The sequence below is a fragment of the Crotalus tigris genome, unplaced genomic scaffold (genome assembly GCF_016545835.1).
Source record: "Crotalus tigris isolate CLP2741 ecotype Arizona unplaced genomic scaffold, ASM1654583v1 scf7180000017568.12009008, whole genome shotgun sequence".
Taxonomy (NCBI): Eukaryota; Metazoa; Chordata; class Lepidosauria; order Squamata; family Viperidae; genus Crotalus; species Crotalus tigris.
Genome location: NW_024096478.1, coordinates 2078253 through 2222431, shown reverse-complemented (window position 1 = coordinate 2222431; position 144179 = coordinate 2078253).

Sequence of the window (144179 nt, the reverse complement as noted above, 5' to 3'; positions counted from 1 at the left end):
ATGAACAACCTGGCCTCCTGTTCTTTGGAAGGACAGATACTGAAGCTGAAGTTCAAATACTTTGGTTACTGAATGAGACAAGACGGACTCATTGGAAAAAAAACTGACGTTGGGAAAGATTGAAGTCAAAAAGAGAAGTGCAGAGATTGAGATAGTTAGATAGTGTCATTGATGGGGATTTGGGGAAACTCTGGGAGACAGTGGAGGACAGGGGGGCCTGGAATGCTATCTCCATGGGATTGGAAAGAAGTGGATATACTTAGCAACTGAATAACCACAACACGATTCCCCACAGCAATATTGGTGATGGTGATATTATTAATTATCTTTTCCTATTAACTGAATTGTTCGATGGCACACATATACATTCCACCATATGTCATTATCCAAACCATTTACCATTTCTTTTATTTCTAGAGGATATTAACTATGATCTACCCAATTTATTCTTTTCATAGAGAGAAACCAATTAGAGATAATTAGAACAAGTTATTCAAGTGATCAAGTTTCACCAAATGGAAAAAAAAATGTCTTCAGCTGCTGCAAATGTATTACAAGTTGAGAGTTAATATCCTGAATAAGTTAAAGGAAATGAGAATATCACTGAAAACATTAAGCAGTGTTTATTGGAACTGAAAGCTTTTTTTTTCAAGTGGTAGAATAATGCTAAATTATATCATATACTATTGACTGGCAGATACATTCACTGAACTTTTTTACAACAATGTAATATAATTCTTTGGTATATAGACTTGAACATTCATTTTTAAGTTCCTGATTTTTCACATTATTTAAAATTAGAATTTATGCATGGAAATTGAACTATCAAAATGCTGAAAATACATTGAGGGAATATATTTTGAAATGTAGCAATAAACTATTATAGGGTGTGCTTTTCATAAAGAAAACACTTTAACCTGTCACACATTCTAAATGTATCAGCAGTTGTATTGTCTAATTGTGTAGAGAATGTTTCAAAACGTTTTATGGCCTTTTGAATTGGTCCCATAATTTTAACGTTGTTTTTACTTATTTTAATTTTGTATGTACATTTATTTTTAATTTTTAATTTATTTTCAGATTTCATGTTGTTAGACATATGGAGCATATTTTTAAAGAGAAGGGTAGAGAGCAAATCTAAAACATCTATGAAAAAAATAACCTTTTTTTAAAAAAAAAAAAAACCTGAGTCCCTTTGAGACAGATAATTATCTTGGAATAGAAGCACTGGCATATAACAATGAACAAAGCTGCACTGTTTGTGTGTCATCATTTGAACTAATACAAAAATGACACACTTTTTATGATAGTTCTGAGGGATAATAAAATATTGGCCATAGAAAGATTCCTTCATTCCCACATACTGGTTTAAATAGCTATGTCCCCATTTCTTCCAATTTTAATGCAAATTATTCCCTTTTAAGAGTACTACAAGAAGTTAGTCTTCCATATCTAACTAAATATCTATTTATTCATTAAAGGTTTTTTTTTTTTAGTTTTGGCTATAAAAATTGCAGGCATGGGAGATCTGATTTGGACAGAGCTCCATGCTGGCAATTTGGGGGGAAAATGAACATATTACACATTTAAGAGCAAAATGTGGCAAATAAAATCATGCAAGAATACAAGCTTAACCATGCTGGGTCAGGTCAAGGTTAATCTTGTATGTAGTTTCTAACAGTGTCCAACTGATGACGATGGGGTTCTCAAAAACAAGAGTCAGAGACATACCACCCAAACTGAAGATGGTTATGTGAAGGCAATCCAGAGGAAACTCTGGATGTTTAAAACTTCTTGCTTTTGGTACAGGTAGTTCTCAACTTATGACCACAACTGAGCCCAAAATTTATGTTGCTAAGTGAAATGTGTGTTAAGTGAGTTTTGCCCCCTTTTATGACTTTTCTTAGCATAGTTGTTAAGTGAGTGATTGCAGTTGTTAAGTTAGTAATGGGGTTGTTAAATGAATTTGATTGTCTAAATTCACTTTCCTTGTCAGAAGGTGATCACATGATCCCGAGACACTGCAATTGTCATAAAAATGAGTCGCTTGCCAAATGTCTGAATTTTGATGATGTGACTATGGGGATGCTGCAATGGTCATAAGGGTGAAAAACAGCCAGAAGTCACTTTTTCAGTGCCCTTGTAAATTTGAACTGTCACTACATGAACTGTTGTAAACCGAGGTCTATCTAGACTTGACCTCCTTGAATTTACCCCTTCACCCTTTAAAACTGTATGATTAGTGGCCATCACATCTTGAGATAATGAATCCACAGGTTAATTATGCTGTTTGTCAAGATGTGAGTTTTTTTTTTTTTTGGTTTATTCTAAATCTTCCGTAAATGTATGTTTTAGTAATTGATGATTTCTATCTCAAAGACAAAGGCTATTTCCCTTTCTCCTGGTAGAATATTGTGGATAACAAGGGCTGTATAAATCAAATTAATCTCAAAGTCTTGGTCTGTACAACAGCTAGTCTATTTCACAATCATTTTGAAACTGATACATGTGCAGAGAACTTCAACAATTTTTCTTAATCAGCTAGGAAAGCTTTACTCTTAAAAATAGATACCAGTTTAATCTGCTCATTATAAAGATTATAAACCTTTCTTACCTCAATTGTTAAGTGAATCACTGCAGAGTAACATGGTTGTTAAGTGAATCTGGCTTCCCCATTGATTTTGCTTGTCAGAAGTTTGCAAAAGGGGATCACATGATCTTGGGACACAGCAACCATCATACATATGAACCAGTTGTCAAGTGTCTGAATTTTGATCATGTGACCACGGGGATGCTGCAATGGCCATAAGTGTGAAAAATGGTCATAAGACACTTCAGTGCTCTTGTAACTTTGATTTTTATTTTATTTTCAAAAGCTTTTATGTGAATTGTATTAGCTGTGTTTTTCCTTTTCAATAGTCTTTTTAATCTACGATGTACACCAGATTAGCGAATTAATAAAAATGAACTGCTGTTGCTTAAAACTTCTTGACCAATATTCCAGGGTGCTACCTCTAATGTAAGCTTCTTCCAAGGTTTCAGTGTTACTCACATTAATGATGCACATAATCAAGTATCAGTGCAGTTAATTTTTCTGCTAAGATTTACTTTCACACAAGTTCATTATCTTTCTGTATATCAAAGCGATAGAAACATTTCCACAAAACTGCTCCCAGCGATTTCTTTTAGCTTTTGTAACTGTATTTTTAATAGCAGCTTTGCGACATTTAAATTCCAGGAAAGGATCACCTGTCAGTGTTCACTTAAGGCTTCTAAATGTAGTACTGCATACTCAAATCATGTCAGTATATTCAGGAATCCACCATGGAACCAAAGTTAATTTTTCATTAAAGGCTTGATACAGATACACCCGATTAGCTACATTAATTATATCATGCGCCAAATATTTCAAAAGTTCCTGTGGGTCAGCCAGTTCATTATAAAGACAAACAGAACCTTCATATTTTTGTCTAAAGAGGCATGTGTTGACCTTATTGAAGTTTGAACAGAGGACTTGTGCCCTGTTTCTCCAGTAGATGCTATGCCTTCATAAAACTTCTAAATAACAATAATATAGCCAGAAAGAATTCCTAAGTCTAAAGAAGACTATTGAAACATGGATGAATCAACACTCTCATTAAAGTAAACCAAATCTAACTCTTCATTACGTTTTTCCAATAATTTCCTATACCTAGCTAGCAGCAGTTTACTCCCAAGCAAAGTGGCACACAGCATGATAATTCAAACTTGCTCTTATATATAACATGTAACATTAACCCATTTACAAAAGGCTGGGATTTGGACTTCCGGTGGATCAAGCAGCGACGATGGCGGCTTTTTACAAAGCTGCCCGTTCCCGGATCGTGTAAAAGCCGGTGGGACTTTGACAATCAGCTGTCCCGCGGCTTGAATCTCTTCCCTGGGAGAAAGGGAAGAGAAGAGCTGCTCAAGTAGAGGTAAGAGCTCCCCTAGATCCCTATAATTTTGGGGATCGGAGGGTAGAGCTCCCTCGGAGCCTGAGTCAACTCCGCGCTCCAGGACATCTTTCTCCCGAAGTCTGGGATGAAGCAAGATGCTGCTCCCACATCTGCTTTTTTCAGTTGCTTGTGAGTACTTAAACGCAGACGGAGCAGACCAGGAGAAAGTGGATTTAAGATTGATTGTGACTTTAACTCCTGCAAGTATCTTCTCCTCTTTTTATTGTTTACTTTCCCTTTTGAAGAAAGGGAAAGTGAAAGGCAAAATGGCGACTGTCTTTCTTGTTTGATTTTGCAACAAAGTTAAAAGCTGGATATAGTTTATGTTTTAAATATAGAGGTAAGAATCTTGCTCTTTTTTTTTCTTTTCCTTTTTTTCTATTATTATTTAAGCTGTAAAAATGAATGTTCTACCAAAGTTTCTTTTCTTGTTTCAGATGATACCTATTTTAAAAAAAGATGTAAATTTGGAGGAATGGCAGAGGGGTATCAACAAATTTATTTGGGCTGGAAAAAAACCAAGGGTTAAGTTTAAGATTTTGCAGAATGCCCGAGAAAGAGGAGGACTTAAGGCACCTAATTTCAAGTTATATTATGATGCAGCTGCCTTAACTTGGGCAAGTGATTGGCTCAATTTAACAAACAAGGATATTCTTTCTCTTGAAGGGTGGGATTTAATGTACGGTTGGCATGCATATTTAATTTTTAATAAGAAAGTGGATCGGACTTTCAAATCACACATTTTGAGGAATGCCTTACTTCGAGTTTGGAAAAAGTATTATCATAGGTTAAATTATAAAATACCTATCTGGGGGATTCCCAGACATGCAACTGAGGGAATTTCTAAGGGGATGAATTTTGATAAAATTTCGTATAAAGAATTATTAATTTGGTCAGGTTTGGACTGGCATTTAAAATCCCTAGATATATTAAGGTAAGAAAATATTCTACAGTCATGGTTTCAATATTTACAAATAGTGGACAGGTGGACTGTAGATAAGAAAGAGGGAATAACATTAGAAGATGAAAATTTGGTTATTCAGATTAAAGATCAGAATCAGGCCCATATAAAAAGAATTTATAATGCTTTAATAGAATTAGACTCGGAAACAGAATTGGTCAAAGACTGTATGATTAAATGGGCTCAGAATATCCAGGAACCGATCCCATTGGACTTATGGGAGATAATTTGGATCAGAAACGTTAAATTTACACAAGCTCAAAATTTGAGGGAAAATTTTTATAAAATGTTTTATAGATGGCATTTAGATCCTAAAAAATTATCTTGTATGTATTCTAATTTACAACCCAAATGTTGGAGATGTGGTAATATGGATGCAACATATTTTCACATTTGGTGGAATTGTAAAAAGGTAAAGGCTTTTTGGATTATGATTTGGTGGAATATTCAAAAGATTTTTAGGAGGAAGATAAAGTTTACTCCTCAATTATTTTTATTGGGTATTTTTGTGGACTTAAATGACAAAGAAACTATTTTAATGTTGAATTTATTAACTGCAGCAAGGTTACTAGTGGGCTTATGCTGGAAGAAAGATTCGTTTCCTACTTTAGAAGAATGGATATTTAAAGTTTCTAGTTTTGCAGAAATGGCAAAAATTTCTGCTTATTTGAAGGATCATACACAAGAAAGATATATTATTGTATGGAGAAGATGGATAGATTATATTCAGAAAAAGTATGGACTACAAAGTTTCATTTATTTTATGAGTAAATTTTTTAGTAAATGTTGTAGAGATTTGCTTATGATGTAATTTAGGAGTTAAAGGTTAAGTATGATATATATATATTTTTCTCTTTCTTTTTTCTTTTGTTCTTTTTATTGTTAACTTTGTTATTAATAACCCTGTACTCTGCTCTGGGAAGTGAGGGGGGGAGGGTTGAGGGTGGGTGGGTGAGTGAGTGGGTGGGTAAGGATAATATAGATATGGTAGTTTATGGGAGAGGTGCTGCTTGGGCATTTCCCCTATGCTGCGTCAATGTGTCTTAGAGGGATGAGAGAGGAGGAAGGTGTAGGGAGGAAGTAGGATGGTAAGAGGAGAAGGGGAGGGGAGAGAGTAGGAGGGGAGGAGAGAAAGAGGAGGGAAGTAGGGAAAGTTTAGAGAGGGTGGACGCAGCCTGGGGGGAATGGGCAGGCGGTACCAATGGTCATGAATTTATTTCATTTTGTAAATTGTATTTTGTATTTTGTATGATGAATAAATGGAAAATAAAAACTTTTTTAAAAAAACAACAACAAAAGGCTGGGATTTGGATTGTAATACTACCTTGCCTCTTCTAAGGGTTTTCTGCTATCTGCTACTCTGTTTTATACCTATTAAGTGCCATCCGCCAATCACCAGAGATTAATTGGCTGGAAACTGCTCAAATGTAAAGATATAAACATACAAGATATACATTTCTTACAGCTAAGGAAGTTTCTTTGGCACAGAAAACTTGTACATCTGTTGATAATAAACAACACTAGTTTGATTGGAAAGGAACAAAAATCATTGGGCATGCCAACACACGCCACACATCTGAATTTATGGAAGCCTGGTATTCCACCAAAGGAGCAATTAACAAGCACATTGATCGAGATCCAGCATATGAATATGTAAGAAACCAGACCATTTGAACTACCAATCAACAAGTGAACCAATCAGCTGATCATAATTTAAATATAGCTCCAAACGAACAACCAATCACACAACTGACTGACCACACTGTCACACAAGACATTTACAACCTAAGGAGAATAGGACAAGAAAATCCTGCTGATGATGTTATCTAGACTGGTAACGAAACGTTCAGAAACTAAATTGAAACAAGTTTGGAGAGCAAACCACTTGCCAAAATCTAAAATTCGAGCTACAAGTATTTTCTATTATTTCAACTTGTACATTTTTCAGTTCTTTGCTTAGAGTGTTTTTTTTTAATTATTATTTTTGGATGAATTCAATATATTTTCTCTGGAAGTTTCTTTTTTAATAGTAGCTTTATTAAAAATTACAGTAAAAAAAGAAAAAAATAGAAAGTGCAGAAAATAAAAAAGAGAAGAAAGGAAAAAAATAAGAATGTAGTAAAGAAAAAGACAAGAAATATATAAAGAAGTGACTTCCCCCTTCATCACAAGTATAAACCATTTATTAATTTATCACCATCTCTTAAAATATAAAACAACCTCTTCCCATATTCCATCTCTTATCTATAAACAAATCCTTAAAAGCTTATTATTTCAGCTGATGGAAGAGCAGGCTGCTGAGAAAATTGCAGGCACCCATGTTGCCTTTCACCCCTCCTATCTGAGCTTTGTCCCAGCATCAACGTGGCAGAATTGCTTATAGAAGCTTTCACTTTGAAACCGCTGGGGGTAGGAGATGTGTGTTTTGGAAATTTAGCAGTTGCAACAGCCAAATAAAAGAAGGGATTTTCTTTGCAGAGAATGAAGGGTCTAAGGTAAAAAGAAGAGACACAAAAAAAGCCAAGCCAAGCTTGGTGTTTGGAAAATGTCAGTGCTGTACTCACTGCCCATCAACAAATAGCAACTGAATAATATCAGAAATAGAGAAAGAGGATTTAAAAACAGACCAAGGTCTATAAGAGTTAAAACACTCTTGTATACTAGTATTGCTATTAGTATAGTAGCAATAGTATAATCTATAGTAGAACTATAATGTAGCATAGATGTACAAGTGATAATATAGAATATAGTAGAATATAATACAGAGAACATGGTATATTATAAATGAGGATAAGAAATAGACTTAAAAAGGACTTGCACATATGTGTTTGTATGTTTCACTTTTGTATTTTTCAAAACATCTCAACCTTTACAGAGAGATATAAAAGTCCAATTTTCTAAAGTCCCGTGCTTTTCTATTTTAACCTTTATCAATTAAACCAATGTTATATTCCTTCCTTTTACTCTTAACAATCTTAATCTTTAGCACATTGAAATAATGTCCTAAAACTTTGTTTTTTATCCCTTCTTTACATTCTTCAAAGCTTTAACAAATGTCTTTTGTAACTCTAATATAGGAACTTTATCCAGGTTACTTTTGGTTTGTATATTCTTTTTAATTATTCAGATAATGGGAAGGGGTTTGTATGTCCGGTGTAGCTTTTTTTTCAAATTATTTTTGTAGTCTGTCATTTTTAAATCCACTTTCAGATCAATCTCAATTTCATCAGGTAAAATGTATTCCTTTTTCATAATATCTTTCAAACACAATCTATAGAAATGAACACTCTTAAAATTAACATATGAGTCCACTGGACAAAAATATCCTTCAATATGTTAAAATATTTTGCTTCACTCTGTTTAGTAAGTCAAATTTCAGTGTTCTCCTTTAATTGTAATCTTTAGTTTCTTTACTTTCCTCTAATGGCCAATTTTTTAATGTTTTATCTTACTTTGTCTTTTTTTTAAAGAATTCAGAACTAAAGGCTTTTCTTTAATCTTCCACATTTTCAAATTTATCTGGATCTTTTGTCCATTTGTAATTTTCTAAAATCAAAGTTTTAATCATTTTTTTTTGCTTTTTACTCCAAGAAAATATTTTTAAACTTGTATTTTAATTTTTTTTGTAATGATTGGAGGAAGCTCACCTGGTGCTGTAAAACTTGTTGATCCAAAAGTTCCTAATACCTGAATAGCAGTTAACAAGCAATTTTAGAAAGTGATTAGAGAAGAAAGTTTGTGAATCTAGTGGCCTTTCAAAGACACTGATCACAGTCTGAGCAAAATGGTTACTTCCTTGACTTGTCTAAATCTGTCTCCTCATAAGAAGCAGCTATCTGGAGAGTGATCCCCAACCTTTCTGGCTTCGCGGTCTGGCAGGGGGGAGCATGGTTCCGTATGAGCTGTGGGCATGTGTGTGCATGCAGCTCCATTTGCACAAACGGCATGAACATGTGCCTGCCCCTCACACAAATGTAGCCTCACATGAGCACGAGCACCTGCTGCTCATGCAAGTGGGACTGCCCATGCGCACATATGCTCGCCCACCATTCATGTGCCCCAGTTTTGGCCCAGGAGTTGGGGACCCCTGATCTGGAGCACTTGTGGGCAATCTCAAGTCCTCTCCTTGCCTGGAAAGGAATTATTGAACAGCTGGTCTATTTTCCAGCTCTTTTTTCTGTTGTCATCATTGGATTAGCTTTTGCAAAGCTGTCTTCAGTCTACCATTTCTTGCAAGAAAGTTTCTGAATATTTTCATTATTACCTGTAGATATGTGCCAGACAAATGCACTAAAACACCTGAGCTGAGTGACAGATCATAATATTAGATTTTGCTCCAGACATTCTGCCTTTATTTGGGGCAAGGATGTTCCCCCAGAACCATCACAGCCACATTGTATTGTAGCAGACCTTTTTCTCAGGAAAGAAGTGTGCTACCTTTCAACTCTGTTCTATCTCTGCATTGCACACCCACAACAAACAGGGCAAAGAATGAATATATAGGCTAGCTGATGCTTGTCTTTCAGGTTTCACATGCATAAGAAGACCTCTGTACCCTTTTTCTGCTTGAAATGAAATCCAGTGTAAAATAGAACTTGTGAGATGGGGCTGGTTGCAAATCTTATTCATGAATTCCATATCAGAAAGAAAGAACTTTGTGATGAAATACTTTCTGTGCCATGGCTGTATTTTATTTTGATCCTACATATTATATTGTTGATCTTGATTTTCCCAAAGGTCAGTTTGGAGGTATGGGGAGTCAGCCTTTTGGTTTGAGTGATTTAAGGAACCTCATGTGAGCTGAAATGAGTTCAAGACTGTTACAACTTTTATGTATTACTCATTGACACATCAGTCTTCAAGGCTCAGGGGAATTCTGATTGAAGGCAGTGGGAATCTTATGAGGAATTTATGCCAAGACTAAGTAGGATGAAGTCTGCATTTACTAACAGAAGAAAATTCAGAAGAAAATTTCTAGTCCAAAGGAAAACTAACTTATGCTAACTTGGTGCCAGAAATTGGAGCTAAATCACCATTCTTTTGTTTCAGCTATAAAAACTTATCTGGCTGATTCTGCTAGGTACTACTAGGTCTAATTAAGTGTGACTATCAAATTCATGCATAGTTTCACCCCCCCTGAATAGTCTTTCCACTCAGGCTCCATAACTGATTTTTTAAATATTTCTTCTTACATTGATCATTTCTTTTCTTTTTTAAAAGTTCCTCCTGTGTCCACTTACTGTACATTGGAATCACATATCACACTAAGATGTGATTTATTTTCATCATAGTTTTGTAGGAAATCAGCACCCCACCCTAGAGAATGAAATATTTGGGGGGATATTAAAATGGCAGAATATTATATTTCCCCAAAAGAATAATGGAGGGGAAAATTTTTTTTAAAGGCTTTTCTGCCCAAGTCTCCCCCAGGCAGAAACTGAGCAGGCCAGTTCTGTAGAAATACAGATCTGATAATTCTATTCAGAAAGACTGGGCCACCTATTCATAAGCAAAATGCATTCAGTCCCAGCCCCAGAGAAGGTTTGAGTTGATGGGATTAGAAAAACAAAGACCCCCAAAGACAGAATATGACCTTTAGGACATAATAAGATTAACCCACCACCATTAGAATTCCAAAAGCTCAGGTCAAAGTATATGACACAGGAACAGGAATAACCCCAAACAGGAACAACTCCAAATACAAAACCCTCAAAAGATATAAAAACCCACCCACTCCCAGCTCCATTTTGTCAACCACCCCAGAAACATGCTGTGTCATTGAAGTTTCTGGCAACTCAATAAACAGAACCTTCTTCCCTAAACAGCATCCATTTGGACTGGACCCTGATGAAGATTTTTCCTTCAAAAAAGCCAACACAGTGCTAGGCTGCATTAATAGAGGGGTGGAATCAAGATCACATGAAGTGTTAATACCACTTTACAGTGCTTGGTAAGGCCACACTTGGAATACTGCATCCAGTTTTGGTCATCACAATGTAAAAAAGATGTTGGGACTCTAGAAAGAGTACAGAGAAGAGCAACAAAGATGATTAGGGGACTGGAGGCTAAAACATACAAGAAATGGTTGCTGGAATTGGGTATGTCTAGTTTAATGAAGAGAAGGACGAGGGGGGACATGATAGCAGTGTTCCAATATCTCAGGAGTTGCCACAAAGAAGAAGGAGTCAAGCTATTTTCCAAAGCACCTGAAGGCAGGACAAGAAGCAATGGATGGAAACTAACCAAAGAGAGAAGCAATCTAGAACTAAGGAGAAACTTCCTGACAGTTAGAACAATTAATCAGTGGGATAACCTGCCTCCAGAAGCTGTGAATGCTCCAACACTGGAAGTCTTTAAGAAGAGATTTGACAGCCATTTTCTGAAATGGTATAAGGTTTCCTGCCTGGGCAGAGGGTTAGACTAGATGACCTCCAAGGTCTCTTCCAACTCTATTATTATTATTATTGTTGTTGTTGTTGTTTCTTAAACAAGCTATTCTGGCTTGGTTCAGAAAACTATGCCAAGCAACAGTTTATAAATCACAACAGGTGGAGTTGTACCTTACAGTAAAGTCAAACCAAGAACTCTGGCAGAAGCAGCTGCTGAGAAGATGGTCCTAACTTCTTTTTCCTGCTTCTTAAGAGGATTCTCTCTGGAATGGTTATTAGAGATAAGGCTTAGGAACACAATCTTCTTCTCAAGAATCATTCTTCTCATCCTGTGATAAGCTCAATAGTTTCACATACTATTCATTTGTGGCCAAATAATGATGTTCAACAGATGTGCAACCATACATTAATTTCATAGGGTAATATGTCACAAGAATATCTCTATGCAACTTCTCTGGTTCTTACCAAAAATAAAATAAAATAAATAAAAGGGACAGCAATAGAAAATAAGAAACTGCACTAAAATTTAAAATATAATATAGAAATGAATCCAAAATGTTATTTGGGAAGGACTATAGATAAAGGGCATATCTTTATATGGTTTATAGATAAAGGGCATATCTTTATATAATTTGTTGCAGTGAAGGTTCAGATGGAAACACTGTTCTATTTGGTCTGCTTCTCAGGGCAAATAAACCATTTGTGTTCAAAGATAACCACAGAGTGAGGTCTGAGACACATAAATCTACAAATATTAAACCCTAATTTAAACACCCAGAAAGCCACAATAGTGGGTGGATGAGAAGGAAACCCACACTCAAACCAGAGACAAATAGTAACGCAAACAAGAATTGGGGAGCAAGGAATCAGAAACAACAAACTGGGATTTGAATAAGGTCCTAACTGCAAAGCCAAAGAGCCTATTCTGCTTTCTTTCAATACTTTGAAATGAGTGCTGAAGAACTCTGATATGTTTCTCCATTATCCCTCCCCAAACATTTCAGTGATGGACCCCAAATTCTAGGGAAAGAGATATTTAGTAGATATACTTATCAATCACAGAATGATTTTGCTGCTGTTCTCTCTTGGGCGTAAAAGCTTATGTAATTAATCCATTAGCAGGGGAGGGGAGGGAATGTTAAAAACTCAACCTGCTCATACACTTAAGTGTGTGGGCTTTCTATCCTGTTTACCTTGGACTTTCCAATAAAGGCCCAGCTTGCTTCTGAGAGAGAAATTCCTCTAGAAAACCCCAGTATAATATTTGGTTGTCATTCCAAGTAGATGTACAGTCCTACTACACAGATTACTATAAGGATGTCTGAAAAACACCTTTTGGGTAGACTATCCTTATTCATGAGTGGGTAAATTGTGATCATCGTATATCCAATCATCAAGTATTCCTCAAAGCTTACTGATAATATGACAATTATAACCAGAATTATTTGCCAGATGGGCATGAGTATCTTTATGAACTCTGAATTTTGGTGCATCTCTGAGTGTCACTTCCTTCCTTTTCTTTGTGATAAAAGATTAATATCCTACTGGCTTTCCTTAGATGTAACACTAAGCCATCATGTGGAATGTTTGATTTTGGCCTAGTGTGATGTACCAATTATGCATTGAACACATAGTGGATCAGAAAAAGAATGGTCAATTTTTTTCTGGCTTACCATTATATATAAAAGGTGTCTTTGAACACTGAAAAATATTTTACAACAGGACTAGAATGGAGATCAATAGGCCCTGCCAAACAGCTGTCAAGACAAGAACATTCAATATTTAAGTGATATCAAATAATTCAGGCAAGTACAGACCTTTAGATGCACTGAATTAATTAAAATTGCTGGCAGAGAATTGACATTAACAAAGATATGCATGGTTCCTGTGCCGTAGACATCCCTCTGTCTATGCATGAATTTCTATGCTTGAAGCCTATAATTCTACACATGGTATGAAACACTATGTTATACTGTATATTAAGGGTGAGCATTTGATCTAGTCCCACTCATTTATTTATTTATTTATTTTATTTATGAGACTTATATACCGCTTTAAGTGCAAGCACTCTCTAAGCAGTGTACACCAGTAAGCAATGTATACATATATTTACATTGCCCCCAACAATCTGGGTCCTCATTTTACCTACCCTGGAAGGATGGAAGGCTGAGTCAACCTTGAGCTGGTGAGATTTGAACCGCTGACCTGCTGAACACAGTCAGCTAAAGTGGCCTGCAGTACTGCACTCTAACTGCTGCGCCACCTCGGCTCATGACTTCAAGTGAGATAATTTGGAATTCTGTTTTTGCCTGGCTTTATTCCAATAAAGCTTGGCTTTATTCTAAAACACCTCTTCCACCAGAGAAAAACAGAATTCCAAATGATCTCACTGTTTCTGGAGATCTTTGGAAAGATTTGTGACCACATGACACTCGCCAATGCAATCTCTTTAGTCACCTTTGTGACACTTCTAGTGAAAAGGAAGGTGATCTGAGATCAGTGACTATAGTCTATCTCACCAAGTTAAAACAATTCTTTGATTTAGGACAGCATTGGTGAACTCAATCACGAATGTTTGAGAGAGGGAAAGGTAGAGGTAGAGAAAAATTCTTTGTTATTCAATCCTGTGGCTCTACATCTTGCCGCCACTCTTCCTTCCTTGACAAATCTTTAATGATCTTTTCTCAGCTGCAATAACTATGTCTCGTCACTTAGTGTTGGATTTATTTTATGGAAATAGCCATTGAGTTCATTCCTTCCACTAGAGGCTGCCACAAAGAAGAGGGAGTCAAGCTATTCTCCAAAGCTCCTGAAGGCAGGACAAGAAGCAATGGATGGAAACTAATCAAGGAGAGAAGCAACCTAGAACTAAGGAGAAACTTCCTGGCAGAGCAATTAATCAGTGGAATAACCTTCCTCCAGAAGTTGCGAATGCTCCAACACTGGAAATTGTTAAGAAGAGACTGGGTACCTATTTGTCTGAAATGGTATAGGATTTCCTGCTTGAGCAGGGGGTTGGAGTAGATGACCTCCAAGATCCCTTCCAACTCTATTTTTATTACTAGTAAGTTCTGTCATACTGAGCAAAGGAAAATCACAATTCCTTATGAATACCCTTTCCTCCTTCTAAATTTCTTCAACTTATGTGTCTGAAATTTGCCATGGGGCTACTTTTATTATGCATCTCATCATTGTCTCTCCTCAAACAATGCTGCAGACACCTAAAGAATATAATTTTAAAGGAATGTTTCTGAAAACTCTCTGCAGCATTTTTTTAAAAAAATTGACATATTTCCCATCCTTATAAATTCCTTATTTTCCACTATTATAATGTAAAAAGAAAAACCACTTCCTTTTTGTCTTTATTATTTTTTCTTCATCTTGGTCATTATTTAGATGTCATGTCTTCTCAGAATATTTATAGAGAAATGCAGCCCTGATTCATATCTGGCCTGGGTGAATTTTAGTATATTATTGGTAGGCTCGCAAGAGTTTTCCTAAAAACAAAATGTGCAAACTTCAGCTCAGCATCTCTGCTGTACAGAAAGCACAGAATACCAAGAAATGTAGCCTTTTCAATTTTATTGTTGGCACTAGACTAAGAGCAGCTGCTAACAATCAAAGAAATGGTTAAGGATTAATCGTCCATTACTTCTCTGTCTTGGCATCCATCTATCAAGTTGCATAGTATGTTGGCAGATATATGGCTCAGGGAAATAACCTTCAGTTTTACTAAATTCTGATTGGGTCAATTAGATACCTGGAGGTCTTCCAGGCAGTACCACATAATAAATCTATGCTACAGTAAAAGCTGAAGCTTCTTTTTTCTTTACTAATATTAGTAATATTAAATGTTCTAATTACTGATCTAATTTTTCTGTTCTCCATTCTTATTAGTCCCATTATGACTGAACTCCTCTCCTCTCCCCTCCCCTCCCATGGCTGGCACAATCAGTTCTACAGTATAATGGTGTTCCTTGAGCTGTTGGCCCTAGTGACCAATGCATTTTTATTTTGCCAAATCAATACCTGACCTCTTGACATCTTTCTGCTCTTAACAGCAGCACTGAAACAATTGCCAGTCAAAAGAAAAGGAGAACAAAGCATATTTGAGATATTTGGTATCACTTAATGTTCCAGTTCCTTCCTTTTCATCTGGGATGGATTGCTAACGTGAGAATCACTGAAACTGGCCACTTGTCTTGAAAGGCCCACCGTTTTACCCCTTTCCCCCCACAGTTAGTTTCTTTATGAAATGGACTGTAGGTGTTTGCCACTGATGCATCTGGATGTGTTCCAGTTATCGACAATTACAATAAAGCTCAGTAGGAGGGAAAAAGCCAAGGAGAGAATGTGTTTGGAATAATACCCTGATGTTAATGTTGTTGACTTGCCTTCAAGGCAACTATATTTTGTGCCCTGTGGACAGACTCCATTTTACATACCTCATCAACACAGGAGAGAGCTGTTAAAATTGTCTCCTCTGCCCCCGGGGCAGTCTATTGAAAGCATTCTTCTACCATAACATTACAGAATGCTTGGTTTGTCAGTTATTGGTGCATAGCAGGAATGGTAATTTTTGCTAGCATCTATTTTCATAGAAGGAGCCCATTGGAGGTGATTTGGAAAATTGGCATAGAGAACCGTTTCAAAGAAAAGATGTCATTAGGCCTGTCCATAAGGTGGCCAACTGTCCTCCTTTAGGGAGGACAGTCCTCCTTTTGTAAGTTCTATCCTCCCTTGAAAAGTGTCCTCCTACATGCCCTCCTTTTCGATATTTGGAGATTAATCTGCAGGGCTTTTTTTTTCTCACAGAACTCTCAGAATGGTGTTCTGGCACCTTTTTTGATGGTTTTTTAAAAAACTTTTGCATGAGCTGTGCTACTCCTACTACTGGCTTTCAAAAGCCAGTAGGAATTGCTGCTGAGTATGCCAAAACACCCGGCTGGCAAACTTTGCTCATGCAAGTTGTCTGTATTATTGTTGCAATAAATAAAATGTTTCTTTTATTTACAATATTTTTTCTTCAATTTATTTGTGTCCTCCTTTTCATTGTAAAGAAGTTGGTCACCTTACTGTCCATGAAATTAATCTTCCACTTTCCCCTGAAATAAAAGATATTACTAAGAGCTTTTGCAGATACACTCTTTGGACAGCTTCTGAAGTGGTTCTGGGCTTGTCCCATGTAGGATATTGTTGAGTTGTAAGGCTGGATTTAGATATGGCTAGGCCCTAAATTACAAGGAGCTGTAGAGATTAGACTTAGGAAGTGCTGGCAGATAATAAGTCTGTGCAACAATTGAACTTGTCGAGAACACCCACCATACTGCACAACAAATCTATGTTTTGAGGGAAACATAGCAGAAAGAAAACATGTCATAATGAATGAAAGGTACACGAGCCATACTTTCATATATGAAATGATAATAAAACTATACCAACATTTTAAAAATCTGAAATTTTGAGAGTCCCCCTTTAACCCATGCTTGAATCCATCTCTAATAAAATTGGCAGTTTTCCGTCTCCATGTTGATTTCTCTGAAACGAGAGGAAAGTTGGACTTTGTGTCTACAATTCTGGGGCTTGAGAATAACCTACTTTAATCTTTATTGCAATTTATTTTCTATAACTTTGTTCTCAGTATTCCTAGTCTTTGACTGCAAGCAAGTTCTTATTTAGTTTGAGCTGAAACTTAATTTGGGGGGAGGGTGGGGGGAATAATGGCAATGTAATTAGTGGATGGTCTTTTACTCCTGTAAGACAATTTCTAGTCAATTTCGCAATTCCTGTAAAAAAGTGTCTAATTTGATTTTCCCTTGTTACACAAGCAGTTTTGTTATTTCCTCCCTTGCTTCCTTGCTTCTAGGTTGAAGTGAGATATTCTTCTTTTCCCTCCATGCACACATAAACACAAACAGATACACATGTGCCAGTGTTTAACCTATAATCTTGTGAAGCGTAACTAGTAAAATCATTGCCATGTTACCCTTTGAGCATCATAGCTAATATCGGGTTTTAATGGAAGTAATGGTTCATTCACAGCAGGATTGCTTCTCCCCATCTGTTTCTCCTTCCTCTTCTATTGATCAGCTGGTAAGAAAACTTATCACTTCATACTATTTCCTGCTTGCTCTCAGGGTTCTGAAGCTGGCTGAAAAGAAGATGAAGGTCTCATGCAACCTGGTTTGGGAGAGGTCAGCACGTAGAAGCAGAGTCAGAACTGCCCTGCATAGAATTGTCATTAATTTGATTTGCCTTTAAAAAAACAACACACTTTAATTTTGACTAAGATTGGTATTCTGTCTGTCTGTCTGTCTGCAATTCAATCATATATATTTTTTGCAGTCATTTTTGTCTTCAATTCAAAACCTACGTAAGCTGTTGGAAAGAGATGGCACTTTAATGGCTCTAATTAAGTTTAAGTTCTTATTGAGCAGGTAATTTATACAAAATACTAGCAGCACTTTGGATGCATTAGCTTGATGGGAAAGAAAAAGAGGTCAGTATTCACTTGAAATATGCCTGTTATTAGCAGCACTTCTCAGCATCTCTGGAAGGCATAATTTAAAAACAATTTTTTTGGAGGGAATTGCACCATCTGGAAGGAAAAAAATTGATAATATATTTACATGGAGGGTTTGGTAACTCCGGCTGATGATAACTTGACTCTACATATATTATTCATCTTTTTGCAGATATGGATTCAGGTAACACAACTGCATTGGCACGGGGACAAAAAGCACAGTCTGTATTTGTGTATGACTACCCTGGGAAGTGAATGCCATTAGCCTCAATGAGGGGAAAACTTCCTGATTTTCTTCAGGACCCAGATCTGGAGACAGGAATAGTGAATGATGTTGAAAAGAAGAACATGGCAGCAAAGACACCAGGAATGCTTCCCATAATGAAAGCACTAGAGTGTGCAGATGTACAGCATACGGACATCCCATTTGTATCCCTCTTTTTATCATAACTCAGTACTGATGCAGGAGAAGAAGAATAACTAGCAGGGCGAAAACTGAGCATCCACTGTAGATGGATACATCTTATGTACCTTTCCCGCTCAGAAAAATAAAAACAACAACTCCATCTTATCATTTTTTTTGATGCGCCAAGCTATTCCTTTAGAAATGGCAATGTAATGGGAGGTAGAGTTGAATGGGTGGAAATTCACCACAATTCTTCCTGTACTCCCCATTCTTCCTTGGGGAAACAGAAGGACAGAGTGCTAGAAAAGTGCCACAGATGACTGGCTTGGTGTTTCCTTGTATTGCTAGTTTTCAGATCCATTCAAGCATTCTAAATCTCCAAAGCAATGAAGGGTTTAAAAGTAGCACAACATATTATCACCATTCACCTTGCTGAGGGGTTTACCCTGATTTTCTGCAACTGCACAGTATGCAAGGTGGGTAAAGGAGATTTCAGGCTGCATTTATTCTTGATTGTGAGCCACAGCGTTAGTAACTTTATGTTAGTAACTTTTATGTTATTTGGAACTATAAGCCATGCTGAGAGACAGCATATAATCAAGGAAATAAACAAGTAGGAGAAAGGACAACCACAAGGTCAGTAACAGTCCTCCTATTATTCTAAGTAGACAAAGGAAAAGGAAATGCCTCTGAAGAAGAGATGATGCCTCAAAGAAATCCCCCTCTCTGATTTTGTAAGGGGGTTAAAGTCAAGAGGTTCCTGATAAAGGCCATACCCTGCAGGTAAAAAAGAATCACAAGATCGCGTCCACTCTTTGTGTAATGTCTATATTCATGATAGCACGTATTTAACTTTTCTAGCTGGCTTCCCTTTTTCTTTCTTGCTCTTGATGGCTGACAAGCTGGATTCTCTGAATTATGCAAACTTTGATGGATGACGACTTAATAGACCTGAGCCTTGACAAATATATTAAAACAATATTCAAAGATCTGCTGTACTTCTGCATCAGTCTGAGTGATAATCCATATGGGAAGAGTATTGCTTTGGGGCTGAAACCCTATTGAAACCCCCATTTTTAAACTGGCATCCTATTACAGAACTGTTTTTGCTTTTACATCAGTGCTGGCCGTATTTATTATTTTGTCAAAAGCTGAAAGTCTTGGAAAACCCAAGGGACATGCAATCTGCAGAGAAGGAAGAGGAATTTGACAGGTCTGTAATAGTGGAAACGTTGGATTGTAACAAACACTCAGAGATCGGTGGAAAGGTTACCGTGTGCTTCAGTATCGCTTGGTTTTAGGAGGGAGGGGGGAAGCAGCTGTTGTGAAACTTAAATTGATATGTAGCTAAGGTGCTCTGACAGGCCAATGGGAGATTAAACCATCATGAGGACAGTTTTATGGGAGGCCTTCAGGTGGCAAATATAATGCATTGCTTGTTGCTTTCTCTTCTTAGTTCAGCATTCCAGCATCACAGCCCCTTCATTGGGAAGATACATTCTCCTCTCTATGTAATAAGTCCTTGGAAAAGGACTTGGACAGAAACCTGAGTAATCAACCCAGATTAAGATGCCAACGCAGTCAGGCTTTTCAAAATGACAAATACAGATTCAAACTGCAGTGAAGAAGATACCTTCATGTGAACAAAGGCCAAAGTCTATCCACAAACAAAAGAGAGAGAGAGAGAGAGAGAGAGAGAGAGAGAGAGAGAGAGAGAGAGAGAGAGAGAGAGAGAGAGAGACCAACTCTTTGGAGAATCTGCAAAGCTGCATTGAAACACCCTCCTTTTAGCTAAAGAAATTCACTTGGCACACATGTATGTTTTCTCATCTGTAGCCATTTCTTTCTCCTTTACCTCTGCCAATATGATACGTTCTGGGGGTTTTGTGTTGTTAAAAAATCACGGTGGTATCATCTTTTCAAGAAGGTACACATATCTTGTTGTGCTTGATTACTTGAAAAATGTTGAGACCGGCTTCTTGATTCTCTTGTGTGCCTAACATAAAGAGCAGTTGTTTGGGATTGCCTACACCTGGTTGCTGCTTGGAAAAAAACAGAGTGAATGCCAAGAAAGCTTGAAGATGTTTTTCATTTCTCCTTCTTCTAAAATGTAGTAGAAGGGAAATGTACCTTATATGTAGCCTTGCAATAGTCCATGACTAGAAAGAAAGGCCAGGCAATATGACCTGGTAATAAAAATGCACATATTTATTTTTATTGCCTTCCAAAATTGGAGAAGTCAACTTTTCACATCAGACTTTTTCTGAGGTGAGTTGTGACACAGTTGAAAGGTAAAAAAAGAGAATATACTGGTAATACAAACCTTTTTATAAAATGCTAGAGGATAAACAAGAGCTAGTTTATTGTTGTGCTTGGGCATCAGGCTAGAAATAGCAATAGCACTTAGACTTATATACTACTCCACAATGCTTTACAGCACTCTCTGCATGATTTACAGAGTCAGCATATGGCCCCCAACAATCTGAGTCCTCATTTTGCCGACCTTGGAAGGATGGAAGGTTGAGTCAACCTTGAGCCAGGCAGGATCAAACTCCTGGCTGTGGACAGAGTTAGCTTGCAATACTGCATTCTAACCACTGTGCTACCACGGATCAGAAAGCAGGAGCCTGGGAGTTCTAGTCCTGCCTTAGACACAAAGCCAACTGGGTGACCTTAGAACAGTCATTTTCTCTCAACCTGAGGAAAGAGGCAACAGCAAACCACTTCTGAAAAACCCTTACCAAGAAAAATAGAGGGACTTATTCAGACAGTCTCAGAGAATCAGATAAGATTCAACAGAGAGAGAGAGAGAAAGAAGAGGATAAATACAAAAGCAGGCTTAAGAACATAAGGTAACACATAACATTGCAACTATAGAGAGCAATTTTCATTGAGGGTATGAAGCAGAGGAAAAGGGCTATTATCTATCCCACACATGCTGTGATTCCAATCTTGATTAGGATTAAAATGAAGGTGATTCATGTTGAATAGGGTAAAATAGATTGTACAGTTTTTTTTTCAGATTGCTATCTATGTGGCATCCACATGGGAACAGTAAAAAAAATAAAAAGGAGGGATAGCTGATTCAGCACAAAAATAGGTCATGCCAGTGTAACACGTTTTCGCATACACAGTGTGCCAAATTTGCTGATGGGCATTCTTTAACATCTATAAAAACCACAATGGTTGTGGTTTCTGAGTTTCTCCAACATGCAGAATTTTGGACTTAACTTTCCTGAACTTTCTTGGGAGGGGAATGTAGCTTTATCAGATGTTTATAACCGCACAAGTATTGAATCAAAGAATGACAAATATAAGTGGACTCAATTCACTCGTGAGTGCTGAGGCAGAAATCATTTTCTTGGACTGCTTCATTTCATTCCAAAGAAAACTATGGCAGAATACTTCTATATCTCCAGAACAGACTTTCTAAAATGTCTGAACAACATTTTTGGTTGTTATAGGAGGAGAGCTGTGTTAGTCTTTGGTAGCCAAAAATAAATAGGAATATCGCTCTTTCAAATTCACACATTTTATTAAAAGTCATAATTTTTTGTGAAGTCATACTTTGTCAGATGGATGGAGTAAAATGATGTAGAATAAACTCACCTTACTTGCTAATTGGATATAGAATTTAAATTGGGATGAGGTCGGGGGAAGGGGTGGAAACAAGGTGCAAACGCAGGTTACAAGTGAGATTGATTACAAGGATCTTACAAATAATCTTTGCTTAACGATTGTACTTGGGAGCAGAATTCTCAATCAATGCCTAAATATAACCCTTCCTTTGGTATTTCACCCAAGATTTTATTCTTTTGATTTTGTAAGAATGCTGAACAAATAGATACCTTTGTATGGGCATCTTAAATGTCTAATACAAAATAAATTTATTTTGTTGTGTTTAGAGGATGCAAATTAGGAATACTTTTTTTCTACTTAATAGAATTCCTATAGCAGTGATGGCGAACCTATGGCACGGGTGCAGAGGCGGCACTCAGAGCCATCTCTGTGGGCACATGTGCTGTTGCCCCAGCCTCGCCTCCCCTGACTCCCTCTTCACCAACAGCCTCCCTGGAGGAGAGTCACCCCCGAGCGTGGCCCACGCGGAGCAGCGCAGCCAAAGACATGGCAGCCAGGCAGCGTAGACAAAACTCTGCCCTTATATCCCATCGGGCAGAGGGCGTGGCCCTGCGGGCAGGTGGAGTGAGGGATGGGGTGGGGGCGGAGCAGAGTGGGGGCAGGGCAGGGGGTGGAGCAGGGGCAAGGCCAGTTTTGGGGTACTCGGTCTCTAAAAGGTTCGCCACCACTGTCCTATAGGAAGTCTGAACCCCTAAAGGTTTGATAATAAAAGAAGTCTGATTGTGAAAGAAAATTGTGAAGAGTAAAGTTCTAGTTTTTAAAATTTCATGCTTTAATACATAACATTTAATACATAATACATGCCATTTCTATGTTTTGCTGCCTTTTTCTCTCCACAGGTGTGCTTTTGAAATGAAGAAATAGAAATATGTATTCTTAATCCTCATGTTTATTTCAGTTCCTGGAGAAAGGCCTGATTGCATTTTCAATGGCAAAGGATATTATATAAATTCAATGGCTCATATTATTTTTATAACAATCCCCCATCTGCAAGACTACAGGTAAGCAGAAAGAGAACCAAATGCACCTATTTCTACGATTTACAGCTGATCTGTTGTTTTCAATGTGTTGTGTTATATTGGGAAAATCAGGAGAGCGGAGACTATATATTTTCTGATCTCTCTGCAAGATAGCTTTGTGACTACATGTTGTTAAGGACCTTTGTCAGCCAGAGGGATTTCTGGAAGAAGATTTGAAATGGCTCTTTCTCAATGGCCCTGAAACATCATTTCTGCTTCTTGCCAGGGATTTCCAATGGACTGGAAACTGTAGATAAACCAAAGATGAACAAAAACAAGATTGGCAGGGGCTAAATCTAGCTTTACCTTTTGTGGGCTTTCTGAAGTTTTTCTTTTTGTGGGCTTTCTTCTTGTTATTAATATCAAATGTGTCATTATTACTAAATCTTAAAATTTGTACTCTTCTATAATGTTTAGTGGAGGAAAAAAAAAGAGATGCTATGTGTAAAGTTTCACAAAACAATGGCTCAATGAAGCCAGCACACTTATAATCGTGATACTTTATTGATCAGCCATTAGGCCATTCTAGTACGAAACACAAAACAATACTAACACCATGTGTTATAAAATACAGTAAAAGGCTGAAATAAAAGGAATGGAAATCATATATCTGTGTCATCCCTACAATTTACTCCAATCAGATACACATTGCACTTCTCAATTGTACAATTTGTTCAGATAAAGGACTGTGTTGTATATAATATTTGGGTTCTGATTACGTATACTCATGAAATATTTTATTTTATTATTTACTTTCTGCCTTTAATTACTTTTATTAGTAACTCAATGTGGTGAACATATCTAATACTTCTTCTGCCTCCTCCTATCTTCTTCTGAGTCAATCTTGTAAGTGGATTACACACAGAGTGATTGACCCAAAGTCACCTAGCAAACTTGCATGCCTAAAATGAACCTAGAATTCATAATTGCCTGGTTTCTAGGCCAGCACCTACACCAAACTTACTCTCAAATATGTTGCTTTAATGAAAGGATCCCAATAGGCAGTCTGTATGTATATTATCTACTGCACATTACATGGTAAGTATATTATGAGAATACTTATAAATTTGTTAAATCCTTAATTTATTTTTATTTTGGCATGTTTAATTTTTTTACTCCTTTGTGAAAATTCAATGTGTGTGTGTGTGTATTTGTGTTAATTTTTTTAGATTTTGCTGAGAAAGAATTAAATAATTAAAGGGAGACTAGTATAGCTATATATAAATACACACACACACACAACTGCAGCAGATATCATATTTTCACAATGCTTTCGTTTAGTTGGTGGTAATGACAAACTCTTATATTTGGTTTTTTTTTAAAAGAAAGATTTCAATCATTTTTGAAATGAATATCCTGTATTCCTGGAATATTATACCCTGCTGGTTTAATTGAAGAGCTAGCTCATTGTTTTAACAGAGATCCCTCTGATCTTACACATATCCTTTCAGATGTATAAAACTTTTCTCTAATAAACCATATTCCTATTTCATCTTCTAAACTTGACCAAGGCAGCCTAGGATGGTCAAGAGTTTGTTTGTCATGGTAGTTTGGGGCAATTTATCACACTATTAATCATGCCACAAAGAAAGAAATAACACAGGCAAAGCACTTTCCTTCCTTCCTTCCTTCCTTCCTTCCTTCCTTCCTTCCTTCCTTCCTTCCTTCCTTCCTTCCTTCCTTTCTTTCTTTCTTTCTTTCTTTCTTCCTTCCTTCCTTTCGCACTCCACACAAACACCTCCAGAGAAAGCTGGAGAATGCATCACTTCCTGCTGAGATTTCATTGACCATGTTAAGACTGAAGTCAAGGGATAGCAATAGCACTTAGATTTATTTACTGCTTCATAGTGCGCCACAGCACTTTCTAAGTGGTTTACAGAGTCAGCATATGGCCCAGAACAACCTGGTTTCTTATTTTACCAACCAAGGGAGGATGGAAGGCTGAGTCAACCTTGAGCAGGTCAGGATTGAACTCTAGGCTGTGGAGAGAGTTTGCCTGCAATACTGCATTCTAACACTGCATCACCAGGGCTCCTGAGATGGAATGTGATTTCTTTTTTAGTTCATTCTTTGTACTCCTCCACATAGGAGAGACCACATTTGAAATGAAATACATATATAATTTTATGTCTATTATGGGATTATTGAGAAAGGGCACGTGAAACTACTCTTATGAAAATTACATGTTTATCATTTTTTTGCAAGCTGGTTGTACAACATAGGTAATTTACTATATGTGACAAATTGCTATTGCTATTGATCATTAGGCCAGTTAGAATCAGGTTGCACACAGGTGCTGACTTTCCAGTGTGTGAAATTTTTTTAAAAAAAGGCCGTATAAAAGTAGAATGCAGATGGCAAATTGTGACTCTTGAAATATTGCTGAACCACAATTTCCAAGAGCCTCCACTGGCATGGCTAATGGCAAGGGATCCTGGGAGTTGCAGATCATCAACATTTGGTCCTAGATTAGTAAGATATACTAAGAAAGATAAATCTCTCCCGTCTAACACAATAATCTTTCAACTGTTCATCTGCACTCAACAGTGTTTCTTCTTGTGTTTTCTCCTGCTTAGATAGTTCATTGTTATTGGAGAGTTTTTATTTCCTGCCTTTGTAATTATAACCCAGCTTCTGGAATAAAGTGCTATCTTGGCTATAATTACATCTCAATAGTTTTGTTTTTATAAAATCATGATCACATTATCAATGGTCCATATAAAGCCAATCTCTGGTGGCCTACAAAGACAATGGACCACAGATCCTATAATTCCTCTGCCAACATTGAGTGGTGTATATTATTAGGGGAGACATGGTAGCAGTGTTCCTATATTTGAGGGGCTGCCACAAAGGAGAGGGGGTCAAATTATTCTCCAAAGTATCAGAGGGCAGGACAAGAAACAATGTTTGGAAACTGATCAAAGAGAATTTAATTAAGGAGAAAGTTCCTGACAGTGAGGACAATTAACCAGTGGAACAGCTTGTCTTCGGAAATCGTGGGCGCTCCATCACTGGAGGTTTTTAAGAAGAGACTAGACAGTCACTTGTCTGAGATGGTATAGGTTCTCCTGCTTGTACAGGAGGCTGGACTAGAAGACCTCCAAGGTCCCTTCCAGCTCTATTCTATTCTATTCTATTCTATTCTATTCTATTCTATTCTATTCTATTCTATTCTATTCTATTCTATTCTATATGTTCATAGTGCCAAGTTAAGGGAAGAAGTAGTAAAGAACTAGAACAGTTTTCTCTACTGTTGCAACAAGAAAAATATATGCAGCAGTGCAACCACAAATACTTTCTGCCTTTAGAAACATGCCAAAGAAAGCTCCAGTCAGGATCCCAGTGCAAATGGGATCTATCCAGATCTATCACAGCTGGAAAATAGGAACATTCAATCAATGCTATTTGATCATGCCTAAGAGGATCACATCTGGGCTGCAACATCTAAATGACCACCAGATAGCAGCAGAGAGTTTTTTTGCACCTCCATCTAATGGTCACCTTCATTTCACAGCCCTAATCTAGCACCTGCTTTGCATACAGAAAAATGTTAGATTCCTTCTCTTGCATCTTTAATTCAGAATGTCTGAGTTAAAAAAGAAAGAAAGAAAAGATATGCAAACTATAGAGAAAGTATTCATATTATCTCCTTAACAGCATAAACATAAAACAATTAAAATACCATTGAAAGATTACACATGCGTAAATACTCTTAGAAAAAATACGCGTGCATAAAATATCCAAATGAAATATAGTCCCTAAAGGCCTTGATACTCATTTTCTTATTCTCATTTCATATGATTTTATTTACATCATTGAGAATATTGAATGTATCAATTGGCAATGTGGGGCTCCTAGTTACTTGTACAATTTTATTTCAATAGTCACTATTGAATTCTGATTTCAGTTATATTAACTGTGTTTTTTATTTCGATAAGAGGCTAAAAATTGAAGGCCACTGAGGAAAACGTTCGAAACATGTCTGATATACCCTGTGTGAAGGTTTGTTTGGGATATTTTCAAACAACATTTCTTCTCCTTCACACTACATGTTACTACCCGCCTCAGATGAGAGGGCAGAACTTTGTTGAAAGGATGATCTTTCCTTCATGGACTATTGTATGTAATTAGCTCTCAGAATTTTGGTTACACCTTCTGAAGTGGTGGTTTTTATGTTAAGAAAAGGATAAAGCATATTTTAGGTATTCACATCTCTTCCAAAGATTCCCACATATTGGTTTGCTGTCATCATAGGCCAACTAAAGGAATCTATTGAAACTGCTGAACTGACAAAGAATATGAGCTGTTTTCTTGCCTGTTTTGTGTTTTAAGATGTTAGGAATGTCATAAATCTGTAAATAATTCTTTACAGATATTTTAATTAATTTAATTTATTACATAACATTTCTTTATTTTTCACATTTTTTCTAGATCTCACAGAGCAGTCTTAGTCTACCTGGAAAGTGTTCAGAACAGACATGAATAAGATTCATTTTAAAGCCTCTTCAGAGTTAAATATTTGTGTTTGTTTGTTTTGCTGTTCACTGTACTGACAGACAGAAAGACAGGCAGACAAACAACTCCTACTTCTGCTCTTAACCAGAACAACATCTATATAAACGTTTTTGCCTGCTTTTTCGGATGGAAGCTTGGTACAATCTATAGATTTCCTTTTTATTGGATTTTATAAATGGCTAAAGTTCATGTTGGATTTAGCAGGGATAAATGCACTTAATCAAATATTTTTTCTATAATAAATGCCTTATTTTTATTGTACTATTTGGCATCTCCATTTATTACCCACTTCTCTATCTACTATGTTTTCCCCCTTCCAACTTACTGGCATGTTATTCCCTGTCTGTTTATGGGAAAAAAAACACAAAGAAACCCTCAACAGCATACATTGTACCAGCACAATTATAAAATAATTATTAAGCCATATTGGAAATGGTAGAATTGTACACAGTGTCAGAGGTCTTTGCCACACCCTTGGCTCCAACAAGAAACAAGCTATTGAGTTTACAGGTGGTCGGTTTAATTACAGTATGCTCTGGCATGTAGTATTCAAACAAATAGCAAACAAAGTCAGTGCTGGGAGCAACTGCCTCCCAGCACTTAAATAGACGCCTCTCGGCTGGCCCCACCCCCCACCCCCTAGCCAGCATCCGGCGTGAGCACTGGTATGGCAGCAAGGCAAGGAAGCGAGGCAGGATCTCAGCTCCCTACCATTTCTCCACGCCAATCAGCTGCTCGGCAGGATGGCCTCGCAGCTGCATTCCACAGGGTCCCCCTTCCAGCATACAGGTACGAGGGAGGGAAAGGGCTGTCACTGCCATCTCTGCTGCTGGTCCCATCTGCTACCTCCATCTGACAATCTTGTCCCCCTCCCCCCTCCCCCGTTAATGGCAAGCCCACAGGGGCTTGACAGGTGGCCTCCTCTACCAGGGCTCTGCCTGGAAGGCAGGAGAGACGTGGTATTAGTCATTAACTACAGTGGTCAACCCAGTTAGTCTCCCCCCCTGGCTTACAGGGATTCCGTCAGTGGAACAGTTTCAGCAAATGGAAGTTTCCCCCCCATGATGCATCCATGACAGGGTACCTCTTCCACTGTACCAGGTATTGCAAGCGACCCTGGCGGATTCAGGAATCTAGCACCTTGTCAATCTCGTATCGGTCCTCTGCGATAGGACCTGTTGCCTGCCTGATGGACCGAAAGGAGGACCCTTCCACCGGCTTCAGTAAACTACTGGGTGCACCCTCCCCAAGAGACGGGGCAGCTTTAGTTTCACAGCAACTGGGTTGATGACCTATACAATTGGGAATGGACCTATGAACTTTGGGCCTAGCTTTTTGTAGGGTATTTTCAGGCGCAGGTACTTGGTGGACAGGTACACCGTATCCCTCACCTGAAAGGGCTTTTGGGGAGCCTGTTTCCTATTGGCCTGAGCCTTATAGGCCTCTGCTGCCTTTCGTAAGAAATAATGTACCTGCTATTATCTAGTTTGGCAGCTGTATTTTTCATCAGAATTGTGGAGACTTTCACCAGGGTGTCTGAAACCTTTAGCAATAACCTGTAACAGTGTCAGTAGGATGCTAGAGAATATTAATGGTTATTTTCTAACAGTAAGCTTTGAGATTTGTTATACAATTATATAATTAAGGCACGAAGTGCTAATTGTTTTTACATTTCTCCATGCTGAGCTATGATAAAAAAACTGCATTTTTTTAAAAAAAAACTTCCTTGGAGGAAGAGAGATTAGAGGTAATAAAAGCTTTTTTTAAAATAAAGTGGATCAATTAGGACTGTGAATAATTCATACCTACCTCTCTATCATACAGGTGTTTCTGTATCTGGATTTTTGCTATTTTCCACACACATACATAAGAGCTCAAAATAGGGTGCTAAAGCAAAAGGAACAATAATTAAATCGATTTTAGATTCTGCACCTTCAGAATTATATGGATGCCCTTCAAAGCCTGTTTAGACTTACCTGGGGTAATCTTGGCAACAGGTAGTAATTTAGCACATTAACCAAAGATGTGCCACCATATATTATTCCACTGATTTATTTCTGCATAATGGGGAAGCCAGCAATTACCTACAGAATTTTAGAATCAGTATAGGACTAAATATCCCTCATATTCCCAGTGAATGTTAAGGCAATAGGCTAGAAAGAGAAACAATAGTTTCAACTTCTGGCTAGAAACCAGGAGAACCATGAGTTCTAGTCCTGCCTTGAGAACAAAGCCAGCTTGGTGACTTAGGCCTGTCACTCTCTCTCAGTCCTAGCAAGCAGGCAATGGCAAGCCAATTTAGAAATCTTGCCAAAAATCACAGTGGCCTAGGGGTTAAGACCCCCTTTATGGATTACTGCCTTGTCGTGGCGAAGGGGCTTGCATAACTCAATGAAGCTATAAGCTAAGCCGTGCAGGGCCACCCAAGACGGACAGGTTATAGCAGAGAGTTCTGACAAAATGTGATCCACTGGAGAAGGAAATGGCAAACCACTCCAGTATCTTTGCCATGAAAACCCCATGGACAGTACTAAAAGGAAAAAAGATATGACGCTGGAAGATGAGCCCCTCAGGTCGGAAGGTGTCCAATATGCTACTGGGAAAGAGCAGAGGGCTAGTACTAGTAGCGCCAGAAAGAATGAAGCGACTGGGCCAAAGCCGAAAGGACGCTCAGCTGTGGATATATCTGGTGGTGAAAGGAAAGTCCGATGCTGTAAAGATTTTTTCTCCATAGGAACTGGAATGTAAGATCCATGAATCAAGGCAAGCTAGACGTAGTCAAAAAAGAGATGACAAGACTGAACATCGACATCTTAGGAATCAGCGAACTAAAATGGACAGGAATGGGTGAATTTAACTCAGATGACCATCAGGTATACTACTGTGGGCAAGAATCCCTCAGAAGAAATGGAGTAGCCTTCATAGTCAATAAAAGAATAGGAAAAGCAATACTGGGATACAATCCCCAAAATGACAGAATGATCTCAATTCGAATCCAAGGCAAACCATTCAATATCACAGTAGTCCAAATCTATGCCCCAACCACTGGTGCTGAAGAGGATGAAATTGACCGGTTCTATGAAGCCCTACAGCACCTTATAGAATTAACACCAAAAAATGATGTCCTTATCATCATGGGGGATTGGAATGCTAAGGTAGGAAGCCAAAAGATAACCGGAATAACAGGCAAGTTTGGCCTTGGAGTACAAAATGAAGCAGGGCACAGGCTGATAGAATTTTGTCAAGAGAATACGATGGTCATAACAAACACTCTTTTCCAACAACCCAAGAGACAGCTCTACACATGGACATCACCAGACGGTCAACATAGAAATCAGATTGACTATGTGCTCTGCAGCCAAAGATGGAGAAGCTCTATACAGTCAGTAAAAACAAGACCAGGAGCTGACTGTGGCTCAGATCATGAGCTTCTCGTTGCAAAATTTAGGCTTAAATTGAAAAAAGTAGGGAAAAGCACTAGGCCACTCAGGTATGAACTAAATCATATTCCTGATGAATATACAGTAGAGGTGACAAATAGATTTAAGGAATTAGATCTGATAGACAGAGTGCCTGAAGAACTATGGATGGAAGTTCGCAACATTGTACAAGAGGTAGCAACTAAAACCATCCCAAAGAAAAAGAAATGCAAGAAAGCAAAATGGCTGTCTGAGGAAGCTTTGCAAATAGCTGAGGAAAGAAGGGAAGCGAAAGGCAAAGGAGAAAGAGAAAGATACACCCAATTGAATGCAGAATTCCAGAGAGTAGCTAGAAGAGATAAGAATGCCTTCTTAAATGAACAGTGCAAAGAAATAGAAGAAAACAACAGAATAGGGAGGACCAGAGATCTCTTCAAGAAAATTGGAGATATGAAGGGAACGTTTCATGCAAAGATGGGCATGATAAAGGACCAAAATGGCAGAGACCTAACAGAGGCAGAAGAGATTAAGAAGAGATGGCAAAACTACACAGAAGAACTATACAAGAATGAGCTTAACATCCCAGATAATCACAATGAGATGATCATTGACCTCGAACCAGACATCCTAGAATGTGAAGTGAAATGGGCCTTAGAAAATCTGAGCAACAACAAAGCTAGTGGAGGTGACAGTATTCCAGCTGAGCTATTCAAAATCTTAAAAGACGATGCAGTAAAAGTGCTACATTCAATTTGCCAGCAAATTTGGAAAACTCAACAGTGGCCACAGGATTGGAAAAGGTCAGTTTACATTCCAATTCCAAAGAAAGGCAATGCCAAAGAATGTTCAAACTATCGCACCATTGCACTCATTTCACATGCTAGTAAAGTTATGCTTAAAATCCTACAAGCTAGACTCCAGCAGTATGTGGATCGAGAACTTCCAGAAGTACAGGCAGGATTTCGAAGAGGCAGAGGAACTAGAGATCAAATTGCCAACATACGCTGGATCATGGAAAAAGCTAGGGAGTTCCAGAAAAACATCTACTTCTGCTTCATTGACTATGCTAAAGCCTTTGATTGTGTGGATCACAACAAATTGTGGCAAGTTCTTAAAGAGATGGGAGTACCAGACCATCTCATTTGTCTCTTAAGAAACCTATATGCAGGTCAAGAAGCAACAGTGAGAACCAAACACGGAACCACTGATTGGTTCAAAATTGGAAAAGGAGTCCGGCAAGGCTGTATACTGTCGCCCTGCCTATTTAACTTATATGCAGAGCACATCATGAGAAAGGCAAGGCTAGATGAATCAAAAGTTGGAATTAAGATTGCCGGGAGAAATATCAACAACCTAAGATATGCAGATGATACCACTCTAATGGCAGAAAGTGAAGAGGAACTAAAGAGCCTCTTGATGCGGGTGAAGAAGGAGAGTGCAAAAGTTGGCTTGAAACTCAACATTAAGAAAACCAAAATCATGGCATCCGGCCCTCTCAATTCCTGGCAAATAGAGGGGGAAGAAATGGAGGTAGTGACAGATTTTATTTTTCTGGGCTCCAAGATCACCTCAGATGGGGACTGCAGCCAAGAAATTAAAAGACGCTTGCTCCTGGGGAGGAAAGCTATGGCAAATCTAGACAGCATACTAAAAAGCAGAGACATCACCCTGCCAACAAAAGTGCGGATAGTCCAGGCCATGGTTTTCCCAGTTGCAATGTATGGCTGTGAAAGTTGGACCATAAGAAAGGCTGAGCGCCAAAGAATTGAGGCCTTTGAACTATGGTGCTGGAGAAGACTCCTGCGAGTCCCTTGGACTGCAAGGCGTTCAAACCGGTCAGTCCTAGAAGAGATCAACCCCGACTGCTCTTTAGAAGGCCAGATCCTGAAGTTGAAACTCAAATACTTTGGCCACCTAATGAGAAGGAAGGACTCACTGGAGAAGGGCCTAATGCTGGGAAAGATTGAGGGCAATAGAAGAAGGGGACGACAGAGAATGAGATGGCTGGAGGGAGTCACTGAAGCAGTAGGTGTGAATTTAAATGGACTCCAGAAGATGGTAGAGGACAGGAAGACCTGGAGAAAAGTTGTCCATGGGGTCGCGATGGGTCGGACACGACTTCGCAATTAACAACAACAAAATACAGGGGAGCCTTTATCTTTTAAATTATTATTTTTCATGTACAAAGCAAACATTATATATGTTATGACTCAAAAAAGACCCTTCAATTTAAATTCAGCTTATATAAAAATCTGGACATGTATAATTGAAGAAAGATTTAAATTCCTACAACTATAATTGTAATTCAAACAGTTGTGAAAGTACAACCATTACATGGCAGTAGATGTAGATGTTTGCATATTTTATACAAAATAAACCTTTTTTAATGTATATTCTTTGGTAGTGCATTATTTCAGAGAACCATTCTGGCTGCAGAAAGTGATAAAAATGAAATCAATTATAATTGCAATACAGCTTGATCAAAGGCTGTTTATTCTATCTATGCAAATTACTGCATTAAGTTTCCTGACTCATTTTAGATGCATCCCAATCCTGACAAAAGTATTTACTTCTTATAAAAGTCTTTCAAGCATGGCATTATATGAAATGTTTGTTTGAACTCATAGCTGCCTTATGCTTGTATAGTCAACCCTTTCTTTTCTTAACTGCACTGTTGCAGCTAAATGTCAAATTTCTCCGTTTGTCTCATCCTGACTATAACAGTTACAAGAACTGGTATAAATCCAGGAGTTTAAACAATCCTCAAACCAAAGATCTTTGGGTTCACTGTAATGCCAGAGGGGAATATGGCAGAATAAGATTGACAAAATCTTAACACATGTAAAGCTTCTTTCTAAGGGCAACCTGGGATTGGCACTACATATGTGCACCCATAACCCCAAGGGGCATCTTTGCAGAAGGAACTGATTTACTCTGAACATTTCCTGGACTAGCGACTCTTCGAAGGGAAGACTATGCAATTATTTTTGTCATGGAACAACTGGCTGCCCATTAGTAGGAACTCAGTCTTTCTCTTACTTCCTTGAGATCTACCTGCTTCTTGAAAAGTCTATGGCACCGTGGTGTTCCAGTGCCATTCATCCTGAACAATACCATGGGGGGGGGACTTTGCTATTCAACTACATTTGGTCTAGCCCAATGATGGCAAACCTTTTAGAGATTGAGTGCCCAAAAACTGTCCTGCCCCCAGCCCACCCCTGCTCCACCCCACCCCAGCCCACCCCCACCCCACCCACTCCACCCCCGCTCTGCCCCAACCCTGCCTGCCCACAGGGCCACCCACCACCTCCATGGCCACTACAGATTGCCCAGGCAGCCCTGCAACACCATGGGGCCACACCATCTGTCTGTGCCCCAGAGCATCATCTGTGCATGACAGGGCATAAGGGCAGAGTCTTGTCCCTGCTGCCCGGCTGCCATGTCCTTGGCTGCACTGTTCCGCGCAGGCCACACCTGGGGACATCTATTCTCCAGGGGCTGCTGGTGAGGAAGGGGCCATGGGGGGAGTCGGGGCTGGGGCAACAGCACACGTGCCCACAGAGAGGGCTCTGAGTGCAGCCTCTAGCACGCGTGCCATAGGTTCACCATCACTGGTCTAGCCAGTTTAGTCTAGTGATTAAGGAACCAGGCTAGAAAGTGGGAGACCATGAACCGTTAGAGAGTGTTGCAAAGTGGTATGAAGAAGTCTAAGTGCTATTGCTATTGCTATTACCTTGAGTTCTAGTCTTGCTTTAGGCTGGCTGGGTGACTTTGGGCCAGTCACTCTCTCTCTCTCAGCCTAACTCACCTTCTAGGGTTCTTGTTGTGGGGAAAATAAATATGTTCACTGCCTTAAGTTATTTATAAAAATAATAAAACTAGGATACAAGTAAATAAATAAATAATTTATTTATTTGGCCATGCCACAGACAAATGCAGCATAGAAGAGTATGGGGAATGATGTGTAACGCCAATTTTAACCTTTCCTGTGTTCAACATGTCTGCAACCAGTAGCTTGTACATATAACAAATAGCTAAATAAGCCGATCAGCTGATAAACTATTTACATGTTAAACCTTCATGAGAAAAGAGCCAAATACAGTCACTAATTATGTATGATGGCAGCCTACCCAGGGCTTTAACAAAGTAGAACTTTTTGAATCTACAAAATAAGATAGATTACCTAGCCCTTGGCAAATTAGAGCAGCGTTTCTTAAACTTTTTTTTCCCTTCCGGGTCCCTTTCTTTACTTTTAAAAATTATGGAGACTCCAAAAGAGCTTTTGTTTGTATAGGTCATATTCACTGTATTAAAAATTAAATTCACCTAATGTGTATAATATTTATTTATTGAATCATGTAAAAATAACAATATTAAACTCATTACATATAAACATTAATATTTTTCATGAAATACCTATTTTAGAAAAATGTATTAAGGATGACATTTTTTATTATTTTTGGGGTAAATACCTTCAATATCTGGAAAGTAAATTTGATTCTGCAGACCCCTGAGAGGCCTCACCGGAGAGATCTGCAGAGCATACTTTAAACACTGGACTTGAAGGATTATAAATGCAGTTAGTTATATATTGGGCAGTAGAAATTCTTATTATTCTTAATTTTAGGAATAAATTTGCTAATTTCTATTCCTAGGATGTGAGCAGATTTCTTTAAGAGAATTTCCTCACGGTCAATCTTATTTCTCAGAAGAAACACTGTCCTTGCGGGAAAAAAGCAGATGAATTTCTTGTAAAGGAGAACTTGCCTTTGGTCTGTTGCTGTGTGATGTGGGTTTTCTCAACCCCCCACAACTGCATTCCTGCTGTGAGTTGCTGCATGAAATGTAATTGGCAGGTGAAGTTTCCACATTGTGAAGTAATTCACCATTTGTAGTGAACAAATAAGCAAGCAACTACCAGTGTTCATGCTATGCTTGGGGAACATGAAGAAAGGAGAAACACCTGTTAATCCCCCAAAGTTTCATATGGAAAGGAAAATGGTGGAAAATATTGTTTTCTGGCAATAAAGATAAAATATCAACCATAGGGGGCAGTAAGTCTTGCCTCCAGTGACCATTCATACTTCTCTATGAATGATGCCCTATGCAAAACAATGATTGGCCAAAAGCCGATTCATAAATCTTCTGTACCAATTGTTATTCCTGAAATTATATATCTACTGATGGATCAGAATAGACACACAAATGCTCCCGAAATACAAGCCTCAAGGCTTTAATTTTATTTACCTTTGTAGTTCACCATAAAAAAAAAAAACATTCTTCCAATCTGCCTGCATCAAATCCCCCAGTCCTTTTATTTGTGCTTTGCAATGGTGATAAAAGATGATTAGAGCATGTATAATTTGGTCTCATAAAAGATGATAAAGTTTCTATGATATTCTGGGCCAACAATTGAAACAAGACATTCAAAGACCAATGACGTAAAACTTTATATTGTAATATAAATGAGCTTGTATTTGAACCAAATGTTGGGTGACACTGCAGCAACTGTCTAAAAATAGCATAAGCATACCATAGTAGCTTATGCTTTAAATGCTGATTTTGCAGTAGGCATGGGTTTTTTTCCCCTCCCTGCTGTAAGAATATTTTCTGTGATTGACATCCCATTCTTTCTCCTTATCTCATTGTGCCTGGCTGTATGGCTATTTCTTTAATGTTTAATTTAACTAATCAGTTATTATTTTGCCTGCGGATATCAAGTTCAGACAATGATTTAAAACACTGTAGTAGTTCCACATCAAGTATTGCAGCTTCTTTCTGAGTAATAATGCTAACAATAATAGCCACAAACTAAATTTATTTAGTTGTACATTCTTTGTTAGTCTTTTTTTTGTAATTTTTTTTATTTTCAGTTTTACATTACATTCATAAAAATACTTCAGATAAAAAATAAAATAAATTTATACACACAACTTTCGGTATTGCTCACCCATTTCCCCCCAAACCACATCCACCCCCTAACCTCTTCTCTCACTTCCCTCTTTCCCTCTTCTTCCTCACTCTCCCCCTCTCCTCCTTCTCCTCAACCTTCCTACTTACTTCTCCCCTTCCTCCTATCTTCTCACTCCGGATGCAATCCAGGGGAAATGTCCGAGCAATTCCTCTCTCCAAAATAAAACATCATTATTATATACAATAAAACTATTTCTACTTATCTGAGCTATTTAACCTCCAACCCATCCTCCCCCCACCCCCTCCCCCTGCCCCCCTCCCCACCCCACTTCCCAGAGCTAAGTACAGGGTTATACAAACATATTAAACATAATCTATTTAAGTTAACTAATTATACAATAACCAAAATCATACTAACCCTTAACTCTCTTCAAACTTTAACATCATAATTTTATAAACAAATCCATTACTCATAAAATAAATGAAACTTTATAGTTCCATATTTCTTCTGAACATATTCTATCCATCTTCTCCATACACTAACATATCTCTCTTGTCATTTTCTTCTTATAGCTTCTTTCAATATAAACTACTATGATAACTTATTACTTTCTACATTTTTAGTGTCTGTGAAACATAATGTTCAAGCACCCATGAAACCTGAGGACTCACCCACTTCAAAGGAAAACCAATTGAATTCAGCTGGATTTACTGCTAAGTAGGGCTCTAAGCTATTATTCTGCAAAGATGTAATCCTAAACAGGCTTACTAGGGGATAAATCCCAGTGATAATACTACAATGAATGTCTTAGCAAACATATTTAGGCTTCCATTCTAAAAAATGCAATCCCACATGCTTTTATCAGCATGTTCCAAAGCAGAGTTTGTTTACAACAGATAAGAATGCATCAAACCCAATACACAAGCTACTTTATTTGATTTCTACTCTGATTTCTTATTCTAGCAAATAAGATGACTTCCTTCTCATCTTCACAATGGTGGCGATGATTTATTTTCTGCACTTACAAGTTATTTGAATAGTAGCAGAAGGATATTATTTATTTACAGATAATTGATTATACAGTGCAAGAAGTGATTTTTATTCTGATTGCACCTAATGTTTTTGTAGCACTGCTCCTTAAGTGCACAAAAAGACATTACATATCGATTTAGTTCAGATAGATTGAGGTATATACCAAATTTAATGGGCTTACTTATAATCACCAATTTTCAAAATGGTATATCACCCGTCTATGCACTTAAATTATCATTTCTACATTTCTTATTCAAGAAACTCAGGGAAAGGCAGGAATTTCAGCTAAATGGAGGGTTGTTGTTTTACAGTATTTGCAGGAATCGCTGAGGCTTTCATTCACAGAGAAGATGTAGTCTCTATCCATCCAATTCTCCCAATGTATACAACCCCTGGTGATCCTCTTTCCATCAGATATGAACAAAACAATGGAAAGCATTTTTACAGGCTTCTGCTTTTCCCTTACCACTCATTCACTGCTACAGGATTTTTGTGAAAAAATGGGGAGAAAGAAATAGATGAATGTAAAAGAATATAAAGGTGCTGAGGGATCAAAAAATATTGTATCAGCTGGAAGCTCACTTGTTCACTTCATTTTTCCCTGATAGGGCCACTTTTTTTTTTCTGTTTTTGCCAGACCTTTTGGATCCCAAATGGTCTTTTTATGTTGCATGTTATTTGTTTGGAACCCTGTCTTCTTTCTTTTAAATATTTCTTGGGCATTCTTCCTAGGTTTTGTTTCCAGATCATGAAAAAGATTGAATAGGTTCCAACATGTATTCTGTCTTATTTTATCACCTCTTTATTTTCTATGTATTTTCCCACAGAGCTCCAGCACCATTCTTTTTTATCAGCTGTTTTTGTTTTTATCTGAACTAATTTTCAGTCTTAGTTCTAGATACCACTTGGCAGCTTTCACCTAAGCCCAGGGCAACCTGTCTTCTAGGCCACTGCCTGGATAAAGAGCTTCTTTTCCTTCCCCAGCCTTAAAGCAAAGTTCCTGTAGGACAAGCTGGGATGTTGCTCGGAGCTCAGATAGCTGTTCTCCACACATTTACAATGGGGTTGGTCTCACTGAATAAACCAAAATAAAACTCCACAATTAGGAAGCTCAGGGAGATGGGGAAATAGCTTTTAAGGTTTGGGATTCAGTTTGAGGCTTAAATAAGTTAGGTGCTATACTGGAAGTTCTGGTAGTTAATGATATCCATGCATTTTCTCCCCTTGTCCCTTAATTTTTAATTATGCCTAGAAGTTATTCATGCAATGCATTCATTTAGTATTTGTAGCTGATTGAGACTTTAGTTTTTCCCCACTCGTATTGCTTTCATTCTCAGACATTTTAAAACATGTTAGCTATTGAATTTTTGCTTCCCCCCATTGGTTGTTAAACCAAAATACAGGTGTTAAAAATATACATACAGCTGCTCAGAGTCATTGGAGTTGGGCAGCACACAAGTTGAATAAATCACTATTATTATAGTTGATTGCATAGTCAGCCAGATGTTTAGGCTTGATTTGGCATTTTTATCCACTATCAAGTCCTTCCCAAGGACATGGGCTAGGCAGAAGTTGGTGTTAATGGTGTTGTTGCAGGATGTAAGCTGTTGCAAGTGAAGCTGCCATTTGCAAATACTGATAATAAAGTTTTTTCTGTTAGTGCTGATGGTCCTTAAGTGGTGCTGGATTCAGTGGGGGCTGGGAGGGAAGAAGAAATGAGTGAAATTCAATCCCACCTTTTATTCATGGATGTTCTTGCAGAATCAAAGTTTTCTGTAAACAGAAAACAATAAGATGCAATCTTCCTTTCTCCTAAAGGACTTAATTTGTTTTTTTAAAAAGCCAGGAAAAAATATAAAATCTCTTAAAACAAAATAACTTTAAGAAGTAGGTTTTGCAATGGAGCAATTTTTTTCCTGGCAGCAATGGGGAACTGGCTTTGTAGTTGCTATACCCAAATTACTTCTGTTTTTCAGTGATGGGACATTTACCTTTGCCAGTGTATAGCTGGGAAAAATTTCCAAAAATAAGTATCTACCAGGCTGTTCTAGAATTTACAAAACTGAAAAAAGTGATGCTGTACGTTGGTGAGCTAATATTCAGTTCCCTTCTACCTTTGATTGCATAAGTCTTCAGCAGGTAAGCAGGACTGGAGCTAATTAGGCAAGCTGATATATAATTTATATTGAAGACATTAGTAGAGGAAACCATAATAAATGATGTACACCACCCAGATTACCTGTTGAAGTGGCAGCTATAGAAATCAAATCAATCATATAAATAAAGCATTCCAGTGTCAGCAATGCTTAAGACAATGGTTCTCAACCTGTGGGTCGGGACCCCATTTGGGGTCGAATGACCATTTCATGGGGGTCACCAAACAAGGCTGTCTGTCATTTTTTCCCCTTTTCTTTGGCCACGCCCCTGGCACCCGGTGATGTATAAGTGGTTGGGGGTCACCACAACATGGGGAACTGTATTATGGGGTCACAGCATTAGAAAGGTTGAGAACCACTGGCTTAAGAGTAAGCTCTATTTATAAAATCAATATTCAAACATGTTTGAATGTCTTATCTTCTGTCTCCACAATGGTTAGATCTGCAGTCATATTATTTTTCTTTGAATGTGTGAGAACTAACTCTCACAGGAGAATTATTTTAATTTATGCATCTGTCTTTACACAAAGGGAAAAAACAGACCAACCTATCAAAAATAGTGCCATTAAAAAAAAAGAATAGAAACACAAGTTAAGATAGGGAAGAAAATAGTAAGTGAGCATCTGTCCAGCCTAGATGAGTTCAAATCACCAGGACCAGATGGATTACACCCCAAGGTTCTCAAGGAACTGGCAGATGTGATCTCGGAACCACTGAACTATATTTTTCAAAGATCCTGGAGCACAGGGGAACTACCAGAGGACTGGAAAAGAACTGATGTAGTTCCCATCCTCAAAAAAGGAAAAAAAAATGGATCCAGGAAATTACAGACCTATCAGCCTGACCTCAATACCTGGGAAGATCCTGGAAAAGATAATCAAATAACGAATCAACGAACACCTAGAGGCAAACAAAGTCATTACTAAAAGCCAACATGGGTTTGTCAAAAATAGATCATGCCAGACAAATTTATTGCATTCTTTGACCAAGTGACAAAATTAGTGGATCAGAGGAATGCTGTGGACATAATTTACTTGGACTTCAATAAGGCGTTTTTCTACTTGATAAGATAGAAAAATGTGGGGTAGACAGAATCACCACCAGATGGATCCGTAGCTGGCTGACTGGCCGTACTCAGCGAGTGGTCCTCAATGGAACTGCATCTACATGGAGGGAAGTATGTACTGGAGTGCCCCAGGGCTCTTTTTCTGGGCCCAGTGCTCTTCAACATCTTCATCAATGATTTGAACAAAGGGATAGATGGGGAACTCATCAAATTTGCAGACAACACCAAACTGGCAGGAATAGCCAACACTCCAGAAGACAGGCTTAAGATACAGAAGGATCTGGACAGACTTGAACACTGGGCACTATCTAACAAAATGAAATTCAATGGTGAAAAAAGCAAGGTTCTACATTTAGGCAAGAAAAACCAAATGCACAAGTACAGCATAGGTGGCACCTTGCTCAACAGTAGTAACTGTGAGAGGGACCTCAGAGTCCTAGTAGACAATCACCTAAATTTGAGCCAACAGTGTGCTGCAGCTGCCAAAAAGGCCAACACAGTGTTAGGCTGCATTAACAGAGGGATAGAATCAAGATCACGTGAAGTATTAATACCACTTTAAAATGCCTTGGTAAGGCCACACTTGGAATACTGCATCCAGTTTTGGTCACAACAATGTAAAAAAGATGCTGAAACTCTAGAAAGAGTACAGAGAAGAGCAACAAAGATGATTAGGGGACTGGAGGCTAAAACATATAAGGAACAGCTACTGGAATTGGGTATATCTAGTTTAACGAAGAGAAGGACGATGGGGGACATGATAGCAGTATTCCAATATCTCAGGGGCTGCCACAAAGAAGATGGAATCAAGCTATTTTCCAAAGTGCCTGAAGGCAGGACAAGAAGCAACGGGTGGAAACTAATCAAGGAGAGAAGCAACCTAGAACTAAGGAGAAACTTCCTGACAGTGAGAACAATTAATCAGTGGAACAACCTTCCTCCAGAAACACTGGAAGTTTTTAAGAAGAGACTGGACAGCCATTTGTCCGAAATGGTATAGGGTTTCCTGCCTGAACTAGATCACAGGTCGGCAACCTGCGGCTCCAGAGCTGCATGCGGCTCTTTGAGCCTTCCCTGGTGGCTCCCAGCCTCCTCTGCCTTTGCAGAGAGAGACAGAGACAGAGAGAGGCAATTGCGCTTCCCTGCTTCCTTCTCTCTCTCTCTCTCTCTCTCTCTCTCTCTCTGTGTGTGTGTGTGTGTGTGTGTGTATGTGTGTAAAAGATTGCACTCACTGTGTTCTCCGAGGAGCTGAAAAGCTTTCTGGACGGAGCTCCTCCCTTTGCTGCGTCTCTGCAGGAAGCAGGAAGCAGGAAGGGCAGGAGAGAGCTAGCTAGCCCAGCTAGGCTGACTCAGGAATTCTGGGAGTTGAAGTCCATGAGTCATAAAAGAGACGAGGTTGCTTACCCTGAGCTTGTTGGACAACAGCTTGAAGCTTGCCAGGTGAGCAACAGATAGGAGAGAGAGAGAGAAAGAGAGAGAGAGAGGGAGGGAGAGAGAGAGAGAGAGAGAGAGAGAGAGAGAGAGGAAAGAGAGAGAGAGAGGAAAGAGAGAGAGAGAGAGAAAGAAAGAGAGTGGGGGAAGAGGAGTGGCAGGCAGACCAAGGGCAGATAGAGAGGGAGGGAGAGAGAGAGACAGAGAGAGAGAGAGAGAGAGAGACCCTTTTGACATCTAAAATGAAGATAACACTGCATATATCCTTTTTTTACCTGTATGTGTATGTGTATGTATTTGTATATATATATATGTGTGTGTGTGTGTGTGTGTGTATACATACATACACACACACACACACACACACAAACACACACACACACCTATAATAAAGGTAAAAAAGGATATATGCGGTGTTATCTTCATTTTAGATATCAAAAGGATTTTGCGGCTCCCGGTGTTTTTGTTTTTGGTGGGAAATGGGTCCAAGTGGCTCTTTGAGTGTTTTGGGTTGCCTACCCCTGGACTAGATGACCTCCAAGGTCCCTTCCAACTTTACTATTATTATTATTATGATGATGATGATGTTCTAAAATCCAGATATTCACATGCTTGGTGGTTCTTATATTCTTAAGGCTGCATATCTTAAAAACTATTATTTTTTAACGTAATCCATGATGTTAATGATTGATTTAAATTAGAATTTATATTTCATAACTTATGTTACATTGAACACACCACATACATTTTTCTAGAAATCTTTCAATCAAATTTGCATTTTTCCCTCTCTATCTGCAGGTGGAAGAAGTCTCCAAAGTGACAGTGCCTGTATGCTTGTGAAGATGAAGCATCTTCAGCCATTTGTTTCTCATTGTGAGCTAGCCAGTAGCTTTTATTCAGTTGTAAGCAGGAGCCAATCCACGCTCATTGTTTTTCATTTCAAATGTGTCCATCACCAGGTTCAAAGCCTCTATTCAAAATTCCGTTACTCCTTGAAATAACAAGCAGGCTCACTCCTTATATCAAAAGGAAATAAAAAAGATGATAGCAACTCTCTCTCATTGTGTTTTTCAGGTCTGCCTTAGTTTCACAGTTTCTCTGAAAATAATATGGTAAATGAGAGAATGGACAACTATAGGAAATCTTATTGGATACAGCTTGATTTCTTAGCAATAATTATGTTTTCCAGAGATTGTATACCTGGTTCAAAGTTGGCCACTGAGCTCCATAGTCAATTGGCTTGGTAGGCTATAGGCAACACCCACTTTTTAACTATTAGGCTTGATTTTATACTCCCTTCTTGGAGTATAATAGTAATTCAGCTTTATTAACTAGTGGAACACTGGAGTAACATGGTCTCATAGCATTAGTCCATCTAGCGTCTAGCTCTATTCCAGTGTTTTTCAATCTGGACATCCTAAAGATAGTGGACTTCAGCTGGCAGAATTCTCCAGGCAGAACGCTGGCTGGAGATTTCTTAGAGTTGAAGTCTATACATCTTCAAATTGCTCAAGTTGAGAAACATTGGACTAGTCTATCAACCAAGAGAATTGATAAGAATGGAGCACTATAGTTTGTGTGTTGTGTAATGCAACTGTGAAGTGTTTTTTGTAGTCTGTCCCAATAAGACTTTCCGATAGAAGCCTAATTTCTGATTATAACAAAGCTTTTACTCTCCTGCTTCCTTGCATCATATTAAATTTAAAATTTGCTTCATCATGTTTTACTGAACAAGCCACAATGCAGCAAACCAAATCTAAAGAAACATCATATAGTTTTGCATGTAAAGACACCAAAATATATTTCCTATCTCATGTTATTTTCCTACTGAAGTATTCATTTGCTACTTTTATGTTTGCCTTCTATGTCAAAATAATGAGTAGTTTTCAATTAGCACAGGTGAAATGAATATATACAAATGAGCAAACCTTAGCTTGTTTCTTTCAATTAAACCTTTTAACCCAATGCATTAAAATATTTACATATGTAAACACAAATAGCTTGTAAGGAACTTTTTCAGCTGTAAATATCCACCTTATTTATGGATTGTAAACTCAAAAGTAAATTGGCAACAATAGTAACATAAAGAGCTGAACTCTTATTTGTGGGCTTCATCCATAATGCTGGAGCTGACAGCTTTTGGTTTTCAATAATCTAAACAGGAGCTTCCTAGAATTTCAATCATTCTGTAGCTCACAGAAAGTTCTGTAAGTCATCTGCAGACACTGGTCCAGCTTTTTTTCATATTTCCCAAATAAGCAGCTCAGTACTAGGAAATTGAGGAAGGACTGAATAAGAAGACAAATGCCTCATCTCTTTCTCAGGCACCATTTTCAGAGAAGAGTTTCTTTGCCCCCTTAAAAGTGGTTGCAAGTTAAATCAGAGGAAAATGTAATTAGTTAGAAGAAAAACTTGTTTGTCTTTCTTTGCTCAATTGATTACTATTTGGGAATCTGATTCTGTGGCTTTGTAGTATCACTTGGTCCCCCAAGTCAATTTTTAAGACAGATTATTATAGCTGTATTCCATATCAGATTGGTCTATACTAATCTTCTCTAGTCTGATGCTTTCCTGGTGTCTGGAGCCTACTGTACACGCTGACTGGGAATTCAGTCATGGCAAATTGGGAAGCCAGGCTGCTTTCTTCAATTTTTCTGGTTTTGTTTGTGAGGTAGAGGCAAAGTCATTCAATAGGGATTTAAGCCTAGGATTAATAAAAGAACAACACCACCAAGAAAACCTCAAGAGCTTAAATATTATACTTGTTTTGCCATCAATTTTCCAGAATGAAGAAAACAGGGCTTGGGAAAAAAATCCTTTAGATTCAATTTTAAAGCAGAATACAGAACTCTGCACAGTTGGCTCAAAACACAAGATAACAATGGAAAGTAGATTCCACTGAGTATTGTGACACAGCTTGCTTAATCAAGAAAAACACAGAAATATGTATGTCAGGGATATTTATGCACACGAATGCATGTGATTGATACAGCAAAGAAGCTACAATAATAAAACATATAAATAAAAGCAAAATGCTTAATTTTAAAAATAAATGATGGAAAATTTCTTAGAGGCAAAATGTAAACATCTGGACTGGTACATAAAATCGTAGAAACAAGAGCTAGCCTTGAAATTAAACCATTTAAGATAGCTATCTGTCTAGCTGCTACTTGCCCATGCTCTACCACACGTAAAATTGATATATCTGTACAAATTAGTCAGTGTAAAATCTCAGACTATTAATAAGAAATGTGCCAAATTAAAATTAAGATGGAGAAAAAAAATCAGGAGTAGAAAGAATTAACCAGTGGAACATCCTTCCATCTCTTGGTTAAAAAAAGGAGGGGGGATGGAGGGGTACTCTTTAATTTTTATAGAGAGCTATTAATATTCAGCAAAGTTTTGGCCTTTTTCTCCAATTTCAGTGGCAGCCTCAGCCAACTACTGAAGACATTTCCCCTTGATATCCTCAGTAGATTCCTGATCTTAACATTTCCTGAACCTACAGAACAAAAAAGTAAGGCTAAAAATATAAGAGAAAGCACGTCGTCATCACAACTGAATTATAATGTTCAGAGCAAAAGCATCTTATGATATTCATGTTATCTTAAATGGCTAAGATCTGTAATAGAACCCCATATTTTTCATAGTGAATATATGAGATTCAATCCAAAGTTTCAAATTTTATTGACAGGATTTCACATAGTACTGCATCAAAGGAGCTGTGCTTAACACTCTGGAGAATTGTTGCTGGTCAAGGAAGACAGTTGTTGAGCAGCAAATAATATAAAGCAGCTTTGTAGATGTTAGTCAAGCAAACAATAAGGCAAAAGTAGTACACTTCTCTCAATAAAATATTTCTGCTTTTCTAGTGAAAAGTTTCATAAAGCTTTTAAAAACAAGAGTCTTTTCTTACTGCAGTTCAGGAGCCGGAAAAAGTCTTCAAGCCTCATGGGCTTGGGCATTGTTATTCTTTGTTTTAAAAGTGTGCCACTGAAGCTTTTCAAACATGTGGCTAAGCACAATTTTTATTAGTGGCTTGGGAAATCTGGTCGTCCCCCCAGTTATATGCAGAATGTAAATGCATCATAGAAGTGTGTTTTTCCTAAGGAGCAGCATTCATTCTCTGCAGCAACTTTAATTCGATTTTACCCAGTAGACAAAGTGCACAAGTCTGATCTTCCTAGACAATCTCTATTCACTGTCATAAAGCGAGGGCATGCATTTTTAGTATTATGTATTGTAGAGCAGAGCGCAGTTTACAAATTACATTTCCTGTGCTTACTAACCTGTACATCATAGTCATAACAGACAGTTTTTAAGGTCCTCCAAGGAAAAGTTCAATTAATAAAGAAAGTTAACTGTGTCCTTAACTTCTATAAAATAAAAGTCATGTACCAACCCTTCTTCAGTTAAAAAAAAAATATCTTGGGCCAATTTTTTTTTACAGCTGATGCTCAAATCAACCACAATAATAGAAACAACATTTGTTTGTTCATGTATCAGCCCAATTCATGTGTAAGGAAAAAGTGAAGCATACAAGACCTAAGACAACTTCCTCTCTTGCCTTATCTCCAGTTCTCCATTTTTTAGTCTTAGGCTTTTATTTCTCAGCCCTAATCATTCCTGGTATCACAGTAGACAGGGAATAATGAATTTAAATACCCATACACTATACCTTGCCCATAAAACTTTTAAAACATGTCTGCCATGTCCCTACCAGTCTCAAGGAACAGGATAGCTACATCCCAGTTCTACCCACCTTGCCTACTCTCCTTTTCTGTGTGGTGATGCTCCCCTTTTACTCCACTATTAAATTCTTGGCAGGATTGAAAAGATTCTGGCAAAAGTAGGTAATGGGTGTAGTTCCTTTAAATACAGTTTGGTAGATACTGGGTTTTGCAGACAGCTCCTATGAGAGAAGGTCTTTTGAAAATGGATAGGATCCAGGTTTTGTTGAGAAAAGAAAGGAAGCAATGAAGAATACCAGTTTGGACCAGGAGGAAAAAGGAGCTCTGAGCTTGAAATAAAGTCTGCTAATACTGAAATTTGTAATGTGTGTCAATTCTCTGAAAAATTTGGTCATAAAGATTGCTCAGTTACTTTTATTTCAAGCTATTTATTTATTTTTGAAATGCAAATACATTCCTGGCCTTTATTACCATCAGAAATTCTACAAACAATGGAGGCATCTGGCTCGACACATCCTGGCCAGGGATTTTTCAGAAACTGGACAGTCCCTGAGAATTGCCTTCATCATCACTGCGCAAGTTTGGTCTTAGAATTCTACCCTGCCGATCCTCCATGAGCTCAAATCAGATTGCCTGGGAGTTTCCTTCATTTTTTTAGACCAAGCGAGGATGACTGGCTCAAAGTTGCATACAGCCCTGAGTTTCCACAGCTGAGGGCAGGCCTGAAGCCTAATTCTGAAGTCTACAAAACTGAAGAAAATTTTAAATGTCTGAAAACCTGATAGCAATATCTGAACATAGTAATTGCTTAATAGCACAATTTCCATCTTTATTTTTTACTGAATACTTAAAAAGTTTTGATGTCTTTGGTATCTGCTTTTATTTTCTTAAAAGCCTCTACTGCCACCTGTTCCTTTATCTGTTTGCTACATATTTTTATGAAATCTTTGTAGACACAAAACTAGGGCTGCGTTATAAAACTCTTACTATCTATTTAGGATAAAATTAATTAGTGTCAGAAATTGCATCTGGACAATGCATACAAAACATACTGGTTGAAAATGCTTTAAATAGAATTTAAATAGAATTTCCTTCCTTCCCTCCCTCCCTCCCTCCCTCCCTCCCTCCCTCCCTCCTCCTTCCTCCCTCCCTCCCTCCCTCTCTCTCTCTCTCCCTCCCTCCCTCCCTCCCTCCCTCCCTCCCTCCCTCCCTCCTTCCCTTCCTTCCTTCCTTCCTTCCATCCATCCATCCTTCCATCCTTCCATCCTTCCTTCCTTGTTTTTTTAACTTTAACTAGTTTGAGGAAAATATAAATCTGATTTTACATTTGTTCAAAATTGACATATCTGGAACACAAAAACACACTTAGGGGTATGTATGTATGTGTGCATTTTTTTTCTATAACTAAATCTGAATAGGAATAAAGTAGAAAAATAGAATTGTAGATGATGAGTTTTTGAATGACACTACCCCATAGTAAGTATTCTTCACAGGCACAATTGAGCATGCAGTTTTTTAATAGGAAAAGATCAATTTGCATTAATTGTGTAGGTGATATTGTAATATTTTCAGAATGGTACTCAAACATGACTATTATAAACTTTATAAAAATTACTATGATAAAGGACTAGCCCCTCACACTTTTTATTATATTTCTTTGCCAAGCCTCTCACCAGCACTGGTTGTTCTTTTCAGAGTAATGGGTGAGGCCAGAAGTACTTCAATAACAATAGTCCAGGGAGGCCAGTCACATAATTACATTGGCTGAATGTAAAATTTCAGATGTCCTATGTGTCTTTCTATGAAAATCAAGAAATGCTTACCATTGATAGAATTTCAAAACACTGAAATTAGCTGCATGGAATTTCAGAGATTCAGTTAGAGATTACTGAGGTTAGTCAGCACTAGTTCAGAGAAAAGGCTATATTAGATTACGATTGGATTCTTGCACTTTGCTCATTGAACAAAGTACAATGTCTGGTTTTAAATAATATACTGAACCACAGCAAAACTGATCACATTATGACTTGATGCAGTTTATAGAGAAAACTGGAAACTGCAATACAATGATAAGTGAACTGAGTCTCTCTTTTTAAGGAATAAAATTGATGGAATTATGAAAATCACGTGCACTATTCCATTAATTTCCCTTCATTTTAAACTTGCACGTTTTCCTTTGTCTCAAGCTTTCCAGAAACATTTTAGCATTAGCAGTTTTATCAACTTAAATGGAACTATTTTAGTGAATTTCTAACAAAAGTTAAATTTGAAATATTACACAAAAGTTTACATTCAGATGCAAATAGATCAGCTTTTTTGTAGTCAAATTGTTTATTGTGTTAAAAAAAAGATGAGTGAAAGACTGTTAGAGAAAGGAAGTCTGCTGAACTCCTTGTAGGAGCAGATTCAAAATAATTCAATGGAGATTTAAATAATAGGTCTTTGCCTAATTACATTGCTTCTACAAAATTGTATTGCGGCTGAACCAAGGTGTTCCTTGTAACTATCTTCATATATTGTGAAGTTACAATTCAGTTGATACTCTGGGCAGCAGAATGTTTTCTCGCTATACTGCACAAAACTATCCTTGCAAACTAATTTGCCATCTGTTTTTTCTATGGCTTATCAGGGCTATGAAGATCACTGCCATAAATTTAGTTCTAAAAGATTAGGAGAGCTACACAGTTGCTCTTTTGAACAGGTGTAAAATCATACTGCTCTGTATTGTGGAACAGAATACTGGGAGACAGAAAAAATGATCAATAATAGTGTCATTCTTCCAGTGAAAAAGAGGTGAACATTTTGGCTGAATCATGGAAAGACTGAACCTAATAAAAACTGGTGTTCATCTAGGAAGGATTTCACAACTCAATAAATGCTCAGTTCTTTCCCATATAAATGCACTAGATTCGTGCTGTCTCAATTCTAGTTTATCTCAGATGTAACAGTGGACAATAAGATGAATAAGTAGTAACTAAAATGTTCTCCTTGTTTCTTCCCCGAATTTGTTTTGTGGAAATAGTTCTAGACTTGAGGAAGCCATAACCTTCTGAAACAATTCTGCAGAACAGTTGTGGGTTATCCCCCTTTTCTAGATCCATTCTCACTGTTTTAAGGATTTTTAGCTACCATTCGATCAGACTTTTTTTTGTTAAAAATAAATTAAACAGCAGGTAATGAAAATGGTTCCAACATACACTAAGATACAAATAAAAGTTACATTGTATATTCTCCCTCTATGAAAATGTCAGATATTTATCAATGAAAGCAATCTTCTTAGAACTTTCAGCCTATGTCTAGTTTAGTAAAAAGAAGGACTAGGGGAGGCATGATAGCAGTGTTCCAATATTTGAGGGGTTCCTACAAACGTGAGGGAATCAACCTATTTTCCAAAGCACCTGAAGGCAAGACAAGAAGCAATGGATGGAAACTAATTGAGGAGAGAAGTTGGGAATGCTCCAACACTCTATATAATGACATCACTAATCTTTTATCTATCTCCATGGCTTGACTGCTGTCGTTTCAATAAGTATTGGTGGCCTGGTGGTGGTAGTCAAATCTTTGTAGTGAATTTGGTAATGGGGAAGATTGCTTTTCTTAATTATATTGTCTGTCTAGTTAGATAGGTCTAGGTAAACAAAATCAGACAGTTCATTGAGTTTTGTTGCTTTATAATATGAGTGACTGAGTGAAATCACAGGGCAACCACGAATCTTTTGGTGGCTAATTCTGATAGCTTTGACCCATCGTCTGGATTGACTCACATCTTTTCAGTGCTTCTAGAAGACACTAACTTGTTTATTGATTGGTTAACTGTGTTATACAAACAGGCAACTTTCTGTGCTACTAAGGTAGCCATGATATATTGCAATTTGAGGACTGCAAATGTATCCTAACAGTAGATATCTCCGAAGGGATGCTTCACTTTAATGAAGTTTCTAGTGAAGCACAACCTCCTAATGTAATAGGGTCATCTTGCATCTAACAGCAAAGCGATGCAGTTGTGCTGTGTCTTTTGCAGTTTCTTCTTACCACAGCTTCTCTGGTAGCACTGGTTGGACCATTTGATGCTTATCTCCTCTGGCGCTATTTGGCCTATAGTTTGCTGTTTCTTTTGCTGGCACTGCTAACCACAAATATTGGCATGAGCCGACAGAGGATGTGGCACTCACTTATTCCAGCACCACTGCAGCGTATAATGTTTATGACTGTTATACACATTTTATTGTATTTCTGTGAAACTTCAGATGTACTATAATTCCAAAAAGCACAGGAGCTTCTTCTCAACATCTAACATAGGAAACAAATCTATTCTGCAATGGTTCAGCACATCCAGTTAATGTTAATGAGCTCTTCCTTTCAACGTAATTGGATCAGAGTCTAGGAATCAAGAAGTGGTTCAGCTTCACTGTTTCTTTTGAAATAAAATCGGGCAAATCTTGTTCTGTAAAATTGTCTTTATTTGTCTGATACATGATAGCTAAAAGCTCTTTAGATCAGACTCCTTTGGTGCTGTGTGTCTAAGGTTGTAAGTTCATTAATGAAAGATTGTCTTCATATGGAAAGCTCATCAGAAAAGCAAAAGATAGTTTTACAAATTAATAGTTTTGAATTAACTATTATAGCTTTGCAAGAAGACATACAAATCACTCTCTTGAGTCAATAAAGCAGATGTGCCTTTTTTTCCCAGGCACATATGGATGGTTTGTAATGTATGCAGAGACAGCTCGGAACAGTTTCTGAAATGATCATGTGAGCCTGGAAAAAAGATGCAGCAGCTTTACAGATTCAAAACGAATCTGCAAACATTCCCACACATGGCAATTCTTGCGAGAATTGGGTATGTCTAGTTTAACGAAGAGAAGGACAAGGGGGGACATGATAGCAGTATTCCAATATCTCAGGGGCTGCCATAAAGAAGAGGGAATTAAGCTATTTTCCAAAGCACCTGAAGGCAGGACAAGAAGCAACGGGTGGAAACTAATCAAGGAGAGAAGCAACCTAGAACTAAGGAGAAACTTCCTGACAGTGAAAACAATTAATCAGTGGAACAGCCTGCCTCCAGAAGCAGTAAATGCTCCAACACTGGAAGTTTTTAAGAAGAGACTGGACAGCCATTTGTCCGAAATGGTGTAGGGTTTCCTGCCCGAGCAGGGGGTTGGACTAGATGACCTCCAAGGTCCCTTCCAACTTTACTACTATTACTATTACCTGTTTCAATGTGGTTTGAAACTCACAAAAATGCTCCGAGATGGACAACCTTTTTACAGCTGATGGCAGCACTTTTTAAAGCACATAATTTTTTGGTTATAATATTAAAAAATGATAAAGAGAAAAAACCCTCAATGATATGAAACAACATAGAAATAAAAGTGTACCTACAAACCAAAATACACATATTGCAATAAATTGATAAAAGCAATTTATATAGAACTCTGACCCCTTGGGTAATTCTTTTTTCCATCTATAATATAGATGGCCTCCTCCTTCTCCTCCTCCTCCTCCTCCTCCTCCTCCTCCTCCTCCTCCTCCTCCTCCTCCTCCTCCTCCTCCTCCTCCTCCTCCTCCTCCTCCCACTTTATTGTGGGGAGGAGAACAAAAGAAGCTATGGACGGCAAGGAAAATTGTATCCTTGCCCCTCATTGTGTATGTCCCCAGGCCTTCTAAGGGGCATTGTTTGCTTCTTGATTGTTGATCTAATGATAATCTTGATGTTAATCTCTTCTCATCTGGGTGTTGATTACTGGTGAAGTAATGTTTTTGTCTTTTTGTTTTCTTTTTGGCTTTTTGACTGTCTCTTTTCAGTGGTATGTACAGTAAATGTTGTGTACCTCTATGTGTCTGTTTTTGGCTGATTTGTTCTGTTTTCTTAGGCAGACAATAAATATTTGGACTACATATATTATTCAGTTGAATGTAAACTATTATTATATTGAGATGATATTCTGGATCTTATGGGCAATTATCAAAATGCTTTGCTTTCATTTATGGATGTTGTTCAATAATTTGATAAACAGATTATTCAATTAACTGAAACAGGCACAATATAGTTCCAGGATTTTATGTATATTTGTAAAATGTGGGGCTTTGTTTACTCTTTGAATTTTCTTAAATATCTTGGAATAAAAATTTAAATTTCAAGTAAATCCTTTTTTAAAAGTACAGTATTTAGTCTAGAAAGGACCAACACCCCTAAAAAAATATTAGTACAGTTATGTTCCATTATCCTGGAAAGCAAAAACATATTAAAATATGTGAGATGGAGTGCTGATGTTGGCATCACAGGCAGAGATAAGATGGCAACTGGTGGGCCTGAGAATCAAGATGAACAGAAATGATGCTTATCTGAAGCTGTCTGCCATTTTGTGTATCTAAGAAAGAAAGAGAGAGCATGCATCATTTGACCTATGCTGCTTCATAAGTTCATAAGTTCCATAGATTTTCATCTTATTCAAATGCTATTTTATAAAATATTTTACAAAAACAGATTTAAAAATGGCAAGAACTTTCTTCTTATACAAATGAATATTTAGAAATGGTACAGATTTATATACATGAAGTAAAATCACATTGGCTTTCAATCAACACTCATTATTGGGATATTTTCAATTAACACTCATTATTGGGATATTTTATTTTACTATTCTTCCTCCCCACCAAAGATGCTGATATGAAAGTATAAATTTACCATAGAATTAATATTGACATCTCCAAATTATTTTTTTAAATGGCCAAGAAGATGGAAAGATAAGTGCTTCATATGTAGAAATGTTATGCATGTCTCCATGGCTAGTAAATATGCTATTGATTTGCAATTTTACATTAGGCTGCAAAAGCAAAAGAAAGTAAATTGAGAGAAAGCTCATTAGAAAATGAATTGATTGGAGGACATTCAGAGGACATTATTATTACAGCAAAGAACATTTGTAAATTACCTATATTTAAATATCAGTGTTCTTTCAAGTGAATAAATGGCATGTCTGTCTTTTGGAATAAAATATTCCCTGTTTATGAAGAAACCTAAAAATGTTCAATGCTGAAACCAAAACAAATTTGGCTGAATCTTGGAGACAAACACATGTTATTGGCAGAATTAGTCAAGTATTTAAAAAAAGATAATATAAGAGATTATATTACTCTAGAGTACAAGTCTTTGCAAAAGATGTGTTTTATTTTGAAATACTGTTTCAGCTTCATTACTCATTACTAAGATGTTATTTTAGATTTAGGCAGTATATATTTAGAGGTACCCAGCTTTTAAGAAAAATATACACCACTGACCCAGTTACCAATGCCTTAGAATATTAGCATCATAGTGTTTGGCAGTACCTTACAGGTCATCTGGTTGAACCTCTGCTCTGAGCAGAATCTATTAGAGCAGGGGTTTTCAACCTTTTTCAGTTAAGCATAAAAATAAATCTTGGAACTCCTGATCAAGAGGCAAAGTTCTACTGATAAAAAAATTGACTGGATTTGAATGGTTTCCCCCCCCCCTTTTTTTGCTGTTAGTGTCTCACAGAACATCATCAAGTTCACACGCAATCCTCACAGCATTAGAACATTTCATGATGGTCTAGCCTCTGTCTATCAAATTTCTATGAAGAAGAACTCACCACTTCATGTGACAGCCAATTTACTGGATGAGAGCTCATGCAATCAAGAGGTTACTCCTGATGTCTAGCCTGAATCTGTTTCTTTGTAGGTATAACCAAATAGTTCTGGTCCTGCTCTCTGGGACAAAAGAGAATAAGTCCACTCAATCTTCTCTGTGATAGCCATTTACATAATTGAAGACTGCTGTTATAGCTCTTTCCTGTCATCTTTTCAACAGGCTAAGGATGCCCAGTTCCTTTACCCTAACTCTTCACTAATATGGTACCCTCTTCTGATTTTACTCCAAATTGTCCCTTTCCTTTTGGGGTGCAGTGGTATCCAGAATCGGATAAAGAATTCCAAAAAGGATCTGACCCAGGCAAGGTAGGATGAAACAATTCCTTCCCATGATCCCATGTTTCCTTGGATCTATTCCTATTGAGAGACAGAATGTATCCTGCCAATAGGAGGATAAAAAATTGCCCCATTATACAAAAGTCTTTCATAAAACAAATCTCTTCCAAAGCATCCACATTTTCAGAAAAGGGTGCTCTTTTGTGACTTCTCTCATTAGGTGTTCCACAATGTACTGCAATTTACCACACTGTGTAACTTTATACAAGTAGTCCTCTTTTAGTGACTACAAATAATACTGACAACGTAGTTGTTAAGCAAAGTGGTCATCTAGTGAAACTGTGGCTGTGTTTACCATCTTATTTCAGCTTTCCTTTCTTTATAGACCTACTGTACAAAAGTCATAAATGCTAGGCTTTGTTGTAAGGTTACTTTTTCAAGACTTTCATAACTCTGAACAGTCACTAAACAAATCAGTTGCTAAACAAGGACTGCTTAATTGTTAATTCAGAATCATTAATTCTGGATGATTCCAGCAGTTGATCAGAAGAAATGAGAGAGGCTTTGCAAATGCTTTTGATTCAGTACTGAGGATCTTATTAGGTGTTAAAGCAGAATAGAGTAAACCTATTACTTCTTAGGTTTGGAAACTATTCTGTATTTTAGCTGAAGCAACCCAAAATTACTTTTGACTTTTCTGCAGTCACATCTCACCACTAGCTGATATTCAGTTCCATAATTATTCCAAGATCTATATCAGAAGCACTATTGCAAGGCTGGTGATTCTGTAATTTTTCTTTGATTTCCTCTGTCTAAAAGCAAAATTTAACCAATGTCATTAAAATGTGGAAAAATTAAAGCAGGCTTCGCAAGAAGAAAAGCTGAATTCCTACACATATTTCTTGTTAAGGTGATGCTTAAAAAAATAATGAAATCTCCAAAGAAGTAAAATATTATCAGCACATGTAAATCTGACCTACCATATATGGCTGGTATGAAATGACTTTATATTTAAATAACTATAACCTCCTTTATTCATATTTAAAGTGACCACTCTAATCTAATTTGAAGGCGTGGCATAACTGAAAAGCATTAATGGCTGACGAGGAATGTATCAGTGGAGGTTATGCTTTTGAATTACCCCCTATTGAAGACCTCTGCTCTAAAATAAAAAATATGGCAAGGATGCACTTCTCACTGTATTAGATCATGAATCTAACATGAAAAAAATGCAGCTCGTTTCCTGTATTCATGTAAAGCAAGGGTGTCCAAATTGCAATGTCACGTGACATGTCATGACATATCGCGACTTTTTTCCCATTGCCGGCAATGGGGTTGGCGCAGTTTCAGCATGACGCATCCAGCCTGCGGGCCGGCAGTTTGACACCCCTGATGTAAAGGGTTCAGCCATGGTATTTTTCTTCATAAAAGTGGATATTTAGCCAAATTTAATTTAAAAGTGGAGAGAGACGTGACAAGAATTTTTCATGCAGTCTTTGAGAATGGTCAAAGTCACGTCTTCACTCTCCTGTATCCTGAGGTAGTCTTTTAAATGAGGTATTCATCTAACTTCTCAGATCTCTCAGAGGCGCCCGAACATGACTTCTGATGTCTGCAGGCAGGTAATTAATAGAAAGACCACAACAAGTAATTAATGAAGGCTGCTAAGTTCTAAACTCCACAAGTGAAAGCTAGTCAGTCACATAGAGGTGATGCATGCTCAGAATGAGTTTGGCTGCACAGCCAGCCCCGAAGATGCTTATTCTATTGATATAGATTTAAATCTGGCCATGCTGAAATAATATTAAAATGGGCAGCATCTGCTTCCTGGTGATATTATTATTTCTCTCCAGCATTCATCCCATGAGTCTCATTCCCTGTTCTGCCAGCTTTTTCTACATTTTTTCCCACATCTGCTTTCTAGTCTAGAGCAACTCAACAAAGCTGGGCTTCAAACCCAACTGCTAATCAGTTCAGCAGCACTGTTGCAAAAAGGAACACTCCTCTGTAGTTTTTCCAATATTTTGGAAATATTTTCCAAATATTTCTGCAAGTTTGAATATATGCTCATGTAAAAAAAATCATATTCAAAAATGATGCAGCCTTACCTTCAATTTGTGTTTTCAGAAAGTGTGGCTCTTGACACACCCTCTTAAAGATAGAAAGAATTGTGTTCTAAATAAAACAACATAAGATTCTAGAGCACTATAATAGCTGTACACAGTTACTTGGAAATCCAGCAATTATTACATGTTATCTAAGCATATACGTGAAAAAGTCAAGTACCAAATTAAAAGAAAAATAATGGGTTTTTTTTGTTTCGTTTTGTTTATCTAGTTCTTGAAGAGCGAAGTTTCCATTCAGTCCATTCTTACAAATTTACATTTGTAAATTTCTTAATAAGTGGGATGGAGAAAACTTAGATATTAAAATTTAGAAAGCAGATGATTAAGAAATTAAAACAGTTAAATTCTTCCATTCTGATGCTTAATTCCTGTGTATTGGGCTGAATTATACCTGATTCCCCCCTTTTATTTCCTCCCAATATCTTTCGCCTCTCCATGGATATAAACTTAACATATTTTCTTTTTGTGCTGAGCATAACTCTCTGTCTTCTTTCTTTTTTTCACTAAGAAATATGTTCCAAGGGCTCCAGTCCTCCCATGTAATAATAGGGATGTTCAAACATTTGCAATATTGACAACTTCCTATAGACATTTTTTCAAAATTTGGCCACCCTAAGGAGCATAGCCAGTTAAAAATCATTATTGTGCTAGAATACCATCTGTTACTTCCTTTAGTTCCACTTGCCATATGGTGTGATCTGTTCTTATGTTGGTCTTTTTTCCTAGCCAGTGGCCACACTTTCAAAGGAACACCTTTGGTAACAAACATCTACCCTTTCTATTTTCCAGTAAGCTATTTGAGGGAGCTATCTGAGGACCATAAGCATTCATGGAAATAATATTGATATTGAAAACTGGCATGGCACTTTGTGTTATGCTACCATCCTATTTTTGTGGGTATGATGTACTGTATAACTATGTTGTTGTTGTTGTTAATTGCGAAGTCGTGTCCGACCCATCGCGACCCCATGGACAATGTTCCTCCAGGTCTTCCTGTCCTCTACCATCTTCTGGAGTCCATTTAAGTTCACACCTACTGCTTCAGTGACTCCATCCAGCCACCTCATTCTCTGTCGTCCCCTTCTTCTATTGCCCTCAATCTTTCCCAGCATTAGGCCCTTCTCCAGTGAGTCCTTCCTTCTCATTAGGTGGCCAAAGTATTTGAGTTTCAACTTCAGGATCTGGCCTTCTAAAGAGCAGTCGGGGTTGATCTCTTCTAGGACTGACCGGTTTGAACGCCTTGCAGTCCAAGGGACTCGCAGGAGTCTTCTCCAGCACCATAGTTCAAAGGCCTCAATTCTTTGGCGCTCAGCCTTTCTTATGGTCCAACTTTCACAGCCATACATTGCAACTGGGAAAACCATGGCCTGGACTATACGCACTTTTGTTGGCAGGGTGATGTCTCTGCTTTTTAGTATGCTGTCTAGATTTGCCATAGCTTTCCTCCCCAGGAGCAAGCGTCTTTTAATTTCTTGGCTGCAGTCCCCATCTGAGGTGATCTTGGAGCCCAGAAAAATAAAATCTGTCACTACCTCCATTTCTTCCCCATCTATTTGCCAGGAATTGAGAGGGCCGGATGCCATGATTTTGGTTTTCTTAATGTTGAGTTTCAAGCCAACTTTTGCACTCTCCTTCTTCACCCGCATCAAGAGGCTCTTTAGTTCCTCTTCACTTTCTGCCATTAGAGTGGTATCATCTGCATATCTTAGGTTGTTGATATTTCTCCCGGCAATCTTAATTCCAACTTTTGTTTCATCTAGCCCTGCCTTTCTCATGATGTGCTCTGCATATAAGTTAAATAGGCAGGGCGACAGTATACAGCCTTGCCGGACTCCTTTTCCAATTTTGAACCCATCAGTGGTTCCGTGTCCAGTTCTCACTGTTGCTTCTTGACCCGCATATAGGTTTCTCAAGAGACAAATAAGATGGTCTGGTATTCCCATCTCTTTAAGAACTTGCCACAATTTGTTGTGATCCACACAATCAAAGGCTTTAGCATAGTCAATGAAGCAGAAGTAGATGTTTTTCTGGAACTCCCTAGCTTTCTCCATGATTCCAGCGTATGTTGGCAATTTGATCTCTAGTTCCTCTGCCTCTTCGAAATCCTGCCTGTACTTCTGGTAGTTCTCGATCCACATACTGCTGGAGTCTAGCTTGTAGGATTTTAAGCATAACTTTACTAGCATGTGAAATGAGTGCAATGGTGCGATAGTTTGAACATTCTTTGGCATTGCCTTTCTTTGGAATTGGAATGTAAACTGACCTTTTCCAATCCTGTGGCCACTGTTGAGTTTTCCAAATTTGCTGGCAAATTGAGTGTAGCACTTTTACTGCATCGTCTTTTAAGATTTTGAATAGCTCAGCTGGAATACTGTCACCTCCACTAGCTTTGTTGTTGCTCAGATTTTCTAAGGCCCATTTCACTTCACATTCTAGGATGTCTGGTTCGAGGTCAATGACCATCTCATTGTGGTTATCTGGGATGTTAAGCTCATTCTTGTATAGTTCTTCTGTGTAGTTTTGCCATCTCTTCTTAATCTCTTCTGCCTCTGTTAGGTCCCTGCCATTTTGGTCCTTTATCATGCCCATCTTTGCATGAAACTTTCCCTTCATATCTCCAATTTTCTTGAAGAGATCTCTGGTCCTCCTATTCTGTTGTTTTCTTCTATTTCTTTGCACTGTTCATTTAAGAAGGCATTCTTATCTCTTCTAGCTACTCTCTGGAATTCTGCATTCAATTGGGTGTATCTTTCTCTTTCTCCTTTGCCTTTCGCTTCCCTTCTTTCCTCAGCTATTTGCAAAGCTTCCTCAGACAGCCATTTTGCTTTCTTGCATTTCTTTTTCTTTGGGATGGTTTTAGTTGCTACCTCTTGTACAATATTGCGAACTTCCATCCATAGTTCTTCAGGCACTCTGTCTATCAGATCCAGTTCCTTAAATCTATTTGTCACCTCTACTGTATATTCATCAGGAATATGATTTAGTTCATACCTGAGTGGCCTAGTACTTTTCCCTACTTTTTTCAATTTAAGCCTAAATTTTGCAACGAGAAGCTCATGATCTGAGCCACAGTCAGCTCCTGGTCTTGTTTTTACTGACTGTATAGAGCTTCTCCATCTTTGGCTGCAGAGCACATAGTCAATCTGATTTCTATGTTGACCGTCTGGTGATGTCCATGTGTAGAGACGTCTCTTGAGTTGTTGGAAAAGAGTGTTTGTTATGACCATCGTATTCTCTTGACAAAATTCTATCAGCCTGTGCCCTGCTTCATTTTGTACTCCAAGGCCAAACTTGCCTGTTATTCCGGTTATCTTTTGGCTTCCTACCTTAGCATTCCAATCCCCCATGATGATAAGGACATCATTTTTTGGTGTTAATTCTATAAGGTGCTGTAGGGCTTCATAGAACCGGTCAATTTCATCCTCTTCAGCACCAGTGTTGGGGCATAGATTTGGACTATTGTGATATTGAATGGTTTGCCTTGGATTCGAATTGAGATCATTCTGTCATTTTGGGGATTGTATCCCAGTATTGCTTTTCCTATTCTTTTATTGACTATGAAGGCTACTCCATTTCTTCTGAGGGATTCTTGCCCACAGTAGTATACCTGATGGTCATCTGAGTTAAATTCACCCATTCCTGTCCATTTTAGTTCGCTGATTCCTAAGATGTCGATGTTCAGTCTTGTCATCTCTTTTTTGACTACGTCTAGCTTGCCTTGATTCATGGATCTTACATTCCAGGTTCCTATGGAGAAAAAATCTTTACAGCATCGGACTTTCCTTTCACCACCAGATATATCCACAGCTGAGCGTCCTTTCGGCTTTGGCCCAGTCGCTTCATTCTTTCTGGCGCTACTAGTACTAGCCCTCTGCTCTTTCCCAGTAGCATATTGGACACCTTCCGACCTGAGGGGCTCATCTTCCAGCGTCATATCTTTTTGCCCTTTTAGTACTGTCCATGGGGTTTTCATGGCAAAGATACTGGAGTGGTTTGCCATTTCCTTCTCCAGTGGATCACATTTTGTCAGAACTCTCTGCTATGACCTGTCCGTCTTGGGTGGCCCTGCACGGCATAGCTTATAGCTTCATTGAGTTACATAAGCCCCTTCACCATGACAAGGCAGTAATCCATAAAGGGGTGTATAAAGGGGTGTATAACTATAGATACACCCAAATACATGTATGCACATTCATGCATGTGAAATGTCCAGTGGGGCAGGGTATCTGACAAATTCCAAGCAAAGTGTGACCAGGCATATTGAGGAATTCCTGAATGGCCAAAGAGTTTGATTATTCTGGGAGGAACAAAATCTAATTTTGTGCTCAGAATTAAAGCATGGTACCAATTTACTTCTCTCTTTTGTAAGCTGTGTTTCCCAACTGTGTGACTTCCAGATATATTGAATGACAACTCAGATCTCCCTAGCCAGGATAGTTGTGGAAATCTCCCTGGGAATGAGTCCCTGTGGGAATAACATTTCAGTAAACACTCATTGGAACAAACCATAGGTAATGTTAATATTTCTTCCAAGAGCAAAGGAAACCAAATCCTCTTTGCTGTGTTATTTTCAATAGATAATTAATTGGTGTATTTCTAAGATCATCACAGTTCCTGATTTTTCAAATACTGAATAGATGGAGCCTTTTAGAAGGGGTGAATTTGATTAGAAGTCTTGTCAAATAACACTGCAATATTTCCATGAGCTACTGTTAAAATATCTTGATGATTAAAATCTATTCCAACCCCCCCCCCAAAAGAGTACATGATGAGTTTGGGAATAGATGTATTATTTTAAAATAGGCTGCTGAATCATTCCAGTAATTCTGATTTAATAATGCAATACTATTCCATTTTGGCGAAATTTAGAATCAGAACAGAGTTTACATTGCACTTTTCTCCTCTTTTGATTGTGTTAATTCATGGATGTTAAACTCGATCGCGTCATGTGATGTATCGTGACGTATCATTATGTTTTTTGCCTTTGCAGAGCTGGGGTGGGCGTGGCCTGCGTGTGACGCATCCAGCCCGTGGGCCACCAGTTTGACACCCCTGTATTAGTTGTATCCTGCCTCAGCCTCCACTGTCCCAAAACTATTCTGTTGGACAAACCTAGATACCATTCTAAATAGATTTGCCAGCAAAAGAAAGTCTTATCTGGAAGGGGTTGCCCTTTATTTCTGCTAAGAGAACCTTTGTCCCTTCTGCAAAGCGCAAGGCAGAATTTCAATAGGCCCAGTACTTTCCCAATGCAGCTTCTTCATGCCGGATTTCTGTATAAGGCAGCTGTTTGAAACAAAGGAAAACAGGTGTCATCCCTGATAGTAACATGAGAGAGAAATGTCACACATTCTCACATCACACTGAAGCCATCTGGCTTTGATGGTCGCATAGCTGGTTTGGAATAGCAAAATGCATCTGGCAGTCAGTATGGACGGAATTAAACTGATTGGAAAAAGAGGACATAGGCCTCCTTAACACTTTTTCCATAATGTCCCAAATTTCCCAGGTGACAATCTCCTCGTAGCCCAAGTTTTCACTTGCCTTTCGGAAAAAAGCTGCTCTAAGTTTCTATTTTAGCACTTTTCACGCAGCCTGAGGGGAGAAAATGCAGGGAAGAGAAAGATGACTGCATAAATGATGAGCTTTTAATAAAGTGTATAGAAAGAGTTGCAAGTAGAACAACTAAGATTAAAAGAAACAGAGATAACACAGAGTGATTTGGATTAAAGAAAAACATTGTTTGGGAATAAGCAAAGAGGGCTAAACAAGAAACCTCCAGCAGAGGGAATGGAATTATTTATTTTTTCTTTTTATGACCTTGTAGTCCCTTAATTCAGGGTAGAGTCAGATTAACTGGATAGATCAGAGTTTTACTAGCCAGATGCCCTTCCTGATGCCTACATGGAGTTCAGAGCAGATATTTTTCTTTGCATCCTAAGAAAGAAACATCTGCCGCTACCTAGGATTAAATTCTCAACCTTCCAAGTGGGAGGAGAGTGTCTTCATCACTAGGCCACTGAAGGGAATTAGTCTTCTGGAACAATTCTGAACATTTTTGCTCCATCACCTTTATGAGAGTTTTTCAGTTACTAAATCCTTGAGTTAGCCTGACTTCAGAAGTTATGGGTGCTCCATCACTGGAGGCTTTTAAGAAGGGTCTGGACAACCACCTGTCTGAAATGGTATAGAGTCTCCTGCTTGAGCAGGGGTTGGACTAGAAGACCTCCAAGGTCCCTTCCAACTCTGACATTCTATGTTCTAACATACTCTAATAATAATAATACAAATTCGCCATTAGTTAATTGCAAAAGGCAGCCTTACTAGGAATTGCTTCTATCCTGCGACAATATCTGTAATACCATCAAACATCCACATCTGCCTATCCCAGGTCCTTGGTAAGGACTTGATGGGTAGACAAAAATGCCAAATCCAATCTGAACATCTGGCTGACTGTCAATGTCCAATAATAATAATAATAATAATAATAATAATAATAATAATAATAATAATGATGATGATGATGATGATGATGATGATGATGATGAAGATGATGATGATGATGTTGGAAGGGATCTTCCAGTTTGGAGCATTCACAGCTTCTGGAGTCAGGTTGTTCCACTGGTTAATTGTTCTAACTGTCAGGAAATTTCTCCTTAGTTCTAGGTTGCTTCTCTGTTTGGTTAGTTTCCACCCATTGCTTCTTGTCCTGCCTTCAGGCGCTTTGGAGAATACCTTGACCCCCTCTTCTTTGTGGCAGCCCCTGAGATATTGGAACTCTACTATCATGTCCCCCCTCATCCTTCTCTCCATTAAACTAGACATACCCAATTCCAGCAACTGTTCCTTATATGTTTTAGCCTCCAGTTCTCTAATCATCTTTGTTGTTCTACTCTGTACTCTTTCTAGAGTCTCAACATCTTTTTTACATCATGGTGATCAAAACGGGATGCAGTACTCCAAGTGGTGGCCTTACAAAGGCATTGTAGAGTGGTATTACTACTTCGCGTGATCTTGATTCTATCCCTCTATATATTCTATCCCTTTGTTCTATGACTTCTTCCTTCCTTTATTTACATCTTCCCTTTTGGGTGCTTCCACATCTTGCATGTCCCTCCCAGTTCCATCTCCACAGGATTTGATAACATTATTTTCATCAAGCTTTTCTTTCCCTAACAAGAATCAGTTTAAATTCCCCCTGGATCTGTTTTTTTCAAGGTGCCTTCAAACACGGTCTTCTCAATTCTTATGAGATTAGCCTGTCTTTTGTCAGGAATTTCTCATCTCAGATATGCATTCCTTTATTAAAGAATGCAAAATGTTCTCATTGGAACCATCTGCATAGTCAGTTGTTCACTTTCAGTATTTGTCTCCCTGTTCTTGGGTTATGTCCTTCAGTAGGAAGGACAGAAGAAAACACCACCTGTTGTCTTCAATCCGTCTTCTCAGCTCCTTCAACCTCTTGCTTTGGCATCCAGTTTCTTTTGCTTATTACTTTTTATTTTTGTTTGTAGAGGGGCTTTGCGCAGCACTGCTTACCCTGAAAGGGAATAGTGCAATATATTACATAGATGTATATAGACAAGCATAGCTATGCAGTTACTGTTTTCACCCCTTTACTGTCAGAGAAACAAAAATGCAACGTTAGAAATATTCTCTGTGTTGTATCTTATAACACTCAAATTTTTCCCCTGAGCCAAATAGTACTCGCTGAATTTACTCAATGGGAAAAGAGGTGCAAAATTGGCATCCAGACTTGCCTCATACCTCATCCTCACGATTGCCTCCCTGTGTTTAGTTTCTCGGTGAATTTGGATATCATGGGATATCCAAATCTTTATCAATTTATCATGCTTTGATTTCAGCAAGGCAGGAAGTTGAGGAAGGGATGTTATTAATTGGAAAATGTACTCCTTGTAGTCCCACTGTTAATACTGAAAAGCTTTTTTTTTTTGCATTTTTTTATACTACAGCTTGACTGGAAGTTCATGGGTTCAAATGCTACTGAAAAAGTATGTTGGCCTGGTGCTCATCTTGGATTGATGCCAAAGTCACATATAGGAGAGTCCTTTAACTGACTCTCAAGGCCGGCATAGGGACTGCTGTGCTTTCTATGTTCAGAAAACACAGTTAAGATATTTACTAAATCCAGAATAACAGAATTAGAAGGGATTTCAGACAAATGGCTGCCCAGTCTCTTCTTAAAAGACTCCAGTGTTGGAGCGCCCACAACTTCTGGAGGCAAAGCTGTTCCACTGATTACTTGTTCTAACTCAGGAAATTTCTCCTTAGTTCTAGGTTGCTTCTCTCCTTGGTTAATTTTACAAGTCATCCACCTGAGAAATTTTCCTGCCACAATAAATCACATGCAGAAAACCCCACCACTCTCAAACAGTAAAAAAGTTGAAATAAAATGTAAATTAGTCAAACAGTATTTGTATGAATGCAGCTGAACTGATTAGTTGGATGGTATAATTCAGCCATTCCCTCCACCATCCCCCAATTAAGGCCTTCTGGAAACCAAAGCATTATGTAGAAATGATTTTGCATGAAATTTGGAATCATCAGAAAGAAGCAACTGAGAATGTTGTTTTGGGCTCTGCTGCTTTTGCATCTTCTTAATGCAGGGATTCCCAGCCGAGGGTGCTCACAACCCCTGGGGGTGCGAGACGGTATTCCAGGGGGTGCGGAAACTTGGGTTTTCAAAACTGTAGTGTATGTGCATAGTTTGTTGCCGTTATTTTGAACTTTTGTAAGGGGTGCAAGAATATATCAGAAGCGTTCTAGGGGTGTGGGGTATAGAAAAGGTTGGGAGCTGCTGTCCTAATGCATGTCCTCTTCTGTGTCATATCAGTCTGGAAAGAAAGGACAGCTTGATCCAATCCACAAATGTGGAACCCTCTGCTACAAATATAAATGAACCCCTGGCTTTCAAGACAGGGTGGATGGATCGGGGAGAGGCAGCAAAGGGCTTCTTCAGCTGCATCCTGTGAAATACAGAGGTCAGCTGAAATTAGAAGTTGCTTCATGAATCAGTGACTTGCAAGTGAACTTCCAAAGGCTGTTCTGCATGAATGAATAGAACTCAGTGTCAATGGAAAATGCAATGTTTCCCAATATTAACAGGATAAGGAAATACTTCTCAGGTCTTTTCCTTGCATTGGCAGTTTAAGACACACATTATCTTACAGGCATTTACAGATCAGAATCCATATGCATTTTTATCTCTGCTACATTTAAGTTTTGGGGATGGGGAAAAGCTTAAGATGATCCTATTAGCCTGAAGAATGTGGCTATTAATTCCTCCAGTGTTTGGGCTGTAAGAAAGAATAAGGATTAGAAAATTGGATGAGAGCAAAAGTGCTGTGTGGCTCTTACTGAGAATAGCCAGGAAGGTGAAGGGAAAAAAAACACTATTTTTCTTCCTTATATCTTTCAAATTGCAGTTGGAGTGAGTAATGTAGAAATATATGCTAGTAAACAACTCTAGGCAAGCTAAAGGGAAAATAAATGGTGTAGGTCTCAGATACTATTTGCAAAACAGCTCAGAGCTTGCCTATCTCACGAGAATGGAACAAATGCTTTTAATCCAGACAAAAAAAGCCTGATTGAGATCCTGTGGGTGGAATTTAACTTATGGGATCTCTCATTGGTTAAAAAAGAGGAGAAGGATGGGACATTTTTGCCACTGCTCTCTTTGTTTAGAATTGAATAACCTTTTCTTAAAGGTTGGGAAAAGCGCTGAGCAGAGAAAATTTCCTTCATTTTTCTCCCTCAGTTCTGATTCAGTTTGATGAAAGAAAGAAAAAAAAAAGCTTTAGACATTCTTTCAGAGGTGGGAGATGTGGCTCTTAAGGCAGCCAGAGTTTGGGGTTGAATGTCCTGTCACTCACTGCTCAATGACTGCTTCATCAGTGTATAGCACTGAAGACTTTATCAAGGAGCTCTTTCCACTGGGCTTTAATCTGTCAGTTCTTGGACCTTTTCTTCTCCTGAAAAAATGCAAAGAATTCATCCGTTCCTTTTTTCTCTCCACAAATTTGATTCACAAGGTTGGAAGGCGTTTGGTAGTCAATTCTAGTTGGGAAACAGAGAAGTTTAAAATGAAGTATTAGTAAAGTGTCCAAATTCAGGAAAACAGTTATTTTTTTTTAATTGGAGGAAGCTTCTGCTAGATTGAAGGATCTTCATGAATTGGAAAGAGCTCTTCAGTTTTCAGAAGAACAATTCTCAAGGGTCTCTTTTGCTCAACTAATATAGATGGAACTGCTTTTTGTCTAGTTTTTCTGAAATCAGAACCCTTTCAGTGTAGAAGGAAAAAAAAATCAGAATTATACAACTATTACTATTTCTGCTACTTCTAGTTATCTTTTTCTGCATATGTATGTGCAAGGGGAAGTTAGAAGCTAAAAAAGACATGTTGTGCTTAAAATAAAGCATATCACTGGAACATGGGTGCTTTTTAAAAATCATAGATTGGTTTTGTCTTTAAATTGAAATAAAGCTTAGTTCACCTTGAAATACATAACAGAGATTCTTCTCAGGGGTGAAGAAAAGGGAGGTGCATCTAAAAAACATAAAAAAGGGGAGTAAATCCATCTCAGTAGCCTTCCTCTGAACTTGCTAAAACTTATCAGTGTCCTTTTTGTGCAGTGGTGCCTAGAACTATTTCAAGTGAATATAGTAAGGTGGAAGAGCCAGTCTGATGTAATGGTTAAGACAACAGGCTAGAAGCTAGAAGAAGACTGTTGCTTCTAGTCATGCCTTAGGTATCAAGCCAGCCAAGTGATTTTGAGTCAGGCTTGCCCTAGGAAGAAAGCAAACTACTTCCAAATGACAGTATTTACCTTTTAAGCAGCTGCTTCATATTGCTGGCTTATATTTCATTTGTGGTCAACCAGGACATCAGATGTTACTTAGCAAGCTGTTGTTTGAACTCATGTTCTGAGGATTAGGGAGAAGATGGTTGGGAAATCTGTTCATGTTTTCAGCAATAAAGACTCTCACGGCATCTTAAATTCCAACAAGTGTATTATCAGCTTTCATCAATCACAGAATAATCCTAATAATTCTTGGTGAATTAATATCATTTCTCAGGGATTAAAGTCCAATTTAGATTTCTGATTATATTCTATGTGCTAATCAGCTCATTGGTGCTCAAATATCTGTGCTACACTGAACCATTTCTGTGTTAATGGCTACAACTGAAATAGTAGTTCTCACTACTTTTGTTTTATTGTTCTGACGTCTCCTTTTACAATTTTTTCATCCCCCCTTGAAAATGGGTAGTCTGCATAATCCCATCTGAAGATAACAGTCCAGCAAACATCTAATCAAGAATAATATCAATAGTCCACGAAAACTAACACAATGATAATTTCATTAGTTTATGAGACAGAAGATTTTTGCTAATTTCTATTACTATAAGATAATGCAGTAGGCTATTCCTTTGAAACTATCATGATTTTAAGGATACATTGTTTTATTCCCTTATATGTCTACTTATTTCAAATGTTTTGGGACTGGATTCTCATACCAAACTGAAAGCATTATTTCTTTCTTTGACTGCGTTTTGGGCTCATTTGAAACCCAAGACCCATTCCTAACCCAAAAGTATATAGTAAGTTTAAAAAAATCAATCACATTAATATATGAAGACATTTTTTTCAAAAATATTGAGGAATCTGAAATCTAAAGTTTCAATAAAAACTTCTCTTTTAGTAATTGTGTCCAGCAACTATAATACTTCATATCTTTCTACCCAGATGCATCAGGACACAAAGTATGAAATGACGGACTTTGATCCTTATAGTGAAAACCAATGAAGACCCTGCTTTTTATTTTTACTATGCCAAGTCTGATGAGAAAGTATATTTTAAAGGAGAAAGTATAAGAAAATAAAAGCACTTATGAGAGTTGCTTTATTAAGGAGATAGGCACATATAAATGTAATAAATTCATAAATTTATACCAGGAAAACTGCTAGTTCCACAATTCTCTACTTTTGTCAAGTCAAACTTGAATATTTGGATTATTTTGAGTTGTTTGTCTTCTTTTTGTGAAATAACTTTTTTTTTTTTTTTTTTGCACTGATACTAGTGAGAGGGAAATCCACTCTGTGTAATTTTTCTGGCCCTCATTTGGAACTTTGAGAGAAAATGGTGTACAGGTTTGGGTATATTAATTGCCTTTTCTGATGTCTCCTCTCAATAATTTCTTATTTTTGGCCATACCATTGTTAAGACCACAAGGTGGTGGAGACTGGCAAAAATCCTCTGGCTTAGGATACACCTTGGGCCAGAGACAAAACTCTGTGTCATCATCAGATAATTCATTATAAAAGTGCCTCCTGAATATGTATGTGCCTAGGAAATTTAGAATATAGGAAAGAGGCAGAGTGCTTAAAATAAAGCATAGTGTGTGGCAAATTGGGACACAGTTGCTTTTTAAAATTATAGAACTGTTTTGACTTTGAATTGAAATAAATTTACCTTGAAATATATAACGGAGTTGCTTGGGGGTGAAGGAGAGAGAGGTGAATCTAACAAACTTCAAACAAATGCTGTGGGAAGTAAATCCATATCAAATCCATATCAAATTGAGTTGGTTAGGAAGTGTTTGATGCTGCTGAAATGCTTTGCAAAAACTGCTTTAATGGAAAGATTATCTGTTAAGACTTTTTTTTTTTTTGTTCAGCCAACCAATTTGATGTTGCCTTACTGTTTCATCTCTAATGAGGGGGCATAACATTTGGAAAGTGTAGTAAAGCACACTTTGTTAAAAGAGAAAGTTGCTATGTTTTTTTCTACAACCATCCCTTCTTTATCTTTTTTAATAACATCCTGATAATAGTATAATTCGATTTTGTAACATAGATACTGCAGGACATTGTGGCTATATATTAATGGGAAGGATAATCATATCTTTATTTTTCCAAGATCTTGAACTGAAGTTTTTTAAGCACCGACTTCCAGAATATTCCTAATAAAACCTGTATCAGATCCATCATCAGTGACAACTATTTAAACTTTCCTATATCTTGTTACTATTATATTGAATTACAGTATATATTATAGGGGATGTAGTGACACAAAGGCTTAATGATGCTGGATGTGCTGAGCATTCGTTGGTTCGAGTCCAAGTCCACGGTACAGGGTAAGCTCCTGTCTCTTATCCCTCAACCAGAATAGAGCTGGAAGGGACCTTGGAGGTCTTCTAGTCCAACTCCTGCTCAAGCAGGAGACTGTATACCATTTCAGACAAGTGACTGTCCAATCTCTTCTTAAAAACTTCCAGTGATAAAACACTTACAACTTCTGAAGCTGTTCCACTGGTTAATTGTCCTCATTGTTAGGAAGTTTCTCTTAGTTCCAGGTTACTTCTCTCCTTGATTAGTTTCCATCCATTTTTTCTTGTCCTGCCTAAAGGTGCTTTGGTAAATAAGTTGACCCCTTCCTCTTTGTGGCAACCTCTCAAATACTGGAATACTACTATCATGTCACCCCTAGTCCTTTTTTTCTCTAGACTAGCCAAACCCAAATCCTGAAACTGTTCTTCATATGTTTTAGACTCCAGGCCTTTAATACTATTAGTTGTTCTTCTTTGCACTTTTTATGTGGCCTTACTAAGGTGGTATTAATACTTCACGTGATTTTGATTCTATGCCTCTGTTTATAGAACTAAGGATGATATTAGCTGCCACACACTGCTGGCTCATATTTAAGTGATCATCCACTAGGACTCCAAGGTCTCTCTCACACAGTTACTGTTTTTAAGCCAGGTTTCACCTAATCTGTACTTGTACCTTTGGTTTTTCTTGCCTAATTGTAAAACTTTGCTTTTCTCCATATTCAATTTCATGTTGTTGGATAGGACCCATTGTTCAAGTCTGTCAAGATCTTTTTGGATCTTGAGCTTGTCTTCTGGGGTGTTGGCTATTATTGCCAGCTTAGTGTCATCTGCAAATTTGATGAATTCCTCTTCTATTCCGTCATCTATTAAGATATTTATGAAGATATTGAATAATACTGGACCTAAGATGTAACCCTGTGGTGCCCACTGCTTACTTACCTACATGTAGATGTAATACCATTAAGGACGCTTTTGGATGACAAAGTTGTCAGCTAGGTTGGTTAGGAATCTGTTTGATCTCCCACTTGCTGCAAAGTTTGTCTCCCAGTTGATGTCAGGGCAGTTAAAGTCTCCCATTACTACTGTGGTATATTTCCTACGTTCATTTCTTAGTTGTTTAGCAAAAAGTTCATCTATTTCTTCTGCTTGGTTGGGTGGCCTGTAGTATACACCTATAGCAATATCATTCTTTTTTCCTTTTATATTGACCCTAGCTCCTGCCCATCTACTGCGAGCAGATAGATAGGTACTGCCATTTTGGTGGTGGGAAAATGCTGGCAGTGTTCTGGGTAGACAGCTGGAACTGGCACTGCATCTGCCCAGACATGATTGGTGGAGGAGCGGTGGAGGAAAGCCCTGGATGAGCTGACTTCTTCTGAGAATGCTTGTTCACCCTCTTGTGGTGCACTGGTGCAACAAACAGACAACTGTTGGCTGACACGACTTCTACCATGAATATAACAATGTAGTCTACCATGAGTATAACATTGTAGCCTTATATGCCCTAAACTAAATAAATAAATAAATTGTGATGTAATATTTCTAGAAAACTGCATTTTGATTCAGTTAAATTGATATGACAGTTGTGGGATAATATTCACATTACAACTGATAAACAAAGATTTGATGTTTTTAATGTCCAAAAAGCAATGTATAAACCATTTCCAATCAAACCCCTTATGATAGACTCCAACCATGACTTAGGCAAAGCTGTTTCTCCTTAAACAGCTCTAACATGCATTGGAGACCACTATTTTATGATGCCACCATGGGGAACATCTCTGGGAGATCCCAAGTCTTCTTCTTTGCAGAGCAATTCAGGAAGCTGATTCCTTCACCAGTTTCACTTTCCGCTGTGATTATTAGCTCTGCTAAAAGTGAAGCCATCTTAGTGTGCCATTTCACCTTGAAAGTTCACAATCAGTCTATAAATATTTGTTGACTACAAAATCTGATATGCAAATTGTAAAGACTGGGAGAAAGAATTTTGTCTTAATAATTGGAAACTGTTTTAATGTCTGTATCAAAAATTTCAGACGATTTTTGACTACAGCTTATTGAACAAAATTTATTTATTTTTATTTATTTAATTTCTACAGCTGTCAAACTTAAAAATAATATTTTGGACCTATTGGACCCTACTGCGTTTGTGTAGAAAAATGAAATGAGCTAATCATTATGCTATTGGAGTTATAATCACAATGGTACTTTATGAAATTGTTTTCTGGTCTACATAATAATTTGACTTTAAGTAAAAGGTTTAATCATTTCAGGCATCCATATTGTTATGAGCTTCATATTTATTTCATGGAAATGATGGATGGACCATAGAGATGGATTTTCTCTGATCTTCAGGGTGCTGTGTGAATTGAAGACCTGAATGTAAGCACCCACTTCAACTAACCACCCAAAAAAGCAAAACTCTTAAAACAGGCATTGTCTCAAAAGGATACTTTTATTAGGGGTCAGTGACTGTAGGGAAGTCAAGACAAGATCTGGGAAAAGCCCCCTAAAACGGTATAGTTAAGCAAGCTATATTCCTCCTCCCACCAAAGTCATAATGTCCGTTTGAAATCCAGCCAATCCACAGGTGGTCTGAAGGGCGGGTAACTGGCACAGTTGGTGCGCATCTCAAGGTCTTCTCCAGTTTTGTTTCTTAGTAACCGCCTCCCTGATAAGGGAGATACATTCCTTACTCAAGGGGATGGAGACAGCAAGAGAGAGTAGAAAGCGAAAGTTATTCCAAGCTAATGCAAGCTCCCCCTTCCCCAACAGAATGGCAGGCCCAAAAGTAGAATATATATGCAAAGTAAAGAATAAGGGTTTGGGGACCTGACACTGAACTTCCTTGCAACATATGAATGAATTGCTTACAGATCTAGATATGCAATTATAATGAAATATTTCTTGAATCTGTTGTGTAAAATTTTATATACATATTGAAGTATGTGTGTACAGGAAAACCTCATCTGCAAGGTGCACCAAATGTCAAGTCCCATAGACAATTTATTATGTACTGTAAATTACATTAAATGTTCAAATCAGTTGCCATTGTCTCCTCCTAAGGCTTTGTGCCTTAGGCGGAGCTAGAATTCACTATCTTCTGGTTTTTAGCCTGGTGCTTTTGGTGCTACTGTACCAAATACTTCCGTCTTCCTTGGGCACATTACCTTTGAGCATCTGTTAACTACAGTAACATTTTCTCTTTCTCAGAATAAATAAACAATTATTTATTGACCTATGGAGCTGGTTTTTCTTGCATCCTGCATATCATGTGTTGTTGCTGTAGTTTTGTTTTTCTGTTCCTTTGTTTTTCTTTTATTTAGTAATTTTATCAATTATGAACACATATTCTAAAACATGAGGTCGCACAGCAAAATTGAGATTCAACATTTATTGCTCAAATTTATTCAAATGTCATTGGTTTGATTTATTACATATTTTATATAAATGTATAGGTAAATCTCTAATTACATTTAAGAGACAGGAAGAGAGGGCACCGACCAGTATAGTTTCTTTTCCCAAAGCAGCAACAGGAAAAGGTAACATTAGCAATTCAAAAGAAGACAGTCATTTTCTTTCCTCACTGTGATTAAAGTAGTAATGTCAGTCTTTAAATTTAAATCTCTAAATTCAATGCAGCTTGTGTTCTTTTTTAAGAATACATCTCTGGCTGTCCCAAATTTCTGTCTAGTCTGATAAATAGGTGCAATTGCCTTAAGTTATTTTTGCTTGGAAACCTGAGAGAAGCTGCAGTGATGTTTGTACAATGCTAGAGTGAGCTATTGTATCAACCTTTTTGGCCACCTCTTAATAAGTACAACAACACATAATCCATCTGTGAGAATTTCTTCAAAATCCCTCCTCTGAAAGAAAGCTGGGAAACAAATCATTTTGTATTCAGTTGAACAAGATGGGTAAACAAATGTAGAGATTTCACGATACTGGAAGTAACTTTTATTTTCAACAGCTTGTTGGCCAAATAGAGCAGAGAATATGGCAGCTGAGAAGTCAGGAGCTTTGATGTGTAATGATGGTATAGACCACTATTTTTTTTTTCTAAAAAAAGATTTTAATGCATATAGACTTTTCAGGTGATCTCATACTTTCCTGATCCATGAATTCCCATTCTTACCGCTAACAATCACATGTCAATATAGTAGACTGAAAGGTAAATTGTCCATCAGTCAACAGCTGATTTCTACCCCAGGATAGACAAGTATCTGCACATTTTAAAAAGGAAAATACAGGTCATTGGCATTTATTTTCTGACATTCTTCCCTTCTGGAAAACAGTTGAAATAAAAGAGCATGAGGTTGTCTGACAATTCAAGTCTTCATGGAGAGAGCTAGCATTCAAGCTTAAGAGATCATATATAGATGGTTGGTTTTTAAGTTCTATTGAGTTATTATTAGATTTATTAGATTTCTCCAAAATGAAGAGATCTTGTTTCTTTCTTTCTTTGCAATTTTTTTTTACAGAGAGCAACCGCCAGCTTAGTTCCTTATTAGATGCTGCTACCCTCTTTCCTTCTGTTAAATTTATGCTCAAATCCTTTGGGGAAATGCTTTGACTGGTTTGTTTGTGACAGTTCTCTTTGCCATTTGTCTGGGTACCTCATTAGCTTGATTACATGGACTGCTGGCTGTGTTGCTGTAGGTGCCTAAATGAAGCCTTCAAAGGAATTTGAAGTACGGTATATAATTAAAAGCCACTGAGCAAAATTTTAAGGGACTTAGAAGCACACAGGTCCCAGGAGTTAGAATACCATACTTGGAGTCTCAATCAAATTGACCTTATTGAGAATTTTAGTGTTAATGGCATTTGTTTATTGCATATTTTATGAGGTGATCATGCATGCAGTTGCAGATAACACATATGTTTGTTGGGAAAGGGGGGAGAGAGTAAATGGTGAACATTATCACCTGCTTCCTACAATGAATAATTTGTGGTATAACTAATTGAGCACTTTTTTTTCCAATGAATGGGGTACTGCAAAAGCCGTTGGTGATGAAGTTGCTAGCATGCTACCTTTCCTTGCCATTTTAAAATGCAACGAAGGAATGATGACCTGCTTGGCCGCCAGGAAATCTGAAGAATTCCAATACTTTCACTCCAGATTGGAAATGTTAAAGGGTAGAGGTTCCTGAATCCTGTATGTAATAAGGAAATGAGAAAATTCTACATAAAAATATAGCTTTAAGTCACGACATAACAAAACCCCCAGATCAATACAGGATTTTTTTTTAACAAAAACATGCTAACTGCTGTATTTGATGACTGCATCCTACTTGGATTATTTAAAGGAGATATAATTGTGGGAATAAAGATGCAGGATAGCAAACTAATGGGTGCACAGTTATCTGCTCATAGGCTCCTTTGTTACAGAAACAGTTAATCAAGAGACTTATGTGAACCTCTCCTTCCTATTTCCAGTAAGTCATTAGGAGCTTAAGTGAGTTGTTCCTGCCACTTTTCTTTTCCATTAAATATTCATAATTACTAATGGATATTGTCTTGACAAATTGAGCAATTTATAAATTTATGTCACACACAAACACAATCATTTTTGTTTTTGGAATTCCCACTGAGCAAAAGTAATGTTTAAATCATTAACATTTCATCAATTTTATAATTAAAAAGCTGGCAAATATATATATAGTAATCTTTCTAAACAGAATAGTAGCTAGATTTTCTCTTCTCTCCCCTGTCCTGCCTTTTTGTTCCTTCCCCCTTCCTTTACACTAATATCTGTGGAACAACAGAAGTCTCACTGGGTAAAAAAAAAAAAAAAGGACTATTCCAAGATATAACTGCAACTGCTGACTATGTGGGAGATGGGTGATTTTATTCTCCCAAAGTAGGAAAGAAAATAAAAGCATTGGCAAGCCCAAGATTGTACAACACACTGATTGTAACATCCCTATAGATTGAGGATTTAACAAAATAAGAGATATCAAGGGCACCACACAGTACATGTCAAGCATTGGAGAAATCAGGAGAATCAGGCAGTTCAAATGAGAATAAAGATTTTTGCAAGCTTAAATTCTCTACAAGAATCTGAGCTACTAATGGTCAAGGGAAATTAGCAGGAAATAAGAAGACAAAGTGAACTGGACTTGGCTCTCTGGAGGGCGCCCAGGAAATCATGACTGATGATGTGTTTGACTCCACCCTCAAGCTCAGCCTGATCATCTCCTACAGTACAGTGCTTAATGTGTTAGATCATATCAGTTATGCATATTAGCTTAATGTGAGCAAAATGATTAATATGTATTTTGAGAACATGAACTGGTGTCATTTAGGTTGTGGGTATGTATAAAATGGGAACCCATAGAACAACGGTAGTTGCAAAATATATTACAATTAAAAGATGATAATGGAAAAAACAGTGATAAATATCAGAAAAAAATTACCTTGCTGGGTGATATGAATGGATGGGTGGGAACAAGAAGAGCAAGAATAGAAAAAATGATTGTGTGATTTGGACCCGTAAGAATGATGACACTTGACAAAACTACTTAGAACAATATCTGTTTCAAATCTGTGCTTTAAGCACACATCTGTGTATAAGTTCACATGGCAAAGGAATTAACATAAATCTAAAAATGTGCTTGATTTGATTGTTTATGATGAAAGATTGAGGTAATTAATGAAGAATGTTGAGAGGTTCTGAATTTGAGACAGGACATTAATGAGTGAAGAATGGTTATTGATAAAAAAGAAGTGAATAAGAAAGAAGTGTGGAAAAATTTAACAAGAACAACTTAAAGATAGATCAATTTCCAAAAGAGTGAATGGGAAATGGATTCAAGGGGAAAAAATTAAAAATTGCTTGGAAGAGAGTAGAGGGAACTATGTTGTAGAATGCCACCACTATATGTGCAATTTTTCATGAGCCACTGAAGTCTTTTTAATGATTGTGGGAGGGCAGAAATTTGATACATTAAATAAGCAAACAAATAAATAATGAGAAATTTTTATTTCTGATGATGGTCTGGATTGGTCAGTGCATTTTTCTTGGTGGGATTTCAGAAGGGTTTGTCATTGCCTGTTTCCTAGGACTGAAAGAAGTACTCGCCAAAAGTCACCTAGCATCCTTTTTGCCTCAGGCAGGATTAGAATTCACCTTCTTCTGGTTTTTAGCCTGGTGCCTTTAAGTATTGCACCAAACTGGCTGTCATGAAGATATCTTTATCTTTATTAAAAATTTCAGATACCGGTGAAAGGTCTATGTAATCTTCCAGGCTCCTCCTCCACCCTCCATTTTGAGGCACAAAGAATCTAGAGCACACACTTTAATAGATTTTAAAAGCATAGTTTTCTTTTTTCTTAAACCCCCCCTAACGTAGTTTCTTCCAAAGAAGGTTCCTTGATGCAACCTTGTTTATTATCCCCTCACTGTGGCCCTCAGCCTGACCAATATAAGTATATAAATAACTGCAGGGCCTTTGTCCATCCCTAAATTTTTGACTGTGAAGACAGTAAGCTGCAATTGGTAAAAACCAGTTTAAACCCATTTGACAGCATACTTGTTCAGCAATGTTTCAGGATAGATCATTACATGCAAATCAATCATTATTGGTCTTTAACCTGAACCAGCAAAATATGAGATGCTAATTAACTAACTACTAACTAAGTAACCAACCAATCACTAATAAGATAAGGGAACACACACACATCTCTCAAATTCCCTAGAGCACTGAGTGGTCTCTGGTCTGTAAAAGACAAAATCTAAAGTCTGTCCAATTTCATTCTGTTAAGCTTTTTGGCAGATCCCTTTTCTCTAGACATTTGGAAGTGATATATAACATGCTCTCTCCTTTCTGCATCTCGTTCTTGTAATTTACATTTCCTTTGCGGGGCTTAAATGGATACACTCTTAAAAGCCTGCGGTGATGTTCTGGCTAAAGCAAAATCAAGCCTAGCTTTGCTTTTCTGAGTTTTCTTTTCTCACTTAATTCTTGCTTACTCTCAAGGCATCTTCTTGCTTTTTTATTTTGAAAATATTTTTTCGTCCTGCTTAGGGGGATACATTCAGCAGCTATAAACTTTGAGCAGCAGTGTCAGACTAGCTACTACGAAGCACCAGTAATAAAATTCATGGCTACTGTATTTCTGTTTTGAGATAACACACACACACACACACACACACACACACACACACACACACTCATATAAACACAATCTCTCTCTCATACACTAGCAGGACTGAATGGCATAGTTAACCCCAAGAACAAGGGATATTGGCTATTCAGTGAAAATGGGCAATTTCTGTTTATCAGCTAAAGAAGCTATTTTAGTCTAAAATATTGAAATGCCTTTTTGTGTGCTATTTAGAATGGATAAAACAGACAAAGCAAAATGCATAGTTGATGTAGCAGGGCTTACCTTTGGAAGGCAATGGAAGCAAAATTACCATACTTTAATTTGCAAGTTGGGTGAGATGTTTCATTCATTTTCCTAGACTAGTGTCCTGGGGTGACTCTGTAATGCACTTTACAGTGGCAGTCATGTAAACAGTAGCTAAAAGGGCAATGACACTGTTGATATCTGACATTTTGCTTCTATCAAAACAAATTTTCACCAGAGAACCTAAGGCTGTTGACAGGACCCATCACCAGCCTCTGAAGTGTCTGATCATCTTCCACTGATCTCTGAGGCATTTTTGTCTCTAACATTTCTTTTCTTTTAGTATGGTGGCAGATCTCAAGGAAAATCAGAGTATCTGCCACTCTTCTCTCTTTCTCTCTCCATCTCTGTGTGTGCACGTGTTTGTCCTGTTTCCTCACTCCTTCTCTAGCAATTTAATCACAACATCATGGTGACTTATTGGAGTCAGGACCATCTATTAAATTAAAAAATATACTGGCATGTTTCTACTTAATGTATTTAACAAAACATGTCATTTATTTTATTTAATAACATGTGCTGATCAACTCATTTCCATATTTGGCTGTGCTAATTATAAGAAGGTAAGAAATGCACAGATGAAGACTGAGTAATCAGGATGCTTGAAATCCTATTCTCAGCTCATATGCACACTTGTATCAAATCTAATATTAACTTATTTATTTCCATAGAACACTGAAGTAGATGCAGAAAAATCACCATGTTCCAGCTATTGAATAGAAGTAGAGCATTAATTGTTGGAAAACAGGGAAATAAACGCAGTCAAACATACTACTTTGTAAAAGGCCTTGTGAAGAAATTATCCCATTAGATCATCCATCCATCCATCCATTGACACTAGCTGCTGAGAAAATAGAAGTTCCTCACATTTCTCTTCTGATAGAACCACATTTCTATGAAGCTATTGCAGATATCAAATGGGAAAAGATAAGGAGTATGAGTTTTATTACTTTCCAAAACATGTTTATTTAAGAGCAAGTCCACTAATTACAGCAGGTTAGATCCATCCTTTATTCTGCCAGAATAACAGCAAGGGGAAATCAAGTTTTAACACACTAGCCAGAGGGACGAGGCAATTTTAATGTATTCTTCTTTATTCTGCAGGCTAGAATAATTTTTCCTGTGTTCCACAGGACCTCCACCCCTTCCAAGCAAATATTTGAAGATATAGAGCTGCAGAAATAAGAGTATTGATGTTGCTGATTACTGGATCAGAACTCTCCTTTAACCGGAAGGAAAACTAATCATATTCACTAAGTAGTAAACACTGGAGAATGAAAGCAACAGTAGATGGGGAATCAGCTTTAGTGTATCCGTTTTCCCCCCAAAAACAGAATACTATAAAAATAAACTACTTTGTCTGCAAGTGAGGGCTGGAGTGGCATTATAGGGGAGATGGGTAGTGTTATTTATTTATTTGCCCATCTTGCTGCATTATTTATTTAAATGGTCAGTGAACGTCCATTAAAAAAAGTGCAGGACAACACAAATAAAAGAATACTTATTATGGTCATTTCTGTTTCTTATATAGGAAATGCCTTGTGTAGTAGTGATTCAAATGAGATTTCTAGTTGGCTTAGGAGTGTTGGGGAAAGAAGACACTGCTTTCTGTTTAAAGGTTTGCTTCAAAAATAGGATAGTCCTGACGGTTTGGCTACAGGACTTTAATAATGTCTATTAAACATTTCTAATTTATAGGAGGTTTGCAGCAAGATATTAGCAGGGGAGAAGATTGAGGGCATATTTAAAAAGATTCAGAATATGTTGGTAATGGGCAGAACTCTTGTGAAATTTATTTATGGTTGCTAACACTGGAGAAACCTATAAAGGATGAGGGAGAAATGAATGGGTGGAAACTCATGGAAAAATATTGTAAATTGATTTTATGTTCTGGAACAAGATTTCTGAATTTAAAGCAATTAAACAAGGCAGAAGAATGGTATTTTAAATTTGATAAAGCAACTGGGTTTATTCCATTTGGATGGGTCTGATCTAATAGCAAGAGAATCTCTCTCTGTCTCTCTGTCTCTCTATCTCTCTGTCTCTGTCTCTGTCTCTCTCTCTCTCTCTCTCTCTCTCTCTCTCTCTCTCTCTCTCTCTCTCTCTCTCTCTCATCTCTCTCTCATATTATCTATCTATCTATCTATCTATCTATCTATCTATCTATCTATCTATCTATCTATCTATCTATCTATGATTAGGGGACTGGAGGCTAAAACATATAAGGAACGACTGCTGGAATTGGGTATGTCTAGTTTAATGAAGAGAAGGAGGAGGGGGGACATGATGGCAGTGTTCCAATATCTTAGGGGCTGCCACAAAGAAGAGGGAGACAAGCTATTCTCCAAAGCGCCTGAAGGCAGGACAAGAAGAAATGGATGGAAACTAATCAAGGAGAGAAGCAATCTAGAATTAAGGAGAATTTTCATGACAGTTAGAACAATTAACCAGTAGAACAACCTGCCTCCAGAATGATCCAACATGGAAATTTTTAAGAAGCGACTGGACAGCCATTTGTCTGAAATAGTATAGGATTTTCTGCCTGAGCAGGGGGTTGGACTAGATGACCTCCAAGGTCCCTTCCAACTTTTTCTTTTATTATTATTGTTATTATGGATCATCGCACAGTCAGCCAGATGTTCAGACTGGATTTGGCATTTTGTCTACCTATCGAGTCCTTACCCAGGACCTGGGATAAGCAGATGTAGATGTTTGATGGTATTATTATTATTATTATTATTATTATTATTATTATTATTAGTCTGCCTGCCTGCCTGCTGCCTGCCTGCCTATCTATCTATCTATCTATCTATCTATCTATCTATCTATCTATCTATCTATCTATCTTTCATCCATCCTGTTGTGTCTTGGGCCTGATGAGGCAGCTCAGCAGGCCCAGAAATGTTGCAAATGGTCCCAGGCAACCCAAAAGCTGCCCGGGACCAGACTGGTTGGCGCCAGCCTTGCGCACAGGCGCAAGAAGCAAACAAAGGGGATTTATGATAGGCTGTTTGGGAAATTATAAAAGGCCTGCAAGCCTGTTGGGTTAGTGAGTGGTAATGTGGAATGAATAAAGAAGAACTTGGTTACAATTTGAGTGTGTGTCGCTTTAATGCCGCGAACCCCAAGATGTAAAACATCCATCCATCCATCAATGTTAGCCTCAACATTTACATCATCTTTTACAGCCTGGTTTATATTTAAGAGCATTAAAAACCAACCAACAAACCAACAAAACTATCCTGGACAAATCTATCCTCTCTAGTTCACTAAACTTGATTGCTGTAAATGAGATGTTAATGAAAATACAAGAACAAACTTCCTCTGTTCCCCAGCAGTCTATATACTAGAGATAGTTCATCACTATCACAATTGGTAGCCTTTCATAGCCTTTTATTACAAAATATAAATTAACATGAAATATTTTATAAATAAAGAACTGCTACTCTTTGCTGAGTACGGTTGCTATTTTGAGGAATGAAGTATAACTCTGAGATCCCTTCCCCTTGGATTTTCAAATCTACACTATAATGGTATTTGACAAAAGGCAAGGAGGACTTTAATGTAAAAGCAAAAATAAATTCTTGTGGGAAGCTCCATGCAAATACAAGTATGAAGCTCAGGAGTAACAGTATTGGTACAGTTTTTATACAGATTAATAGCCTTTAGTATGGATATTTGTATGTGGGTATATGTATATGTATATTTAAAAGCCTTGATGTGCCTATGCTTACAAAGGTAACCTCTGTGACACACTATGGATGCAAAAGTTGGACTTTGTAGATGTAGGATGGGGAGGAATACTGATACTTTTTTAATTGGTATTGCAGAAGACTCCTGAGAATACTGTGGACAGCCAAGAAGACAAGCCAATAGTTCATTGGACAAGTCAATTCAGAGCTTGAGGCATAAATGACCAGGATCAGATTATTTTACTTTGAACACAATATGCAAAACCTAGCTTTCTAGAGATGGCTTTAAAACTGGGAAAGTTGGGAGGAAAGAAAAGAGGAAAAACAGCAGCAAATTGATGGACTTAGTGATGAGTGAACTATTAGAAAAATGAAAGCTCAGCTTAGGGATAGATGGCCATGAAAAATATCTATCTATGTGGTTGCTAGGAGTCAAAAAGGACTTGATGGCACATCAACCATCCATCCATCCATCCATCCATCCATCCATCCATCCATCCATCCATCTATCCATCCATCTATCGTGTGTGTGTTGGTGGGATGTGTATCACTTTCAAGATTGTGCTGAATCTCCTATCATACTGGTTAGCATGATCTGTTATCAGGAATAATGAATATGATAATCTAATCATTAGATGCATCCAACCCAATCCACCAAATTATTTCCTCCAAGGTGCAGAACACAGGAAGGATCTCCTGGTATCCTCCTTTCCATCTCTATTCTGCTGCTGGTATGTCCACAAAAGGGTTAAAACTAGCACAACCACTCTCTCTGGCACTCTCCATGCCAATTACCAGTGACTTTGGACAGTTCTCTGCCTTTAGATAGAGAGGGAGAGGGGAAGGGAGACGGAGAGAATGTTAATTGTTGTGTATTGTTTATGTATTTCTCTCTCTTCCTGTTTTTCCTTGTATTTTATCCCATTTTTCTCAATTAACTGCTTCTGGTGCTTTCTAATGTTTGATAAATAACATTAAAGTATATTTTTGGTAGTTAAGCTGAATGATGTGTGTGCTTGCCCTGGCATGAATACAAGATTGCTTGAAAGCATGCTGGATGCAAACTAAATTGGAAATTACTCAGTAATTTTCCAACACTTGCAATATCTGAAAGGCCACAAGTTCTTCACGGTTACTTTAAATGCTTTCTTCTGTTTAAATTTCCCTATTTTTCTTCCTAATGTGTATGACCTTTATATATGATCTTGCTAGTTTTCATTTTCTACCAATATAATTGAAAAGAAAAACCAACTTCTCAATACAAGTAAGCCAATGCCAGGATTCAAGGCTCAATATAACAATTCAGGTGGAATGCCATAATCTTAATAACTTAATAACATAATCTTATTAATTCTGTTACATAATTCTGCACAATAAAACTCTAGCCTGAAATTAGAATGGCAAAAGCTAGGGATTTGTAAAAGAATTAACGCACACAATGACAAAGTGAATTATAGAATCCTAAACAGTGAAATATATTAACACAGAATAAGCCCTGTAGGAGAGCCAGTTTGGTGTAGTGGATGAAATCACTGGGAAAAGGAAACAAGAAACAGCGAGTTCTAGTTCTGCTTTAGGTACAAAGCCACCTTGGTCCAGTCATTCTATTTCGACCCTTAGAAGCAGACAATGGTAACCACTTCCAAAATCTTGCCAAGAAAAATGCAGGGACTTCTCTATTAGGGTTCTAGGACTGAATATTAATTTGAAGATGCACACAAACACAAAAGTCCCACTGAAATGAAGTAGTCTCTTGTTATCTGATTCTTAAGTGTAAACAATATGCTTATGTTTGCTTAAGTGTAATTTATTAGATATTTGTTAAAGCAGAGAGGACTTAGGAAACTTCATTCACCTTTCTGCTAATACATGTTGGAATTGAAATAATGCTTCTTAACAATTCACACATTTTTTACTATTATTATTATTGTTATTATTATTTCTCTCTAATGTTTCATATACTTTTTAAAATAGTTGAATTAACTGTTTTTACTGAGACATTTATTGAGGTATCTTGAATGAAACTGAGTTGAAGATAGTCAACAGATAGTCCTCATTTAGTGATCACAATTGGGACTGGCAACTTGGTTATTAAGCAAAATGGTCAGTAAGTGAAACTATGATTGTATGTACTTATAATCTTATTTTAGCTTTACTTTACTTTATGGATTTCTGAAGGCCATAAATGCAAGGATTGGTCATAAAATTATTTTCTTATCATTGCTGTAATTCTGAATGGTCACTAAATGAAGTAGTCACTAAATGAGGATTACATTATGCTGAAGGATAAAACTCATCCCACATTTGTTTGCTAAATTGTAACTTTTTTTCCCCAGAAAATCACTTACGGATCACTAAGTTAATAGACTATGGATAAGACTTTGTTCCTTAATCAGTGTGTGACTTATAAGAACTTCTACTGTTTATTCAATAAAATTTTCTTACTATCTGATCAATAAAAAGCATAGACAGAATGAGAGGGAAGAATCTCACTTCTTTAATGTTATTTTTTTTCCAATTTGTAATGCTAATTTTCTAACTATTCTTTAATTTTATATCTATTGCGTGTGAGGGGATTAGAAGGTTAAAGGGTATTGTTTAGAAAAAAAAATGAATCTCAAAATTACGATTGTTGAACTTTTATAAGAAGATTCTTTCAATGGTGAGATGCAGATTCATAGAACAATGGATGTACCATATGTCTCCTATATAATGTATATTTCCTGTAAATGTCTCCAATAAAAATAACACAGTAAAGATTGTCATAAAGCGTTAGTCACATCAGTAGTACAACAAGAATTATTATCCAGCTAAAACACTGCTATTCTCTTTCTCTCCTGGCTAAATACTATTTTAGAATCTAAGTCATAAGCACAAACTATTGTGTGATGAAATATTTGCCATAGTTTGATGATGAGATGAAATCACATGATGCAAGATACCTGTGACTGATCTTCCAAATGATTTTTTTTTTAAAAAAACCCTCAAAATGTAACATTAAGGTAGGATGATAGCTTCCATTTGAAGGAATGAAAGGATATTTTATTCTTTATCCTTATGCCACTTTTCCAGTGAAAATAATTTCCCCAAACTACTGCTCCTTTTATAAGAAAATACAAGTGCTAGCAGTTTAAGGGCAATTTTTAACTGTGATTTTGGCATGAGTGCTGGGGAAAACAACAAATGTGTCTGTTTCTGCACAAGTCGAATTGGAAGCCTTCTGTGGGTATATTTTAAGGTGAAAAGACCAATCATATATCTCCCGAAGATGTGAACCTTGACCCTTTCACTAGAAATGAGGTCTGGTAGGAGATGAGTTTTGCCAACATGAGCCATCTGCAAAGTGTAGAGCTTTATTTATCTATTAAATATATATGCCACGTTCAGTTGCTTTGGATAGTGAGATGAGTGGCATAATAAATAAATAAATACATAAACAAACAAGCAAACAAAATAGACTTCTTCCATTAGAGAGTGAAGGAAGTCATACGGTGATTATCCTTAACATGATCCTAAGCAATATGGCTGATCTATTGGACAAAATGAATCTGGAAGAAAATGATGTATTGTCCTGTAATTCTTGATATTAATGGAAATGAAAGCTGAGAAAGATACCTTGGATTTCAAAACAAGACAAAGGAGCAGAGAAATTATAGGTAAGATTCCATTTCAGGAAAGCCTAGTGAGAACAGTCACCTGAGGAAGAATTGACATTACCTCCAGACTAAAAGGTATATTTTGGAGGACTGCACAGCTATTGTGCAAGAGTGGAGAAAAGACAGTACTTCTGGAAGGTACTATTGACAGATATAATGAATGTGATGGGATCTAATACACACAGATATAGGGATCATAGAATAATAGAATCATACAGTTGGAAGTATCCTTTGGACTAGCTAATCCAATTCCCCCATTCAGTTCAGAGATTGAAATTAAAATGTTTTAGAGTGACAGTTGTCTAACTTCTGCCTGAACACAACTGCAATCACAAACTCTGTGGGTATATGGATCAGAAATCAGATACATGTCAGTAAAGCTTGAATTTATGTTCAATGCCATCTAGTTTTGTAAAGCAATATAAAACAATATAAACCCATGACACCTTAGTTTAACAGTAACCCCTAAAGCAAAAAGCCATATCCCCAACAGAAGTGGAATTTGGACTTCAGTAAGGCATTTGATAAAGTAGATCACAACCTACTACTTGATAAGATAGACAAATGTGGGTTAGACAGCATCACCAACAGATGGATTTGTAGCTGGCTGACCAGCCGTACTCAGCATGTGATCCTCAATGGAACTGCATCTACATGGAGGGAAGTGTGTAGTGGGGTGCCCCAGGGCTCTGTTCTGGGCCCAAAGCTCTTCAACATTTTCATCAATGATTTGGATGAGGGGATAAATGGGGAACTCATCAAATTTGCAGACGACACCAACTGGTAGGAATAGGCAACACTCCAGAAGATCGGCTTAGGATATGGAAGGATCTTGACAGATTTGAACATTGGTCACTATCTAACAAAATGAAATTCAATGGTGAAAAAAGTAAGGCTCTACATTTAGGCAAGAAAAACCAAATGCACAGTTATAGTTTAGGGGGTATCTTGCTCAATAGTAGTAACTGTGAGAGGGATCTTGAAGACTTAGTGGACAATCACTTAAATATGAGCCAGCAGTGTGCTGCAGCTGTGAAAAAAGCCAACACAATGCTAGGCTGCATTAATAGAGAGATAGAATCAAGATCATGTGAAGTGTTAATACCATTTTACAATGCCTTGGTAAGGCCACACTTGGAATACTGCATCCAGTTTTGGTCACCAAGACGTAAAAAAGACTCTAGAAAGAGTAAGAACAACAACAATGATTAGGGGACTGAAGGCTAAAACATACGAGGAACAGTTGCTGGAATTGGGTATATCTAGTTTAATGAGAAGGACGAAGGTGGACATGATAGCATGTTCCAATATCTCAGGGGTTGTCACAAAGAAGAGGGAGTCACTATTCTCCAAAGCACCTGAAGGCAAGACAAGAAGCAATGGATAGAAACTAACCAAAGAGAGAAGCAACCTAGAACTAAGGAGAAACTTCCTGATAGTTAGAACAATTAATCAGTGGAACAACCTGCCTCCAGAAGCTGTAAATTCTCCAACACTGGAAGTCTTTAAGAAGAGACTGTCTGAAATGGTATAGGGTTTCCTGCCTGAACAGGGGGTTGGAGTTGAAGACCTCCAAGGTCCCTTCCAACACCATCATCATCATCATCATCATCATCATCATCATCATCATCATCATTATAACCGATGTAACTGCCTGGCCTAAATACCTGAGAAGCTAATGGTTTCAAGACTTTGATTGCAGAAACACGATAACCTGCTAAAAAATGGTTAATGGCAATATATTGAGTTTTAATTTTTGATGATGTTCTCAGTTTGGAGCTGATGCATTAACAGTCTCAAAAACTGTTTTAGTTTTTGAGTTTTAGTTTTAGAGTTTCTTATTTCTTTAGAGACCAAGCCAATAATACAGATTTATCAATAGTTGAAGAATTCAAATATTGATGGATACAAAATAATAAATAACTGGAATATCGAGTTCTAATAAATCAAACTCTAATAATGATTAAATATATTTCTTTCAGTTTTAAGACAAGAATAATCCCATTTAAAAGGACTGTTTATCTGTTACACCTTTTATGTCAGATGTTCAATAAATATGAAGGGACATCAATACGTATCATTTTGCCATGTCATCTGGTTGTTCCAAATTTATTGAATATACTTACTATTGTTAATCATCAAATTAATATGTAATACTCCTAACATTTGAAATCCATCTGTTTATTAAGATTGTGACAAAATGGTTATAAAGTTCTTGGAAAAATATATGTACCTCAAATACTAAAAGTTGGTTTGATGAGATCTGTACAGTCTCAGTCTTTGAACTGGCTTTTTGTCAATGTAATAGAAAAACTGGACAGTATGATTCTATATAGTCAAGATTTAAGGTGTTGTTTAAAAGTTGAGCTATATTATTCTTCAAATGTTTACAATTGTTATATTTTAATTAATTGGTATTTCCTTCTTCTTTTGGAACTTTATAAATTTTTGGTTGGAGGGGGGTTATGCTATTAAAACAATAAATAAATAATACATTTATTTAAAAGGTAGCTTTTGATACAGCTTTATTTTTAGTATTTAAATGTAAACAAGGTGTTTTAAGTAAGTATGGGTAGAATATATACTAGAGTGTGCATAATAAAGTTTGGTTAGCGGAAACTAACATTTACACTGTTTTTGCCTCTTGATATTTCATCTTTCGTATTTTGAAACTATCACACATCTAAGAGCATATTTTATATTTTCAAAGAATAGCTAGCAGACACATCTCTCAATTTATCTTTTATGAATTATTTTATATCCTACTTTTCAAGCCAATAAAACCTTTTCTTCTGACTAGGAGCAAGATTGACTAACTCTTTTCCCTTAGAGTTTCCTGCTTTTCTTTTACATTGTTCTTATATCTTTGTAAGCCATTGATTTTTCTGTTGGTCACAGTCCAACTCTTAGAAATTTCCTATGGAGAACAAAACAGTCCTGTGCGGTCTGCAAATGCCAGATGCCTTTTAGTAAGTGCAATTAATTGAAATTCCTGGATACCAGCAAACCTCTATGTAAAAATTACAAAGGGTGACTAATGACTTGTTGCATTTGCAAATAATTTGTGTCCCCTTTTAGGTAAAACATTATCTATATTTGTTCCTGGATACATTTAACAGTGGGGAATTTTCTGAAAGCTCTGAAAAGAGTGGTATCTATTTCAATTTTCACAGTGAAGTCTGCAGAGGCTTTGCTCTCATTTTTTTTTAAAAAATTCCCCTTAGTTTCAAGATCCCTATCTAATTTAGTGCAACTGAGAAATTAAATACCTGGACTGAATAATTATATATAAACATGTTTTAGTGATTATTCTCAAGGCGCCAATTTTCTATCAATTTCTTAGCGTTTAAGATGTTCAGCATAATGCTCTCTGCAGCATTCACTTCAAAATGGAACAGGAAAGGCCCTATCAACATTGGAGATGTAAATTAGATAGGTAGCTTGGCATTGCGACATGAAGTTATAATAATTCCAGATAAAGTAAGTAATTTGATTTATGTTACATGGTGTATAACTGGATGTATTATTTCCCCAGTACAGGTTTTAGCAATGTTATTGTGTCAGATTTTTCTTGCCTTGTTCTTTTGTTTTAGTTCTAATTATTTATGCTTTGTTAACCACCCAGAATTGCTATTGTGACTGTAATCAGCCTATACAGATTGTCCTCGACTTACAACTACAATTGAGCCCAAATTTTCTGCTGTTAAATGAGACATTTATTAAGTGAGTTTTGTCCCATTTTATGACCTTTCACTGCAGGTGTTAAATTAATAACACAGTTGTTAAGTGAATCTGGCTTCCCCAGTGACTTTGCTTGTCAGAAGGTCGCAAAAGTTGATCACATGACCTCAGGACACGGCAATCCTCATAAATATGACTCAATTGCCAAGAGTCTGAATTTTGAACATGTGACCATAGGGATGCTGCAATGATTCTAAGTGCCAAAAATGGTCATAATTTACTTTTTTCAGTGCCATTGTAACTTCAAATGGTCACTAAATGAACTGTTGCAAGTCGAGGACTATCTGTAAATGAACTTTTTTTCTTTTTACGACCCTGTAACTTTTTATCAGGGTGGAATCGGGGCAACTGAGTGGACCTGAGCATTTACTGGCCGGATGCCCTTCTTGATGCCTACAACAGATATTTTCTCTTTGTGCTCTGTTAAAGAAACGTCTTCCACTGCCTAGGATAGAACTCTCAACTTTCCGAGTGGCAGGTGAATATCTTCACCGCTAAGCTCCCTATTAATGGCTTAAATATATAAATATATACTACTACTAAATATATAAATATATACTACTAAATATATACTACTAAACATATAAAGAGTCTTGGAATCGACAAAAAAAATCCTGCCTGAGGGTTATTATGAACAGTTGGTAGATTTCTGCGAGTCAGAGTATAACAACAACAACAACAACAACAACAACTTTATTGTCACTTTGAAAGTGCACCAATCAGCATACATCAAAATGAAATTTCATTGCATAGAGCTTTCAAAGGGCCACCACCTCCGATATACACTCCTTGTTCATGGCCAGCTCAAGTTATAGATCTTCCATTTTAGTCTCTAGGGAGCAAACAATGGCAAAAAGGACAGTTGGAAATGGAGCTCCATGTGGATTATCCCTCAAATTCACTTGTATTCCTGCATGACAACCTCGCCTCCTTTTCTTTTTCTGATCTTGTTTCTTCCACCTTTTCCTTAAAGAGGCCTCACTCCTTTTCGCCCCTGGAGAATGCTGCCGCTGCCACCAACTCCTCCAAAAGCTTCTCTCCCATCCTCTGGGCCTGATCATGATTTATGAGATCAGCCTTTCTTGGTGTCCTTCTATTGTACCAAAGTTGGATTCCAGAACTCACAGTGAGCAAGCAATTTTTATATAGTCTGCTGTGAAAAATCTCAACCTCTCTGAAAGACTAACTAGAGAAAGCTATAGTAGGTACATGCATGCACATTACATGTAGGCATATTTAGTATCTCTAACTCTATATATAGAATGGGGAATTGCATCAATCCAGTACGGCTAAGCTACAAATCTCAGTAGTTCTTCTTAGCATAAGTAGCTGTAAAGGATGCTAGACAGACCAATGCAAAATGTGGATGCCGCGTAATCCCCATTACTACTCTAGATGAATCCAGTGTGCCCTTTTGGCTATTTCTAAAACTGAAATTAGATATGACAAGAACACAAGAGGGATTAAAGTTTATGTTTTTTCAGGCTCACGTGGAAATTTTAAGTATATGACCTTTACTTGAGTGAACTGATCAGTAGGAATGTAATGCTTAAATGTTTTCTCACCTCAAAGTTCTGTCTTGAAATGACCACATAACAATTGTTCAATGCTTTCTCTGTCTCGATGGGCCCATAAAAGGGAAGTGCAGGCAAAATGATTTTTGCAGTGAGTGATAATTTACAAGGGGCTCTTGAGACCAGGCAATGCACCTCTGCTATATTCCTGTAATTTCCTGTAAGATAAGGAGCTGCTGCATCAGTCTTATTCTACCTGTTTTTATTGCTCTCCTGTTTCTTGTTGTTTGTAGTTCAGGGAAGTTTTCCAATCACAGATTTAATAACAGATGTAAAACTTTTATAACATTTCAGAGCCTAAGGATTGATTCATACATATGTTTCTTTAGATTTAGAAGGATGCCTTATAGCTAGAGATATGTATAAGAATGCATGCATAACAGGGTGCTGCTGTGGAGAAAATCTTATGGGTTTCAAAGTGAATCTTCTGAATAAACATGGATAGGATTCTGTTGAGCATTCATGGCAAAATAAACATAGATAGGATTCTGTTGAGCATTCATGGCAAATATGTAGTCAGGTGGTTTTTTTTTTTTAAATGGTCAATCCAAGTGATTTCTTTATGCTTACTACTGAAAATACTCCACAAACTGAACACCTCTTTTATAGGCAAACATTTCTCCCAATCCATCTTGAAGTGAGTTTTAATCTGGAAAAATAATTTTCGGAATCCCAGGTTTTTGGTTTTAAAAAGTAAAACATGCCAATATAGAATGGTTGAAAGAGCAATATAATCCTGTGTTTCTCAAACTTGGCAACTTGAAGATGGGTAGACTTCAAATCCCAAAATTCCCCAGCCAGCTTTGCTGGCTGGGGAATTCTGGGAGTTGAAGTCCACCCATCTTCAAGTTGCCAAGCTGGAGAAACACTGATAGAATCCAACTCTCTGCAATGTGCAGGAAATCCAGTTATACCATCCTCAAGAAATGCCTGTTCATCCTTTTCTCAAAAACCTCCTGTAATAAGGAACCCATACTATTCATAGGTAAAGCTAGACATTAGGATCACCCAGCCCACAAAGTATCACGAAAAAAAAAAATATTTGCACAGGTCTTACATGAGGAAATCTTTCCTTATGTTTAATTGAAACTGCAATTTATTATTTATGAGGTATAGTAGCTGTGGAAAATAGTTTATTTTATATATATTTATTTTGTTTTATCAGCAAGAATAAAATGCAAAACAGAGAGCCATCCATCCAACGTTAACAACAATAACAAAAAAATGTGTACAAAAAAGGGAAAAAATGAGCTAAATATAAAATAAATTTAACATTAAACACATAGAATCCACTCTGGCTAGATGTTGAGAAGAAAAATAATAATTAAAAAAACCTGATAAATTCTCCTCCCTTTTACAAAATGGGTCTACAAATAGTTATAAGCTTTCCCATCCCTATTTAACAAGAATACTATATTAAATAAACAAATATTCCAGGTGAGGGGATCTCTATCTGATAATCAAATTGACCTAACATCTGATCCTAATATATATGTAAAACAAAAAACAGTCAACAAGTTAGCTCAAACATTACCTTAATATTCAAATAGCCGTAGAAAATAGTCCTTGACCATTTTCCCTGAGTTATCTTTTTTATGTAGCTAAACTCTGAGATCATGTATCTTTTTAGTCTTCTGTTCTCCAAACTGAACCATTAAACTGTCTTCAGTTTGTCCTCATTGAGTAGCTCCTAGAAGATGCAATATTGGCCAAGTGAAGACACACAAGGAATTTTTCTCTGGTGCATAAGCTCTCAGTGTACATACAACAAAATAATATAATCATAATAATGATACCAATAAGAGAAGGTAGTAGAAAAGATGAGAAAGATAATATTAATACAGTCCTACTGCATGGGTAAATATCCTTAGATATAAGACAGTGACCTCCTGTACTATTTTTCCTTTGAACCTATCTGTCAATATCCTTTTGGAAATGTGATGGCACATAATTGTACATAGTACTCTAGTTCTGAAGTGTGAGAAGTGAGGATTTCACATGACTTTGACATAGTACTTTTTTGAATACAGGTCTATCCCACTCTGCTGGCTCATATTCAGCTTTTTGTCAGTGACAAAGTCCTACTCCACAGTAGCACTTCCAAGTCATGAGTCCCCTATTTTGCATGTGTGAATTCTATTTGTATTAAATGTAATAGCAGAAATGGATTTCCTTTTTTTAATTTTTATTGATTTTCCAGTTTTACATTTAAATATTTGAAAAGCAACATGGCAACTGGGTTGGTTCGTAATTCAATAACATACACATTTCTTTAGCAGGTCACTAACTAGTACATTAAATATTTCCTCTCTTTTTCCCTTGGCATTTACTGTCTGACATTTAAATTAATACAATTCTTATTATATCAATTTAATACAAATAAATTTTTTACATTTATCAATAATTTTTAGTTTATATATATCTTAGTCATTTTAACATTCAATCTTTTTAGACAATCAATGTCCTTGTAAGTTTTTCCCATTTTTAACTTCCCATTAATATTTAAATTTAACGTTTAATATTTATAGTTTCCAAGTTTTGAATAACCCCAATTCCCTTTATCACAATTCATCCCAAGATCTTACATCAGCTGATTAATAATACGATATAATATTCTTATTTTATAATAATTTTCAAATATCTAAATTTAATAATCAGAATTTCTCTTATTTCAACATTTAATACTTTCTCTTTTTTCTCTCAATATCTGCTATCTCATATTTAACTAATAAATTATTATCACTAAATAAAAATATATATTTGTTTCATTAATCAATAAGTTTTTAGTTTATATATAACAGTAGTAGTACTTCCAAATCACGAGTCCCTTATTTTGCATGTGTGAATTCTATTTGTATTAAATATAATAGCAGAAATGGAATCCTGCAATGGGCATAGAGCTGGAAAAGATTATGGCTAAGATTGCTTCCAACCCATGCATGTATCACTTTATCTTTTCTAAGTTATTGTTCAGAGAATATTAATGTAATTAGTTTTTAGATATTAAGGACAATGGGAAAATAATAAAAAGAAAATAGAATCCTTGGAAAAAGCTGAAGCTTGAAAAAAAAAGGGTGTTAGCACTATAAGTTTCCAGTTACAATCTCTTCTCAGTTGGAAAAACATAGATGCAGATAATATTAATGCAAGATAAAAAGATTAATTCTGTAACATACAGAAGGGGAAGATTAAACTTTTAAAGGATAGAAGCCATGTTTTTTCCTTCAATTATAGATGTAACTGAGTGTTTTGAGGGTATAGACGTTATGGACTGTGGCATTAACAAAAGACTAAGAGTTGTTCCCTTCTTTTCACTTTTTAAGTTCTGAGGCATCAAAAATTTACTCCATGCAGTATTTACTATTTTGGAGAGCAGTGCATGGGGCAAAAATGATTCAGAAGACATGGTCTGGACCTTGGGCAAATATCAGCATAGCAGGTCTTTGTTATTCAGTGAAGATGCCTAAGAAGAGGTGCTGCTTTTGAAGGAGTTTGTAGAAACAGAGGGAAGAAGGGAAGGGGATGGGTTATCTTGAGGCACCCACACTGTTGTAAAGCAGGATGGGGTCTCACCTCTTCCTCTCAGAAAGCCTCTGGCAGTGCCAGACTTTTGGCCCTGCCTTTCTTGCCGTGGTATACTTGCTACATAGTATTTCTACTACCATCAGCCAACCATGAGCTACAAATATTCTCCTTTATTAATAGTTGCTCTCTTTTCCTTCATTAGAAATACAGAGCAAATTATTTCATATCTTATTTTACAGACAAACATGGGCAGATACATTTTCAAAGTAAGCACCACTTTTGTTTATTTCTCTTTAAGGTTGTGAATTATTTATATTATCTACACCATAAAACTCAGTAGACTTCATAATAGCTTTGTAATTATATCTAATCTTATTTTCATCTCTGGGTTAAGAGGACAGTTTTCAAGTGTTTTTGCTATACAGCTTTGAATCTGCAGGAGTTTTAAAGAGGGGATTTTAGATGTGATGCAAATATGGTTGCCAAAATCCAATTTATCCACAAATAATATCCACAATTAACTGCCACATAAAACTGGATTTTGAAATCTAGAAGATTTTCTAATATTTTCTGAAACACAGCAACAGTAAAAGGAAGTGTCAAAAATTTTGTGGAAACCCCAAACTCTGGGAAATAAAATAAATTGTCTGAATTGATGCTAACAGTTGGGTGGCCATGAGCACATAAAAACATTATTCATTTTACACAAAACAGCTCTGAGGTAGCTGTTGGGCTAGAACGAGGCAGGAGGGAAGGAAATGCCAGTTGCTGATGCTTCTGCTTTTCTGTAGAAAAATTAATTAGTGGAACAACTTGTGTTCAGAAGTTGTGAATGCTCCAACACTTTTAGGGAAGAGATTGGTGAGATTAATGACAGCCTCAAAAAAAAAAAAAAATGACTTTGAAGTTATAGCCATCACATACCACCCTTATGGTCAGTTGACTATAATTCGGTCACTTGGCAACTGGCCAGCACTTACAACATTTGCAACATATTGCAGTCATGTGATTATAATTTGTAACCTTCCCAGCCAGTTTGTCACAAGCAAGGTCAACTGGAGAAGTTGGATTCACTTAGCGATCATAGTAAAAATGGTAATAAAGTCAGGTCCGGTCACGTGATGACTCGCTTAAGAACTGCATCACTTATTGACTAAAATTTCAATCTGCACTTGGTCTGCAGTTTCCATTGCAATGTGGCCATGGAAGAACAGATTTTGGAAAAGTCTAGGCAACAATATGAATTCAAAGAACTTTTTAAAAAATTTTAAATGACATGAATAGATAGGTGAAAATGAGGTAAGTAAAAAGAAAAAAATGAGTTCTCATTTGAAGATCCAAGAATTAATAATGATAATGACTATTTGATGAGTAACTGCTTTAAAAACAGATCTAATTTCTTTGAATGTATGGATTAAGTACATGCAGGACAAGAAGTTAAATTAATATCCCAAGAGATTGAATGAAAAAATTGATGCAAGAAAGGAATAGAATAGAATAGAGCTGGAAGGGATCTTGGAGATCTTCTAGTCCAGCTCCCCATTCAAGCAGGAGAACCTATACTATCTCAGACAAGTGACTGTCTAGTCCAATGGTTCTTAACCTTTTTAATGCCGCGACCCCCAACCGGTTGTAAGTCGAGGACTAAACCGGTCATAAGTCAAGGACTATCCAACTGGTCATAAGTCGAGGACTTTCCCTGCCCGGGAGCACCGCACATGCGTGGTGCCGCACCCTGTGCCAGCCGAGGCGTAGCTGGCAAGCGGCAGAGATGGAGCAGGCCGACCACCGGCTGGTCCACCAGCTGGCCCAGCCCAAGGGAGGTAAGGCACCCACCGGGCCCCACGCGCGCCAGCAACCTTCTCCCTGCATCCGCTGGCCTCCCACCTCCCACCCCTGGCCCTCTTTTACTTACATTTTTAGTAGTTGCTCAGCAGGGAGGGGTGGAAACTTCCAGACAGCTCGCCTTCGCTGCAGACAACTTGCAGCACCATTTGCAGACTGGGGCTTTTGGCGGGCTCAGCAGGGCAGAAACAGCCTGGACAATTCCTATTGGCTTTTGAAAGCCAATAGAATTAGACTCTATTCAAGAGAGTCTATTCTATTGGCTTTCGAAAGCCAATAGAATAAAAGGGAGTAGCACAGCTAAGGAAAAGGGGAAAAAATGGCGGACTGCATTGTTTGGCGACTCCTGTGAAATGGTCGTTCGACCCCAAATGGGGTCCCGACCCACAGGTTGAGAACTGCTAGTCTAGTCTCTTCTTTAAAATCTCCAGTGTTGGAGCACCCACAACTTCTGAAGGCAAGCTGTTCCACTGATTAATTGTCCTCACTATTAGGAAGTTTCTCCTTAATTCCAGGTTGCTTTTCTCTTTGGTTAGTTTCCAACCATTGTTTCTTGTCCTGCCCTCTGGTGCTTTGGAGAATAATTTGACCCCCTCTTCGTTGTGGCAGCCACTCAAATATTGGAATACTGCTATCATGTCACCCCTATAAGATGTAGAATTTGCCTGGAACAGAGAGAAACAAATTATGTTATAGACAGTTCCACAGAGAACTGTGAACTAACACTAATGGAAGCATAAAGAAGTTGAATGGAAGAAGCTGAGAGTGATAAAAATGCAAAGGAAAATGACTGCTATCAAAATAAGCATACAAATAGTATGTAATATGTATATATGGAAAGCACATTGAAGGTGGGTGAAAAGGGCTAAAGAAGATGTTTCCTACAGAGCCAGTGGAATTAAAAACTGATTCAGGATGAAGCTGAAGTGAGGTACTGCTGGAAGGAATATTTTAGAGATTGGTATGGAAATGATAATCATATGGTGAAAAGTATCATTATTGGTATGGAAATAATAATCATATGGTGAAAAGTATCATTATTACCAATAAAGGTAATTAATTGTTATTTTTCTACAAATAATGAATGAAAAAGGAAGTAATTGATCCTATGAGAGTGTTGAAAAAGAGTGAGGCTGTAGGTGTAGATGGTATGACTAGAGGAATGTTAAAATACAATTGACCGATGGAGTAGCTGTACAATTTGTTTAATGTAAATGCACAGTATGGATCTGTTATTGTTCCTCTATATAAAGGGAATAGCAAGAGTGAATGCAACAACTACAAGGGGTTTTGGTTGTTAGGACCTCTCTCATGAGGTAATAATGAGTAAAATATATGTTTGGCTTGGAGTTTGTAGACCAGGTTTTTGCTCTTCAGCAGGTCACTGAGAAATGAATGAACAGTGAGAAAGAATATGTATTGCAAAACAGCATGATAAAGTAAATAGATCTGAATTATTCAATGTTTTAACTGAATATAAAATTGAAGTTTGGTTGCTGACTGCTGTAAGAAAAATATATAATGGAAACAGTGTGTATAAAAATAAATGGAATGCTTAGCAAATGTTTAAAACTGAAAAATCAAACATGCATGATGACCCTCTGAATCTCTATGTCTATAGAATAAGATGCTTGGTCACAATAAATGGTTAGGGTATGAATATACATACTGTATCCATGTGTATGCAGATAAGGCTGAATTCCAATAACTGAATGTTTGATTGTGTGATGCAACTGAGTATGGATCTAAATATTCATGTAACAAAGACCAAGTGGTTTGTGATTGACAGATAAATAGAATGGATGATTTGATGCCAAACATAAATGGAGAATATGGAAAGCAAGTAGATGAATTTAAACAATTCTGTAGAATGTTTACAGAAGGTAGAGAAACATGACACCAAGTTGGCAATAGGATATTTAAATGTGTGTGATAAAACAAGAATTACAGTATATATGGATTAGATACTAATAAGGCTGAACATAAAAGTGAATGACTAATACAAAAGTGATCTGTTGATATAGTTTTGTTCTGCAGAGAGAATGAATGCAGACTGAACTGCAGAACACATATACAGTATAAAGGATGGGTGAACAGAAGATAAAAAGGGAAAACAGAGATTCATAACTGTTCATTCATGAAATCTCAAAAGAGTTGAGAAGTTTAAAAGACAAGAGGCAGTGTGTGAAGTAAATAGACTGTTGGAAGCAAGGATGGTTTGTAAAGTACTGGACTATATGGAGAGTTATAGTGTATGGCAACTACAATACATATATTTCTTTTTTTTTCTTTACCTCATTCCTTTAATTTAATTTCTTAAGGAATATACAATTCCTTAAATTTAATTTAATTTCTCTTAAATCATTTCCTTTAAATTCATGGATTTTTATTCTTTTTCCGTGATTTACATAACATTATTTATTCCAAAATGGCATACTGTGGTCTATGTGTATGTGTAACCTAAACATACCTATCACTGTATTTAGTGGGGCTTAATCTTGGGTATCTATAAGATTATAACAAAACAAAACCAAAGAGAGAAGCAACCTAGAACTAAGGAGAAACTTCCTGACAGTTAGAACAATTACCCAGTGGAACAACCTGTTTCCAGAAGCGGTAAATGCTCCAACAGTGGAAGTTTTTAAGAAGAAACTGGACAGCCATTTGTCCAAAATGGTATAGAGTTACCTGCCTGAGCAAGGGGTTGGACTTGATGACCTCCAAGGTCCCTTCCAACTTTATTATTATTATTATTAAATCTGCTTTGTTTTGACCTCATTACTGCAAGACATGATAAGATGTCCCTAGGAATAAAATGAGTCTTTCATAAATATAGCTATGGTTTTCTATAGAGTCAACAGCCAGTAATAAAATTACATTATACCCAACTACTCTACTTTAGAATTCACACTAATGAATTCTACTTTGAATAGATAGAAGACTACTTTGCAACTAACCTGCCGTGTTGTACCCCATAAATAGTATGAAAAATGCAATTCTTGTTCATCTTGCCCTCTCATGAATAAGCTGACATCCGATGTGTTCATATACCTCCAGTGAATGATTGAAGTGTTATGATTTACAACAGGTTATCTCTTGTCTAGGGTTATGGTAAACAACATGATGACCAAGATTAATTTCTGAAAAAAAAGTTTCACATGTTCAGAGGCTTCCAAAATTTACTTTGTCAGATTGGATTAAGGGTGAGGTAATTCATATATCTTAAATTCATAACTCAGTCTAGAAACTATAACATAAAAAGAGATTAGTGTTAATTACTCCCCCCTTTCTTCTGGGCATAACTGACATCAGTTAATAATAATAATAAAGTTTGAAGGGACTTTGGAGGTCATCAAGTCCAACCCCCTGCTAAGGCAGGAAATCCCATACCATTTCGGACAAATGGCTATCCAGTCTCTTCTTAAAAACTTCCAGTGTTGGAGAATTCACTGCTTCTGGAGGCAGGTTGTTCTATTGGTTAATTGTTCTGTCAGGAAGTTTCTCCTTAGTTCTAAGTTGCTTCTCTCCTTGATCAGTTTCTATCCGTTGCTTCTTGTCCTGCCTTCAGGTGCTTTGGAAAATAGCTTGACTCCCTCTTCTTTGTGGCAGTCCCTGAGATATTGGAACACTGCTATCATGTCCCACCTCGTCCTTTGTTGGAGCACAATGGTCCAAAGATAGTTAAAAACAATGTATGAAGATTAGCCATTGTTTTTTAAGTATGAAAAGAAGTAAGAGGAAACACAAGAAGAGTTCTCAAATTAATAGATTATCAATTTGAAGATTGACAGTAGATTAAAACCCATGTAAAAGAAAACAAAACATAAATTTTAATTGGAAACTTTGAATTTGAAATTAAAAATGTACTAACTATGCTCGGAAATAACTGTCATTTCTATTATCCTAACAAAGTAAATCTTATTGTCTAGAGCAATGGAATCACATGGAACATCCACACAAAATATATCTAATAGATATTTCCAATTTACCATATTTGTCATAATAAAGTCTCCTTTATTTTTACATTAAATGAAAACTACAAATTAATGTACCAATTAATAAAGGGACAGAAAATAGAAAGAACTTCATAGATATGACAAGCAAAAATAATGATAGTTGTAAAAATTTGCTTCCATTCTTCTTGTTACTGATTAGATCCTGAATGGAGTTCTATTTCCTTTTTAAGAGAATGGAGCATTGGCATTTTATTGTAAAAATAATTTCTGATTATCACATAGTCCCTCAGTATCATGAGTTGTTTCTAGGATCTAGATTCCCTCACTCCAGACATTAGCATTCTCTTGTCTTTCTAAGATCCACTCCTTTTAGGACCACCTCTCAGTCCAGCTTCTGTAGGATTCTAAAACTAGAAAAATTGAAAGTATGGTACTTGACAATAATAACTAGAATCATGTCACTCCACAAGAGTTGAACTCTCACTGATATTTTAGAACCTCCCTTTTAGAGTTGGGCAATCTGGTGCTATAATATAGATCAGAGTTCCCCAACCTTTTGGGCACCAGGGATTGGTTACGTGGAGAGAGGTTTTTCTGCGGACTGGAGGGGGCATGGTTTTGTGTGCTGCCTACATCCTGTGGATGGGGCTTTCCTTGTTTGGGCAGACTGATTGCTGGCATGCTGCAGCCTGGTACTGGTCCATGGACCTGGGTTGGGTATCCCTGATCTAGATGACATCCACTGTAGGAGAAGAGCAGGCAGAGCTAGGGGGCAGGGTTAATCATGTCATCAGCTTAGAGTTGTTACATTCCCACTGATAGTCCAAGTGTCATGGTTCTGACAGATGGTACTCTTCAAAAGAGCGTTGAGGGGGTATCCAGGGGTGTGAACTTGGATAGGATTTCTTATAAGGAATTACTTAGATTGGTAGGGAGTGATTAGCAATTAAAATTGTTAGTTGAGTTAAAGCAAGAAAATATGGTACAATCTTGGTTTCAGTATAATCAATTGTTGGTTAGGTGGAAGTTAGATCAAAAGGTTGGTATTACTTTAATGGATGAGAATTTGGTAAAACAGATTAAAGATCAAAATTGAGCGGATATAAAGAGAATTTATAATGTTTTAATAGAAATGGATTCAGAAATGGAATTAGTTAAAGATTGTATGGTAAAGTGGGCTCAAAATATTCAAGAACCGATTCTATTGGATACATGGGATGTAATTTGGGTTAGAAATGTAAAATTTACCCAGGCACAAAATTTAAGAGAAAATTTTTATAAAATGTTTTACAGATGGCATCTGGATCCTAAAAAGTTGTCTTGTATGTATCCTAATTTACAGCCCAAATGTTGGAGATGTGGTAATTTGGAAGCCACTTATTTTCATATCTGGTGGACTTGTAGAAATATAAAAGCCTTTTGGATTAAGATCTGGTGGAACATTCAACAGATTTTTAAGAGAAAGATAAAGTTTACCCCACAATTATTTTTATTGGGTGTTATTACAGATTGTGATGTTAAAGAAATTAATTTGATGTTGAATTTGATAATAGCTGCAAGATTATTAGTAGGGCAATATTGGAAGAAGGATTGCTTACCTACTATAGAAGAATGGACGATTAAAGTGTCAAATTTAGCAGAAATGGCTAAGATTTCTAGTTATTTGAAGGATCATTCACAAGAAAGATACATTTCGGTCTGGAGAAGATGGATAAATTATATTCAGAATAAATATGGGACTAAAAAGTTTCATTTAGCCTACGAGTGAATTTTAGAGTATTATTATGAAATTATTATTATTTTTAGTATTAGTATTGTTTAACTATTTGGGGACTGTATTGTTTAATAATTAGGACATTAATTTGTTTATGTTCTTATTATTATTATGTTCATTTTTTATTTGCTTATATTTATGTTAAAGGGGAGTTAAAGTGCATTATGGATTTGGTTATTTATATAGTTGGTAATATTAGTTAGATTATGATTATCATATTTGTAACCCTGTATTCAGCTCTGGGAAGTGGGGGAGGGAGAGGGGGGGTTTTGGGTTGGTTAATATTATAATTTTTATAAAACTTTTTAATAAAAAAAAGAAAGAACGTCGAGGCATTGTTTACCTTAAAGAATCTTTTATTTGAGAAACAAAGTATCCGCACTACATAGTTGAAACCAAAAACTAAATTCCCCTCCCCTGGATACAAAGTAACAAAGTACAATTCCCTCCTTCAAAAAACAGTCATAAATCACATTCCCCAGTTAGCTTGAAGCACGGGCTTTCCCCCCAGCTCTCCAGCCAGCCAAAACACTATCAGCTCTGGGCACAATGTCCTTGGGTTCCCATGGCTCAGTTATTATTTTTATGACTAGCTGGACTCTCATCCCTATTCCCCCTCCTAGTATAAACTAATTCTAAAAGCAATGGAGAAAATGGCTGCATTTCCATCTGTTGTCAAAGCAAGAATATCCAATGTTAGCAGCATTGACACCAAGTTCAACTCCCCCAGAATTTTGTTGATCCTTATCTGGCACCAATTTAGTGTTGAACTTTAGTTGACTATATTCTTGTATAAGCTTGATTAAATATTTACCAACTTAATGAATAATCCTGAATCTTAGTGCCTGACAGTTACTGGAATCCAAGAACATCTCTTATGTGCTTGAGATTTAGAAATATGTAATCCAGAATATCTGGAAGATCTTTCCCATCTTTAAAACCAATACAGATTATCACTCTTTCCTCTTCAGAGCTCTCACTCATGTTGAAGAGGTAAGATATTTGCTGAGGTTTTTTTTTGCAAGAAAATATTTATTTACACTTTTCTGGTACTACCTTTGATTTTTATTTGAAACATTCCCACTTTCTTAAGAAAGCCATATTCCTTTTCTGCTGCTTTTCTACATCAGATAGTTGGGCAAAAATAAGATTAAAATACAATGCTGCTGCTTCTGTGGGCACTAATAGATCAGCCAACCTGGAACTAAATTGCTCAGTGTAGTAATATTAAACGTCTGGCAATCCTAGAGACCTCACAAAATGCCAGAAATTATATGGAATTATCTGTTTATAATGTGGAAGTAAGTAAAACAATTGCTTGAATAAGCTGAGGCTAAAGTTTTTGGAACCGCATTGCAAACACATTTTAAAATGTTGATGGGAAAAGACAGAAGATGCTCCCTTCCTTTCCATTCACTGAAAGGAGGTTTTGTGCAGCTCTAAACAAAATCTTTTCTGGTTGCTTAGGGGAAAGCAATGTAGTTAATGGCAACTATTGACTTAAACACTCGGGTTCTGACAATAGATATATGGCCTATGATTTGAATTATTGGACAGGAAAGGATAGAAAAAGTTCAGCCAATACTGTAATGGCTATGAACAGCCCTAACCTTTCAAAGTCACTATTCACAACTAATAGGCCTTCATAATAGATAAAAGTAACCTAAATGCTCTTAATGGAGTGATTGCACTTTTTTTTTTTAAAAAAAGTGATCCATATAATGTAAAATAATGTTAGAAATGCCAGACCTAGACTTCTAAAGTTATAAAGATTTATATAAAAGGAAAATTTTTACAAGAGCTTACTGCTACTGTACCAGATACAAAACTGAATCCAGTTCTAACAGCCTATGGACCAAGGGCGAATTTGCAAATATCCTGGGGTTTAGGTGGCAGTGATAGTTACACCAGTACCCCCAAAAGACCTAGGAGTAGCCATTGTGATTTCCAGAAATACTTACCTTTTAATGGTTGCTTTACAATGTCCAATGCTGTTAGTAGCCCTGCTTCAGAGAGAGCTCATTCCCATGCAGGATTTTGGTTTGGCTAGTCTAGAGAAAAGAAGGACTAGGGGTGACAGGATAGTAATATTCCAATATCTGAGGGGCTATCACAAAGAGGAGGGGAGTCAATTCATTTACCAAAGCACTGAAGGCAGGACAAGAAACCCTGGATGGAAACTAATCAAGGAGAGAAGCAACCTAGAACTAAGAGTGAGGACAATTAACCAGTGGAACGGCTTGCTGTCAGAAGTTGTGGGTGCTTCATCACTGGAGGCTTTTAAGAAGAGACTGGACAATCACTTGTCTGAAATGATATAGAGTCTTCTGCTTGAACAGGGGATTGGACTAGAAGAACTCCAAGGTCCCTTCCAGCTCTATTCTGATTGATGGTGGGAATCTCCATCCTAAGCAGTGGTGGGATTCAGCCGGTTCGCACCAGTTTGGCAGAACCGGTAGCTAATTTTTTGTTGCCCAGGCCAAGAATGGACTTCTGGAAGTGGCATCCAGACAGAGAACCGGTTGTTCACATATTTGAATCCCACCACTGATCCTAAGTAACTGTCAATGAAGACTCACAGAAGGCTAAGTAAATGTTTATCCAGCCTCTGCTCAAACACCCTAGGGAAGGGGATCTGAACCTCAAAAGGTAATCCAGACTAGACTACAGGCACTGTCTTTATAAGTTTACATTAACAAAATCTTGCAAGTTTGTCCTCCTGTCCCTCTCTTTTCTCTCTCATAAACTAGAGAGGGTCCCTTTGGAATTGCTTTTACTATCCTCCTCCTTTAGACACAAACTTTGTTTATTAGACTGCTGTCTAATCTGCAACTCTTCTTCCTGTCTTCCAAGGTTATTCCCACCTACCTTTAATTGGAAGCCCAGTACTTTCTGCTAACCATTTCTGGTCACTTGCATTTGTCATTAACATTTTTTTCCATAAGATTTAATTGGATTCTGCCTTCATGTTACTTTCAAATTTTGTTTAATACTTGTCCTTGATTTATCAATCATGGAATAAAATGTGTTAGCTAAACCAGGGGTTCTCAACCTTGGCAACTTTAAGACTTGTGGACTTCAACTCCCAGAGCTGGCTGAGCAAGCTGGCTGAGGAATTCTGGGAGTTGAAGTCCACAAGTCTTAAAGTTGCCAAGGTTGAGAACCCTGAGCTAAACAGTATCCACAGCAGTCATTACAACAAATTACCTATGCTCCAAATGCTTAGAGGGAGAGTGTGGCCTTTACTTCTTTTCTGAAGGATAACAAGAAGGGAGCTATCCAAACCTTGGAGAAGAGAAAGTGATACATAAGAGCAGAGCATCTAAAACAAACAAACAAACCTGCTTACATAGTGCTTCTCTCTGATCTTCTAGCACAGGGGTAGGCAACTTGGGCTCTTTTATGACTTGTGGACTTCAACTCCCAGAATTCATGAGCCAGCCAAGATGGCTCAGGAATTCTGGGAGTTGAAGTCCATGAGTCATAAAAGAGCCAGGGTGGCCTACCTTGTGGTAGCAAAAAGGAAGTCATATATATTTCTTCTTGCTTAGAATGAACAGGGCAGGCAGATTTTATTTAGATAGTACTGCAGATAGCCAAGAACTAAATCATACAGGGCTTCATTGTTCATAACCAGCAATTTGAAATGTATTCAGAAACTTTTTGACAATTAATTAAGCTCCCCAAGTATAGGCATTATTCTGCTAAATTGACCTTGATGTATCAGTAAGTAGCTTTCACCCCCAGACTATCTTGCACCCAAATCCAATAGGTTTTTGTATGTCATTACACTTTATACAATGGGTTTCAAAATTCCTGGGTGACATTCCATTATATGGAAGAATGTGGGGACTGAAATTCCCCTGGAACCATCAGTCTCAAGAACACAAGTACCAGCCACAACATTAAGCTGACAATTAACTTTAGGTAGATATCTCACCAGGCAGCAGGATAGGAAATATGCCAGTAGCATCCATATTTACATCCAGCCACCTGTGGAACATGGAATCTGGTCTTCACTAAGGTCTCTTGAAAATTCATTGCTCTCCACTTACCTGGCCTCAATATAGCATATTTGTCTGGAAATTGTTAGGCTATATTTTCTCATAAGAAATCACCTTTTGGATTATTTGAAATTTATTTTAACCATACTCTATGCAGGTCTCTCTATTTCTAAACTGATTGGGCATCTGAAGAAAATCTAGACTCCATTGGCAAAGAATATTTATACCTTTCTTGCATCTTTCTGATTCTTCTATATTAAATCATGTCATACTAAATCATGTCTACTTGCTGGATTAGTTATTTTGTAGACAAGCTGCCAGGTGTAAAGTCATTTTTATTTCATTGATTTTTATTGCAAGGCAAATTTATGGAAGTTAGTAATAATACCTGTGTAAGAATCAGGAGCCAAAGACATACATTTTGTAAACCAACCATATTATGGAATGCAATATAAGGCTGTGTGAAATGAGAAAGATTGGACAGAGTTCTTCTGTCCAATTGGATCATATCAAAGTTGTATACTTTGCTTCATACGGTATGATAATGTAGAAATGTTTATTTCACTTGCTTCGTCTTACTATTAAGTTAGGAAAGATAAAGGATTTTCCAGGAATTGGATTTAAAGTAGAACTGTCAGCCTACAGTTCTACTTTAGGCAAACTAGACCAAGAAATAGACCTCCAGAGAAGCTAAAAACTATTTTTATTTATATTGAGTTTAGTAATATAATCTTACAAATCTGATTATGTGTCCCCTCTTCCTTCTTTTATATTCATATGAGTATGGGGGTAGGGTGTGTCTGCTGACACTTTTCATAATCAGCCCCCATCATCTGGACTTGAAGTAATGCTTCCCTCTTTTTAGCTTTCGTAAGGGATATTATGTGATGATAAACAGATATTGAAAATTATAAGGGAATTTTGACCCAGTTTTAGATTACCAATTCCTCAACCATGTCTATAACAGAAACCCATTCGGATAGAAAAAAAATATATAGAAAGGCAAAGTAGGCGTAGATTCTACTGGCTTATGTTTGAAGAGACCTAGATATGAACCCCAAATGCATATTGTCTCCATATATTCTATATATTGAAGATTCAGGTGCCAGTGCCTGAGCAAAGACAGATTTCACATTAAAAAATGATGGCAAGAGCCAATATTGTCCATTTTATAAACTTTTATATGAATGAATTGTGCTAAATAAAGCATAACATTTGATGTGAATTTTAGTACTAGTTTATTAATCAATTAGTTACCTGGATACCATTAAATCAGGTCTTTAGAAATAATTCAGAAATCTTCCAAGGAAATTCCAGTGACCCTTTTGATCCTATGCATCCATTTATCTCTATCCCTGGTACCCCTTTTCTTGTTTTCCTCAACTTTGTTTAATATAATCATTTTTAAAAATTATTTGTTGGACCTCTGCCCTACTGCCCAATAGGTTCCAGTAGGTTCTTTTATTATTCATGACAATAAAACTCACTTGTAGAGCAAACAGCCCAAAACTTATTGAAGTGATATAAATTTTAAGCAGTCGTTTCTGCAGACAGGAACTCTGAAAAAATTACCGATGGACCTTTTTCTTGTGCTAATTATAACATAGCACCTTCCCAGTTAAAACCAGGCTGAAGTTCCCATACCACCCTTGCTTCTCTTAGCTTATTTTATTTTTCAGAAGTAGGGAGTGTGATGTAATTTGGTACCTGGAGTTGCCTGTCTAGAACATCTCAAGGGATATGTCTTGGCAGTTATCAACTTATTATTTCTTTGGAGAACTATACATCTGTTCATTGCAGCAATAAGGCTGTAATAAATAATTTAAGTCTAGGGCAGCAGGTGCAGGTCAGCACAAGGTTATTAGAAAGTAAGCAGAAGAAATACAGAGTGCAAAGGCAATTTGCACTACTTATTTGCTCTCATTCCCATGTAGTTTACTCCTGGCATCCCCTCCTTGTTCTGCTTTAGCAAAAAGAGGACCCAGGTGATATTTCGGCCAGCATTTTTCTTGGGTCATGAGTTATTGCATCTTCTCACTGCATCAAGGTGCCAATAACTCAGCAAATAGTATTTTTAACACAGAGACACACAAGCACACACACACACTAAAATGATAGGATTGGGATTGTAACTTGCAGTGGATTTCAACGTGATGAGGACGTATGATGATGTTCTCCTATACGTGAGAACAAAAGTAAAACCAAAATAATTGAAGATCACAGTCTTCTCCTGCAAATGTTGTCTCCTACATGGATCAGAAGGCCTAAAACTTTTTCTCTCTCTAAAACCCCTTTAAACTAATAACATCAAAAGCTTTAACACCCTCTCACAGTAATTTTCTGACATACATCAGAGAGTTTTTCCTTATGACCTGTCAAAAATCAAAAGACAAGCCCAAGATAAGGTAAAATATACATTTAACCATCTGTGTTTGAAAACAAACACAGTTTTCTAGTTAACACATTCAGTAATAAAGTTATTAGTTTCAAGAGAACACAGTGTCTTGACAATTTCCACCAACATCAATTAAAATATAATATGAAGGAGCCGACACTATTATTTTCTGTACTATCTCAACCAATAATACTACAAATATTGCAAAAGAACTAATTGCAGTTTATTTGGATTCCCTCCACGCTAAAAATCCAGTACCTTGAATGATAATTGGCATCTACAAAATAGCAGTTTTAGAATGTGATTTGTGCCTTGAGCTCAACTGTCTGCACCCAGGACCTATTTATCATAAGTAGCCAGAAGTATGATACTCAAATGGATTTTCATCCTCGGCATTTCAAAACATAAGCACTGTGCAGTCTCAAAATTGTTTTGCAAATCTCATCATATTATACTTGCTGTTTAAGAACTGGAGTAAAATAATAATAAAACTAATAATAAGCTCTGTAGAGAATTTAGAAGCAGCTGCTTTCCACCCCAGCTAGCTTTTGCCAAAAAAAAAAAAAAAAAAACCCTTGCAAATTCAATTTTAAGATTCAAAAATTCTTAAAAATCTGGGTTAGTCAACTTTCCTTTGGTAGATATTGGAAACACTGGTGATTTTGAATGACAATCTTTTAAAGCAGTAAATTACCAATGATAATATAATATAATATTGTTATTTTTTTCAGAAGAATTTGCAAGATTATGTAGGGCTTTCCATGTTAAAAAAAATATAGCCAGATATATTTTGGAAGGAATATTTCAAATAATTTTAAAACAAGCTTTTTTTTCTAACCATTAGTTTGTTCACTCTACATAAAATTCTCTCTCTCTCTCTCTCTCTCTCTCTCTCTCTCTCTCTCTCTCTCTCTCTCTCTCTCATCCATCCATCCATCCATCAGATGCTAGCCTCCAAATTCACATAATCTATCATAGGCACTGCAATGTTTAAATGACTTATGTTACTGTCTTTACCAACTATTTCTATTTTTTAAGCTTTTTAAAATCTCATCTTCTATTTAATGACACAATAGAACAGAATTATCCAAGACAAATAGTATATCAGATAAATTATTTATAGCCCAACAATTTAGAAGTACCCTTCAAAAATAGCTTTAATCACTAATTCTTCTTTTAGATAGCAAAGAGCTCCAAGTAATCCCAGGGTCATCTCATTTAGATCTAATCACAAATTCTAGCTCTTCATCTGCCTCACATATTATTTTGTACATAATTGCTTGGTACATAATTACCCCACATAGTTTATATTTAATCCTAGAGATCTCAGTAGAGACCTAGAGTAAAGACTGTATGCTCAGATTGAATTTGCCATGCCTTGCAGGAGATGAGCAGGCTGAGCTGGAAGGGTTAAGGTGTCATCAATTTGGAATCATTGTGTAGACACAAGAAACCCAATTCCAGCCCCTCATAAATTCCATTGACCCTTATCTAGCACCAATTTAGCCTTGACCATTAGTTGAGCAGATTATTGTGTATAGCTAACAATAATAAACACTTCAATGCTTGAACTCAGTAAGCTTTCCTGATTTTTTGCACCTGACATGTCTCTTGTGATGAGTAATTTACAACAAGAATACCAGGACATGATGGCAAAAGTCCAAAGGAGTAGTAAAGGAAAGCAAGGAGCTAGTTTATTTTTTTTTAAATTTCTAATGGTCATTTGAAATTTGAAAGTCCTTCCACAGAATGGATTAAGAACTAAATTCCACTTTGGAATTCCTATGTCAAAAACAAACTAGTACATTTTTAAAGGCAGAAAAGAAAGCTAATACACAAATATGAGGTGAACAGTAGACCTGCTCTTCCATCTTTTCAAGAATGTATGACTTTGGCATTTGCATGGACATTCTGGGGGACTTAAGCTATGTCAATCTCACTACAAACTTGTTTCTTTTTTACTTTCAGCAGTATGATACTCAGACATGTTGTCAAGCACGTGTCTTCCACACATCCTGTCCTTCAAATTAATATGTAGATTTTTCTCTCTTACTTTATTATATGTAATGGCTGCTGGCAGCAGTATACAGAATGGTTTGGGTTTTTAAAAAATTTGTCAGAAATAACCCAGCAATAAATGTGCTTATATGGGTCTGGCAATTCTATGACTATCTATTTCAGAAAAAGATCAGTGGAGATTGCCATAAGGAAAACTGGGTTGAATTGAAATAACCTAACCACTTGCCTTGTTTGTTTTTCCCCCTTTCATTCCTCAATACTGATTTACATTCAATCCTTTTTTAAGGCAGAGGAGGTAGTATAGCAGCAAGGTTAATGGATTACAATCCAAGTGGCAATTTTCACTGTTCAATAATTTCCCATTTCTGTCAGATCAGTTAATAGCTGCAAAAAGCAACATTTGTTGTGGCAAGTCCTTCAAGAGATACAAACCCAATATCTGCTCTGCTATATATGCCTGTAATAAGAGGGTAGCTCTATGGGATTTCACCAAACATATCTCAGAAATATAAAAGCTGATTGCAAATTAAGGATTTCATATATTTTCCTTTTAATAGCCAAATGGACAGTGTGCTCTTTGCCTTCAAAGAAATCACAAATAAGACCATTCTGGAATAGTAAACAATGGCATTTTTCAAGCTAGAACTGGGCAGAACTTCACCAAGTTCCTGAGTCAGCCATTGGATAAGTAATAGTACTTTCTCTTCTCCAAGCATGGATATACATTTATGAAGATGTTGTTATCCAACAACAGGATAAATGTTGGAGAAGACGTGATAAATAATGGCCAAAGCATACTTCATAACTGAAAATATAGAATGAGTAGTTCAAGGGAACAATGGATAAGAATGACAGAGAGGAGAGGAGAGGAGAGGAGAGGAATTTGTGATAAAGAGCGAGAAGACATAGGAAAAATCTCTCACAACCAGTCTGCCATCACACTTGTAAAAGTAATTTGGAAAAGGTACACTTTCATGTGGAGTCTCTCCATAGCCCTGCTCCAAATTTCCAGTGCATGAAAATTCTTGTGAGGAACCTCAATAGCATACGGAGCAGTTTTATTTATTATCTCAACCTTTCCATATGATGGCAAAGTAATTGGGAAGGAATAGATACGAAAGAGTGATTGTTAACACTAAATATTTATATATCCTCCACTTCTTCAACTGTCAAGTTGCTGTAACAACGGGGAATAAAAGAAATGGAGGCATTTTAAGATGCAGAAAACTGATACATAGTTGCTTTTCAGACAAAATATGCAACAGTCAACTTTTGATGTTCTAACATTATACACTGATATAAATTTAATTAGTTCCAAGGCAGGCAAACAAACTTCGGTTTATATCTCTAATTCTTATTCCTCTCAAAATTTTTTAAAGTCAGTTAAATATATTTACATTATAATCTTATGACTGCTCAAAAGTAAAACTTTTAGAATTCACTGGGAATTTTCCTTACTAAAGGGGTATAAGACTGCAGCTTTAGTAGAGATAAAATTCAACTGAATGCAATAGGAATATTTTTGAGTCAATATATAATAAGCTGGCAATCAATATGCATATACTTCTAAAGTATGAATTATGTAATATAATTCTTCAGGCTAAGATGGCTGTTGCCTCCAGTATAATTTTTGGTTTTATAATCATTGCAGCGACACAGTGTGTGCGCATGCGTTCAAGTTGTCAAGCTTCCATACAGTTACAATGCAATTTAACTGAAATTCCTTTAGTGGTAATTTTACCCAAACTGTCAAGAGAGCTGAAGTTTGGCAATGAAAACAATATGCTCCAATCTTTTTTTTTTTTTTTGGCAAAACTGCAGCAGCTTATTCAGGGCATCTTGGTGGAACAATGGTGATCATTATTTGTGAAGAGCAAACAGTCAAGGAAGCTGATGAATCCTATTTGGTTCCATTCATAGGTTTTTCATACTTATGACCATTGCAGTGTCCCCATGGTCATGTGATCAAAATTCAGATGCTTGGCAACTGATTCATATTTATGATAGTTGCAGTGCCCTGGGGTCATGGGACCACCTTTTGCAACCTTCTGACAAGCAAAGTGAATGAGGGAAACCAGATTCACTTAACAATCATTGTTAACTTAAGAACAGTAGTGATTCACTTAACAACTGTGACAAGGAAGTTTGTAAAATGGAGCAAAACTCACTTAGCAACTCTCTTGCTTTGCAACAGATATTTTGGACTCAATTATGGTCATAAATTGAGGACTACCTGTAGTATCCCAATACTATTTACTTCTAACAAACGTTATGCACAGCTCTTCTTCAAAGAAAAGGAACCCGATTGGAGGCTGTGAGGGGTGGGGGAAACCTTGATGATGACGAAGCTGATCTGAAGTACAACTTTTTCTTTCATTCTCTCTTTTCTCTAACATATCTTCTCCTAAAGTGGGGAAAGCACCGCCAGTTAATCCAGGAGATTCATAGAACCGAGATTACTGTAGAAAGAAAAACTTATGGCTGCTTGTTTGGTAATTTTTTTTAGGATCTTTTTATTTAAAATAATTTTAGAGATATTGTTTCTATGGCTTCTATTTTTGCTCCTGAGATAATGTCTGTAATTCCATTTTTTTTTAAAAAAAAATCAGTGCAGAGATGACAAGGAGCAAATGATTAACAATGTTACTATTTTCTGAGAAGGTTGTCCCAAGAGAAATGGAGAAAATAACACAAAGTTTATTGGAGAAACTCACTTCAATAGTCTCTCACTGTGTGAACCATCACCACTCAAAAAGGATCCAGAATAGAAAGGAAGGAAGGAAGGAATCCTGTTAATAGCATTGATGATACTATTGACAAGCAACATTGGTAGTTTTCTATTTTCCAAGGTGGGATATAAAGTAATAGGCAATAAATAATACACAAATAAAACACTTGAGATATTTATTTTTATACCTCTCAAAAAATATTTTAATCCTTCCTTCCTTCCTTCCTTCCTTCCTTCCTTCCACTGTGCCATCATTTTTTTGCTAAATTCAGTCAAGAAATTGCATTATCCATAAAGACAAAAGCAGTGCTGATGCTGGATGAATTCCGAACAGGTAGATGTTTATATTCAAATATATTGGTGGGTCATTTAAGGATAATTAAATGACTTCAAGTTTTAGCCCTGTCATTTAAGCCTCTGTATAAAATATAAACTGCTCATATTTCTGGGGAAAAATATCTTACAAAATATGTCTTTTTCAGAGCAAGGAAAATTTCTCCTATTGCTAGAAATAATTCAATTTATTTCACAGAGAGAGCCAAAAGAATTCTGTTTATAAACATTCATGAAATTGTCCAGGAGGTACATATAAAATGGCTTTAACTAGGTCAATGCAGCTTTCTGAAAAATAATTTCATGAATTCAGCTATTGTATTGTGGAAGCTTAGATGGGGAAGCTGTATACAAACCATACTCTTTCTTTCACTGTTTAACCTTTCTAAGTCTGTGAGATATTTAGAGATCTTAATTAACAGTCAAAGGAGTATTTCTCAAGGCATTCAAAGAAAAAAGGAAAGGTTTAAGCATCTGTAGTTCTTCCCTGGATTACTAAAGGAGCTATTTCCCCAGCATCTCTTATGTAATTCTCTAAAATCATTACAGAAACAAATCCATTGTGGACGTTTCTTGTCTCTTTCGACAGCCTTTTCAGAAATTCATAATAATGTAATCAACTGCTGCAAAGATACTGGCAGCAAAGATGCAGGATAGTGTCTAAATCCTATTGAGCTCTCCGATGGTGAAGACCCAAGGGAATTGTTGCCATAGCATGAATGCTACATCTTCATCTTTACCATCGCCAAGGCTAGAGATGGGTGTTATGAGAAGAGTAGAACTTAAATAAGAATTTGATATGCTTTTGGTAGTAGCATGTTTAGCATTCTATGGACCGAGACAGAACACCCATCACCCAGAGCAAAAGACAAGGAACTACATTCCTCATCTCTAGAGAATTTAGAACATGCAATTAGATGCATATTTTTTAGAATGATAATTGTGGGGGGGGGGGGAAAGGAAGCCTTTTGGTATTAACTATGTGATTCTGTAAAATCTTTTTAGAACTTTATATTTTTTTTACCTGAGATATGAATACACAACAAAACCTTCCCCTGCCATCATAATCAATGTCATGCAAAGTATTTTTTTAATACACCTTTGTCTAACGCCAGTGGGTTAGTGAGGCTACAGGGCTGAAAAGCTTTAGCTATAATAATGCTTCATTCATTAGAGTAATATAGAGTAACTCTAAGCCTATAAAAATCTTAAATGTTTCTAAAAGATCCCTATTCATTAAAGTCTTAGGAAAAGCAGGATAATGGCATTACACCTCCAGACTTCATGCCTTTGATCCTCATTGTGCAAATGCACAAACCCTTTGTTCTAAAATTTCGAAGATAACATATTCATTTCAAGGGGCCTTGGTGCTCTATGAGCTTACTTGTTTTCTTGCAGACGTTTCATTACCCAAACTAGGTAACATCATCAATGCTAGTATTCATTTTATTTCTAAGGGAATGCAAATTTGACTTTAACAAAGCCTGTGATAGCAAGAGCAGAATGTACACATCATTTTCATCTGATCTTGCTGTCAGTAAGGAGAGGCCTGAAACTAAAAGGATGGGTATCGCCATTGTATGTAGACTCATTCTTCTGTCTGCTTGAAATCCTTCAAGCAAATGCTTGCATGGTGCAAATTATAATTAAATCTGGAACAACTTAAGCATCCACGCTGACATTTAGCTAGATCTTTTCTGTGCTTTTATGTCTGGGTTGTGCATAAATGACAAAAGATGACATTTTGCCTCATATCTGCAACTGATGTGCAAATAAATTTCCGTATCTCATCCGAGTGAATCATTTGATACAAGAGATTTTATCAAATGTAACACCATATGTATGAATTAACACGTGTCTTTGTTGTTTATATGATCACTGACTCCCCTTTTTGTAAACCCCAACAGCTCTAAGTGATTTGTGGAAAGTGAAGGTTTCCCACCATTTTTTTGTTAATTAATGCAAAAGTATTCCATTTATTTGAGTTATAAAATGGACAAGGTTGTCTTCATTTTCACTATACAAAACCCACAGTTTCCCTGAAGTTAGCTCAAATACAAAAATAAGATTTCCTCAGAGAGTTTTTCTGTGATTTTTTCATATTAGGAAATTAGAGCAGTCAGAGAAGGCAGAAGGAGATAGAGATATGCAGTATGTAATAGAAAACCAGGGCTTACTTGCCACTTGTCAGTGATTATTTAAATTGAAAGATGCTACCAAAATCAGTTCAACATTTTTAAGTGTGCCCGGTATAACCAGAAGAACAGAAATTTCTTTCCCAAGTGAAGACCATTTTGAGGAAAGTGTTATGAGTCCGTGCCAATCAGTGGACCCGGCAGCTGAGTCTGGGGAATCAGAGGAGGAGGGGGAGGGGCCTGGAGAGACATCAGAGTTGGAGGAAGGCTCTGAGGAGCTCCAGGACTTACAATCTGATGAAGAGCCTGGCCCCCTCCAATCATACTCAGGCTGAGACTCAGCTGTGTGGGAAAGCTGAGTCAGACTCTGAGGACTCACAGCTGGAAGACATCATAGACACTCACAAATGCAGACAGGAAACAAGAGCAGGACAGAGGGAGGCAATGGGGCAACTCCAAGGGAGGAGGAGAAGGCATTGAGAAGCCACATCTTGGGGCTGCATAATAAAAAGGGAAAGTGTAGGTGGTGCTGGTTGCTGAAGGAAACCGTTTGCAAAGGACTCAAGTTTCATGGAATCAGATTCTGTTTGCCTTTCCTGTGAACAATTCTTCATTTGAATCGTGTTCTGTTTGCCTTTGAGACAGTTCTTCATTTGCATTGTGTTTTGTTTGCCTTTGCTTTGGGGACATTTTGCAGGTCTGTGCCTAATTAATAAAAGGGGTTTGTTTTTCCTGCATTTCCAGCCTACTTGTTAAAAGAGGGGTTGGCCTTGACAAGGACTCACTAGGCTGGGACAGAACAGAAAATTTGAAGATAGACATTAGTAGAATGTTTGTTTTGCTAGTGAGGAGGATTTTTCTCCCCCTTCCCCCATTACAGAGAACACTAGGATATAATAATTTATTAAATAAAGATGAATGTTCAACATTTCATTCAAAATATATTCCAATAACAAACTAGAGGGAATCCTCCCCCCGATTTTACATGTAGCTAAAATGTTCCTGTCATAATAATTTGATTGTTTTCAAAGAGAACATTTGATATCCAAGAATAATGCTAATCAAACTAATTGTATGTATCTCTATAAGTTTGTACTTCATGTATTTCTGACTGAAAGATGGGGAGGGGGAAGAATTAAAACAGGAAAAAAAATCTGACTTTCCGTTAGTGTTGGATCAGCTCAATGCCGGATCCAGGACTTCTTTCCTTGTATTTGCAGCAACAATTCCTGTAAAAATCCCAAAACACGGTTTAGAGCCACTAGGGCAGGGGTAGGCAACCTCGGCTCTTTTATGACTCATGGACTTCAACTCCCAGAATTCCTGAGTCAGTTATGCTGACTCAGGAATTCTGGGAATTGAAGTCCATGAGTCATAAAAGAGCCGAGGTTGCCTACCCCTGCACTAGGGGGTGACCTGATCTGTATGAGGGACTCGTCCTTAGTCTTAGCTTCTCCCTGTTTGTGGATGGCTCTTCCTATGCTTCTTCATGTCGGGTTTTGGCAGTAACCTTCAACATCAGTTCCAGGCAGTTTTGTTGCTTTGGCTTTGCATTCCCATTGTCCTGCAAAAAGTGAAAGTGGGCTAGAGTTGGTGCCCTTTTCTTCTCTGATACCTAACGGAAGGATTGACACTTCTGCTTCACCAATCAAACTACATTCAGATACTGATGTGATAATTTTTCCTGCTCTGATGTAGAGCACAGCTGTCAGATATGGTGACATTTTTCATGAAGGCTTGCTTTGTCAGTTTACTTATCATAATATATATGTTCATCAGTCAGAAGAGAAAAATATGAATTTGAAAGTAGTGAAAACAAAACAAAACAAAGGAAATATGAGAGATAAAAGAATAAAAGAATATTGTCCACAATAAACAAGGTCCTAATTACACACCTAATGAATGTTTCTTAATTTTGTAGTAACTTGGTTATGGTTGGGATTCAGGTTTTTTTAAATAACCACACTGTTACTTAGCCATGGGCTTCAGCTGGATTGTTGATGTCTTTCATCCTATTCCAGAACGTATTATCTGTGGTAATAAAACAGTCATTTTGTTGACAAATTCCACTTGGGAGAATTTTAAATTCTAGAAAATTACCTAGTCTTATAGTACCTTGCTTCAATCATAGTCATCTCCAGCGAGGCAAATATCCTACCTACGGTACCTACTAAATTTGCTAAAAAAGAACAAAAAAGCTCAAGAAAGGTTGCCATTTAATAGCAGAATTGATAGCTGAAACAATGGCATATAATACAATGGCTGCAGAGACACTAACTCTTCCTGCTTGCAATACTGTTGTAAAGACAATATTTCAGAATGAAGCAGACAAGAAATTTTAAAACTTTCTCTTTGCAGACTGTACAATTAGTAAACTCATTCATGATGTGTGAGCTGACACTGAAAAAAGTGTTTTTCCTTCAGTAAAAAAAAATGTATGCAAGCCAAGTACAGGTCAATAAATAAGATTCAGCAGATATTAGTGAGAAAATTCAATTACTAGCATTCAGTTGCAGTATTGATGTCTGCAAAATACTTTTGAGCTGTAAAGAACTTGAAGCTATAGCAAAAGGCTAAAATCTTTACACTGCCTTGTCTAACTGTTCAGAATTTGTTGGTGTTTACTGAAAATTATCTATAGGAATTGGCATGAATTGATTTCATTGATCAATGATTGGATCAGTAAATGATTTTATGTCATTAATAAAAAAAGGAAAGAGTAAGATTTTAACAGTGCACTGCTTTCTGCATGCTAAAGCTTTGGAGGAAAAAAAGTTTGTCTTGAGTTGAAAACTGTGCTAGACCTGAAGTTCTGAAAAAAGACTTAAAAGCAGGCCATTTCGGTCATAGCTGTTTATCTACATTTTTAAAGAAATTTGAAGAAATGATGTGATGCCTCCTACTGCCCACACAGAAAGAATTTTTGTTGGATAATGCTTGATCTAAAAGTAATTTGTTTATTTATTTATTTGCTGTCCTTACATGCTGCTCCAATATATTTATGTATTCTGTTCTATAATGTGGATAACTGTAATGTGCATAACAACTATATAATTTTACACTTCTCCATGCCACAGTAGAAGACTCCATTTAAATCATTTCCCAAGGTTTAAGAGGGGCTTCCTTTGTCATATATCTATCCCCAAAGATTGTAGGAAAAGGCAGCTTTTAATAGCCTTTCTAAATCAAAGTTGGAACATATCAACTTTGGAGAATATTGTTCCACAGAAGAGACAAAAAGGTTCACCTGAAAGGTTCACCTGTAAGATCCTTGAAGATGACATTCACTGTGAGAAGGAACCTGAGGATGCCTCTTCTATCTGATCTTATCAGTCAGGCAGAATGAATATCTAAAATTCCACAGACAGGCTAAGTTATCTTCTTTAGATAAAATTAGTGCTCTAAGAGTGAAGCCTAAAAGAGGCTGTGAAGATGAAGGCTGGCATTAGGGACACATTCCCAAATATTGCTGAAGCAAACAATGATAATGCCATAACACTAATTGTTTAGAAACTTGAAATCCTGGAAAGGAAAGCTGAGTGCTCTTTTCCAAATGTATTGATTGGAAACTATGATATCAATTGAAATCCCTTTATTGAAACAACAGCATATGAAGCCCAGCTTTGTCTCACCCACCAATCAGAGGAATTAGGGTATAATACATGCAATACTCATAATTTAAAGCAAGGAAGTATTCCTGATGAATTCCAGATACAGGTAAATATTAGAGACTTCACATTGCAAAAAGCTCTGGTAATATTTACACTATCATCAACATCTCCCACTACCTTCACTAATACAAATACTACAAAATAATAAATGGTCAAGGAAGACATGAGACAATGTTTGTCTATTACTCGATCAAATATCAAAAAGCTGTGTAAATCTCATCAAGCCCAAGAATCTGACTAAACGACAAAGGAGAAGTAAAACCCCAGGAGGTTTCTGTTTGCTTAGTTGTTTCATTGTAATTTTAAATTGGAACTATATGTGATGTACAAGCATGAATGAAACTTGAACAATTTTGAAGGCAGTTGATTTATCTGTAATGTCTTTTATTAAATTTGTAAATGCAACAAGGTGTCTTCCAAAAATAAACATTTTTCTTAGTCTTAGTCTTAGGTGAATATCAGTGGTCCCCAACTTTAAGGTTTGGTGCCCTGACTGTGGTGGGAAGAGGGGAATCAGGCCACATGAGTGGTGGGCTGGCAAGTTTGACTTGCGTGAGCGGTGAGCAAGTCGAGCTGCACACATGTGTGCATGCGCACTGGCCCATTGTTTGTGCAAGTTGAGATATGCACATGTGTACTCATCAGCCTGTCATTCACACGGTTTGGTTCTGAATAGACCAGTGTTTCTCAACCTTGATAATTTTAAGGCATGTGGACTTCTGGGAATTGAAGTCCACATGCCTTAAAATTGTCAAGGTTGAGAAACACTGGAATAGACCATGAGCTGGGGATTGGCAACCCCTGGTCTATATAGTTTCAATACAATTCAGTGGTTCAGTTTTATGGTTGCAAGATATGTTCTTGAAATAAGGACAACTATGGAAAGGGACATTTATTTAGGATACCATCAGTGAAAATAGATTAAGAACTACTACCCTGGGAAGAGAATAAATCAGTTTTAGGATTAGAATTATAAAAAGCTGTGAATACAATTACGGCAGGATGGAAGATTGCTGTAACAATTTAAGCTACAAGGTACTGAAAAACTTTAAGGTTGGAACAAGTTTAAAAAGTGTTGCATTAAAGGAATACTATGACTACTCAGAAAAAGTTCTATTAATAGAACTTCTGAATCTTTAGAGCAGCCCAAGAGCACTCAAACTGATGGTCAAAACAGTGAGCACAACTGAGTGGGCAATCTGTGCTTTTAACATGTATCACACACATTGGTTACAATTAAAAAGGGATGCGGCTTTCATTACCTGGCCATGAACATTATGTTGATACTAGTGACCATTATGGCAGATGTTCCTGGTGCCCATTTCCTCAACCTGTGCCCTCAGATCTTCAGTTCTATTTTATTTATTTTATAGTCTTAACTTCTAAAGTTGAGGAGGGTTGTTCCTTAACTTATTCGACACAATGATAACATATTTGCAGTGTCAAGTTAATGTTCTCATTTTAATTTTCTCCAAATATAAAATTCAAAATGTCTAAACCATTTGGCATGCCTCTCTGATGACAAATGCACAGAGGCGATGGCTGTCTCCCAAGGTTGGAAATAAATGGCAGTCATTTCACCTTTCATGAGACTAACATAGAAATTATCTATCAAAAATGCATTTTCCAAAATATTAGCCACAAATTTAATTTTTACTATTAAGCATAAAGTTTGATAAGAAGTGGGGATATGTTGGAGTATGCTCTATGAGTGGAATGTCATCATTACTTTTAATGAACACAATTTGGAAAATATTATTATTATTTATGCTGCAATACATTACAAGTAGGAACAGCTAACCTGAGCCACTGGGCAGATCTTGCCTCCTTTCCATCTATTGCCCAAATGGCAGAATGCAGTAAAAAATGAAGTTTGTCCCTTGATCCTATAGAGCAGGGGTGTCAAACTCGCAACATCACATGACGTGTCGCGACATATCACAACTTTTTTGCCATTGCCAGCAATGGGGCGGGCGTGGTTTTGCTATGATGCATCCAGCCCATGGGCTGGCAGTTTGACACCCCTGCTGTAGATCATGTTTCACAAGGAAAAGCATTTTTGAAGATATATATTATTTTGTAACCAGAGAATGTGTTGAGATAGCCATACATTAAGCTGATGGCAGGGGAATAGCAATAGTAATAGCACTTAGACTTATATACTGCCTGAAGGTGTTTTATAGCACTCTTTGGGTGGTTTACAATGACAGAATATCACCTACAACAATCTGGGTCTTCCTTTTACTGACTTCAGAAGGATGGAAGGCTGGGTCTCATCAGGATCGAACTCCAGGCTATGGGCAGAGTTTGCCTGCAATGCTGCATTCTAACCATTGTGCCACCAGGGCTCTAATGGTATTAAGCTTTAATGTATTAAGGGCTATAGACAGACTAAAGATGGTGAGAGCAGAAAGAAACTCCAAGCATTTGGTAAATCATTCATCATGTGAATAACCCTTTTCTAATTTGTGCAATGAATCAACAGTAACCCTGGCAGCATCTTCTTCAATTAACATCTTCATTTTGTTTCACTATAATGATATGTCAGCACCTACAGGAGATTAGCTCAGAAGGACTGGCATCTTCATCACAGCTGGAGGATATGAAAAAGACTTAGGATACTGAAGATGATGAATTGGGAACTCCAGTCAACTCAGTAAGATAAAGCATACCTTAAGTATTGGCTGTTTGTCATCAGTTTTAAGTTGAATACTCCTTTCAAGAGAGATCTGCCATATGGTATCCTATTGTATGCAAAAGAAGAAAAGCTGGAAAATGAGGTGTATGTAAGAAGTTACACCAATGTATATTAGAAATAGGCAGTGCTTTTTTTCTAAAAAAAAAAAAAAAAAAAAAAAGGTGCCGGAACTCACACACGTCATATAACCCGCCTTGCCTACCCTACAAGGTTCCATCCAAAAAAGGTGCCGGAACTCCGTTCTGGGCGTTCTATGAGAAAAAAAGCCCTGGAAATAGGACTTGTGATACTTCTATCCTTGCTCTGGTCCCCACAAACATTGGGGAACCTATCAGAAGATGCCAAATAAACTTCATCAACAGAATTTGAGGAAGCAGGAGAAGACTCTGTTAGGTGGTACAATGGATCCAACTAGGATTGGTTTAAGATTGGGAAGCAGTTTGAAATCAATCCTAACTGGATGGAGTGAGGGTGGCTAATAAATGGAAACTTTTTTCCCAAATTGATCAGTATTTGATTAAATGTGTTAAAGGGCATCAAAATAATCAAACTGAATACTGCTATGGAACCTGATAGTTGGACATAATATGGGGCATATATGTTACTGTATATCTGGGAGGTGTTTATTAGTTTTTCAAAATTTATCAGTTGCTGTCCACATTACATGGAGGAAGCTGTTGTTGGAATATCTTCCCCACCTCCAATCCATCCCTCATGTCCTCTCTCTTTTATTTGTTTAGCCATATGATAATGTAATATATGAATTATATAACAGCTTCAAGAAAATTCAGACATTGGGATCGTTTCTTATTACAAATTTAATGCCCTATTCAATGTAGCTTATAAACATCTACCTTCTTTATTCAATAGTCAAGCTAGAATACTTCTATAAACTAATGTTATTTCTCCTTAAGTTTTGTAATATCTACTTATGCTCCCTCTTTTTTTTCCCCTCTCTCTTTCTGTATGTGTGTATGTGAGCATGTAATTTAGGACCCGGAATAAAATATATATTGCTTAAAATTGTGAATTTAGCCGAAGGTCTGACCTAGATAAAGTCTTGCTAACTTATTATTGCTAAACAGCCAGCACAAACATTGCTCCTAAGCATATATTTCTCAGCAGGACATCAGGTGACTGGCAAACAGAAATAAAAAAATAGTGCAACTTATCATAAAAATAAACAAGCCACAGGGAGAAAAAGAAAGTTTGGAAAGGAGGGGAAATGTTTCTATTCATTTCCAAATGGCAACTTTTGACTTAATAAGACAAGAGTTATATTGATTCAGCTATTGCAGCAGTCAGGGAAACTAGAACTAAAGGCAAACATTAGATCAGTTGTAAATGAATTTCTTAGTACCTTACTTATTACTTAAAAGTAATCTATGAAGAAATAAAGCACTCCAGCACTCAAGAAGACATAACAGAAATTTACTATTTCTAATTACAGCAGGTTGAATTTGTAATGGAAGGGGTTATATCATCTGTCTCTGCCATTAAAAATGGTGGCCGCTGAATTCTAATTATAGAGCTATCAAGCAGTGTGGATAAGTTCATCCTTGAATATGGCTCTGCCCTGTACTTATGACAGATAAATAAAATGTATTCAGATTGAGACATTTTGGCAACAAGTTGCAAGATATCCAACCTGCCAATAGAAGAGAATATTAGCAGCTCAGGGTTGAACTGTGGGGTGCTTGGTGCTCCCTAAGCTTGGTTGTTTATTGCAGACACTTATGTGCACTGATGCTGTTATCTAGTTTGGTAATAAAATGTCTCCAAGAAAACAACCAACCTCAGAGAACACCAAGGACCCCCTCATTGCAACCCTGAGCTACAAATATTCTCCTTCATTGGAAAACAACCAAGTTCAGAGAGCACCAAGGACCCCACCACATCAGTCTGCATTGCAGGTCACCATGCGCTCTTATTGGACAGTACTCCTTCTGCTGTGCCCTCCCACTTTTTTGTTTTTAAAGTAAGCTTAAACTGATATATACAACATTTAAATGTCAACTAGGTTCAGCAGAACAATGATCTTTAAAAATAAAAACTCCTTTCGTGCAAGCCATTTTGCATATCCATAGTTTGAATGCCATTCCTTTACCTAAAGTCTAAAAACTGTTCCTATACTGAGCTTTGCATTGTGCAAGTCTCATCCTTTAAACGTGTAGGGGAGGCATTTCATACCTAAGGCAGTTGAAGGGCACAAAGCTGTCAAGCTGCCTTAAGTGTGCCAAAAAGCTCAAGGCCACTTTGTGGTTCTATGGATGGGTGAGAACAGCAAGTTGCTTCCCAGCAGTGCTCAAGTTATCTCAGATAAGTCTCTGCTCCAGCTCACTTACCAAGCAAAGCTTGGACCATTTTCTGCTTGACCTCCTGGAAGTGGTTGTCAAAATACCCAAGTCTGTGGGCTCCAAAACACCAAAAAGCCAACACAACCACATAAGTCCCTAGGTAACGCACTACACACAAGCATTCAAAGACTAGCATTCAGTGCACGCTATTCCATTCTTTTCCACTTTTACTACACCTCCTCCTATTGCTCTTCCCCAAGATGAAGTTGGCCCACAGGGGACCTCTGGACAGCAGCTTCTGTGGTTCCTTGCCATCTGCTGCTTTTGTTGCCAATGCAAACAAACTATTATAACTGGAATACTTCCCTCTCTTAATCCAACAACACTTCAAAGTGAGTGAGGATGAAATGTTTATTTGGACAATTCAAATTTCCTGAAAAAATGCTTAGAGCCCTTTGCTATTGTAGAACTTTGTGCAAAAGTTGTTGGTGTAAACGGCACACGCTGCATTAGAGTGGAAAGAGCCACGCCAGCTAAGCCTCATGCATTTCTGCACCTAAAACTTCCCAAAGTTCTCCAGTCACCCTGGACACCCAGCAGATCTGTGACTTTTAGCTTCCAACCTACTTAGCAACAGTTATATTGAGTGAGGATTCCAGAAATCCACACGTCCAGAGGGTACTCAAATCATGGATGGACGCATTGAATTGTACAGCCATTGACCACTCTAGCTTTATAATATTCACAGGCCAGGATAATATTCTTCTCAATAATTGGTAGGAAATTCACTTAGTACATCTGGTATAAAAAGGTTTTTTGTTTGGATTTGAGAAGAATATTTTTGTAAGGATCATGATCATTTACGATCATCTAAGGGCTCTTTAAAGAAAAATAAATGCAGGATTTTTCCATTGATTCTGCTGACTGCCAGCAGTTTGATTCTGACCAGCTCAAGGTTGAATCAGTCTTCCATCCTTCCAAGGTCAGTAAAATGAGGACCCAGATTGTTGGGAGCAATAGGCTGACATTGTAAACCCACCCAGAAAGTTCTGTAAAGCACTATGAAGTGGTATATAAGTCTAAGTGCTATTGCTATAATGATGTTGATGTTGTAAGCCACCCAGAGATGGCTGGCATATAGATTTAATGAATAAATAAAGTATGTGATTGTAGAACAATAAAACAATCAAACTCAATACTTTTATGCCAGCCAACTGAAGGACAAAGAAAGGTAATTACAAAAGAAACATCTTTTCCTGGATTTCAAATCAGCAGCTTCGTACATATTAGGCAAATTTCTTAACTTCAATATTATTCTAATACAGTATTAGCAGCATTAGGGTTACCTCAATTAAGGGAAATACATTCTCTGCAAAGTAACCACTAAATGGCTGGAATAAGCTGAAAGGCAGTCAAGTGCTTCCGCCCAAAAAGACATAAGCATTCAGGGAAAAGATTACTTTCAAACCACTGTAGGAAAATACAACTGGTGGCTAAATTTGCAATGGATTGAAGCCGAGTGAAAGCTGATGTCCTGTCTTTCTAACCTCAAAAACTATGCTATTTGGGACATGATGAAACTAGGCAATGCAGATAAGGCCTGAAAAAATAGTTCTTCCCTCAAGCTTTTCTGGACAAATTTAGGAAATGCTAAAGATAGCAATATCATAAATATGAAACCTGCCTGAATGCTTTAGAGACAAGGAAGCTGATAAAACTACTATCTGTTAATCTCCTCCTAAGGCCAGTTTGCACAGGAAATTTAAATAATGAAACTCATAATTATTCCTTCTAACTGGAACGACTCCAATGTAACTAGAATGTCTGAAACACAACTACACTTTGCAGAAAAATTGCAAGCAGAAAAGGATAAGGGGGACACGTATCTAATTATGCTAACTCTTTTCAGTAATTAACACTGTATAGTTAAAACTGTTAGAAACTGTGTGGCAGAGTGAACGTAGCTCAAAGCAAGGTGAATTGTAAATTAGAAACATGGAAATGTGGAGTTCTCTGTAAAATGGAAAGTACTAGTTCAATATGATTTGGCTGATACGATTATCTACATTCACATCATCAAATTGAACAAAATTCTCAGCAGAAGTGATTGGATAACATAATAAAAGATATATAAATTATAAACATTTTTATAGATTGTAGTATATGTTATATACTATTGTTTCTTAACTGAAACAGTTTAAACATCTCTGGATATATACCAAAGCCAGCTTTATTACAGTCCTTTTATAGATGGTCATGACTCATACTGAAAACTACATATATATCATCACCATAATGCCAATAAAATGTTTATAAATAAGTATTAATAAAATCTACCCTGATTCTAACCACACTGCCAGTTTTTAATGCAGACATCAAAGCAGATTAACCCTGACCTTAACCTCAGCCTTTGGTAAATGAAATCAATTTTCCTTAAAATAAAAATACAAATATTAATCATATAATGTACTTATTTATAAAGTAACACCACTCAATAATGTGACTCTAGATGGCAAAATTAATGTTTAAAATTAAAATTTATAACATTTTCTTTTGATTTTAATTGTCTGTTTATTTTTAGAAGAGACTTCATTGAAGTCTAACTCTAATCCTGATTTTAGCCTATTTTTCCAGAAAATATTGTAATTGTTATCTAAGCATAAAATTCTAATCATAATATGAACATAATATTAGCTCCTATAAATATTCATGTTGATTACATCTTTCCTGCTTATTTTTAACATAGACATCAATATAGATTAACCCTAACAATTAGGAATAATATATTCATTGGCAATGGATTAAGTTTAGAGTTTCAGTTAAGCTACTTTGTGTCTTGGCTCCAACAGAGTGAAATATTGAATATTTATTGGATGGTAGTGTTATATTCATATTTTAATTAAATTTCATGCTGTTTTCATGACTATAGAAAATATTTTTAAGATGACAGTCTGTATAAACACTAGAAGGATGGTTAGAATTTAGGTGAATTTTTGTGGATATTGGTCATCTTGTATTTATATTAAGTGGTAAATGTTCATTTTATGGGTAGAAAAATGATTTCTATTAAGGTGGTTTCCTTCCTATTTCAGAGTCCCACTCTGCTGGGTGTTACTCTTAATTTCCTCTTAATTTCTTATCAGCCTTGCTAATAAGAATATTCCTGCTAGGAACTCCTGCTGTTGTCAATGTCTTTTTCACAGTCATTCGAACGACTGATTCCTCTTCCCCTGTTAAGGTAGCAGTCCTCAAGAAGGTTTTAATGGTGAGCAAATCACTTGCTTAAAGTCAAGGTTTAATGGATTTGTTCCCCTTCTGGTCATCTCCTTATCAATCTTTTGGTTCATTTTTGTTTGAAGTTTATTAACATTCACAGATATCTTCCTACATAAGATGGAATTCACAATTTTTTTAAAAATAGTAAATGTGGAAAAAAGCTGAACTGACAGATTAATACATATAGGCAGAAGGTGTTGAATGCTCAGCTCTCAAAAGTCTGTGCTTGAATCTTTATACAATCAACCAACATTTGTGTACTAAATCAGAGACAACACCATTTTTTCAGGCAGATAGCAATAGCAATAGCACTTAGACATATACCGCTTCATAGTGTTTTATAGCCCTTTCTAAGTGGTTTACAGAATCAGCCTATTGCCCCCAACAATCTGGGTCCTCATTTTACTGACCTCAGAAGGATGGAAGACTGAATCAACCTTGAGCCAGTCAGGATCAAACACCTGGCAGTGGGCAGAGTTAGCCTGCAATACCACATTCTAACCACTGTGCCATCCAGGCTCTTGATAGAATATATGAAGGATTAATCTTGAACACCCAAAATTTCCAAATATTGCAAAATCTGGCAGCTACATGAGGCAGGTATGAGAATAGATCACTCAGATATTAGAAGGCCTACACTAGCTGCTAATATTTTATTTCAGTTCAGGCAACTGAATTGAGGTGTTCACAATTGTTCTTAACTGTTCTTAAATTGTTAATAATTTCTCCTTTTGCACATTAAGCTTAAACATATGATGTAGGCATCATGTTAACTATATTTAATTCTAATTAAGTTTAATTGGAAATAGAATTAATTCAAGCTGATTTTTACCTTTGCTCTTTGCCACTTTGGAATACATGTACTTAAAAGTGACAATTAAAAGCCAAGTGCAGCTTTCAACTTAGATGAAACTACACAATACTGATAATAAACATTACAGTAATGCTATAAAATGGTTGAGCTGCTTGCAACCTAGGAGCTATTCAATGTCCTTGAGTCTTCCGTTTCTGTTTTTTTTTTTTTGAGTCCTATTTGATCAATATGACTGAAAATGAAGGCCTTGTAGGCCCTAGAATAGACAGCTTACAGAATTGATTGATCCCTCATTTGAATTGCATCCACTGGCTGCTACCTCCCTTTTAAGAGAAGCCCAAGAGACCTACAACTGTTCCTTTATAAACCAATTGTCAGAACTGCTGATAATTTCTCAGTCAGAAATCATTCAGCCAAAAGTGGGGGAGGTCAAGAGGTTGGTTTCTGACTTTTAAATAAAGAACCTGGTGCCACAGCATGTATGGGAGCTGAACAATAATTCATGACTCTGTAGGGGAAAAATACATATAAGTTGTAGTATATCAATGCCTGATAGTAATGTTGAATGAGTACAGTGTCCTTCTTTCTTCTGAAATAGCAGGGGAACTTATGCAAAGTTAAAGGTGACCCCAGCTCTGGAGAAATAATGGAAAAAGCTGAGGTTGAATAGAATCCCAGGACAGATTTACTGAAGCTCACTGATGAAAACTGTTTTGCAATCATACGGAACAAGAGAAAACTCTAATGAAACTTGGAAACAGTTTCTTTCAGCCAGGAATGACTGAGGATCTGGAGACTCATTATCAATCCTGCACCAAGTGTCAATGTATAAACCCAAGGGGAAATAGTACAAAATTCCCCTGGGAAGAATTTGCATGCCACATTTCTCAATTGTCAGGGCATTGCTGGTTCTTCCAATGCCAGCTAAAGCAAATCCTGGTAATTTGTGATTAGGCAACCAAATATGCTGAGAAATCCTGTTACATATAGCTATTACAAGAGGTATTGCCAACAAATAACTGAAGCTGTTAAGAAAAGCTGGTACACCTGATGAAATTCTCACATATTGAACCATAAATTTTCAATCTGTGCTGCTGATTTGGGATAGTGGGAGTCAAAACTTCTTTTCACCTCCTAAAAACAGGTTAAATTGATGGAGAAATTAATTTTTAAAATGAATGCCTCTAGTGATCCAAAGAACAGAAATGTGGGGCTTCCTTATATTTGTATATACTTTGCATATAGAAAGGCATCATAGGCTTCCACAGGCTTCAGTCCGTTTGAGCTGCTGTATTGGAGAAAGCCCAAAGGTACATTGCATGTAGTGAAGAAAAGCTGGAAGGTTACGTCATGTCCAATGTTTTCTTTCTTTTTAATTTTATTATAAATAAAAAAACTTAAAAAAAAAAGAAAAAAGAAAAGCTGGACCAATGATCAAGTGGATTAGGTACAAATAACTGAGTTGACTATGTTCTTAGTCAAAAGGAAAAGGGAAGATAACACATGTAACAATTAAAGGGTATCATTTCAGTGTTAAAGCAGCAGTTTAACCATTAATCTAGCTAAAGGATTTCCTGAATTGAAATACCTAGGTCACATTGTTCATCAACTTAAATCAGAAGAAAAGAAGCTGTGTGACAAATGCAGCCTCCGACCATCAATAAGGAAGCAATTTCTGTGAATTATGAGGTACCATGGATGTTTTATAGTTTATTTTTCCAGCAAAGCAAGATCTTCAGAAACTTAACAAAGACAAATTAATAACATTTACTGAATGTGTAAAAGTTTTTATAGATTTAAAGATAACCTTGTTTGGACACCTGGTGCTAAGAGAGCTAGGTTTTAATTTCCCATGTATTGTGAATGTTGTATCTTGTAATGTAGAATTGGGAGCAATGTTAATACAAGAGTTTGTGATGGAGAACAATCAGTTTTATGTTGTTCAAAATATTACCCATAAGGGGTAAAATAAACTCTGAAGTGGGTGGTGTAAAGTCTTAAGGTTCATGATTACATGCTTTGTGCGGTGAGGAATTCATAGCAATCATGGACCATCATTCCCTAGTCTGTTTTAGAGAAGATGAAAGACACCAAAAAAAGGCTTTCATGCTGGTGTCTTACCCTGTAACCATATAAACATATACTGCAACCCAAGTTTAGCCAAAAAAGGAGCTCCATGTTACTGATTCTATAGGTGAGGTGGCTATATGTGAAAGATCTGGGAATGATGATTCTTTCCCAACATTTATAAGGTTTCTTGATCTCACAGTGACATCCCAAACAAACTCAGTAAAAGAAGTTGATAGTAGTAGTTAGTTTAGTTTCCTATAAAAAGTGTTCCCACAAAAAGGAGATGATGAGGTGGTATCAGAGGTGGAGTCTGGGAAGAACTGGAGATGGACTTTGATGGATCTAGATAGTGGTAATTGTTAAAAATTAGTTGTTTTAAGAGAAGTGCTGATTTGATAAAGTAGACTAGACACTATTATGCTACTTAGTGCAAGGACAATGATGGAGAAGATAGAGAAGGGAGTGGTTCATGAGATTGAAAATAAGACTCGGGATGAAAAGGATTCACTATGATTTTTTCCCTTTTATTTATTGCAGAGGATTCCTTGTGGAATGAATGTGATGGAAAATAAGATGTTCTGGCAGCCAGAACCAAGGCGAAAAAAAAAGGAAGTGCTAGTCTGAAGGAGAAAAAAAATGCCATCAGTACATTCAGCCCTTTCTTGTCCCTAAATTAGAATGTGAATTGCCAATAAGGCACAGTTATGTGCACCTGAGTGTTAATTCAACAACATAACTTGAAAACATATGCAGCTGGAGCAAATTTAGGCTACTATCCTGAGTACAGGAAAAAAAATATATTGCATTTTTTTTTTAAAAAAAAACAAACCAAGTACAGGCAAGAAAAATAGGAGGAATGAAGGAATGCCTTGACTAACAGCAAAATAGAGTGGTGAAATCAAAATATCTTGCTTACTTTGATATATTTTCCTACTAAATGGGGAGGTCCAACTTATGTGTTTTTCACTGCATTTTTCATCAAAACCTGCAAACTCTTAGAAAGCTCCTGGCCTTTCCTTACTCACATGTGTGACTGGTGTGACTGTGTCCACTTCATGGCCATCAATTTTCCTGCCACTTTAATTGATACTATTGTTTGTCAAAAGATCACCTCTGTTTTGGATGGTTTGGATCCTGGCTATTAAACAAGCTATTACAACTTTGCTTGGCCATTAATATCTGCAGGACAGGAAAGCTTTATCCGAAGGGAGTAGTTTATTATCAAATGTTTTTCTTGCAGACATAAGCTTGGTTTCCACTTTCTTCTGTTTTAAAGAGGAACTAAGAAGCACCTCTGCTTTGGTTGATGTAAATGTTAATAGAGATTATAATACTGTAGTATGGTTCTGTTGACTAATTTTATGTTATTTTCATCTGATTTATTTGCATCTTATTGAAAATTTTATAGCAAATAATATAACAATAATAGGCAAAGTTTCATATGGAATTCCTTGATATGGTTCTATCTGTTGTTATTTCAAAGCAAAATTTAAAAGCATAGCCATTTTATTTTACTGTTATATGGAAATTTATCCTTTATATATACAGTGTACTGCTTTTATTAAGTGCCAGATTTGCCTTGTTTCAAATATTTTTTTCCTAGATTAATTAAAATTATTGCATGATTTAATTACTTATTTTGAATTAAGTGTTTTATACTGCAAATTACTTTAAAAGGGTTGAATTGTTGAAAAGCTATCAAAAGATCCATAAAATAAATAGAATGAGGCTAAGGATGATCACTGGCTAGAGTATATCTTCTAGTTGAAGGTGGAACTGAAAGCAGGAAGGAGAAATCAAAATAGAGTATTGATTCCATCTGTGTATTTTGGACCATCATATTCTGTTGGATTGTTTTATGGTAAAAAATGTATTTGAAGCCTGGAGCTTTTTCAGGAAAAGCAGGTTATAAACAAAATTGCTAGCTGGAATCTATTTTGTACTGCATTATTTTTTTGCATCTCTGATTTATCTGTTTTGAAATGTACAATTAAGATGCTTCTTAATCAGAAGTTTGTGGCCAAGCAATTAGGAGACCCATTTAGCGAGAAGGCAAACTATGATATTCCTCCTTGTGCAATGCTCCTTCTCACTTACAACAATTCCTGCTCAAGCTGATATGCAGTTACCCAAGGCCTCCATAAAGTAAAAAGTTAAAAAAAAATAAGAGATGGATTTTTTTGACCCTCCCCCTCTGTAGATGCTCTTACAGCTGTCACCATTTCCTCTTGTCTCCCAAATGATGCTTTAATTTTTTTCCCCATTGGAACAATGGATTGCTCTTTCTATTGGTTCATAATACCTTTCATGTTGAAGCCCTGTTTTACCTTTTGTTTTCTGGTTCCCATTGTCTTACTTACTCTTCAGTCCATTATGAACCATCTCCTTGTAATTGCATGTTGTATTTAATCATCAGTTTTTTGTTTTTCCCTGGTGATGGTTTAGCACATGTGTTAGTCAAAGTGTTTTAAAACTGTTTATGAGCATATGTTCTCCTGAAGGACAGAAACACATACTTGTTGTAATTCTAGAATTTCTTCCGAGTGAATGGCTTTCCTGGTAACAGCAGGACATTCCACATTTTTATATTTTTTTAGAATCACTACCAAAACCAGATTAAAGATTTATGACCGCTCCCCCCCCCAAAAAAAGAGAAGTTGGGGAGAAACAGAACTGGCTGTAGTGCTTAACTGTGTGTGAAATATAAATTATATCAATTGCTCCTGGAGGATTTCTAATAAGAGCAAATATTATCTTATATTACAATTAGCAAATGAATTTTTTAACTGGAGAAGCTGTTTGTTTTTGCCCCATGCTAACCTCATTCAGTTTTAAATCAAATTAGATTAAGACCTTGCAGATATAGAATGAACTCCTGCTGTTCTTCCTTCGCTTCAAATATGCCTAAAACATCCTTATTGTGTCTTTGAGATTAATAGTAATGGGACACTAGGTTTTTAAGCAACACTTTTCCATATGGTATATCAGTGAAGGGATTTCTTGCTAGTAATTAAGAAAGATAAACTCAACATGTCTCTCCAACTTTACATGTCAGACAAACCAAATATAAACTAACACAAAAGCTAGAACAACATGGTCTTTTGGAAAGTTTGTTTACTATCACACACACACACACACACACACACACACACACACACACACAAAGATTTATTACTCTTATTTTCACCTGCTGCTCAAACTGAATTGAATATGGATTTCATTTCATTTAATATTTATTTTATTTTTTGTGCATGCTTTTAGTGAATTTATTTTGGTTAATCAGTACATAAAGAAATATGTTTGCATATAAGCATACTGAGTACAGCAGTGAATTCAACTAGCAGGATTGGTGTAAAATCTGCAGGCTGCTGGGTACAATATCATAGTCCAAGCACCATCCCTTTTATATGCCTACATATAAACAAGATGAATGACAGAATAACAGAGTTGGAAGGGACTTTGATTGGAAAGGAACCTTCTGGTTCACGGGTGTCAAACTCCATCGCATCACATGACATAACATGATGTATCGTGATGTTTTTTGCCTTTGCGGAGCTGGGGTGGGCGTGGCCTGCACGTGAGGCATCCGGCCTGTGGACTGCCAGTTTGACACCCCTGTTCTAGTTCAACCCTCTGCTCTAGCAGGAAACTCTATACCACTGACTAAAGCTTTTATTTCACCTTGCCAATTTTTACATATATACGACATGGATCCTTGCCCCAGCATTCAGCACCCAGCCATTTAATGAATACAGTAATGTTTATATTCTAGCTCAGGATGATTCCTGAATGTGAAAGGAGTTGAAGTAATTTGGGGCAGATTTTTGCTCCTTCAAAATGAAGCAGATAGTTCAAACTTGCTCTGCTCAAATTCAGAGATCCCAGGGAGGTTTCCTGAGGTTAATAGGTGGCTGTACTGAAAAGTTAGAAATTGATATGAAGGGAACGGTTATAATTAAAGGATTTCAAGCATGTTACAAAAAAACAAAACAAAACAAAAAGTAGAAATCAGTGTTAATAACAATAATAATACAATTTTAATGATATCAGAAAAATTAAACTGGTTGCCTCACGAATAGAACGCTGCCAGAAAGTCTTAGGACTGGACATGTGAAAAGGCAATGACAATTCCCTTCTATAATGCTGTCAGGCAAATTACACAAGTCAGTTTAATAGTATCCAAATGTCACTTCCCTATAACAAAGTGGGAAGACATTCATTCTTACACATTACCATTTTTCTTTGCAGTAGCCTATGTATTAATTTTCTAAAGCAGACGTGTCAAACTGCCGGCCCACGGGCTGGATACGTCATGCCAAAACTGCCCCCACCGCATTTCCAGCAGTGGAAAAAAGGTCATGATACATCACAATGTGACATTGCTAGTTTGATACCCCTGTTCTACAGGCATTTAAACATCTAAAAATTTCTACACCCATTTTCCAATCTTCAGTAAACATTCTATCAAGACATACACATTCATCTACATTTTTGGGCCATTTGCAATTGTTCACTTCCTTTTCTTTGTCAAGCATAACTAAGGTGTCCTTCAGTACATTAATTTTCAGATTCAGATCTCCCTGTTGTATCATACAATCTATGGAGTTCTCCTCACCTCCAGTTTACCTCAGCACAAGGACATCTTGTTAAACCTTTTAAAGAAAGGTCCCTTCCTCCCCAATTTTGATTTAAATAGTTTAAATATATGCATTTGAAAGGCAGAGGATAGATGCTTCTGTGGAAAGCAAGCATCTGGTGTCCAAATGGTTATAGAAGGCAGTACCCAATTTTGAGAGGTGAGAGAACATTCTTCCAGCAGCCGAAAGGGGCCAATAGGAGTTAGGCAGTTCCCACCTCTTGATAAACAATAGTTTTAAATGATTAAAATGGTTCAAAATCCTGAAAATATCTGTGGAACATTTTTTATTAGCATTTTTGAAGAGTTCAATATTTGCTCCCAAAGAGTGTAGAAAATAAAGTTACAAGCCAAAAATACAGTTTCAATTAATCTAGAAGCTAATGCTTTCCATATTACTTCGGCAACACTATTATATTTAATGTCATATCAAAACCTAATCATCTACTGTGGCAGGTACCATTATCTTCCAGCCACTCTTGTATTACATTATTAATAAGATAAAGAAACACAGATAAACCTTTATGGTATCCTGAAGAGAACATGAACCCAGTTGGAGGATTTAATGAGGAAGTTTATCATCCCCAACTAATCACAATAATAGGAATGAAGACATCCTAGAAGGTTAGAGAAGATATATTTATTCCCTGGAAGGAACAGTTAAATGTTAGCTCCTAACTGGAGACCCTGTGGGACTATCCATCCTTCATGGTAAGATTTGGCAGAATTGGTATGCTGCAGATCCCATTAATTAAGAAACACCATTTATCCATATGTAGGAAGTCTGCCTTCTTTGTCATGGCAACGGCCGCTTGGAATTATATTTGGATTCCACCCCGATGATATTTGGAAGTTTTTAAAAGTTGGCTGTTTTCCCAGATTTTGAAGTAGGATGTTTGTGAAGCCCTGTTAGTTATTCTTTTTGTTATAAGGTATGTATTCAAATGCATGGAATTTTTTTATTGTTTTCTACTTTTAGCATAAGCCTCAGAGTCATTCTGGAGATGGATAACCTCTCAATTTTATAAAATAGATGATAGATTGACAAGCTATTTTTGAAATAATTATAGTTAGCTGAGAAATATAGATATGGAGAAAGCAGAAAGGGTAACAAAGATAAAATTCTGGCATGCTTTGCAGTTACTTTGCAATTACATTTCTTTAATAATCAGGAAACAGAAAGTAGTTATAAGAGAAGAAGGAAAGAAGAGAGCATATGGAGGAAAAATACAAAGCTCAAAAGTACCAGGTATAAGTTATGGAACTAATGGAAAATGATTGCCTTGCCAGGAAACTGGAAAAAGTCTAAATTGTGTGTATTTCTTCAATTGGAAAGAAAACAAACCACATAATATTTATCTGTAATTATACAGTTCTTATTATGATTTCTGAGAGAATTCTAGAGCAAATGTATAAAAAAAATTAGTTTGTAAACCATGTGCAGTTCTTATAAAGAGTTCAACAAATTTTTACAAAGGAACACATCTGGCATCAGTCCAGATTAATTTCCTCCAATTAACAAAATGATGCAAAAAAATGCTGTTGAAAGTATATATTTGATATACAGCACAACAAAAAGAGTTCCTATAGGGTCTCATAAACCTTGAGTTCTAGTCCTTCCTTAGGCACAAAGCCAGCTGGGTGATCTTGGGCCAGTCATTCTCTCTCAGCCCTAGGAAGGAATCAGTTGACCAGAAGTTGGAAGGGTAGAGATAGGGATAGGATAGGAACAGGGAAAGAGGAATGGGAATACGAAAAGAGAAGGGAAGGGGAGAGGAGAGAAGAGAGAGGAGAGAGGAGAAGAGAGGGGAGGGGAGGGGAGGGGAGAGGAGAGAAGAAAAGAGAAGATTGTTTCAAATCATCCATGTACAATAGTTGAGATTTTTAAAACTTTGTTTCTACAGAATATGAATGAGTGATAGGACTGCAAAAGTAATGAAAATAATGAATCCCCTTGAAAAATTCCTCTACTTCTCTTTATATTTCCAGTTTCTTTATGTACTATCAAAATTGTTTTCTATTGTTTTTAGAACTTTATTTACAAAATTCTGGATGTTTGCACAAATGCCAAATAGTTCTAAACATTTCTGTATCCAACTATCTGGAAGATAATCAAAGACCTTTTTGTAATGAATCCAACCCATTTGTAGGATGGTTTTCTTGGAGATAGTTGTCTCTGAGGTTTTTTTTTTTTTGCATCATTTTATCAATCAAAAGTTGATCTTTTGTTCCTTGTGAATTTTGGAAATTACTTTGTTGCTAATGAGCTTTTAAGTAGGTATCTCAAAATCTCAGTTGCTAATTTATCTGTTGGCAGCTTGAATAATAAATTGGATAAATTGAATAAATAATTGGTCTGTAGCTGTTTGCAACTACACTCTTCTCTCTGGCTTGTATTATTAAAATGTTCTCATCCAGTCTTCAACTTTTTTTGATTATTAATATTTTACTAAGATGAGTAACCAATCTTTTATGGAGAGTCATCAAATACTTAAATCAGGGGTGTCAAACTGCTGGCCCGCAGGCTGGATGCATCATGTTGAAACTGCGCCCACCCCATTGCCGGCAATGGAAAAAAGTTGTGATACGTCATGACACGTCAGGTGACTTTGAGAGTTTGACAACCCTGACTTAAGTCAAAATTCACATATATCTTCTCAGGGTGCACTGCAGTTTCTTAACCTTTTTTACTTACTTTTTAATCATTTTGATGCTTGATTATATCATCTTTTTGACTAGGCCATTGTTCCTTCTTCATCACTTTTCTGTGTTTTACATCATTATATTCTTGTGGGTTATCCTAAATGTGATTTAAAACTTTTAATGTTTCAACTTGATTTGGGAAAGCATCTATGCTTTATAAAGCAAAATATTGATTTGCTTGAACTAATGATTTTATTAAAATAGATTTATTCTATCATCATATCATTCAATTCTCTTTGAAATAGCTGTGAGGTATTTTAATTCTTCTGAGACACCTTTAATAATCTTAGTACCAACTTTATATCTCTTCTGCAAATTGCCCCTCATCTTATTATTTTTCAATTTTCTTTTTTTAAGATTCCTCAGATTGTTATCAGCTTGTAAGTTAGTGATTTTTCCAATTACTGTTTTTCATTTGAGGTGATTTATTTTATTCTTTTTATTTTTTAGCAGTGTATCCCAAGTCATTGCTATGTTATAAATTAATTGATTAGTTTCAGCCAAAGTGTTTATTTTAGTATTTCTACTATTAAATTTACTTTTGATGGGTCTTTCTACTTTTCTTTTTCAGTGGTAGAAGCCTAGTAGAATGGTAGAAGATTTTGCATGCTTTCCCTTCAGTTCCTTTGGTCTCTTAGTATGTTTTTACCTGATATTTTCTTGTTTTATTAATCACTGCAATCTATGTCAAAAAACAATAAAATTTTATGCTGCTTTTTAAAAATTTCATTTATTTGATCTTCAGTTTTATTTGTATTACTATGATCAATATTGTTAGCATTCTCATCAATTTTTCCCCATTCTTGCGATTTGGTATATGAAAAAGGTTTTGTTCTAAGGATAAATCTTTGTTAATCCATTAATCACTATATACGGTTTTGGAATCTGGGTAGTTCTATTTCTAAATATTGAACATTTTCATATGAAGTCCCCTAATCTTAAATTTTGGTTTGAAATAGTATTTCACAATTAGTCAGTTTTCTTAAATCGACCATTTCTTTCACAGTTAATTCTTCCAATTGTTTTACAGCTGACCACCCTAACAAGCTATCTGAATAATGCAGTTCATTATTAATTGAAGTAGAGGAACTATGGTATCAGATGTCATCCTTGTTGATTTGGATGATGGTTGATCCAGTATGGAATTTTTCTTTCATATGTTCATTATTGGACACATGTAATTGACTTCACCAAATCCACCAGTGATTTTTGGTTGCTAAGCTACCATCAACTTAGTTCTTGTTATTGTTGAAGCATGGAGGCCCCCTCACTATAGCAAGGTGATAGTCTGTGAGGGAGATCTAATTAAACAATATCTCCTAATAACTTCCTACTTAAATTCTTAATAATTTCCTAATTAAAGAATGACTTCTAAATTTTCATCAAGCTATTTTCAAGCTATCTTTTGCAATTGATTGATGGTGAGTTGGTCAAAACTGACGATGTTCAAGTGGTACTCTAGATGTTTTGGGAATGTACCCAAGGTGGCTATTACTATGGGTATTATCTTTGCTTTCTTTGGCCACAATCATTCTACTTCTATTTGCAGGTCTTTGTGTTTTGCAATTTTCTCCAGTTCTTCCCCTTCTAATCTGCTGTCCCCAAGTACTATCCCATCCACTATCCAGACTTTTCCCCCTTTTTTTCTTGATAATTATTACATCTGGAGTGTTGTGTATCAAATGTTTTACCGTACTTTTTTTAATTCTAAAAGCCCAGAGAATTTTTGTTTATTCATTTTTATTTCTTGCAGACCTTCCAATGCACCATTGTTGCTACTTTGTTATGCTGTTGCTTGTAGTCAGTCTGTGACATCTTCTTGCAGCAGTTAACTAGGTGGTCCATTGTTTCTTCACTTTCTTTGCAGAGGTGATATTTGCTGTCTCTTGGTGTCCTCTCAATTCTGGCTTTGTATGCTTGGTCTTTGCAGCCAGAATTAGCCTCTTGTATCTTTCTTCAACTTTCTTGGTTTTAACCATTACCAGGCCTGGTTGTTAGCTGCTTTGCCTGCTGGTTATTGTTGTGTACTGGTTGTATAATACATTGACTTACCACATCTTTTTTCTATTCTGCATTTGGTTTTTCTTGTAGACCAGTTCAGTCTTTCCAGTACTCAGTAAGCCTTCATGGTATACTGTCTTCAGTGTATCATCTTCATTATCCTTCAGGTGTTCTTCCAGTGCCCTTGTCTGGTTTACTTGCAATATTCTATACCCACCTATCCTCATTGATAAATAGAATATGTCAATGTCACTGCATGGAAAAAAGCCATGATTCATTGTCATTATTTTTCTACTCAGGACTTCTAGTTCTGCTTTAGTTCAGTCCACTATTCCAGCCATGTATCAAATAACTGGCATTGCCCTAGTGTAAATTACCTTGATGCATTCCCTCTAGTTGATCACACAAATTGCCAGATGCTTATACTGGATTTGGACCCATGAAGTATTATTGTTATCTTTGGAAAATATTCAGATTTCAGAGCTATGCTTAAGATCAAAAGAACAATATTTCATTTTAAAAGTTTGACAATGCAGTCAAAATAATAAAAGCAATAGAATAAAAACAAAATGTAAACCAAAGGAGTAAAATTAAATTGAAAGGATTTCTAATGATAAACAACAGCAATATTTAGAAATGCATTTGTATGCATATACATATATTTATGTGTCTCTGTGTATATATGTATATATATTTGTGTTTGTACAAAGTTAAATTGTCTGTTGTATGAACTGCTGTGGCTACAAATTCTCTTTGTAAAATATGATATGGAGACAAATTGCACCATGACTTTCACAGTGGCTTCTTCTGTCCCTGTGCTGAAAGAGGATTAAATGCTCCTCAGTAAATATCTAAAATTATAGCCTTTGCTTCTATGAAGCAGCACTAACCTACAATTTTTTGCTTCATGTCTGTCAGATTTTTTTAAAAATAAAAGGGTAGTTTTAAGTACAATTAAACTATTTTTTGAACCGTGTCAGGCACAAAAATTGCCTTAACTTTTTCTCCCCAAATATGTTGATGAAATATAGTTTTCCTTCAAATTTCACAGACATAATTATGGGCATAATATGGTGTTCTTTGAAAGGAAATAGAAGAAGATGATTAGATACACAAACTCAATTTCAGCAGAGATAGGTGCAACACCAGAAGACCTCAAGGACTAGCTATGGGACAGATTGTCTGGTTGGCTGGCCAGTACTTGCTTGTCCACATGGATCTGGAAATTTCCTAGGATCTTGTTTTTCTCCACAACCTTGCATGCATAGGTCCTGTCTAGTGGGGTAGATTCCTGCTTCTATAGATCTGGTACTTAATGTCTATTCTTGTGTTGCTATGTTCAGTGGTTCAGTGTTGTCTCTTAGTACAACCCTTTCCAGCCACTGGTAGGATTTTCCAGCATCTGCCATCACAGCTATCTGTCAATGGTACATCCCATTCAGGGTCTTGTCTTGTGATGGCACTTCCTCCACTCTATTTTTTTCCTATATCTCTTATTTCCTTAGGCATTCTCTGAGCAACTCATCTTTGAATGCCATCTTGCTAATGTACATCTGGCTATTTTCAGGAGAGTGACTTTGATGCTCATCCAACTCCTCCAGCCTTTTTTTCAGATGGTGTACAGTCTCGGGGTGTTGGACTTGGGATGGAAACCTCTATACCAGTGGTTCTCAACTTTTTTAATGCCGTGACCCCCAACCGATCATAAGTCGAGGACTACCCAACCAGTCGTAAGTCGAGGACTTTCCCTGCCTGGGAGCGCTGTGCATGCATGGTGCCGCCCCATGTGCTGGCTGAGGCATAGCTGGCAAGGGGCAGCGACGGCACAGGGCGACCACTGGCTGGGCCACCAGCTGGCCCAACCCAAGGGAGGTAAGGCACCCGCCAGGCCCCACACGTGCCAGCAACTCTCCCTGTGCCCGCCAGCCTCCCATCTCCCACCCCTGGCCCTCTTTTACTTACATTTTTAGTAGTTACTCAGCAGGGAGGGGTGGAAACTTCCAGACTGCTTGCCTTCGCTGCAGACAACTTGCAGCATCGTTTGCAGAATGGCGGGCTCAGCAGGGCAGAGACAGCCTAGACAATTCCTATTGGCTTTTGAAAGCCAATAGAATTAGCATCTATTCAAGAGAGTCTATTCTATTGGCTTTCAAAAGCCAGTAGAATAAGAGGGAGTAGCCCAGCTAAGGAAAAGGGGGAAAAATGGCGGACTCTGTTGTTTGGTGACCCCAGTGAAATGGTCGTTCGACCCCAAATGTGGTCGCGACCCATAGGTTGAGAACTACTGCTCTATACATTGTGAGGACCTTCCAAGTCTTTATATCAGCAGCTTTCATGTCCTTCTTTGACCTGCTCACTATGTCAGCAGGTTATCTGATAACTGGCAGGGCATATGTATTGAATGTGTGGATCTTGTTCTTCCCATTTAGCTGGTTATTCCTTGCCTTATCCTTTGTTGATATTGGATGTTGCTGTACTCTTTGCCTCCTCTTAGTGGTTCCTATGTGACTGTGGCGTACTAAGGTACTTGCAGCTGGTCTGTATGTCTGCTATGTGGCCTGGTGGTAATTCCACCCCATCAATCTTAACTACCTTCCTTCTCTTTATTACCATTTGGCCATACATCTCAAGTCTGAATGACATCCCAATGTACTGAGATGTAGAATCATGTCACGGATCAGCAAGTTGATGTCTCATTCACTCTTAGCATATAGCTTGATTTCATCCATGTAGAGAAGGTGACCGATGGTAGTTCCACTCTTGAACTTGTATCTATATTCAGTCCTTGTAATTAGGTCAAGCCTATGCAGAAAAACATTGCATCATATTATTGTGTTCTACATCTGATAATCACATGTGTATTGTATAGCACCAGGCATTCACAGAACCATGCATGTGGCATTGGGTCAGGACCTTTTCTGTAGTCAATCTAGGCTGTTCTGATTGGTCTGTCTAGACAGTTAGTCTTAGGCAACTGTTCTAACTAGGAGCAACTGCTGCTCTTCCCAATGTCCTTCTCAGATGTGCTTATATATTGGCCAAGATGGTCCTGTAGTTTGGCAGCTATGTTGCCTGATAGGACTTTCCATATATTGGGCAATGATTGGATGGTGCTGTTTCCATGGAAGTATCTTTCATGATCAGCTCTGTCCTTCATTGTGTTAAGCCAGTCTAAGTTGGAACCTACTGCTAGCAGCTGGCTCATCTTTGCTGATAGGCTATTGTTTTTTTTTTTAACTGCTGTTCCTGTGCATTTATCTTCTTGACCTATATCCTTAGCCTGGTAGTCACTGTGAGCCTTTGATTTGCAGTCCCTGGGGCTTTGGATGGATTGAATCCCATATGTTATTCTTAATTTCCACACCCTTCTGCAGTTCCACAAATTACCTCGATAAACTCATTTTCTTGAGGGGGGGGATATGTACTGCTGTTCTAGATTGTGTAGTCAACCATTTCTGGTGTATACCAGTTCTTTGGTTTGAGTTATGTTGGTAGTAGGGATTGCCATGAGGATTCTATAGACATCTTCCAGCCTGCTATTTGATGGAATTCCTCCACTGTGTTGTAGTAATCAGTCTCAATGGTTGACTGCAACTACTTTATCCATGATCTTATTCCTCATATCAGCTGCTGTGCTCTACAATGGAGAGGATGACAGTGACATTCCAGCTACAAGTGGTGGATCTTCTTTTCACTATATTGAAACTTTGACTAGCTAGCTTTTTTTCAGTTAGAGCATTGCTTTTTGATGCAAGAGACCAGGGTTTGAATCTAGCTACTTGGACAAAGACTGTCTAATGCTTCACCTGCCTACATGGGAAGTGAGAATGAGCAAACAAGAGAGTCATTCCAGATTGGATATGCCTGGATTAACAGAGTCCA